We start from the raw sequence: 144179 nt of genomic DNA on the forward strand, positions 1-144179 counted from the left end.
AGCATTCAAACTACAGGTGAACAATAGTCAAACCAGATGTTCCCCCGTTATGTCGATATCAGCTTGTCATGATCCTGGGTCTTTTGACCCAGCGTTTTAAGTTTGAGTTTATTTTGTTCATTAGGTTATCTAAGTTCATTTGGTTATTAGACTCCTTGTGTTTTCTTCCCCTGTATTTAAGTTTCCCCTCAACCTTCGTGTTTCATGCTGCGTGTCATTTGTTATCAAGTTTGTATTATTATGCCTAAGTGTTTCTAGTTATTATTTTCCCCTCGTGTTTCCAACCATGTTAAATCTCCCCTGCTCTTCATGCGTTTCATGTCTGTGTCTTACGTTGTCAAGTTCGGGTTGTCATGTCTATGTCTCATTATGTTTCCTGTTTTATTGTGAAGAGGTCTGGTGTTCTGTGTTCATCATGTTCAGTTTTACTCTCCCACTGTGACGTCATTATGTTCATGTGTGCCAGCTGTTTCCTCATGTGTCTCCACTTCCCCTAATCACCTCCTGTGTATTTAAGTCCTCTGTTTTCAGTGTGTGATGGTCAGGTCGTCTGTTGTTCACGCCATGTTCTCCATGCCATGTTTCTAGGTTTCATGTCCAGGTTTTTCCATGTTGTTTGTTTAGTTCTCCCAGTTTAGGTTAATGTTAGTTTTATTTCTGTTTGCCTTGCCCTTTATTTGTACCTTTTCTGCCAGCCTCATTAAACGGCTCGCTTTTTGTTGATACTCAAGTCTTGATCCAAGTTCCTTGGTGTCTGCATTTTGGGTCCACTCTTCACAATACATACAGTCTGCTCTCGCCAGACTGTGACAGAACGACCTGACCATGCTGGACCCAGCGGACATTTATTTCAGTGACTTTTTTGAATTCAAGATTCGTGTTACACAGCTTCGTGGACTTTGGATTATCTCCTGTGCAGGGAAGCAGGGGGAGGAGAAGGAGGCTATTCGGGCTCAGTTGACCCGGATAGCCACGGCTAACCCAGGTTTTATGGACTGCCTGCCTGCAGATTTAAAGAAGTTTGCTACAGCCACGATCTCCTCTGCCTCACCATCATCGTCTGAGCAGGTGCCCAGTGTGCAGGCTGAATCACACCAGCCCTGCGGTGATGCAGCTCTTCCTTCACCGGCTACAGGAGTAAGAGTCGGCTTATTCAGTCTCTCACCTGTCTCCATGTCCATGTCGCCACTGCAGCAGAGAAGTGCTGCGTTTCCCTCACCTCAACCGGTGGCTGCTTCCAGTGCTACATTCACCTCAGCTGTAGCGGCGCCGGCCTCCACAACCACCGCTTCCAGGAGGAGGCGGCGTCCAGGTCGTCACCACGGCTCACAGCAACATGAGGTGGGTGATTGTATTCTGAATCCACGCGTTTTTTCTAAGGACAATATTGGAACAAACACTGCCTTAAAGGTTCATGGGCATGTTTATGAAATGACTAAGACTGAAAAATCACCAGCCAAGTCTTCCACGGAATATCTTATCCCTCTGCACAACTACCTAGCATCCCAGTGTATTGATCATGCTATGAACTTTGCTTCCAAGAAGCCAAATTATAGGACATTTTGCACTGGAAGTGCTAGCCATGAGGCTCAGCTAAGCCACTGTGGGACCGAGATCCAGGCCAGGTTGGAGCCAGGGGCTGAGTTGGAGTTTGTGCAGCCTATTTCAGCGTCAGCTGGGGGGCCCGAGGAGCCCGTCCAGCCTCACGCCACGTCTGCTGGCGGGCCCGAGGAGCCCGTCCAGCCTCACGCCACGTCTGCTGGCGGGCCCGAGGAGCCCGTCCAGCCTCACGCCACGTCTGCTGGCGGGCCCGAGGAGCCCGTCCAGCCTCACGCCACGTCTGCTGGCGGGCCCGAGGAGCCCGTCCAGCCTCACGCCACGTCTGCTGGCGGGCCCGAGGAGCCCGTCCAGCCTCACGCTTCGTCAGCTGGAGGGCCTGAGGAGCCCGTCTGGCCACCTTCTGCTTCACCACCTGTGGCTGCCTCACTGTCACCTGGTTCTGCCTCTGCTACGCCAGGACCAGCTCCCGCCTGTGCTTCGTCAGCCGCAGCTCCCGCCTGTGCTTCGTCAGCCGCAGCTCCCGCCTGTGCTTCGTCAGCCGCAGCTCCCGCCTGTGCTTCGTCAGCCGCAGCTGACGGCTCTGAGGCTGTGCTTCGTCAGCCGCAGCCTCAGAGCCTTCGTCCTCGCCTGGTCCGGCTCCGGCATCAGCCTCAGAGTCTTCGTCCTCGCCTGGTCCGGCCTCTGCCTGTGCTTCTGCTACGCCTGGTCCGGCCTCTGCCTGTGCTTCTGCCACGCCTCAGTCTGAGAACTCATACAAACTCATTTCACCCACTATAGACTGTGTGTTGCTGCAACTTGAAAAGCAACCTACCTCGTCAGCTGGAGGGCCCGAGGAGCCCGTCCAGCCTCACGCCTCGTCATCATCTGGTCCAGCTTCGTCAGAGTCTTCAGCCTCGTCTGGTCCAGCTTCGTCAGGGCCTTCAGCCTCGTCTGGTCCAGCTTCGTCAGGGCCTTCAGCCTCGTCTGGTCCAGCTTCGTCAGGGCCTTCAGCCTCGTCTGGTCCAGCTTCGTCAGGGCCTTCAGCCTCGTCTGGTCCAGCCTCGTCAGGGCCTTCAGCCTCGTCTGGTCCAGCCTCGTCAGGGCCTTCAGCCTCGTCTGGTCCAGCCTCGTCAGGGCCTTCAGCCTCGTCTGGTCCAGCCTCGTCAGGGCCTTCAGCCTCGTCTGGTCCAGCCTCGTCTGGTCCAGCCTCGTCAGGGCCTTCAGCCTCGTCTGGTCCAGCCTCGTCAGGGCCTTCAGCCTCTGCTTCTGCCTCGCCTGGTCCTGTTGCGCCAGCTGGAGGTTCAGCCAAGCCAGTCCAGCATCCCTCCACGCCATCGCCTGCAGCGCCATTATCTGGTCCTGCCTCGCCTGGTCCTGCCACGACCCAGCCAGTGGTCGACGCCACGCCTGTGCTCGTCTCGCCTGCCACGACCCAGCCAGTGGTCGACGCCACGCCTCTGCTCGTCCCGCCAGCCAAGCCACCCGACAGGTCTCGTCCACGTCACCGCCGGCCGCGAGCCAAGCCTCCCGAGTGTGGCCAGCCATGCTTGCTTCTCCACTGCCGCCTTCCACATGGCCGGCCCCCTGAACCCTTGAACTATGGACTACTGTGCCATCGGCCTCCAGGTCGGCCACCTGAACTACTGTGCCATGAACTCCTTTTCTGCCAAGATCATGGTCGCCCTCCTGAAACAGGGTCTCGGACTCTTAAGCCCTTGTGTTTGGACTGAGTGCTTCGGTTTCTTTGTTTTGTTTCTGGCCCTCCATCCTGGGCCCCCACCGCCCGCCCTGGGTGGGTTGTGTTGTTTTTGTTTCGTGTTTGTTTTCTTGCTGCTTCTTTTCTTTGTTCATGGTTTTGGGCGTCTGGAATCCGCCCTTGAAGGGGGGGCTCTGTCATGATCCTGGGTCTTTTGACCCAGCGTTTTAAGTTTGAGTTTATTTTGTTCATTAGGTTATCTAAGTTCATTTGGTTATTAGACTCCTTGTGTTTTCTTCCCCTGTATTTAAGTTTCCCCTCAACCTTCGTGTTTCATGCTGCGTGTCATTTGTTATCAAGTTTGTATTATTATGCCTAAGTGTTTCTAGTTATTATTTTCCCCTCGTGTTTCCAACAATGTTAAATCTCCCCTGCTCTTCATGCGTTTCATGTCTGTGTCTTACGTTGTCAAGTTCGGGTTGTCATGTCTATGTCTCATTATGTTTCCTGTTTTATTGTGAAGAGGTCTGGTGTTCTGTGTTCATCATGTTCAGTTTTACTCTCCCACTGTGACGTCATTATGTTCATGTGTGCCAGCTGTTTCCTCATGTGTCTCCACTTCCCCTAATCACCTCCTGTGTATTTAAGTCCTCTGTTTTCAGTGTGTGATGGTCAGGTCGTCTGTTGTTCACGCCATGTTCTCCATGCCATGTTTCTAGGTTTCATGTCCAGGTTTTTCCATGTTGTTTGTTTAGTTCTCCCAGTTTAGGTTAATGTTAGTTTTATTTCTGTTTGCCTTGCCCTTTATTTGTACCTTTTCTGCCAGCCTCATTAAACGGCTCGCTTTTTGTTGATACTCAAGTCTTGATCCAAGTTCCTTGGTGTCTGCATTTTGGGTCCACTCTTCACAATACATACAGTCTGCTCTCGTCAGACTGTGACACAGCTAGTCAAGTACACACCTACACAGCATGTTAACAAACCGTGAAAAAAAAGCCACACAAAAAATGAATAGAGATTGACAGACCACGTGACTTTCGCGCATAGCATGCCAGGTACTAGTGGCAAAACAATCAAAGCAATGCATCAAACGCAAGCATTTGCAGCACCGCAAAACGTTCATTCTCCGGTTCCAATACCTTCTTGCTTTTTCTTTGCCCCCCCAAAAAGGTATGTACAAAACGAAGGAGTATTGCTGGTAAGGGTTTCTATACATTAGTGTTTACGAAGGGTATGTTGTGACTTACCTTCAAAATTACAGTGGTCCCTCGCTATAACGCGGTTCACCTTTTTCCTCGCTGTTTCGCAGATTTTTTTAGTGAAAGTTTGCATGCTTTTTTTTACGTCACATTGTGTCCTGATCGCTGCAGACGATCTCCTCCGTGACGTCTCTCCTGTACAGTACAGAATCGCTGCATCGATCGCTAGCAGTGTGACTGAAGTGCAGTACTGTATGTCGACGATGTCTACGAAACGTTTTGCACCATCAAAAAATAAAATTGGCTACTTGATTTCACCTATCCCTGGTTATTTTTAGAACATAACACCCGCGATAAACGAGGGACCGCTGTTTACAGATACTGAGAAATATAACATTTGAATCCCTTTTCTCTTTTGCTCTGAGGTGCGGGGGAAAAATATCGACAAGTCGATGAACATCATTTACAGATATATTGGGTAAATGCCCACGACATCTATAGAAATGTAAATCGCCGCTTGATTCATTCATTTGCTTAACTTGTTCTGGACGGTAAACAGGGCGCGAATAGGACACCGGAAACAAAGCTCCCCACAGGAGTTTCTGCACCGGAAGTAGCATATGCTAACGTGCACATAGTCTATTGTAGCCCACAAAGCAGTTGTTTGACACTGCCCCCTGGTGACAGTAAAGAGCTACAACATTCAGATGACAAAGCTGTGGGTATATTGTGCGCAGGACCTCAGCAGAACCAAGACGAACAGTTTGGAGAAGGAGAACAGTATGATTACGAGAAAGGGTCTTTAAAGTCACCAGGGACTGACCTATTGCTTTAGAGAGTTTTGCAGCAGTTTGATTGAAATGTTATGTTATGTTAATGATTTGGTTGTAGAAAGGGAGAAAATAATCAGTAAAATTACATTTCAAAGTGTTTTTTGTACCAGGCTTCAGATTTTCTGATGTAAAGTTGGTCTGTCGGGACTGACTCCCTTTTGAGCTAGTCTCCAGCTATTTGTAGGTTTTGTTGCTTCCTGTTCATTTTTCAGCAGAGAGGATTTTCACTTAAAGAAAACTGAACAAAAAACAAAAACACTCAAAAGTACACACTGGCTATAGTTTTCTGGATCAAGAATTGAAAAACTTTAAATCAACTTATTCTTTTATTGTTAATACAAGGCAATTTTTCTCTTACCAGCTGCTTTTAGTGCCTGCATATAAATCCATTAATAACTTTGCCATAATTACAAGTGAATGTTGCTGGAAAAAGAATAATAATATAAAAAAAAGTGTTCATTTCTCAACTTAGCTGATGTGTTCATTGCAAGGTTTTCATCACATAGCCGTATCCGGATAACTGCCTGCTTAATGTGCTTCACTTGGTGTTTCCGCTGAGAACACAGACACGGCAAGTACAAAACACCTCGGTCCGACAGACACAGTTAATGGTCATCACCTCACTCCTGCAGAAGCTTCATCTGATGACAGCTTTATGGAAACCTGGCCTGACCTTTAGCTCACTATTGCCATGGAAACAGGTTTATACCCATGTCAGCTTTTCATGTCAGCAGTGTGCTATTATGACAGTGTCCAATATAAAAGGTATACAGTTTTCACCTGGATGATCAGCTCATCTCCAAATAATTGCCTAAGCAACTTTTTTGTGTGTATTCTACGATATTTACACCATCACTCTCTGTTAGATTGGTTTATGTGCTTACAGGCAAAGAACACTGGCAATAAATCACTCTGTGAGTGATTTGCTGTGTTTTGAGGTCAGTGGTTTGGTGTAATTAGGCCAGACACAGTAAAACAGTGAGAGACGGCTGTGAGAGCGCTGAGAAAGAGATGGAAAAAATAGAAACAGAAGAGAGGAGGAGCAAGATTTTGAGATAGCTCCTGAGCTCTTTTTTTAGGCTAAGAAGTGCTAGCTGTATCTCACTGATACAATGCTCTCATACACAGCAGAGAGTGGGCCAGAGCCAAAGGGCTCCACACTGAACCTCGCTGCTTAGCCACGAATACTGCCAGGAAGAGTGTGCCACCTACAGGTGCCAACAGAGAGTGAAGAGGTAAACTGACATCTTCACTCTTTCACTAAACGAGCAGTGATCTTTTTTTTTTTTTAGATTTGATGTCTCCTTGTAAATTAATGGATAGTTTTTTGCTTTAGTCATAACCAGTAGACGTATGCTTGTGTAGAATAAGAAGTTAATTTTAAGGAATACAGGAGACCATTAATCTGTAGACATAAATCAGAATGAATAGTTTTCAGCAAATATGCCCAAAGAATGCATGTCTAAGAATGCAAACATTCACTGGATACTCTCACTGGATACATAAAATAGTGGTTAGTTAGTGGTTATAAAGTATCACAAGTCAAAGATGTTTCTAAATAGTGGGTAGAAAATAGAAAAATTAAATAAAAGTAATCTGAGATTAAAATGTTTACAAACCAGAAACAGAAAAATGAACAAAGCCACAGAAGCGCTCACACTCCATTCCTCCTTTGCTTTTATAGGCTCTTCTTTTAAAAAGCTCATTGCAGCAGCTCTTTGTAGGTTTGGATGAGTGACTTGTGGAGCTATTTCCTTTTGGCATACCTTCACTCTCCTCTCATGATGAGACATTTTGGCTGGCAGGAGGGAAGATGAGTGGAGAGTTGGGGGAGAGGTTGGAACATTTAGCTTTATTCTAAATGAACAAATGCCAGGTGTCACATAAACTATAGAAATTACACACACATCCACACTACACTGAACACACTCCATCCATTACTTGTTACATTCCATGTTAAGAGGACATTTGTCAGAAAGGAAATCCACCCATGAATGAATCCCATACACTTTTTCTTCACTTCATCTTCAGCTCTTTCACCTCCTTCCTCTCATTTACAGGGAGGGCTCTCCACTGGACCAATCCTCTGTCTTTCCTTTTTGTTTTGATTTTTTCCAATCAGCTGCTCCCGCTCCAATAATTATCTTTAACTGCTGATGCCAGATAAAAGCTGATGCATCCCAAATTATTTAAAGTCCATTTAAAAGATGCTTTATGAAGAAAAATAGTATTAGGGACTTTTCCAGTGAAACCACAGCCCACAGATGCTTACCAACTGTGCTATCCTCTTTTACACACACAAGTTATAAATCACGAAACACTCCTATTATGCTATGGTAATATAAAGTACTCTGAGTGGTCAGGGAGACTAGAAAAGCTTGATTTAATGCCTCTCCTTCCCACTATGAGTGTCCAAACATTTACTGCAAAGCTTTTCTTTTTTGTTAAACTCATCAGTGAGTAAGACCAGTGATCACTGCAGAGGTAAAACTGAAAAAGAGAAAAAAAGTGCAAATGAAACCACCTGTTTTTTAATCTGTATACTACCAGCTGAGCGCCTGGCAGACAGCTGACCCGGTTGTGAGATGGGTCCAAGTTCTCTGTGAGCAATTAGCATTCTTTTCTCCGAGGGCTGAACAGTTTTCAGGCTCCTTGTTAATATAGTAAAAGAAAATGTAATAAACTCACAGACACTTCACACTAATAGTGTTGGCAAATACATTTCTCTGTGACTGGAAGTTAATAAAGTGGACTTTTTATTGTTACTAAGTTCTTAATCTTTTTAAGCGCAATATTGCTTTAACTTTTAACTGAATAGGAGTTATTTTATACTGTACTTTTGTGTTTGGCCATCAAAAACAATATCTTAGTCACTAAACTGAGACAAAGTAGGTGGAAAAGGAGAAGACGTGGGAGAAACTGGTGCATTAATATAGCTCCAAATTATCTTTGAGAAGTGCAATGTGCAGCAAAGGTGCACGCCCCTGCTAAATGAGCCCTGACAAGCTCTCAGTGATGCCAGAAGGGGAAAAAATGAAGGGAAATGGAAAACAAAGCCTGAGAAACACTTCATCCAGAGCTGTTTTTTTTTTTTTTTTTTTTTTTTTTTTAACATTTTTTGTGTGCCGTCTTTGACTTTATTTTTACAAGTCAGTTCTTAATCTGAAAACTGCTTTCTAGTAATTGGTCCTAATGAGGAACAAATAAAAATGTGCTCACTGCACGTGTTGTTATAGTTGTGTTGAAAGAGAACCACTCAGAAAACGTCACACATTTCAATCTACATACTGTAATATCACAAAATTAATAGCAAGTTAAATAAAATATCTTTAAGGAAACCAAAATATACCTGAAGCACAATGCTATTTATAGGCCTTTCCATCAAAGACTTCAGCTTTCCACTATGTGGCTATTTAATACCCTATTTATTGTACTTTTTCTCTATAAATACATCTTTTCCGCTGTCACCTCCAGTAACCCTGGTGTTATGTGAGTCTTGACCAGACGTTACAGGTCACCTTCCTGACATAATCCAAAACAAACAGTTGACAGGATAACCCCTGGCCAGGTTAGAGGATTACTGTCTGACTTCATCATTCAAAAGACACTACTGCCTCCCCCTCCATTCATGCATAACTAATCACAAGTACACAAGTAAGCTTTTCCAGGTTACTGGATTTACAGATCCATGCATGTACGTGTATGCGTGCATATATGGAAAATTTCTTTTCACAGTTTATTGAGCTCTTCCAGATTACCTCATTTGTTTGTGTAATTATCAGACAAAAGCACGAAAGCGGGGAATTCTTGTATTCTGTAGTTAAGTCCTGTTGCATATGAGGGTACCAGCCTCGGGTCATTTGAGTAATGACTCAAGTTCTCTCTCATTTGCTCTCTCTTTTTTCCTTTTTGTGAAGCTCTCTTCACCCATAAAGCATTTTGCTCTCTCACTTCTCACTTCAAAATATTTTGTGCAACATAAACTGATGCAATCTACTGTTTATTTTGAGATAGTGTGTGTGGGGGAAAGTCTCAGTGACAACACACAGGAAGCTGTGTTTTCCTGCAGTATAGGTAATACAGACATAAATATAAACAAAAGATAGAAACATTAGAAACATAAATAGAAACTTTTTTTTAACTCATTCAATTAAATGATACAAACAAAAATTAACTACCTTCAAATACTTTCTCTACAAGGCAATTTGTCCATAATTTTTTTGGAAAAAGCCCAACAATTTTGCAATTCAGCCTCTGTACAGCACCACAGGGGATTTTAAATCAGAATGTGATTGTAGTACCGACCTCTGTGTTATTGTCATTGTCTATAATCAAGAGATGTCTCCAAATACGTAAACTGGGTTTACACCAACGTGCCAGCATCTGCTTATGTTCAAGAGCAAAAAGGAAGATCAACCAGAATAACAGGAAAACAAAAGTATGGGGAAAGAGAAACAGTCCATGATGTGAAGCATACCACATCATCTGCCAAACAATGTGGAGGGAATGTAATGGGATGGGCATTTATGACTGCCAGTGGAACTGAGTTACTAGTGATAACTGACGATGAACACTACACTGCTGATAGATGTAGCAGGTCCCTTTGGGACATGGTCACCACTTGTGTCTTTGGGCCTTAGGACTCTCCTCTCGACTCGTACCAGGGTGGCTGCCTGTTGCCTCTGGTCATCTGGGACTCTCATCCTTTGGCTGTGAGCTCCCCATCTACAGCCTCCTGCCTTCTCCTGCTAGGATGGATGCACAGGGGTCGCCAAGATGTGATAAATGAAAAATACAAATAGAAATGAATAAATAAACACATAAATTTTTTTTCACATGAACAAGAGGAGGCTATAGAGATTTTATATAGATATGTTTAAAAAGCAAAATGTGTATGGTACCACAGTGCATTCAGATTACAATTATGATTGAAAAAGCTGCCATTCAGGATTGGAGCAGGATGGATTCAGAAGTGTACACGGCAATACTCTCTGCTTAGATGCAGCTAAATATTGCTGACTTAACAGCACTTCGCAGTGTAAGCAGATATCGACCCTGCAAAAAATGCAAAATAGGAGTTTAAAATATCCCAAGAGTTTCTCAAGAAAAAGAAATAGACTAATATTCAATGACCAAGTCGGTCACCTGATCTCATCGTGCTTTTCATTTATTATAAAGGAAACCTGAAAACAAAACTAAAACCAAAATGACCCAAATACAAGCAGAATGTGCTACAGGAAATGCCTAAAAGAGCATCTCAGGTTAGGAAATACAGCTTTTGGTGATTAACTGCGAAGGATTTTCATCCAAGTATTAGGAACAATTCTTAGTTTTAAAATTGTGTTAGTTTGTCCAATTAATTTTAGGGCTGTAATTCCTGCAGAAGTTTTGTAAGTTGACAGTCTGCACATTAATCACATCTTAATTGTTTCCACTGTGGTGGTGTAGATGGAAAAACTACAAAAACAGTGGTTGCGTGACAAATTATAGACCTTGCTATAACTGGGACTGAGTCAAAATAAGCTATATTATACTACCTTTCATTGTTTGTACATGCTGTGCTTGCTAGCATTAAAGGGATTCAAGTTTATTCTAAGTATAGTGTCTGTGTTCATTATAATCAGCCCCTGCACACAGTCCAACTGCATGGCTGGGAAGTTGGCAAAATAAGATTGCTTTAAATAACTGACAGTGCTTATGCTTATTACAATAACAGATCATCAGTGGAACAATGGACTATTGTGTGATGGATGTTTTGGTTGCAAACCTTTTGAGTTACTATAAATCAGAATATCATCACAGACACAATAAAAAACACACTAATTCCAAGTTGATTGGTGATCTTCAACCTGTGCTTTATGCTGTTGTCCATAAGTTGTTATAATGGTATAATCATTGGATCAACAGTGCAAAACAAATTTGGCTCTTTTTTAATTAAATTAGTAAACTTTTACATACAGAAATGATCTTAGGAGATAATCTTTCATTCATATTCATTTGAACTTGTATCACACAAATTCCACACGGCTTTCAGACAGTAAAAGTTCAGATTTAATGACTGTGCTGTTGCTGCCTGTCAGCGATGTTTAACTGCTTTCATCAAGGCTGTATATTATCAGTGTCTTGTTTTCTTTTCTCTGTAGCAACTCTGTCCCAGCGTGCCAAGGAAGAATGTCTTTTTACTCGTCTATATGTTTAACCATTTAGATGTGTAATTACATGCAATGTTGGGTGCCGTTAGCCAGAGGCCAGATTTACTCCAGTTCTCTTGAACAAAAAAAATTGCTCATGACTGAGAGTCAAAAATAATTACAGGCCAAGCAGAACAAGCGTTTATGTCAAACAATGAAGGCGGTTGCCATGTAAACCACTTTACTGTACATTTATCATATGCATATATCGTATAGACAACAAAAGCTTGACACGAACAAGTAGTTTCACTTTAATAATCTCTTGCTAGCGCCTCCTGTGTCATTTCCATACCCACAAATATTGGCATCTTATTTATTTATAAGATGTAGCACTGTGATCTTTTCAGTATAGCTAATTTCATGTATTTATTTGTAATTCTTTGTTTGTGATTCAGGAGAGTTGTTTAGCTCAGAGATTAGCTAACCCCGTGCATTCTGGTTAGCTCATAAGATGCCTAGCAACTCTGCTAAAACTTTGGGCTGATGGAGCATGCGCATTAGCTCAGACTCATTGCTAGTGAATAGCTAATATCAAAACAGCTGAGCCAACAGACTTCCTATTTGCTTCTTGCACATATAAATGGAATTACAGTTTATAATCATACAGTTCTTTTGGAGTTTTAGATATCAGGCTTTTAGCCAAAGGTTTCTGAACATACAAACCTTCAGAAACTTGGATTTTATGCTACTAATGTTAGACATTGAAGGCTAATGACATGCTAAGACCACTTTAAACATAACATGAGTTCCCAAGTGTAAGATTCAGGCTGAACGATGACTGGGAAACCGTAACTTAGTTTATAAAGACCATAGAGCATAAATAGACGATCAGAAAAAGAAAAGAGAGGCAGGACTACACATACTGTACAGACGGAGGTAATGAGACACGGGTGAGGGCAGGTGGAAACAATCTGATCCTAGAAGGGAAAGGAACAAAAGAAAACAAACAAACAAACATTTCAAGTAAAACAGGAAGCAACCAAAGCGAAGTTAACTAACATCAGAGATCAGTTTTGATCTCTAGTAACTAAAATATCTGACTGTTTTGAAGTAGCAGAGTATGTACAACAACTTAAGTACATCACTTTAAATTAAGTTTAGCCTAAGTAGTAAAAATATTTGAAAATGTGCTTAATTAAACAGGTGGTTAAACAGATCTGCTAATATTCTGGAAGAGCTGCACTCATCAACCTAGTGCCTATACTTTATTTACAAGTATTAGTCCATGTGCCATCTGTCTTTTCTGACATCTGGGCTGCAGCTGGAGCTGGGAGCGTTTCCTCTGTCATTACTATTACAGTCTGCAAGGAAGTCTTCGGTGTCTGTAGACTCTTTAGCTCAGCACTTTCATTTTTTAACTGCACGTACAAAATAAAAACAAATGTGTACCAATCTCACGTGTTTCCATCAAAGGTATCAGTGTTCTTTTTTCTCTTAAACGCATGCTTCATCTCATAGACTAGTAAATGTAGCCAGTCAGACTCAGTGTGTGCAACAGTAGAAAAAAAGGCAGTCTCATATCATTGGATCTTGATGTGTATTCAGCACATGTAAACAAACAGAATTACATCACATACTGATTTTTAAAGCGATCCAAGAGTGTGGAGAGATACTGATGAGCTGATTTGGTATTATGTCTGATTTATTGTGTTTTTAAAGCATACCAACATATCACAATCTTACAGCGTTTAATTTTCTATCCATATTTTAAATCACGACTCCTTGTTTTACATTTTCTGATCAAAACGTCACCTTAGGCGCAGTCACAGTAAATGATGAGTGAACGGGTGGCTCGATGCTTGAATTAATTGTTAAAGCTAAACAAATTTGTTTCTTCATCCATTTTCCCCAATGAGTCAGGCAAAAATTCATTTTTTAACCTTTTTCACATGAGGGTAAGACGCGTTCTACGCGTTTTATTTTCAACTTTAATTTATATATTTTATCTTATTCTTCCCAGTTAAATTTACCCTTCATTCTAATTTGTGTTGTACAGTTATTTCATTTTTAACCTTAATTTATATTTTATTCCTTCCTAGTTAAATTTACCCTTTTTAATTTTTCATATTTATTTCCTATCTTATTCATAGCCTTTTCCTTTTTTGTTTTCTTTAGGTCACGAGCAGTTGTCCAAGCATTTCACTACATATCGTACTGTGTATGACACACGTGTACGTGACAAATAAAATTTGAATTTGAATTTGAAGCCCCACCCCCTGCTCCTCCTTCCACACCAACATATTCCTGTCAACTTTCCCAGACAGCCTTGTTAACTTGTCTACCGCACTCTGAACTTCTGCCAGTACGGAAATAATAAACACATTATTTCTTCGAGTCCACTTAACATCAGCCATCACTTGCTTCACACTGATTTTTCTGTGGTTGACTTTAGTAATTCTCATTAAGTAAATTACACTTTCCAAGGTTGACACTTCTTACTTAACCTGTTGCAAAATTCCAGCAGGACTTATCAGGGTCTCGTGAGAAAACAAAAAACCAGAAAATAACGCAGAGTTGCTGAATAACTTTAGGTCTTTCAAATTTGTATAGCAAAGTGTTAAGTCTGAGTGATAATGGCTGAGAACAGCTTAAAGTGGACATTTGAGTACTGTTTTCTTTTTAAATAACACACCAAGACACAAGGCATGATTTCAACTGATGTGTTACAGACACTTTCCCATGCATCCAGGAACTCTTTGACTTCCCTACAGTTTTTACAACTGTTTGTGTTAACTTTAACAACAGTAATGATTTAACACTCTGCCTCAAACTGGATGCCACTTGTGCTTTTATATTCAAATTTGAAAATGAAAAAGCAATTTGTTGCTTGCCTAAATCTGACACCAAAAAAACGGTTTTATTTTATTTTATTTTTCTCAAGTCAAATGAAGACAAGTTCCACTGACTAAATTATACAGTTTAAGAACTACTGTGTGGGAATTAGTGGCATCTAGTGGTGAGGCTGCATAATTACAACAAAAAGAAAACCGCTTCCTCACAGGTCCTGGTGAGGCGCGCTCAGTTCAGTGTAAATTATAAAAGATGTGTACAGAGCCGGTGTTGGGTTTGTCCATCCTGGTCTGCTGTGGAAACAGGATAAAAGGAGCTAACAAAATTTAACAGAAGCTCAGCAGTATATAGTTATGGTTGATTGATTAAAAATAACTACAAATACTATATTTAGTTTCGTTCTGTGTCTGTGACTAGAGCTCATTAAATCAGACACACCGGTCCTTTAAATTGAGCCTCATGTTTCTGTACCTATGACAGATGAGGCTGCAGATGTTTTCCATTCTCAAAAAGAACATCTCTTTAAAACCTTTAGGCGATTTCCTTAAATGTGTCCCAAACCTTCCCTTTAACTCAAAGAATAAATAATAAAAATGTTATGTTCAAAGGTCAAAGGTTAGAGTCACCATGAGCTCATAGAACAACTGGCAATTCAAAGATGGAAATTATGACACAATTTCACAAACAGGCCTAATAAAATAAAATGATAAAAAGACATTTTAGACCCAAAAGTTTAAAGGTCAGGTTTACTTTGGCATCATTTTGCTCTGGATTGTAAAATAGCAACATTATTTGGTCCCCACCTGAAAGTCTGAGTCTGAAGAGATGTAAAGTATCCCTTGACTAATTGGAGTCGTAAATTGCAGCACACAGTGTAATTCACTGTAAATCTATATTGGAAAAGGTATTTTAGTACTTCTGGAAATGATTAAGTATCATGCAGTTTTTAGGATCTGTGCATAATGTTGTTGTGTTCTCATGAGCAGCTGCACATTGATTGCATAGCTGAGAGCCCATTTAGTCACCCCAGAGAGCTTCAGTGGGTAAATATCGCCACCTTGTGTTGAAGTAGAGGATTCACTCCTGCTGTTCAATACTAACTCAATAGTTTATAAAGTTTAATATTCAAAGTGATCATTGTAAATGCTGTTAATATAATTGTACTGTAACTTTTCTTCATTTTTCCTGTTTACAATGTTTGTTTGTTTGTTCTTGTTTTTTTTACAAAGCAAAAGGAGGTGATGAGCACTGCACACAACAAAGGAGTGCATCAGTGTAAGTTTAACAGTAAGATAACACCTTTTGCCATTAATTCACAAATCAGTATCATTTTTTCTTACAATTTTTTTTGCAGTTGTCATTTTGGCATATAATTATCACAACATGCGTAATTCACACTCTCTGCTCTGTCAGTTCCTGTCTCCACCTACACCATGTGACTTGTCAGAGGGTGAGGCACTTGTGTGCACTTGTTTCACAGGGTTCAACCGCTACGCAGGACTAGGCCAAGGCTTGGACGGAGGGAGAGGCATCTTGTGCCCAGAGCCATGGACTACCAGCAGAAACTGGCTGAAAAACTCACCATCCTCAATGAGAGAGGAAATGGGGTGCTGATACGAATGAACTACATTAAGAAGGTGAGGGGAAAAAGAGGAAGAGTTAAGAGACAAATGGTGTGAACTACAAAGAGGAGAAATAAGGAACTTCTTGTTCATTTTATTTATTTTGGTGTAAATATGAGTTATCAAATGATAAAAATGTATCTAAGAGCAAACACGTAAGCACACACTGATTCAGTGCTTAGCGGTAAATTCGATTTGAAGTTATTGTGAATCATTTTCCTTTCAGTTTCCTGACAACCTTTACAAAGCAGTGATAGGTTCACTGTACAGATCACATCCTTATAGCAACAATAAAAACAATAACAATGTTTGCTAATAGTTTAAGAGCTGAACATGTTTCATTTTTAATGCACGGAAGTAACAAACTTCAAACAGGAGCTATACCAGTACAGATGACATGAAATTTACAAATTCTCAAACTCAGGAGGGTTTTCTGAAGGTGGAGTTTAAACTCTGGTTATGAGATATAGAGATATAGAGATATAAAGATATAAACTATGAGCTGGGGGAACTGCTTTGTGTGTTTACTGGCTTTGCAAGATGGGAAAACTGTCAACTGAGGCTCTAGCTGAATGTATTTTTGAGGAGAGGAAGTGCAAACAGGAAGTTGGTCTGTGCTGTCAGTCAACTCAAATTTCAGTTACTTTGAACATAAAGCTGTAAAACTCCCACAAAAGCAGTAAAATTAGTGAACAAATAAAAATATACGATCATTTTAGCCACATGTGTGTCGATAGCGTGAGTCTTGGCAATTGTAAAATGACTGGAGAGACTAATGGATTCACACCGACAACCAACACATTTCGAGAAACGGCATGCAGTTTGCATCCATGTGCATGATATTCATCAAGGGGAAGTGGATAAACAGCTGAGACTTCAGCAAAACCCCAACAAATGCATTTTTCCACTTCTGCCCTCACACTTGTGAGCTTTGAGTGAAGCCTTTTGCTCTCAGCTTCTAAACAGCCCTGCGGGAACAGTTTTATGTTAATGATCTTGCTCAAGAGGTTGTTTAAAGGGGTAGTGAAAGCAAAGCCAAGTTACTTTAATTGTTTTCTTGTCATTGGCATTTTCTACCTATCGTCGAGCGGCTCTTAAAAATAAAAACAAAAAATAAAAGCTATGAAACTGAAATGTGAAAACATGACATAGAATATATTGTACATGTTCCTGTCCTTAATCTCCACACCTCTCATCTAGACATGTGGAGATCCCAAACTGCGGCCCTCCTTCCTGACAGATAAGGCCATGGAATCTGCCATCAAGTATATCAACAAGAGATTCCCCAACATCGACTACAGGGGAAACATTGTAAGTGCAAACCGCTTTTGTTCAAGCGTATTTTTCCCCGAATGTTCGTCTCTATGTTTTTCTTCTTGTTTTGTCGGCTTGTGTTCATAAAGGTTCTGTTTCTTGAAATGAAAATGAAAACATCATTAAATATGCCAGAAAGTGCTTTGCTTGTGTTGTACCAGAAAGATTAACGTGCGAAAATGAAAGTTTGAGCTCTCGAGAACATAAAATTGATTTATGAAAGCAGCACTTCTGTGTTTTTTTGCAGTGCACTGTAAAGTATTTACCAATTTGCTGATGTTCTTTATGTATTATGTTCATGTATTTCTTGTAATTCATGAATCACTATCAACCACAGAGGAAGTTAAACATCACCTCACATCTAACCTCTGATGTCTCCATTATTGTTTAGCAAAATCTGACCAGCATCCAGCGACAGAAATCAGAAGTGCTGTCCAACACAACGAGCTACTACGAATCTTTCCTGGATGTCATTGAATTCAGGGTGAATATAGTTGTTTTTCATCATCTCACATTCATTCACATTTAAAATCTCAGTTGTTTTTTGATATTGAGTATGTTATTGAAACACAATATATGATAATTGAAAAAGTGAAAGTTAATCACACTGAAAATTACTTGTGCATCATTTCTTATGTAGAACTGTGAAGACATCTTGAGCCGCCGCTCATTTCTTTATATTTTGCTTTTAAAGAACCCGACTTTCTTATAATTTTTTTAAATTGTCTTGAGCAATAGTTCTGCAGGCTTTCTGGAGGTTATTCAGACTCTGTCATGGTTGTGCTGTGTGGCAGGCAGGATGTAGGCCCCAAATGCAGGATACAGACAGAATAATTAACAAAAAGGCAGCAGCTTTATTGCTGGAAAATACACACTAACGCTAGGTACATAATCACTGAAAAAGAAACAAACAAAAGATTAACTTGAACTAAGAATCATGCACTTAACTACAAATGACTAGACAACTTGACATCATATGATGTGGCCAGGGAACCTGGCACTTATGCAGGAACACACAGCAAATGAAGAGGACGCGACAACAAACAGGGGAAGACTGAGGACTTAAATACACAGGCAGGATAATGAGAGGATGGGAAACAGGTGGAAACACAGCTGGGACAAATCAGACAAAAATAAGACAAAGGGGAAGCAAAACTGAACACACTAACATAGCATATGCACAGAGACACGGACTTGACACAGAGGCATGAGTGACTGGATATGAAATGTGGAACACAAGGAGGACACGGTGACTGAAACTATAAGCTAAAAACAAATATAATGTGAACAGAAAACCATCAAGAGAACAAAACCATGACTAACAATAATTGAGGGATAGAAATTAAACACAAAACACTGGGCTACAGACCCAGTGCCGTGACAGTGCCTCTTAAAGTTTTTCTTTGGCTGCTTTTTCACTCATTTTCTGTTCCGTCCAGACGTTGTACCTGATCCCTTTCAGAGGAATACTTTTGTTTGTTAAGCCACGTAACATTGACCTATGAATCATTCAAGAATAAAAAAGACACATAAATCAAGGGCTGAACAAGCATCTACACATAAACCAATTTTTATCTTGTTGGAAAGAACAGCTTTTTCTTATGTCTTTAGTTGAATCTATAAAAAATACTAAAGATAAGCATAAAATCAAACCAACAAAATGAATCTCAAAGAAAATTAGCCAAAAACCTGGCACATATATGATGAAGTCCTCAAGAAACAGGAAAAAAATCCAACAGAGACCTGGATTAGAATCCGAGACGTGCACCTGGCTCTTCAGTTCATCCATCTACCAAAGTCCCATCAGATATCATGGTGGAACTGAAAATCAGTGAGAGTGATGAACTTAAATCTGGAAGGAGAAGATCAGCAGAGAGGTACAACAGCGAGTGTCCATAGTGATCTATAACACATGGTGGAGGCTCTGTCATAGTTTCAGCAGTGCTGTTGGGGATCTTGTGATTTCAGGCCACCATGGAAAGTCTCTGATTGACAACAGATGAATTTTTCAGCTTAGCAAACACACTGTGACCTGAACAGAAAAATATACAGTGGAACATTATCAGTCATGGACTGTCCTCCCCAGAGCCAGGACCTCAACATTACTGAGGCAGCGTGGGATCATCGGGAATGGAACAAAGGGCATCCAGAATCCTAAGAGGACATTTGTGATGTCCTTTGAGAAGCCTGACCTATTCCTGAAGACGACTTAACCTCCTAGGACCTGGCGTCCACATATGTGGACATCACATTTTGGGTTATTTAGACCAAAATACTGAATTTTGCTCTAGAAGGGCCTGATAGCCACTTACGAGGACATTATACTGCTACTGTTCTATCAAAATTTTAAACGAATATCCTCATATTTGGCTCTTTTTTTTCCTTAAAAACAAAAATAAGGTTAAAAAAAAATCTGGTAATTCTTTGTTTTTACATTCATCGGGCCCCAAAATGACCAAATATCAAAGAAAAATTAAAAATACATGCCATGGAAGAGTTCGGGTCTTCAGAATCAGAATCAGAATCAGAATACTTTATTGATCCCTGGGGGAAATTATTTTTTGTTACAGTGCTCCATTTTAAACCAACATTAAGACAAGACAGACAATACGCTAACTAAGAATAGTACAATATATACATATATATACATACATACATACATAAGTCACTTATAAATAAATATTTGGAAAAGAAACATGTGTAGTTGTAGCAGCAAACAGTGTGTTAAGTGGATGCGTTGTACAGGGAGATGGCCACAGGCAGGAATGATTTCCTGTGTCGTTCAGTGGTGCTTTTCGGTAATCTCAGTCTCTCACTGAACGAGCTCCTGTGACTGACCAACATGTCATGGAGTGGGTGGGAGGTGTTATCCAACATTGTCTTTATCTTGGACAGCATCCGCCTCTCCGACACCACCTTGAGGGAGTCCAGCTCCATCCCCACAACATTGCTGGCCTTACGGATCAGTTTATTAAGTCTGTTGGCATCTGCGACCCTCAGCCTGCTCCCCCAGCATGCAACAGCATAGAGGATCGCACTGGCCACAACAGACTCATAGAAAATCCTCAGCATTTTCTGGCAGATGTTGAAGGACCTCAGTCGCCTCAAAAAATAGAGACGACTCTGGCCCTTCCTGTAAAGTGCTGTGGTGTTTTTAGCCCAGTCCAGTTTATTGTCAATGTGTACTCCAAGGTATTTATAGTCCTCCACAATGTCAACACTGACCCCCTGGATTGAAACAGGGGTCAAGTGTTTCCTGGTCTTCCTGAAGTCCACGATCAGTTCCTTGGTCTTTGCCACGTTGAGCTGCAGATGATTCTGCTCACACCACGTGACAAAGGAGTCGACCACAGCCCAAGACCACAGGGTCTTAGGAGGTTAAAGAAATTACAAGACAGTCTGAGAGATTTCAGCCTGTGTTGAAGAATAAAGGCGATCATACTGAATATTGACTTACAAGCTCTTTATATTTGTACAAACTCAGTTTTGGCCTTATTTGTGGTATTTCTATGTGTTCTTGCATACGGTTATAAATCGTTGAACCCATTTCCTGGTTTCATAGCAAAATATAGGATATAGAAGAAATGAGTGGTGGCTCAAGACTTTCACTCTACTGCATAAGAAAAGACAAACCTGAAAATAGAGCGCAGTGCCGGCGGTCGTAAACAGAGTGACGTTTGTCTCGTTGTTCGCTCTGCACATTCACTATTTCAGACCTTTTGTTATTAGAATACATTTACATATAGAGTGGTTTATTGTGACCTAAGAAAGCAATTGATTATATTGCATACACCGAGGGCAGTTAGCTCATTGTGGTTTTAACACCTTTCTCAAAATATTCATTTTTCTCTGTGTGGAGGTTGCAGCAATGCCAAGACATTCATGGTATTTGTAAGACTTCAATCATGATACAAATTATTCATGATTATAAATTTTTCTTTAAACTTTATAATGACCAAAGGCAAATTTTCTTATTATGCAGGTCTGTCATTTGTAATCCAATCCTCCTTTTTCCATTCAGGACCATGTTTATGAGTTGCTGAACACCATAGACGCCTGTCAGTGTTTCTTTGATATAGTAAGTATTTACTCTGTGGGTAGTGTTTCGATGAAAACATTAAAGTTGTTACCTGTTCGCTTTGGTCACCAGTCACTCTGATACTGCTGCTGTGTTTCTTATTCCTGCAGCCTGATTACACATTGCACATTATGTTGCTTTTTCTTCTCACGCCCGAGCTTCATCTTCTTCTGCTATTGCCACATTTAAAATTGCACCTGTTCTTTATATTTCACACCAAACCCATCCAAAATAATCTTTTTGCCTTTAATATGTGATATCTGAAATGGAACGTAGAGCAAATGATGACACTAAAATTGTGATTTCAGACAACCAACTTTGACTTCACCAAAAACTACTTGGATCTGATCATCACGTACACCTCCGTTATCATCACGCTCTCTCGCATCGATGATAAGAAGGCCCTGGTGGGAATGTTCAACTGTGCCCACGAGATGACGAATGGAAGCAGGTGGGGAAAAGATGGACGCCTCAGCAAACGTCGTGCAGCTTTTTAAAGTGGCTGCAAACAATTTCAAGTGCTAAACGCTTCATCCACAAATACTCCAATTTTTCTAATCATTATAATACATTTGAACTTTAAGCATTAGTTACTACTTACTTTAAAAGCCGCACTTTGTTTGGCTAATGCAAGGCCATTTGCAGTAACCACAGTCTGAATTATTTCAGCAACTCCAAAGTAAGTCGCATAAAATATTACAAATCTAAATCAGATGTTTTTATTCTCATTAAAACCTTGTAAGTTGGATTAAAATAGTACTGTGCTGCACTGGTATTGCAGCTTTGCTGCTCTTGTCATGCCTCCACTGAATGTGACCCCTACAGTGACCCCTCCTACCCTCGGCTTGGCCAGATGTTTCTGGAGTATGATCATCCCTGGAAGAAGCTCACGGAGGAGTTTGGCCCTCATACAAAGGTAAATTCAAAAATGTGTCATTAGCTGTCCAAGTACAAAGGTAAACTTTAAATACAGTAAAGTATGCAAAATGCTAGTTCTTTTATATAAAAGGTGTTTTTCTTTTTTCCCTGCACCTGAACAACCCAACTTCTTTTATGCCTTCACCACTCTATGAAACAAAAACGTTTTATTATAGTTTGCCTTTTTCTCCACTATTTTGTTTTTCAATGATGAACCATTAAAAGGGTTTACTCATGGGTTATCTTGAAATATGCCCGTGTGCGTGCAACAAAACAAATTACCATTTATCAGGTTTTTAAAGCATTGCCTTCTCTCAGAATTTCGTCCTTTTGGCTTTTAAAATGTTCTCATATCCATCCGTCTTCCTCACTCGGTGTCCTTTGCACCTCTATCCCTCTGTCAGGCTGTGACAACAGCATTGCTTTCGCTGAAGATGGTCTACCCACGGAGGAACCTGCCAGCAGAGCAGTGGCGAAGCGCCCAGCTCCTCAGCCTGCTCAGTGCTCCAGCTGCCATGCTGGACTCAGCCTGTTGTGACACTGTGAGTCTCATTTCCTCTCATACCCTCAACTCCTGTTTTGAAATAGTGAGACGAGGTGTAGAGAAATATGACAATGTTTTACTACCAGCATAAGAGTGAATGCATTTATTCAGGTTATTTATGTGAGTTCTGTTTTTATTCTGCATCTTTAAAACACTTAATTATGAAAACTGTGTGCCTTTAGCTTTTTTCTGCTTATGCCCCAACTTTTTTTTATATTGAATATACTTTGTCTTGTATAAAAATCTACACTTTGGAAGGCAGCGAATACTCCTGCAAATGAAAAAGGACCAAAACACAGTATAGAAAAGGGATGTATAACAGCTGAAGTAAAGACTTTATTCATGTTGCCAACAGTAAATGAGTCTGTGGGAGTTAATAAGTTGGTTGTCTTCTACAGATGGCGTGCGAATACCTGTCTATGGAGACAATGGAGCGTTGGATTATTAGTAAGTGTTTCTATATTTCCAATTTAAATGTATTTGTTACAGAATTTAAGTGGTTTGAGAACCTATTGGATATACCCACATGTAACACACATGAGAAAAATGGGTGCACAGTAATAGTTAAGCCACCCCTCATTTATTTATGATTTTGTGAGGAAAATGGGAAATAGATGCAGTGATTTATAGAAACGTGCAAACATGAATGAAAACACAGCATGTAAGTTAAAAATTGAGTATGTACACTTCTAAGGAACCTGGGCTCTCTGTCTTGTCATTTCTTTAAGTAGTCTTCCTTCTCTCACCCCAAATGGTCGCGGCAGATGGCCCCGCCCCTCCCGGAGCCTGTTTTTCCTGGAGGTTTCTTCCTGTTAAAAGGGAGTCTTTCCTTTCCAATGTCGCCATATGGGGGTCATATGGTTGTCGGGTTTTCTCTGTTTCTATTATTATAGGGTCTACCTTACAATATAAAGCGCCTTGAGGCGACTGTGTTGTGATAAACAACACTGTAGAAATAAAGACTAATTTGAGGCTCTTCGAAGGGTTCAAAGCTCTTCTTTGGACGATGCCTGTCTTTTGTTCTGTTCTGTATTAAAATGATCCCACACTGCTCCAGTGATGTTGAGGTCCGGGCGCTAATTCAGCACACCTCAGCCTCTGTTCCCCTTCATGAGAATGGCTTCTTGTCTTCCACAGACACCAATTCTAATGAAGGTTCAGCAAACAGCTGATGGTTAAACTGAAGCTCTAGATGCGTCTCTGAGGTCCTGTGTCATATCTTTGTTGGCTTTTTTTTTGCACCATTTCCTAAGATCGTGACTTTCAGATACTGTTTGTCTTCTGTAGATAGTAGTTTAATCAGGCCTGGTCCTTCTTTTGTAATTCACTTTTCCAGTTTCCTCATTTTTTTTTAAGGACATACTGCACACCATCCCGGGACTAGCCAAGCTTTGGACTCATAGCACTAACGAGATGGTAACAAACTGTGTTTGTTCCCTAGGTATTGGGATACAGTGTAAATGTAAATAAAAACATGATTCAGTGATTTGCAAATCTCATAAACCCATTTTTATTCACATGTGGAACACAGAAAACATATCAAATGTTCCAACTGAAAAAATTACGAAAATAATAGAGTTAATTTTGAATAGGGTCATTTTTCCCCACTGTGCAGCACCACTCTTCTTTTAACAACAGTAAACATCTGGAGCTGAGGAGAGCAGCTGCTGAACTTTAGGAAGAGGAATGTTGTCCTGTTCTTATCTGATATTGGATTCCAGCTGCTCCACAGTCCTGGGTCTTTTTTGTTGTATTTCTCGGTTGGTGAAACGTCTGGAGACAGGCTAGTTCAGCACTCGGACTCTTCTACAGCATGAAGCCATGCTGCTGTATTAGATGCAGTATGCGGTTGTCATGATTCGGCTGTGTGCAGGCAGGAATTGGACCCAAACGCAAACTCAAGGGAAACAGGACTGAACTCAAAATGCCAGCTTTTATTGCTGAACAGAAAACTTTACCAAACCTAAACTGGGAAGATTCTAAGAAAACACACACACAGGGAGCCGCAGAGAGAAACACACAGCATGAAGGAGGACACAATGCTGAACGCAGGAAGACAGAGGACTTAAATACACACAAGAAGTTATCAGGACAAGTGGCAACACATGGGGAAACAGCTGACACACATGAACATAACGACATCACAGGGGAAATGTAAAACTAAACGCAGGAACACAGGACCTCTTTCAAAATAAAACAGGAAACATAATGAAACACAGACGACATGAACTTAACAAAAGACATGAAACACATGAAGGGCAAGAAAGACTTAACACTAGGGTTGCCAACTCCTTGAAAAATAAATAGGGGACACCTCGTGGCCAGGGTTGGGCGACCCGATTGTCTTCACCTTTGCCAGTGTGGGGAATTTTTTAGCTCTTTTTCTTGTGTGTGAAATTATTTTTTTAACCATTTGATAAAGTGCGTCCCTTTTCAGCTCAATACTTTTGTTTCCAAATACGGAACGATTCCGTTTTTCAAGGGACGGTTGGCAACCCTACTTAACACAGGGGTTGAAAACACAAAGGGAATGTAATAAACAAATGAACTTCACCAACTTAATGAGCTTAAACAAACATCAACTTCCAAATAAACTAAAACGCTGGGTCGACAGACCCAGGAACATGACAGCGGTTTAACATTGTCGCACTGAAATAAAGTCTTCCCTGAAAAAGTCATTATCTGGATGGGAGCATATGTTGTTCTGCATTGTTGGTGCCTTTCTAGATGTGCAAAATGCCAATTTCACAGACACTCATAACACTCATAACCATCAGAAATGCAGACTTTTGAACTGACCTTGACATCAAGATGGTTTCTCTTCTCTTTAGTCCAGAGGATGTGGTGTCCATGTTTTCCAGAAAGAATTTCAGATTTTGATTCCTCTAACCCAAAGCTTTCCACTTTGCCTCAGCCCATTTTAACGACTTCTGGCCCAGAGAAGAGGGCAGATGGGGGTATCCATCTATCCATCTGACAGAGGCTTAACCTGCATTTGTGTGAACTGTGTCCACAGACAGTGATTTCTGGAAGTGTTCACGAATCATGCTCGTTTTTAATGAAGGGCCACCTGAGAGCCCAAACATCACGAGCACCTTATTTTAAATTTTGGCCGTGGTTTTGCACACAGAGATTTCTCCAGATTCTTGGAACCTTTTGATGTTTTTATGTAATCTTTGTGAAAGTTTTGAAATTTTACGTTAAGGAATATTATCCTGAAATTGTGCCACAGTTTGTGGATGCACTTTTTTGTATACTGGTGAATCTCTGTCTATCATCAACCCAGTTATGTTACAGAGTGTGGGAAATTTACCTTATTAGTTGTAAAATGCTCCTTCAGCTGTAGCTTTAGCATCAGTTATTTCTTCTATGATTTTCTTACCCACATTCCAGCTTTTCCAAGATGTGTTCTTGCCGTTAAATTCATACTTGCTATCTTAAAACGATACATTTTCTCAGCTTAAATATCAGATACTTTTGGGAATTCAAGTTGTGAAAAGAAAGAAAAGAAAGAAATATGTAACATAGTAACTAGCAGTATTCCTTCAGTTGTGTAGACTGTTTGATGACAGTTGCTAACTGTCCTTCCTGTAGTTGGCTTCCTGCTGTGCCACAGCAGCCTTAATTCAAACCAAGCCTCCCAGGAGCTGTGGAAGATGGGCCTGCGAAGCGGCATCTACCTGACCCTCACCAGAGATGAAGTCCTCAACATACACAAAGTGTCAGAGGACCTCTTCGACAACATTAAAGGGTATGCAGCCGATGCTGCTATAGTGTACTCTGCATTGGGGACTGTGAGAAAAAGCCCCTAATTAAGAAATCAGATCATGGGTATGAGATAATGCTATTCTGAGATTTCAAGCTGTCAAAGCTGACGACCAGAGCAGATTGGCTCCTTAACAGACTCGCATTGTAATTGAAATTAGGAATAGAGGGATAAAAGGTCAACAAGAAATGATAAGAAACAGATCTTTCTGTGATTGTGGTGTGATTTGCAGTATAATGTTTAGAGTATCCTCTTGATTTATAGTGCAGTATCTTTTCATATATTAATTTCTAATAAAAACTGAGACTGAGGTTAACATGAAGCTAATAAAGAAAATGAAGACACTTTGTCATTATCGCAGCAATATTTGATCTTATTAACATGTTTTTTCTTTTTCATCAGATACAACAAACGAATTGCAGACATCAAGGAATGCCGTGAGCATGTTTTAGTCAATGGGTAAGCCTGGCAGGAGACGGCATGTTTTTATTTCATATATTTTATCTGTGACATGAGCTATAACACCAGTAACCTTGTGTATTTTTCTCTGGATAGCGGGGCCATGCACAGAGAGAGGCGGCATTTCCTCAGAGGGGCATTGAAGGAATTATGTAAAGTTCTGGAGGATGAGCCTGGACTTCTGGGACCTAAGGTAGACCAGTAACGTCGTTATTGCAAGATCTTTCACAAAGACACATTCACATTGTGATAATTGGCCGTAGACATCACACATCCAGCAGTCTCACATTTCATGGTAATTTAACTGCTACCAAACCAAATCTGAAACTTTTTCCTAACATTCATTTTTCTTCTGTGTTCTGTGTGCCAATCAAATCCCCAAGGCGCTGTTTGTCTTCATGGCTCTTTCATTTTCCCGTGACGAGATCCTTTGGCTCGTCAGACACTCTGAGAATATGCCAAAGTTAAAGGTTCCCGAGGACTACATTGACAAGTAAGTGCAGAGAAAGTAAAGCGTGGCTATGGGCTGCTGTAGCTGCTAGTGATGCTGACGCTGGGCAGAGATCAGCAGCAGTGAAATAAATGAGGCATGCCACTCACAAAAAAAAACCTTTTTTGATTTGATACTGTATATCTGATCATGGCTTCAACTTTCAAATGACAGTTTTCTGTGTCCGTTCATTCTTTTCACGATTTTTTTTTTTACATTTTCCAGTCAGCTGGCTGAGTTGCTGTACTACATGGAGAAATTAAGAGGTCTAATGAGAAAGTACAACAACGTAGTTCAGCGTTACCATGTGCAGTACCTGGCACAGTTTGATGCCTTAGTTCTCAACGACACCATACAGGTACCTGAACGTAGGAGTATGTGTGTGAATATAAAGCAGTAGTTTAAAGCACACAGTGTTTTTTTTATTAGAGTGTTTATTAGAGTATTTTCTTTTTTCCATCGTAGAACATGTACGTGTGTCCAGAGGAGGAGTCAGTCCTAATGAGCTCGTTTGTTTCAACTCTCTCTGGTCTCTCAGTCAAACAAGGTAATCAAAAGCATTACTGAGCATTTACCTGTGAATAGACAAGGAAACAACCAAATAAAGACACTTATCAGTAACCAGAATTATAATGACCATGACTGGCTTTTCCCCTGCAGTGGACAACAAAGAGGAGTTTGATTTCAGGGCTCTTAGACTGGACTGGCTAAGATTACAGGTAAGCAAGTTTAATGCATAGACTGTGATGTAGAGTTCAGGTAAAATGCATGTTTGCAGCAGAAATCAGCGTCGCATCTTCATCTTTTTTAGGCCTACACAAGTGTGAATAAGGCCCCCCTTCCGCTAAAGGACTATCCCGACTTGGCAAAAGTGATGAACTTGACGCAGTTTCACACGAAGATGGTGGACGCTGTAGAAGAAATGCTGTATGAGACATCTGAGCTGTCCATCTTCTGGTCAGTCTTCTCTTCTCTTCTCTTCTCTTCTCTTCTCTTCTCTTCTCTTCTCTTCTCTTCTCTTCTCTTCTCTTCTCTTCTCTTCTCTTCTCTTCTCTCACAACTCTTTTTTCTGTTTTACAGCTTCTACCCTCGTGTCTTTGAGAAGATGTTTACCCAGAGCAGCGAGGAGGTGACCATGAAGCGTTACCTCATGGCCTTCCCTTTGGCCTGTGCTCACTTCAGTCAGAGTGGAGACCCTCTCTGCCCAGAAGAGGTCAGTGTTCAGTTATCTTGCTGAGGAAGCTATAAATCACCAGCTAAAGGTGGTGAGGACAGCAGACATGATTGTTGATTTGTAGCTCTCGTGGTGAATCGTAGTTTATGACTGCTATAGCATGCATTATACATTGATGACAAAGTTAATAATTTTACACAGAAATCGAGACCTCTTTTTGTTGTGACTAAATGAGTGCAGATTTGTGCATTGTCTTTATCTACACTCTTTCCCAGCTCAGTCTGCAGTACTTAAGTTGATTAAAACAGCTCATTCAACAGTGTAGAGGTATTTGTGCTTTGACAGGTACCTGTCTGTATGTTTGCACATACCTTCCTCCATGTTCTGTGTTTTGTGTGCCATCACACACACACACACACTTGTGTTTCTTGTGTCTCCAGGTACAGGCAATGGAGAAGAGAAGTCTGTGCCTGTGTGTCACCTTCTTGGAGCAGATAGCCAAGCAGACCAGCACTGTTGTGTTAGAGATATGTGCTGAGCAGCGCAACCTCTGCGATCAGGTGAAGTCCCAGTCTATTTCAGGCTTTAAAAAACTAATTATCTAACAGATTTGCCCTGCCAAAATCCATATCCAAATGTAATCACACTTGCCATAGCTGGAGGCAGGGAACAGACTTGGGAATTTGAATAAAATGATAAGGCAGGTCTGCATTTCTGGATTTGATTAAGTCATGTTGTTTCTTTAATCCCTTGAGAAAAATGTGATGAAACGGTTACTTTTTGACAAGATTTCTGCAATGCGAATGAAAAGTTGCATAATGTGTTTTTGAAGATGTCACTTTATATTTGCATGGATTTAATTCTACCACCCTCCTTCTCTCTCTTTCTCAATCTGTCTTTGTCTTTCTCCTTTCTTTTTTTGCATGCATTTTCCTACTTGATAACCCCTCAGCTGCTGCCGAAGCACTGCGCGGAGACCATCAGCGCTGCCCGATACAGAAAGCAAAAAAAGCAGATGCCAAAAAAAGGAGAGGTCCAAAAAGAAAAGCCAGGCGCTGAGAGCCTCAGGAAAGACAGGACGGTCGCTAACAAGTCAGCTTTCTTTTTGTTTGCCCTGATTATTTTCATCTCTTTCTCAACCATATGATTTGTTTTCACCTCTTCTGAACCGGCAGATGGTTTGAGTATGTCTAAATGAGTTTAGCTGACGCACCCCTATTACCCTCTGGAAATGCTTTTTTTTTTTCAGCAGAGCTCGTTGAAGTCAAAGAGCAGTTGCATAATCACGCAAGAGAATCGGATCAAATCAGTTCTTTCACTGCCTCGCAAATTTCTTGCTTTTAGTTATTAGGAAAAGAGGATGAAAGTACTCTTTCGCAAGGTGTAATTGATTTTGGACTTTAAGTCCCTCTGAGGTGAATCAGTCAGGTGCTGAGTCAAGCCTTTAAATGTGAAAAACGAAGCACCGTCGCCCTTTAGATAGAACACACAGCACTGTTTTACTGGCATTACATTTTATTTCAGTGTTTTCAGCGTCTGATCACATCGTGTAAGTAGCCAAATTTAGAAAGCTCATTAATAAAGTTGTAATTCTGTCAATTCATTTTTCCTCCCCTCAGCCTCAGCTTACACATAAACCAGATATGTTTTACAGTGTTATTGTCGAATATTTGTCTTTACAATTATACCCTCCCTTCTCTCTTGCCTCCTTTTTTCTAGCATGGACAAGCTGCACCTGATGCTGACAGAGCTCTGCTCCTGCTACAGTCTTTGCGGTGACTTTGTTGTTTTCGACCACATCGTTGTCCCTACAGAGTTCCTCATATCTCAACTTGAGACGCGTCTTTCTGAGTATGTGGGGATACGGGTTTTTATATACGAGCACATAGGAGCAGAAATCTAATGCTCACAATTGCTTTAATTGCAAAAAAAGATCTAATGTTAATTTATGCTATGCAAATGTAACATTGTGCATATCAACACAATGCTCACTATATGTTAAAATTAGTTGAATGGGAGCTGCATGCATTCTGTTTAGAAGTGTCACCTCTATTATGAATAGAGCTTGCAGAAGTATTAAACCTAAAAAGTAATAATTTTTTTGCAGGACTTGACAGAGAGCAGAAAAAACCAGCAAGCCTTTGATTTTTCATTTGGCTCTTGTAAAGTGCCTTCTCCATCTCTGTAGTGAGCCCCACTTTCTCATCATTACAAGCTGTGTTCTACCAGCTTAAAATCTCAGAAGAGATTCATCATGTCCCTTGCTCTGTATCATTTCAGTGCTTATTGCTGTTTAGATTAGATTTTGGTACCAGGGTAACCCAGTGTTTCTCTGTATATACTTCGCTCAGTCTCGCTGCCTTAGCTGATGATTATCAGCGCACTTGACGATTGGCATGCTTTCAGTGATTAGTTGAAACTGTAAATAACGTCAAGGACAGAAAGTGAGAGAATGAAGGTCTTACAAAAAGAGAAAACTGACAGCGAAGCCCTGGAGCAGCGCCGAGTCACCATGGCTCGTTTAACCCATTTTAAGGTCCCATCTGTCCACCCTCAGTCCACTTCAGCCCAATGACAAGTGACGTTGGTTAAACATGTTTCTCCAGAATCATCGTGAGAATGACCAATTACAACCAGACCACCCAGGAGATTACCCGTCCCTCTGACCTCCTGGCAGGGATAAGAGCCTATGTAGCCAATCTGCACAGCCTCTCGTGCTACATCAACGTGGACGTCACCCGGCTGGTGAAGAGCGTACTGCTGCAGCAAACTCAGCCACTCGACTCCCACGGAGGGCAGACTATTACAACTCTCTACACAAACTGGTCTGTCTCATGTATAGGTGTATCTACTGTACTTAAACACACATATCAAAATACAGTGATTCATGTATAAAGTATATTAATTCCTGGACACTTGTAGGAAATGCATTACAAACAGAAACCCACTTTGCATACAGGTAAATCCTGCTGAGCTTCTATCACTTACCATATGTTTCTTGTTTTGTGGGTTTTCCTTTTATCCAGGTTCCTCGAGAGTCTTCTGCGCCAGGCTAGCAACTCCCTCATCGTCCACTGTCCTACGCTGCACTGCTTTATGAGCCAGGTTACTGACACGGAACCAAGTTTCAGAGCAGAGGAGTTCTCAGATATATCAGGTCAGCCTGGAGTTTGATTATTATAATTTAAAAAATTGTCCTACAAGCTGTGCCTTTTGCAGATTTTTGTGCTATCGCCTTCTTTTCACAAAAAATAAAAGTGAAAGTGAGGGTAAAAAAAAAGAATGTGGTAATGATGTATTTGGAAATATATTGTATAGTCTTATATTGCCCGGTTCGTTACGGGCTGGTAATTCAGAAGACATTTATCAGTGACTTGCAGGCCGTAGTATCCATAGCAACATATCCAACTTTTTATTATGAGCTTGTCACGCACTCTGTTCCTGTACTTAAGCTACAGTAGCCTGAATAATTTCAGTCACTTGGGTGTAATCTGAAAGCAGATCCCCCAGCTGACACTTTTTATCCTGTGACAAAGGACACGTTTTCATTTATTTATTTTTTTATCTTTTATTGGTTTTTGCCAAACCATGTTTGTATGCCTGATAGACTCAAAATAATTCCCCTGTGGAAGTTTAGTGATGGTGATTCCAGAGTACATGAGATGACTCACTCTGTTTAGAAAAATCACGTATGTCTCGTCGACTGCTGTGACGGCATGCAGAGGAAGCGCTATTGCACAAGAGGATGTGGAGCTTGTCACTGCGGCGGTGTGAAGTACTTTCTTGCACACGCTGTGTCATGCAGTTTATTCTGGCCCTGCTTGGATAATTTGAATTGCAGTATTACTTATCATCTCATCCACTTTTCCCTCCATACCTCATAATTATTCCAGCATGTCTCTCCTCCACACAACCTCCGGGTCCACCTCCACACCACCCCGCAGGAGTAATGTACCTCTTTATGACTACACTAAGGCTATATGCACTTCGCTAAAGACCTCGGCTCATGCATGCAAACATGTGCAGGATACAAAACACCCCCCCCCCCACACACAATGACATCTTTGTTCTCTATATTTACTCCTCAGTGAGTATCTGTTTGCCTCAGAGTGAGTCACTTGCCTGTCCATGAACTATTTCCAATTTCAGCCACACACATCCTTATTTGTCCGTGTTCATTCAGAAGTCAAGTCGAGTGAACGGCCTAATAGCTGCAGTTGTTTCTGTCTCACTGACTCAGTTACACTCACAAATCAAATTTAAGCAGTGTCTTTTCTCATCTCCTCGAAACAAATACATCTTCATCTAAGCTTTCTTTTGTGAATCTGGCACCGCTTTAAACTGCTGTTGATCCCTTGCTTTTCACTATCCTTAAATTGTTCGTATTAACCTCTGAACAGAGTTACAGGCTCTGGCAGAGCTAATTGGTGCATATGGCCTGAAGTTTCTGAGCGAGAACCTGATGTGGCACATCACCTCTCAAGTCACTGAGCTTAAGGTACAGTATGAATCAGTGCAAATGTTTCAACGATTTTATTGTTTTCTTTTAGTATTTCAGTAAATGAGCATATTTTGTTTTAGGAAAGCACAGGTGTGGCTTTCATATCAGCATTTACTGCTTACGTCAGCATTTTTTGCTTTTGCTGATTGTGTGTATGCGGCGCACACAGTGCAGCAAGTGCAGTGCACTGTTTTTTATGTCTTGCATAAAGGCTTTTGAGGTCTGTTCACCAAGTTGTTTCAGTTCTCCTTGGTGGCTTTTCTGTAGTCTAGCAGAGAGACAGACCACTAATAACACTTGTCTTCGCTCATGCTTTGGTGGAGAAACAATAGATTCTCACACATGAGAGAGGGGTTAATGCAGCTGTACTGGTGTACTGGCTCACCACTTTACACCTATGATTGAAATGAAACGATGCTGCCACACAGCTCTTTCACACCTTTGACCTCTCCCTGTTTTAACATCCAACTGTTAGCACTTATTTTGCTTCCTTCTCTGCTGGTAGAAAATGGTGGTTGAGAACATGGATGTCCTGGTACAAATGAAGAACAACTTTGACAAACCTGAGGAAATGGTCAATCTGAAAAAGAGGCTGACAGGTGAGAACTGGAGGATGGAGCACAGCGAGGAGATAACAATTTAACAATGTACATATCCACACAACAACGATAAGTGGAAGACAATGGATGGATGGATGGATAATAATAATAATCGTGATAATATTAAAAATATACTGAACAGGAAATAAAAACTCTGTGTATAATCTTGTAAGTTGACCACCTTTACCTGAGTGGCATTCTTGTTCCAGTTTCACAAGTTCACCTGTTATAGTTTATAATAGCATGTTCACTTGAGCCATGATTAGCGACAGAATTGCCCACAGTAATGTAAACCATGGATTGTCTGCTCGTTCTACTTGTGCTTGAGTATGCATGAAACGCTGCAGGAGCACAGCTGTAAACCCCCCGATGTCCTTTATACGCACCTCTAGGTGGAGAGAACGTGCTGAAGAGGATGACCATCATCGGTGTGATTCTGTCCTTCAGAGCCATGGTCCAGGAATGCCTGAAAGATGTAATGTCCAACAGGATTATGATAAAATAACTTATCTTATGATGAAATTGATTAGAATATAGTTTAGATTCACTTCATTTCAAGGTTTTTTTCCCCATGATTCGTATAATTTTACACTAAAACAGCATTTCTTCTGCACTAGAATGAAGACTACACATGATAGATGAATAATAACTTCTCGAAAAAAGCTCTTAATATAAAAAGGTGTTTTTCTTTCTTGAGATATGATCTCAGTAATATTTCATCATATAACTCTATAATTTAGATCCTGCATAAACACTGCCCCTACCTGACGGGACCCATTCAGTGCCTGAGAGACTTCAGCAACCCTGAAGCTGACATCCAGGTAAATCCCAGCTTTTACCCTACAGCTAGAAAAACACATCCATATATGGAGATCTCACTCAAGAACGAATGTGTAGTAATCAAATTTTCATGGCCTGTGAATCATCACATCGCAGCTGATTGACCTTGGGTTGTGTCACTGTGGAAAAAATGAACACTGTTATTGTATTAACACTCCAAATGCAAATGTATCATTATTTACTTGTTTATGAGTATAGAATATAGCATGTACGGGTGCTCCATAATTTATATATTAAAATAACAGATGGAGAACAACAGTAGATCTGAGCTGGGGAGCTTAAAGAAACAACATTTTGGTAAAGTACCAAACATATTAAATTCCTTATCTCCCTCTGGACCAATCTGTGTGACTGTGACTCATGAACTCTCCCTCACTTTACTTACGTCTGGCTTCTGATTGAGGCTTGACAGCCGTGCCACAGTCCGGGGCCAGGATAACCCCAAAGACGTCAGCAGCCCCCTCATGCCTCTGTGAGAGAGTCTGATTGCTGCTGCAGCGTTGCTCTCTGAACCACATCAGTGGAAACATTTTGCCCAGACAGGCCAACCATGCATGCAACCAGAAATAGGGCAAGATCAAACGCCGTGTGTCAAGACAAAGACATCCACTGCCGACTTAGTGTAACTCCTTGGAAAGTAAACTGTTATTGCTGTGTTATGAAATGCAAAGCACAGATCAGGATCCCACAGTCTGCAGGAAATGCAGGAAATTTTAAACGTTTAAAATGAAGCATTAAATTTGAACTCTGACAAGCAAGTCATTAAATCATCGTTTTGTGTACCTAAAGGGGAAACTTTAGGGTAAAAAGGGAGATGCTGCATGCAAAGAAATTAAATGCACTCTATTCAAGCACCATCCACTTATTGTCTCTAATACTGTGTGACCTTACAGGTAACTCTGAGCATATATGAGCTGGCTTCTGCTGCAGGGCTACCATGTGATATCGATCCTAGCCTTGTTGCAGCTATTCGCAGCATGCAGACAGGTAACACTTAAACTATGATCAGCACCCCCGATATGGTGCATTGCACTTTAATGGCTTATTTAACTTTTTTCTTATACGTTTCACTTAAAAACCTGCAGATAACACATCCCCTGACGAGGAGCACAAGCTGTCCCGTTTGTTACTCGTCTACATTGCCGTGTCCCTGCCCCTATTAGCCCTCGACCCCAACTCGTTCTACAACCGAGAACATGGAGGTGAATATTTATTTGTTCCTTTCAGCTGCTTATCGTTTTTTGACCGAGATTATTCTCCAGGCTAATCTGTCCGTCTTCCTGTCATTATTTACCGGCTGCTGATAGTGTGTAAAAGAGGTACTCTGCCCTGAAACATGAGGCGTATTAGCATCTCTGTGTATCATACTTTCCAGTCTGGCATGGTCTGAAGCAAAGCATGTCAGTTAATGAGAAACACGTTTCTGTGAGGGACTTTTGTTTACAGATAACTTTGTCTGACGTGCATTGATACAGTTACTCTTGGCATGTGGCCCTGCTGACCCCAAGTGCCTGGCTCTGTGCCTAGACTAAAACATTAAGAGGAGCAATAGCTCAGATTTCCATCAAAGGGCAGAGTGGCATTTGTCACAGATTATTTTCTTTGCCTCGATTTTCCATTGACATGTTTGAAAAAAATGTGCCCTGTAAGCCAGAGGAAATATGCTCAGCATGCTTCCTCTTAAGTGTTCATTAAGTAAATTTTCCAAAACCGTTGGGCCTCAAATTCATCCTTTCTGTGGTAGTAATAGCTTTTTTTAATTTATATTTCTTTAGGCCACAACAACAACATCCACTGTTTAGCTAGAGCTATCAACCAGCTGGCTGCTGCCATGTTCACCATCCAGAACAAGAACATCGAGCAGCAGCTCAAAGAGTTTCTCCTGGTGAGTGACACAGATGCTGATTGTGATGTGGTTTGGACAAATACTGAATGATTTAAACCAATACTGAATAAATTAAATCCTGACTTTCACTATGTTTACACCCCAACTTTGAAAAGCTAATAAGTAAAACAACAAATATACAACACAAAAGATCAGTTAGACTGCCCGCACCATCATGCTGCATCTTTTTTATCAGACGTTGGCTGTTTTTTATGTGAAATGCTTGATGGGCTCTAAAAGTATTCTTAATAATTAAGTCTGCGAAGGAAAAAAAACACACAAACAGTTCTTATCTCTCCTTACAACAAGTGGTGTAGGTGGAAATTGAGTCATAGCAAGAAATCATGAGAGCGGAAGGTTAGAAAACACTGAAACAAACAGCTTCACAGACAACACTCATCCAAGCTGATGCGTAGATTTTCAGCAAATGCAAAAGTCATATGGTGAAAGACAAATGAGGACAATTACAGCAAAAACGTCTTTTTGTCCTCGTGTCCTTCCACAGCTGGCCTCGTCCACGCTGCTTCAGTTGGGACAAAATGTGGAGAGAATGGAGATCAAAAACCGAGAGTCCATCTACCTGCTCCTGCACATGGTAGGTGTGGCAGCGTGTAGAGAATCATTCATGCGCTTTGAACTTACAGAGAGGAATCTGCAAGTTTATCATCTGACTAAATGGAAAAGCCTGTGGCTGTTAATTAGCTGAGGATTTTTTTCTCTTTACAATGACTGGTCAGACCTGCAGCGTCTTCTTTAATGCCTCTCTTCTTCAAAGCATTTATAATTGAACAATTAACGACTCCTTTTAAACCTCACTCACTTAGATCGTGGAGGAGTCTCCGTTCTTGAGCCAAGACATGCTGGAGAGCTGCTTCCCGTACGTTCTCCTCCGAAATGCCTACAGGGAGGTGTACAAGTCCTTCATTGTGACTCTGGGGTGAAGACCTTGTTAAAAATACTTTTCGTTTAACATTTATTCAGATTAATTTAATATGTGCTGTACTTTTTGACAATGTCAGTGTTATAGCGCTCAGTTTACATAATAACCTTTTAAAAAATCAGATGCATTTTGTAACATCCTCAGTATTATACTTTAGATACATCATGAGTACAATAATATATGTTTTTAAAATATAACCCCATCCAATCGTACATAAATCATTGCATACATAGATGCTGTATAACATTGTTTCTAACAACCTTTCCATGAATAAAGAGACAATAATACGCTTTTTGCCCTTTTTTCACGAGTATTCAACCCGAGTTCCTATTTCCAGTCTGTCCTCCATCCTCACTTGCCCTCATCCTCTCTCCCTGGATGATAGTCCTGTCCTCTCCATATTTCATGGACAGTTTAAATGATGCACTCCAGTTGTACGGAGCTGGAAGTGCTTGTTGCTAATTTTAGGTGGCCCTCACTGATTATATTTTTGCACTAACTATATTTGCCATGTCACACCATTCTTCCATTTTGCCCTCTCTTCGGTCTCCTCCCTGTCTATTCGGCACATGCTGCCGTTGTGTCTCTTTGGTTACCACAGTGGAGACGTGTGTGCTTGTGTGCGGTGTTTATGTGTACGTGCGCACACCGGGGACCGAGCCCTGTCACGGGAGCATGAGAGCTTCAGTCCCCACTATGAGGAACATTTATGGAGATGAATGTTCATGAATAAACTGCAAAATTATGAACAGAATTAATCTGTAAATGTGAAGAAATATTTTTCTGTGCATTAGACAGAAAAGCGGCCTTCCTTTCCTTTCATATTTTCATCACTTTTGTCCACAGAATAGCTACATATCAGGTGGAAGATTTGCTCATTCTTATTTCATCATGCTTCCCATTAAGCACCTACCCGCCTTGTAAGCTTCCTTTTCTATTTTTTTATTCTTCCTTATACTCGTAAAGATTTAATGGAGATTTTTCTTTGCCTGTGTAGTAGAGTGGCTCCTCTCTCTTCACTCAGTTTTGAAATAGAAGGTTTACAACACACTATAATGCTGCTATAACGTGAGCTAGATGCTGTTTGAAATCACTGGTTTAGGATTTAGCTTGTTTTATGAAAAATTTGATCAAAAGAACTTTTAAAAAAATAATCCATAATTCATGGTAGCAGGCAAAGTGCAGGTTGAGCAAACCAGGAGCTAATTTGCTTTTATTTGTATTCTGAAAGATTAATTAAATGTCTGCTAGTGATTCAAAATTCTATATTTGTGTTTACCAGTACAATGAAAATGTAATCACACATAAAAACATGCTCTAAGAATGAGTGCTAATACCGTCGTGTCTTTTCTGCATAAGGAAACCTTGCATGCATATGAACTCTTCCCTTGCACAGCCTATCCTGAGCCCCTGAGGACATGGTGGAAACTCTGGTCCTGATATGAACACTCTCTTGCTGATTGTATTGGTGACGCAAAGCCTCCCCAGCTGAGCACTGAACACTAGGGGATTACACCCACACCCACATACTGTGCACACTGCAAAATACTGCTTACATACACAGGAGACGTAACAAGGAGCAGCATAGGTAACATAAACTAGCCTTATGTGCACATAAGGCTGGTTTACATCATGACATAATTGCACATGCTGTATTTACTTACAGAGGTGTAAGCCATTTCGTATCTCTCTTAAACCAACAAACACACACATGCAGCTGGTCTTCTGCAGCGGTGCAATCCAGAGGTCATGACACCAACGTGTAAGATACGTGGAGCAGCTGATCGAAATCTCAGCCTTATGACATGGAGGATAACACAGGGATGGTAAGGCATTTATTTATGTTCTTACCCTATGATCATAATTTCTGTAGATTCTGTGATTCTGTGATTGTGGAGTACAACACTGTTGATATGATGTATTTTTTTAATTTTCATAGTCTATTAATTGACGTTAATTGTCCCAAATTGCCAACCCAAAAATGATTAATTTATTCTGTCAAGTGTATAATTCAGATAGAGTGGAAGCACAGGTTAGGGGAGTAAGCATGTCGTGCACTGTATTGATCACCTGATCATAAAAATGATTTGTCCCTGTACCGTGTGGTCAGACATGTGTCTCTAGTTTCATTTGTCCACGTTGGGCTGATACGTCTGCCTTCACACCACTGCAGTGGGGGTAATATCTTTATTTATAGTGCTCGCTATATTTATAACATTTCTGGAAATCTTGCTAGGATTTATTCCATGATGGGTTTAAACTTCATGGGTGGATCAAAATTTTTATAATTCAATTATTATGAATTATCCATCAACCGGCTGGGGCTGTTCTGTGTGAAGCATGTTCTGTGTGGATTTCCCGTCTTCCTCCCACAGTCCAAACACGTGGGCCATAGGTGTGAGTGTGACCTTGAAAGGTTGTCTATGTTAGCTCTGTGATAGACTGGCGCCCCGTGAAAGCTAGAATAGGCTCCTGCAAGGCTCAATTGGATCAGCAGAAGAAAATGGATGGATCTTGAATGCAATACAAATATGCAAAAAATATGTTTTCAAGATTTCCCTGATTGTGTGCACAAAAAATTCAACTTAAGCTTTAAGTCTTGGGCTTTTAAGAAATAACATCACTGCTGAATCAAATGACTTGATGTCGAATCAAGACTGTAAAACAAAAAGTAATATGTATAAAACTAAAGATTATGAGGTATAATAAATAATAATAATAAAATGTTATTTTTGAGATAAAATATAATAATATTTAAATATATATTAGTGCAAAATGAACCAAAACTTTCTGCAGTGCCTATCACAACTGGAGGAAAGTGAAAAAATATAATAATTCTGTTGTTTGCTTGATTTTGCCCTTTAGTCTTACCCACATTGCCGACTAGGTTTCAGAACTGCATCAGAAACAAGTGAAGCTTGGCGCTAAACCAGATTTTGTGGGTTTGTGTATTCATTTATTCTTTAACATTCTGTTGTGAAAACAGACAAAAACACCCCTACGTGATCTCCTGCACGGTCTGTTTCTGCAACATTTAGTTCCTGTAAGAAACGCAATATTTATTCTCCCTCTGAAGCGCAGGAGTAAGTAGTCACTGGCTCAGGTCGGTCCACGGAGAGAGAGCAATCGGAAGGTGCGTGCTCGTCATCATCAGAGACAAACAGGAGTGATGAGAGATAAATGGAGGGGAAAAAACATTAAGATAAAGCAAGAGGCTAGCAACCACACAAAGGAAAATTCTCTTTTCAAAGGGTTATACATAAGATTGACATCGGAAGAAATACTCCTCTGCAGCCTTTAATTTACATAGAACAGCACGAATATGAGCCTACTCTCTGGTATTTCCACAAGTTGATTCTTTAACAATCTGAAATTCGATGCTGTTTTCGATGAGGGAAAAAATAAATAAAAAACAAAAAAAGAAATACCCAAATGTGACACAGGAGATGGAGAATCATATGACATGATGTTACTTATCTTCATTTCTACAATATGCCATGTCATGTCAAAGAGCATGGGAGCATGAGAGTGAGTCTGACCCAGCAGCCAAAGCAGCACGGCCAAGGAGAGAGAAAAACCGGAGGCAGGGGTTTTCCCAAGCCGCGTTATTGCACAACTCTCACAATACTCTACTATAAATAAAGGCTGGTAACAGATTTTGGGCCTAGAACTGTAAAAGTGTTTAGAGATGCGCTTCGCTGTCTCCTCTGGTCTTTTTCGCTCTGCCCTTTTTAATGTCTCAAAAAACAGAGAATTCCCCTTTTAGTGTCCAGATACAATGCATTTAGCTGACAGTGGTGCACATTTTAGTAAATGTAAGTAAAGCGAAACCAAGAAATCTGTTGTTGAAATGAATTATTAGGATGATTTCACATGTTTTTGAAGCTTACATTTTGTGCAACAATTGCAAAAAAGTAATCAGTTTAAAGACATGGCACATTTTTGTGCATAGCTGCACCAATAACAGCAGTTAACCTACTGCGCTTTTGCGGACGGCTTTCAAGGACAAGTTTTGTTTATATGTTTTGGTTTGAGTGGCTCTGGTGGGCTTCACTGAAAGACTCTCTGTGCAGTTCTCTGATTTGCGGCCGGTGGAAAATTCTCATTTGGGATTTGAGTACACACTGCTTGAAAGCCTTGCAGTCAACACTTCATCAGCGAGTGAGGTCAACTCTCTCACACCTCACACAACGGGTGTACACATATACACAAACACTCATGGTCTGACAAAGACACTCACAGCGGCTCTCTCTCTCTCGCTCTCTCTCTCTCACACACACATGTGCACACACTGACACGGTTTGGGCCCGCCTAACCAATCAGAGAGAAGTGGAGTAGGTTCCCCCAGAAGTGGGTGGGAGAGTTGTTGAAACAGAAGTCTGTCTCAGGACACATAAAGTTTGCGTTGGTAGTTTGCAGAACTTTTCTGCTTACTAGTTCCCTAAAACACATTTTATTTTTATTTTTTTATATTGGCATTGTTTTCTTTCTTTCTTTCTTTTTTTACTGAACTCTGGGGTCCATCAGAGCACAGCTTGAGCACGGAATGGCTGAACTGGTTCGAATCCGTAAGAAAAAGCTCCAGATACCCATCTCTAGGTAAGACAATTAATAGACTTTATGTTTAGTTCACTACACACTCCAGCTTCTATTTGATTACATGAACAGGGCAAGAGGACTTTATCAAACATGCTTGCTTTTGTTTGTTTTTTGTTACAATAACGTTCAGCAGCACAGCATTTCTATGCAGGAGATTTTCTGTTTTGCAAAAGTGGAAATGTGTGACTCAAAAATACACTCGGAGTTAGAGGGTTATGGTTTGACATGTTTCACACCGTATTTGCTCTAATTAAGTTCAACAAGTATTTTGCGTTTAACCTTTTGGTCGTACAAATATACATAGTGACATGAGAGAAGAAACGTGTTTTACTCCAAGTGTGAACACTTGTCTTGCCCACGCTTTTGCTGAAGGAGGTAGCTGTTGCAGAAGCGGTGGGTCATGTGGTTTTGTTTTGGTGAACTCATCTGTTTTTTAGTTTGAGCAGGGTTCAGAGCTCCAAACCTTGTGGGGTTTTGAGTGCGGACAGGGGTGGGGGTTGGGATGACGTTGTTTTATTAATTTGTGCTTGCAAATGAGATGCCATTAAGTCCATTCTCTTGTGCTCATCTATACTTGGAGAGGACGACATTCTGCAGTGTGTAGATGTGTAGATTCAACAATGCTTGAGCCAAAGGAGAATTTGTCATCTTTTTCTATAAACACACTTTCACGAGTGCACTTGACGAGTAATTTCCTGTAAACGTCCTGTCAAAGGTTCTTCTGCCGCAAACAGTTGAAACAAAAAAGGCTGTGTTATCATGAAAGATTACTTGAGATAGAAAGTGAGCGGTGGTATTCAGATGCATGCTATTTTTATGACTCGACAGCTTTCAAAAGCCTTTGCCAGCGTGATAAACACTTGAAAAGCTGTGAGCGTCTCATCCCCAGGAGTTGGCTCCATTGCCCGGCCTTACGCTGTTTGAACACAGTCATTCTGGTCACCATATGGGCAACGCACTAAGATGTTTTGAAGAAATTATCTGCGGCACGGATACTGTATATTATCACGTCGATATATTTCAGAAGTCAAATGAAAACACAATCACAGCAGAAAGATTCCAGTCCTACAAACTAAGGATACGAATTTAATGACAACTGGATCAGACGCGGAGCTTTGGGACTCATTCCTGAGAGGAGGTTACAGTAACACAGGCAGGTGGGTTACACTCTGAGCGACATCGAGCATTTGCTTTCTATTATACTTGAGGGGATGTGCTTCCAGCACGTAATTTGATTAAAAGTTTCGAAACCAAAAAGAGGCAGCGTGTTCTCAGAGAACATTTAGATAAAGCACAAAATTATGATTTTTTTCAGGGAGTATATTTTGATATAATTTGAGTTACATAAGGGCCTAACCATGGGAAGCTTTCCTCTCATGGAAAATTTGGCACTAATGATGCCCTTTTTGGACAGCTTGGCACTTAAATCACTTCCAAATGAGCTTTTTCCGTTCATCAGGATTTCTCAACTGATTGTTAAAACACTTTGGACGTCATTTCACTGACTCAAGACAACAACAAGTGCTGTCGGTCTGCAAAGACCTGTTCACGGAGCTGCAGGTTCAAGCTGTTCCTATTTGTATCCTAAAATAACACCGTAGGCAGAATAAGTCACAGAAAACACTGATTTTTGTTCCTTAGCTATTGTTTCTGGACCCAAACAGAACTTTAATGTTTACCCATCCCGCTTTTTACTTATTGCACGTGGATGCTGAGACGTGCAACAATTTTCAAGCACCAAAAATGATTCCAATATTTCGTTTACTTTCAGGCTGAGGAGCATGCTGAAGCAGCTAGACGAGAAAGATGTTGATTTTGAAGAAATCAAAAAGAACCTGGAATACACAGCATCGTTACTAGAGGCAGTGTACCTCGATGGAACAAGGTAAAATAATACAATAAGAAGAAGAAGAAGAAAAAGAAGATAAAATTGTAGATCAGTTTTGTAGATCAGTGCTGAGCTTTCACATCCTGGGTAAGCAGCGAGGGGAAAGCACTAACCACCACAGTATAGTCCTGCCAGAAAAACAATATAAGTGTAAAAGATGTTATTCAAGGAGTACATGGGACACCTAATGTGTGATTAGCTTTTATAACTGAAAAAAGATCAGTTCATGTCTGTTTGATCAGCTTCACTTACATCTTCCTCTGAGTTGTCTTGTACTTTTAAAGTACTTTTTAAAGACTTTGATGAGATCATTGATAACACTGTCATGTTGCTACAATATGAAGTTGCAATCAGCAGCAGGTTAGCTTAGCTTAGTGCAGAGACTGAAAATGGCAACTCACCTTTGTACATCCCTAAAGTCCCTAATGAGAACTTAACACCTGTTTTGTTTAGTTATTCCTTTAAACAGTGACTCATCTGGGGCACATTTCACCATTGCGACTAAACTAAATGACCACAGTGTTCTCTAAGAGATATAGCTAGTTTTGAAACTGTTACAAACAGAAACTAGAAACCAGCATGTGTGAGAAAGTGGGATTTTGGGTTAGCTACAGATGGCTGATAGAAGTATTTTAACAATCACATGGATTAGCAGTGAAAGTCATATGAAAAAGAAAGTTTTCACCCGATTATATCTAATCCTGTGAAAAAATAAGTACACCCCGTTATGCGGTAGCTTATTGTCTATATGACCTTATCAGTTCTCAAATCATTGTGGAGAATTTTAGGCCCACTCTTGAGTTGTTTGACAAATGTGTTTATGCAGAGTTCTCAGTTCAGTCAGGTTGAGGTCTGGACTTTGACTGAGCCATTTTATCACCTTCATTCTTTTCTTTTTCAGCAATTCTGCTCTAGATTGTTGGTGTGGTATCAATGACGTGTTGCATGACCTAATTTCACCCAATTTAGCAGTTGAGCAGATGGCCCCACATTTGAGTCTAGCATATTGTGGTATATAGAGGAGTTCATGTGTGACAATGAGTGTAAAGAGCCCAGGTTCTGCTAAACTAGTCTGAAAACTATTGTTCATGACTGTTTTCAGCTGCATGCATTATGACCAGACATCTCAGCTTTGGTCTTTTCTGTCCAAAACACATTGTTCCAGAAGTCTTGCGGTTTGTTTCGATGCAACTTTACAAACCTAAGTCGTGCTGCCAATTTCTTTTTGGAGAGACAAGGCTTTTTCCTGGCAACCCTTCCAAACATGCTGTACTTGTTCTGTCTTTTTCTTATTGTACTGTTATGAGCTTTAACATTTAATATGCTAGTTGAGGCCTGTAGAATCTGAGCTGTAGCTCTTGGGTTTTTTTGTAATGTGTTTGACCTTATGGCGTGGTCTGACCTTGTTGTGAATCTCCTGGAAAGATTGTTTCATTGCACTCACCTGAATGCTTCACACCAGCAAAATGACAACGCCTGTACCTTTATAGAAGTGCCCACACCTTCTGATGATCAATTAATCACGGGGATCTGATTAGCTCCTGATAGCTACCTACTTTCTTATTTCCTATGGATTCACTAAGGGTGTACTTAGTTTTTCACAGGACTGCATAGAGTCCTATGAAAACTTTCTTTTTCTCCTGACTTCTCAGGCCTTCCCCTGCATGTCAGATGAGGAAACTGATAAGAAAAGTTTGGTGTCATCAGCACAGCAGCCATGTAAGTGTCTAACAGCAGAAAGTGGTCTTTCAGGAATGGTGGTCTGGTAGCCTGATTTACAAAGCCTGAGGTACACAATCCATGAAGTGTGAAACGGAGGATTTTATGATCCAGTGTGTCATAGAGAAAACAGAGTGAAAAAAAACATGTTGCTTTCTGCAATTTTAGGTGCTGTTTCTCTGCTAATATTTGAGTGGAAGCAGTACGATGAAGTCTCTTTTGGTTGCCTTTCATAAAAACCAGAGTAAAAAGTGCCAAAAGTCTTTCTGGGAGTAGTAACTTCTTACTTAGCTTATTTAACAGACATACAATTGAAATTAAATTTTTAAATTAAACTTTTGACTGGACAGTTAATGGAAGTATTTCTAAATAAATCTAAATGTGTAATATAAAATTATCCTTACACCATTAAACGTCTCTGAACCACAGTGATATCGCAGAGGCACATTATTAGTGCTGCTCATTCATTCTCAGTCTTCATTTTTACCGTGTCTTAATATTGTCTAACAGTCACTGTTTCTCACAGGCAGTGTCTGGAGTCTGAAGATGACCTCCAGCAACTGCAGTCAGACGGGGTGCCGTCAGAGGTCACCGACTGGCTGGCTTCCACTTTCACCCAGAAGATCCGCCGTCCTACGCGGCGCTCTGATGAGAAGCCCAAGTTTCGCAGCATTGTGCATGCAGTGCAAGCTGGGATATTTGTGGAGCGGTATTACGTTTCATTCATTTCTATTTCAGAACTGCAAGCATAATGAATGATGTTATGGAAAGGATCCAAATGCAGGACATGTACTGTAGGGAAATTATAGAAATAAAAGAAAGACCCAGACATGATAATCTAAAAAAACTAGAAAATCCAGACAAAAAAATCTAAAAGGCAAAAATGATGGAAAGACACAGAACATAAACATGGATTAAACAATGAGGCTAAACTATACAGAATATATACACAGAGGAGATTGACTGGGAAACAGGACAGTTATGAGGGCAGAACGCAGGAGGAACAAGTAAAGGAAGGTAAAAAAGGCTGAAGAGGAGCAGATCATAAAGGAAAGAAAAGACAGAAAGTAAATGAGATACCACAGAAAACCTGCCATGAAGCTAAAATTGGGACACTGCTACCCAGAAGACCAGGAGAGAGATGCACAGCAGGTAAAAGCAAACACAGGGAACCACAGGGGAACGAGAACTATACGAGAACAGAATAAAATAAAATAAAAACTGGGGCCAACTACTCAATACTATAACAGACAATAACAGACATCACTAGAATGACAATGAAATCTCAACAAGAATGGAAGCTCAAAGTGTCATGACCAGAGTCATTATGAAATCAAAATTTGAATGCAAAACTCAAAATGATAAACAAGAACTCAAAACCCTGGAATCGTTTTTTAAAACAGCAATTCATAAAATACTGACTGGAAGACACAGAAGCAGTCATACAGCAGTAACTCTCTTTTATGAAACTTAAATAATAAGAAACAAGGAAACAAGCATCTCATATAATAAAAGTCCCATTATAAATTACTGATTTCATTGTCTGTACAATAAGTCCGATACAAGCTCACACTCTGTTGTTATTATTACGTCCACAGCAAACACAGCCTGCTACACACGGCTGTGAAACATTATCTCCATTTTCTTGTTAAAACTTCCTTCCAAAGCAGACAGGGACTTTAGAGGAGTTATATAAACAGCTCCTAAACCGAGGTCGCTGCACAGCGTCAACATCTGAACTTTAACTGAACTCACCCTAAACATTCCCTTATTCCAGGATGTTCAAGAGGGCCTACACAGCAGCCATGCCGGACCAACCTGCAGCGGTCGTAAATTGCCTCAGGGTAAGCCCCCTCTAATCATAACTCTCACAGTGGGTTGGATCTTAGCTAAAAATATGGACATCACATAATCTATCGTATACACACCAAAAGTATACACCAGTACTTTCCTCTCTTGCTCTTTAGGACGTGGACCGTTGGAGCTTTGATGTGTTTGCTCTGAACTCAGCCAGCTCTGATCATGCACTCCGAACTCTGTTCTTTGAGCTGATCACCAGATATGAGCTCAACAGTCGCTTTAAGGTCTTTTAACTTTGCATTTCATTGTTTAGTTTGTATATAGTTCATCGTCTATACAATGACTCATTATAGTCATTGGAGAATTTCAGTGCTTTGGATGGAAGATCTCACTGTAATATAATCAGAGCCACTCTGAAGGAGTATTATTGTGAGGAACTGGTGTTGTCATTTGCAGATATTATCAGGCATATGGGTTTTATTATCCTTTGTGGTGTTTGGAGGGCTAATGGGTTAGCAAATTATGTGTGTAAATCACATGCATCATGCCTTATTACAACATCCAGGTTGTTTTAGCTTTTACTGTTGACATAAACTTTGTGAACCTGTGGTATTTTAAACATAGCTTTACTTTTGATGATTATGTAACTATTTTTGCAGATTCCCATCTCGTGCCTCACAGAATTTCTGTCTGCGCTGGAGAGAGGATACTGCAAATACAACAACCCCTACCACAACCACGTTCACGCTGCTGATGTAACTCAGACACTGCACTGTCTGCTGCTGCGCTCCGGACTCGTGGTACAAAAGACTAACCTGGATTTTCTATTAAAGGATAAGGCCGGTGTGATAACTTTTCTTTTTAATTTTCTGAAAATTCCATGAAAAAATCAAAAGGAAGAATGTGTAGCGGCCCACCTTTTAACACTTTCCAAGCTTGCTGGCCTTTCTGTGGCACTGTGTCCCATTTGCTTTGACTGAATAGACAAATAGGTAACAAATATATAACCTATTTCTTTAGGAGTCACTTTCCTAATTTGCAGTGATCTGTTGCTTTTACAAATGTGGATTACACTGTGTAAAATGTTTTTTAGAAGTATATCGACAGACTAAAATATCCTAACAACTCTTATGGATTGCATTTACATTTTTTTTTAAATACATGTGGCATTCATTATCACCCTGAAGATGAAGGCTAATGACCAGAGTCACTGCCTGACGTTAGCACCACAGTAAGGATCGATTGTAGAGCACAAATAACAATCAAATTCCAAAATGACTTTTACTTTCAGAGCCTGCAGTCCTGTGACAATAGAAATGATACTTCCTGTTTTGGTGGCGATGGTGTTGCAGGGAAACAGGATCTGTTCCATTCTAACTTTTCTTTAACCCACTAAGCACTGCTGTTTCAGAGTGAAAATTATGGAGACTAAATAAAGAGATGATGGCCTTTATGTTTTTCAAGGCCTCCCCACGTTAGGGAGTTCCCATGTCAGGACTTTCAACTTGTTACATTGTATCTATGCACTCTATGAGTTGCTGTCTTCATCATCTGACCTTTATGAAGGGTGTCTCTGGAAATATTGCACATACAGACTTTTGGCTTAGCGAGTAAAGCTTAATTTATGGTCTTGCGAATGTGTCTGTGTACATTTCCGTTGTACATGTTTCCATTTAGACAATGAGCGGAAAGGGGTCTTTACCCCCCACCCCGAGGTGCTCCAACATCCTAACTGCACATCACTGGACACACATGACTTATACAAGCGAACCATAAAACATTCCAATATAAATAAAAATGCTGCATTAAAAGCACAGACAGTGACTGCAGTGGACACTTTACATATTTTTAACACTTGTAGGCTCTGTGTGGGCAAGCACCTACACCACTGGACATGAATGTGGAGCTATAAAAAGCGTCATGGGTGAAGCTGCTGTGGTGCGCAAATACAACCACCTTGGTGGGTGGTTGTATTCTGCTACTTCTAAGGCCAGATAAGGACCAGATGACTTTTATCATGTATATATTTAAAACTTTTAACTGAAAGATGGTGTACTTTCTTTTTACCATTGTAGTACTGTTGTTTTAATGGTTTTATATTTGTGTCTATCAAGCACTGGCTGACAGAGCTCGAGGTGATGGCATCCCTGTTTGCTGCAGCCATCCATGACTATGAACACACAGGAACTACAAATAACTTTCACATCCACACAAAGTAAGCTTTTTTTCTGCAATATTTTCTCAGCTATATATGAGCCACCTCCTGTTATGAAACTGTAAAATAGTAAGAGATATCAGGAAGTACAGAAATAGTGAGGTACGCTTTCTTAAAGCGTACCTCAGTATAGTTTTCTTCTTTCCTCTGTATCGTTTTAGTAAGAGAGCGAGTGAGAACCCTCTAAGGCAAACACAACTTCATGGACAGAACATCGTATTTTTAGACTTTCCACTTAGGAGGACTGAAGAACGTAGTCTCATGGCACCCATCATCATCATGCTTTATTTCGGGAATAAAGTACAAAGATGCCTGCCCACAGTAAAAGAACACATCTGAACAGCAGATCTATCCCAAAGTCAGTAACTCTGCTTGGAACATCATCTGACTTTGAGATAGATATGTAATATATATGATATGGGCTGAAAAATCAATGCAATAAGTTATTATGTATAGCACCTTTAACAACAGACTTTACAAAGTGCCTTGCCTGACAAGCAAAAGGACACAAAGAGAATAAAACAACAAAAATAACAGGTGCAATTTATTTAAAGTGGAGACAGATTCAAATGAAAAAAAGAAAGATTAAAATGTGGGTGCAAAACAAATAATGAAAGGCTAAAAAAGAAAACCCCAGAAATAATATGCAAGACAAGAGAGATGTTATTCAAACATTAAAAACCTATAAAGGACGACATCACATGAAATGGCATCACATAAAAGCACGTCTATAAAAATGTATTTTACGAAGTGATTTATTGGAAGCCTCTGATTCTACGAGACTTCCTCATTTCAAACATTTCTCCTCATTTCATAGCTGACAGGCCCTGATGCGAAAGCCATGACTGCATTTGACATTAAGCCTCAACTTTCAGGCAGAAGTGCTGCCTGAATGTGGCACAGGGCCAGACACGAACATGTGTTAAATGTGATTGCACTTAAAATCAATTCTAAAACAGGCAGAGAGCTAGTAGGGGATCAGGATCGGGGTAATGTGTGTCTGCTAAAATGAGTAGGAAGCCAAGAAATTAACTTTCCATGTAAACCAGAGGAGAACGTAGTAGCCTAACCTGGCGATTACCAAAGGAACAGTACTCTACTGTGCTGTGCTGTGCAAAAGTCTTGAGCATCAAGTTCTTGTGTCTTGACCATTTTCAGAGGAATGTTTGGGGTTTTTTGTTTGATGATCTGCTGTCCACTGAAGCCTCATCAAGAAAAGACACATTTTGGGTGCTTTTGCCTTTTTTCTCATTTTCCAAGCAGAAATATAAAGAAATTAGACTTTTGCACTGTAATTTGTAAGATTAAGTAATATAATTTCTAATTTTCAGGTATTGAGTTGACGAAAATGTGCCACCCAAATATAACTATATAGACTAAATAGTTATAAAGTCATCAGCTAGACTTTTAGGGTCACTAGATTTTTTTTTAAAAAGTATGTCTCTGTCATCTGCATAGCAATGAAAGGAAAAACATTATGAATAAATGAGCCTGGTTCTGTCGGAGGTTTCTTCCTGTTAAAAGGGAGTTTTTCCTTCCCACTGTCGCCAAAGTGCTTGCTCATAGGGGGTCATATGATTGTTGGGTTTTTCTCTGTATGCATTATTGCAGGGTCTACCTTACAACATAAAGTGCCTTGAGTCACCTGTTGTTGTGATTTGGTGTATAAATAAAATTCAATTGAACTGAATCATGAATATTAGGAAATTACAGACCCACAGAAGTCTTACCAGAATTTTTCATTTTTTACCACACACTTTTTACACTCCCCAACAGACCACTTTAACACACACCTTTGTGTTGTTGTCTTTAAAACCATTTCCTTAAGTGTTTTATTCAATGTTTATTTCACTGGTGAAAGGTGGCAGAAGCTTAAAAATAAATACTAATTGGAAAACTGTCCACAGTGGGCTTTATTACCCATTTTAACAGCTGAATGACAATGAGGGGATACAGGATGCTTGATTGATAAATCCGTTAATTATCTTACTTTAGTGAGTCATTAATACCCACACTGTGTCATTTTTCATTACATCCCACCTCCTCTTCAGCACTTTAAAATTCATCATTAAAGGCTTGCAGTCACAGTCATTAAATTGTTCCCAGAGGACTCTCCTTTTATCTCAGTCTCACCTCCTTCACTCAGAGCAACTGTGTTATTGAAGTTTTCACTTTAATGCACAGGAACACTTTACAACCTGCCCATCTGTCCGTCGACTGTCTGTAATAATCTCCACTCACCTTTTGTCTCCAAGGTCAGAGTTTGCATTGATCTACAATGACCGGTCTGTACAAGAGAGCCATCACCTGAGTGCAGCATTCCGCCTACTGCTGGACGACCAAATGAACATCTTTATTAATTTGACGCGGGAGGAATGGATGTAAGACCTCAAAATTTTACAGTGTTAATATTATTTTTATATTTTCATAACCTTAATAATAATTAATTTTTGTGTGTTATAAATCATGACCCATTTTCCCTCCCGAGCAGACAGTCACAGGGAGACATAAATAGGTCGTAGAAAAGTTTTCCCTCCTCTATTAGCTGTGTGATCAGTTGCTCACCTGTTGATCTCTTGTTGGAGAAACGTTTTTGCTGTCTGTATGTATGAACTTCACAAGCCTGTGTAAAAATGTCCCCATCGAGCTGTTGGTGTTAAAGGGCATTCTGAAAAGTCAAAAGTCCCCTGCAGAAATAAATTTGTTAACAATGTTATAAATGAGGTTTTAACCAACAGCAACAGCAACATTTAGTTAGAGTCTGGGCAAAGACAGCTGTTAAATGTAGATTAGGTTTGCAGTAAGTCCTCATATGCGTGTATATGCATAGGCATGATACAACATTGGGAGAAGAAAAATAAATAACGGAGAATTCATGCTGCAGGAGAATGTAGGAGAGCAAAGCTATAATTTGTTTATCTTAGTGTGTTTCCAATGTGACCTCTAGGAAAAACTAATTGGCCAAAAAGTAACATTTTATTAATTAATACTTTTGTTTTATTTTATTATGGATATATGGAATCGACTGAAACAATTGCAGTACATTTATTCACTAGTTTTAAATATCAGTTCTGTAGTTTGGAGCTAGTTTGTGGCTTTTGACAACATTTAGATTTTTATCTGTGACGACATTTATAATTATGTCATTATTCTATTTTATTATCGTTATTTTACATATAAACTGGCATGCTTTGCTTTAAGGAAACAGCCCCCAGACCTCAAGTTGGTTAGTGCACTTATGGGAAAGCATACAGTGTCTCTTATAGCTGACCCTGGTCTTTGACCTCCTAAGATATCGTGTAACGACATATTCACCAAACAGCAGAGGAATAACAAACATAACAAACTCTGACTACAGCGTCTAAACTTGGAAATGTAGTAAAGAAGTTGCATTTGGTAGATGCTATAGGAATGTTGTGATACATACATTTAAAGTAAAAGTTAGCTGTAGTTGATGGTCTGCGGTGCAGTCTGCGATAACAACATATCTATACTCTGCATAGCTTCTTTGTTGGCTGCTGCTTCATATATTACTCACAGAATATGCGATTGGGGAGCTGTGCTGATATCACACAAGATAAACCCCAGCTGCATACTTTAGTGGGCTTTTCTAGCAGTCAGTGTTGCCATGGGAACAAGGAAATCTATTAGGAAATCTAAACAGGTTACAACCCCATTGAGCCTTCCTGTCTGTCATTTTTACTCACTCCTCATCAGCCAAGGTCAACTTGTACACTGTGTGTTTTTGTGTGTGTGCGTTCTCACAGGGAGCTGCGGTCACTCGTTATAGAGATGGTGTTGTCCACTGACATGTCCTCCCACCTTCTCCAAGTCAAAGCGATGAAATCCTGTCTACAACAACAAGAACGGTACTGCTAATAGACTGTGCTGTTGTTTGCACTGTGGCGCATAATCAGCAGGCCATGTAATGGATGCTTGGAGTGCAGTGAGCTGATTAGAATAGCCTGCACATGATGCAGGCAGTTTGGGTTCAGGCTGGCTGCTGTTTAGTCTGCTTTTCAGTCTGGAGACACAACAAAACAACAGTTAAAACAGTGGTTGCCTTATGCTCTCTACACCAGGATTGACAAGCCCAAAGCACTGTCTCTGTTACTGCACACGGCTGACATAAGTCATCCATCCAAGCCTTGGGTGCTGCACTCTCGCTGGACCAAAACCTTGATGGAGGAGTTTTTCAGACAGGTAGGCACTATATATATATATTCTGCTTAACAGGCCTGAGATATTTCCTATTTGTTGTTTGTCATCTCGCTATGCTCTTCATTTTATTTCACACAAATTCAAGGGCAGAGTGGCAGGCTCCTCTCTGAGCCTGTTTTGTTGCAGATTCTTTCCTGTTATCAAGAATTTTTTTTCTACTTTCTAAAAGTGCTTGCTCAGTGGGTCTTTACCCCCCACTTTTAAGCACCATATAACTACTATTTTGACTAGTGATGAGCATGGATTCATGTCAACAAGGATAACTAGAGATGTGAAGGAGAGAGTGCAGGGAGGGCAGAGTGCGTGGAGAAGAGTGTCAGCTGTGATTTGATTGGCTATGACATGTGGCTTAGAGTCAGTGGCAAAGTCACCAAACGTAGTCCTCTCTGTGTTGGGAGTGACGAGGATGGACACAATTACAAATGAGTACATCAGTTAGAGTTAGAGAGATGAGCCTGAGATGGTTTAAACATGTGCAGAGGAGGGATCGAGCATAAAGTGGACAAAGCATGTTTAATGTGGACCTTCATGGATATAGTGAAGGAAGACCTGAGACAGAGGAGGACAGTGTGGCAACACCTAAAGAGAGAAGCTGAAAGAAGATTTGTTTTGGATAAAAGAATAAGCTACTTGTTGCCAACAGTTAGATGAGAAGATGAACAGTAAATAGTGTGTAGTCAATAAAGAGTTTAAGCCAGCAGCTACCCAGCTCAGCTTAGTGCAAATACAGAAAACAAGGGGAACAACTAGCTTTAATCTCGCCAACCAACAAGAAAATCTGCCTGCTAACTTCCAAACTCACTAATTAAAACAGGACATCTTGTTACTGGATAAAAATAAAGTGTAGCCACTGTGATGCCACTGTTCTTACATCACTGATTCCACGTTGGAGTCCAGATTCAAATTTGTGAGCTTTCTTGTTCACTATACTCTGCAGATGAATGATGATTGTAGATGATTGTAGAGGAAGTCCAAATCCTCCAATTTGATTCCTCAGTGGTGAAAAAATGTTACACTGGAGCCTGAAGCCATACCTCAGAGAGAGCTTAGTACATAGTATGTTAGGCCTCTCTCTTTATCCTACCATATTAGACATTTACTTCCTCTATAGATCTTATCAGTCTCTGTGCCTTCACTTACTTCCCTTATTTGCCAGGCCTCTGTCGTTCGACCTTGCTGACGACTAACATGTTATGCTGTACACTATTGTTGTTTATCTGTTAGGATTGCCATTAGCTGTGCCCTAAACACAAAGCCAACAAAGATGATGTATATACTTTGTTGCCTGTAGCGGTTAAATCCAGCATTTTATCATTCAGCTTCTTACATGCACTTACATGCACTTACATGCACTGGCTTCCCAGTATATGTGATTTGATTTTCAGGCTTGTTAGTAAGGATGGCGGTCATTTTCTAAAACAAAAGTGCATTAGAGTTTATGTAGCCTGTCTCAAAGGTTGTCCTTGATTGCATGTGGTTTAGATGCCAGCTCATTTGTAGTTCTCGGTGCTCGCAGGCTTTTGCCACACAATAAATGTAAATTCAAAATATAAAAGAACACATTATGTTATATTCTTAGACATCTCCATATCTGCCCTGGTGCTCCCTGGTCTCCATCTGACTTATTAGCTCTGTTATTAACTGCATGATTGATGAGTCAAAGGGCTGCATGCCTAATAAGAGGCAGCAGTTTTTGTAAATTGCTTGTATAGGGAGGGTGGATATTACGTCAGAGCTAAAGAAATCCATAAAAATATCTCGTTGATATGACGCAGAGGCAGCAGAGAAGGAAAATCTCTCCTAACAGCTTATTCTGCATTACTTTGGTACTAAAAAAATTAATCAATCTTAACAGCTCAAGTTTTAACCCTTTAAAGCCTGAACCATGAAATAATTGCTTTAATAATAATTGTTTATTGAACATTCTGACAAAATAATAAAACATAAATTCAATATCAAAATAAATTTTGCTTTATTTTGTAATTCATTGCTTAAAAATGTATATTTTTGTTATGACTTTTTTTCAGATCTTATGTAGTCTCAAAAACCCATGTACATGTCATATATAATGTAATGCACTTGACTTTAAAGGGTTACATATGGGAAATAGAGGACTGCAGAGAATCAGTGTTGTTGCCTTTAAAGCCTCACAAACCCCAAATAGAAAGTCAAGCTATCATGTTTTTGTTGACCTTTGGGGAAAAGTATATAATAAAACAATATAATGAGCCAAAAGCTGAGGACTGCAAGAAGTGGCTTTTGGTCTTGACTTTAAAGCATCAGCTGACGCTATAGCTGTTCTTCAGCTCAGCAGGAGACGCAGTTATCCAATCAGGTGGAGGGACTCTTTCTGTTGATGTCTGAGTTACTATGAGAACATAATTACCCCACAGAGAAAATGCTTGCTGTCCTGATTGTCTGGCTTTTTGGCGATGTTAGTTGGCACGACTGTAGTGAGTGTATTTACAGTGACTGCTGCACGAAGCTGCTCCCACTCTGCTTTTTTTACTACCTGGATCTGAAGGAGATCAGAACAGAAGAGGTGTGGGAGAGCGCTGTTGTCTCAGAAACAAGACGTGTGCGTACCTATGAAACACGTTTTCTTTCTGTTTGGCTGTTAATTAAAAAACGTTTGAACAGTCTCATAGTTTCAGGAGGCGACTGTTGGAACAAACTGACCTTTTAAAAGTTATTTTCAGGTGTTGTGTGGGATGCCCTTTAAGTATCTTCTTTCTCTCTTTCTATCTTTGTGAGGGTGATAGAGAGGCAGAGCTCGGCCTCCCCTTCTCTCCACTGTGTGATCGACAAACCACCCTAGTAGCTGAATCCCAGATCGGTACGTCTCATAAATCACACCCTCTTTTTTTAAAACCAGCTTCCTCATCGCTTTTGTCTGTTGTTTATGCCTTTGTAAGATTTTCAATAAATATCCATCTCAGATACATAAAACAAGTAAAATTTATTCTCTAGTGAAGCTAATCACATTTTTTCTCTTTCCAAAAGTAACAAGCCAGTGGCAGGATTTATGTTCATTTTATTTTTAACAGTTCACAGTGATATTGCAGCATATGCCCTTTGAATTTTAGTGTTTGAATCACTGAAATGCACTCAAATTTCTTTACTGACATTAAAGACGTAACAAGGTTTTAGTATTTTTGAGTCACTAACAGTTTACTTCACATGTTGATATGCTGGATTTTGTTCTCGCAGGTTTCATAGACTTCATTGTGTATCCTACATTTTCTCTGCTGACCGATATGGCTGAAAAGATTGTTATTCCTTTGGTGGAAGAGAACCCAGGCCCACCAGACCCCTGCAACAGACATAGGTAAACACAAGGCCTGTGAAACCTGCTGGGAAAATAAACTTTATTGCACTTTTGGTTTTAGATATTAATATAATAATAATAATGATGGATTGGATTTATATAGCGCTTTTCAAGGCACCCAAAGCGCTTTACAATACCACTATTCATTCACTCACTGGTGGAGGCAGCTACAGTTGTAGCCACAGCTGCCCTGGGGCAGACTGACAGAAGCGAGGCTGCCATATCGCGCCAAAGCATTTGACACACATTAGAAGTCTGTTTTTACTGTGATATTGAGTGGCACACAGAGTTTGACTAAAACTGATTTTAAAACTCTTGAAAACCTACTTCCTTCGTGTGTCTTAGTACAATTAGTCATTAAATGGCTCCATCTGTCACTCAGATGGACAGACACAGCACTGACACTGCATAATTTTTTTAGCTTTAATAGAATTCAAACTGGGGACTTGTTAAAAAAAAAAAGTATCTATACAGTTGTCCCAAAAGGAGGAAATTAACTTCAAACTTTTTTCAGGCTTTAATTATGCTGTAAAGCTGGTCAGTTTAACGTGAAGGTCTACTTGACATGCTTTTGGAGTCAAGCTCTGGTTATTCAGGAAACTTCAGTTTTTGGCTCTTTTGCAGTTTTACACTTGGAGCTTGTAGTTTCACTAATTCTTTGCTTTCTATGTATATGTTGATCATGTACACCGTGTTTTTTATGTTACTATCATTTGCTGAGTTGGTCAAAAACCTGTAATCATGACTTGATAATTTTGAGTGACAAAACATGATCATTATTCAAAGGTGAATTAATCTTCAAATTTGTAGCAGTAACTGCTCATTTTAGACACACCAGAAGGATAACCAAAGTCAGTAGGAACCCAAAAGTGTCAGCACAAAATCCTGTTTATGTGCTGCTTATTTTCCTTTTAATTTGTTTTCTTTTTATTGAAGATATATTTGAAGATAATTTCATGGAAAAAAAGTGCAATCCTTTACCTTGGTGTAGAAAATCTCAGGTTAAGCTGAGTCATTTGTTTTCATGACTGGAATATGAATATGCATACAAACAGCACTGTTTTCTTTCACCAGTAATCTTTGGAAGGAGAGCTCCAGAGGCCTGCAGTGGAGCCTCGCACACATCACAGCTGAGCTGGTGAGCTTCCGCTCTACTTGGACACGGCACACTGAGGACAACAAGCTCAAATGGAAGGAAAGTGGCTCAAATGGTGGGTTGCATAATTATTTGTTTATACGTGCAAAAATCACAAATATGCATTAAAATATAAAAAAAATAAACACAATTGAGGTTTTATTTAAATGTCTATACTTAATTTTATATTCTACTTAGTCTCCTTTTCTGCTCGCACATATTTCAACAACTCAAATTTAAAAAGATCACCTTTAAAAAGCTTGACAACCTCTTTTAAAGTAGAATAAAAGACCTGTTGCTGATCTGGCTTAGGAAAAGCCTCTTTGTTCCATAAATGCGCTCAGTACCCTTGATTTGATTTGTTATCTAAATTCATTTTAGAATGATCTCATGTTGAGATGAATTCATACAGATATTATTTTCTATTCAACCTAACTAGATTTTCTGATGTCTTTTCCCAATCTTCTATATCCTCCAGGATTTTCAGACCCCGGCGAGACAAAAGAGCAGCGATCGAGACAAGAAGTGTTGTCAGAAAAATCCCTGCAAGACCCCACTACAGATACAAAATAGCAGACAGCAGCTCCTTTGTAATACGTGTTTGCAGAATAGAAAAAAGTAACACTTTTGTAACAAAACTCAGATACCTTTTACTTTAAAAACTGAGAGATCTTACCAAGGTAAGATGTAGCGTAATCACAGAAACTTCCTCATTTTAAATGTAGCATACTACAATAATTTAAATACAAAAGTACACATGCTGGTCATGTTATACAGTCTAGTCCATATCATTAATTTAATTTGTCAACTAAACAGCTGTAAGTTACATTTGAACTTTCAAAGCATAAAACAATCATTTAACCTTAAAATAAACTTTGTGTCATATATGAGTTTTTTGTAGTCTGTTTCTTTGTCTGGGACATATTTACACATGGGCCAGTAATCCAGACATGACAACTCAATATAGGAACTTAAGTTAAATCGGTTATGTTTTGCATTTTCCAAACGTACAACAGTTAACTTTTTTTTTTTTTACTTAAAAGCAATATTTTAAATTTCTTTTGAAGAGCCTTTATTGTAGAAGGTAAAATTTGATATTACTCTGTATTAATTATCTTGTATTTAGAAAGCAATCATACCATAGTTCCTTGGTTATTGCACCTCAAAAATAATGATAATGAATTAAAAAGTAATAATGCAAGTGAACTAAAGAGGCTCTTAGAATTTAAAAGGGAGAAATACTTTAAGGAATAAGTAGTAATAATAAATAATAAAGAGGTAGAGGCCGATGTTTGGTCAGCCAAAATTAACCATTATAAGATGGCAAAGCCCCTGCGACCCTGAAAAGCGGTAGCGAATGGATGGAAGATGGTAAAGCATGCATTCAAATTTAAAGTGTTCTCTGCTCTCCCAGCAAGAGGAGCTATAGAGCAAAGACTGCAATGGCCCAGGGGTAGTTCAGCTTCACAACCAGCTTCATATTTTAATGCTCGTCAGTGAAGCAGTTTGGAATTGCACCATCGCTTTTCTTCTTACAACAGATGGGAAAAAAATGTTTTTCTAATTTGAATCAGCTGATAGTCTTTAAATGAATAAATGCCACAACAACAACTGAAGACACAGCTCTGCTGCTTGTCAGTATGATTTGCATGATTTGCGCTTCCATCCCAACACCCACTTTGAATATAAAATGAATATAAATCCATCACACAGCAAGACAGTAATGACTGTTACACAAAGAGTCTTGTGTTAAAGAAAAAACTGTTCTGTAAGATATGGATATCCTTTCTATAATTCAGCTAAATTTTAGGTACAACAGTGTAAATGTACATTACAAAATATTTTTTAAGTCTCTCTAACAGATAAAGTGCAATTGGGCTTTTATTCTGAAAGGATCCTTCACTATGTCCACCTCCAATCACAAAGGTGAAACGCTTTAACAGCTAAACTTGTTCACAGCAGTCTGTAAAGATACAGTATCCCACGCAGCTTAAACTGCTGCAGTGTTACAAAATGCATTTGTGAAATCTTTTATGAAAAATATGTGCTTTTATGCTCTTGCTTCAGATTGCATTAAATTATTTAGTAGCAGAGCGTCTATTTTTAGAGTAAAGTTAAAATCAGCTTTAGCTGAGCGCATGACCAATGATGCAACGATACGTGAAGACTTTAAGAATTCCTGCTAAAATGCATCTGGTTTTCTTTTTTTGACACTTGAATGGGCAAAGCTCTCCTGGTTCTTTGCATCTTCATGCTAATGCTGCTGATGAAGTTCATATAATCTTTCCTACAAAAAAAAGAAAACAATCACCAATTTAAACATTTTATTGTATCAAACAAATTTAGATTACAGATGTAATCATCAATCAAGTAAAACTAGAACAAAAAAAGTCCATGTTATTCAAGTAAAGTACACTACTACCATTCAAAAAACAAGTTTACCCATAAATACATTGCAGGAGAAAAACAAAGCTTGCGGAGGAATGTTTTACTGTTCTTCTTGTTCATCGTGGATAAAGTGACCATTGTTGGCAACTGAGTAACAAACGGCTGTTGCTGTGGCTGATTAATCTCCTAAAGTGACACTGAAACTTCAGATTTAGTTTTGTTCATTTATTCCATTTAGACATGTCAAGTATGATGTGAAGGTTATAGAAAGATTGTCACATGATGCCACTTCAGTGATACAAAGACAGATTACATGACAAATATTTAGTGTGCTGATGACTTTAAGATGTCTTTGTTACAAACTAGAACACAAATAAAATGCTGCAGTTAAAAAAAAAAAAAGTGTTTAAATTTGTTGGGTTTTTTTGTACAAAATGAAGCACAGTAAGTACCTTGGGCGTAGACAACAAGTCACTGTACATTCAGTGCCATGCAAGAGGGTGTTTCATGACCAGAATTTAAATTCCCAAGAACCATTCATGTGTCAAAAATGAGGGTGCAATTTACTCACTGAGGATGGATTCCTCCTTGTTAATCCTAAATATGCAAACGGAGCTTTAGAGACGATCGGTTGTACCCTGTTTATCAACTAGACATTTACAAGAAGGGTAATAGTCTAGTTATCAGTACATGCATTACTGTAAGCTGACATAGCTTTCTACTTCTTATTGAGTAACAATTGCTCACACAGGGTTTAAAGACTTAAAGACAGGCTTTCTCCCTCCCTTTATGCTAAAAAGAACTAAAATGACTTTGGGGAAAGGTCAGCGGTGCTTCTCTTCAGCTGTCTGCATGTGTGTGACTGACTGACAGGAGTTTGAATCTTAGCCACACAAATAACAAACTAAGTAAACATATCTGCCCTGTAGCCTTTAAGCTACAGGCAATCGTTAGCAGTGGCCCTGAAGCATAACCAGGGGAGTCAGAGTCAGACCAGCAGTTAGATGTGGTTTAATGTGCTGCACTTTAGCTTGCAGGTTGGTTTTTCTGTTTTCTCTCATTCAACAAGCAGTGCCTTCCTATTTGTATCGGGAGTAATTCTCTATTCTTAAAAATGAAAACAAAACCAGAATGACAGCTGTTACAGTATAATTAGTCTACTTTTCTGATGGCTGGACTGGTTTCTGACTGGATTTCTTTTTACATCTGTTTACAGAGTCAATACCTGCAGGCTTGGGATGATGTTAAGGCTGCAGAAAAATATGTTTTCTGGGATTATTTGTGAATCATTTCATCTAGAAATGATCACATTAAAAATATTTCCAAGAAATGACATTATACGTTTTGTCTGTTTAGAACTGCAGAGCATGAAACTGCATCTACACAGAGCTCTGTGTGTGTAAAAGTTTGTTGGACGCAATCACTGCAACTGTGAGCGCAGAATGTATGAAAATAGACTTAAAGCATGAAAATAAACTTCTATAGATTGAATTTCAATTAATGCCCAGTGTGATTAACCTATGAGCGACTCTTCTGTCAGACATATGTGGGACAAATGTCTGAAGAAAATGTCTGAAATGTGCTCTGTGTAGACACAGTTCAAGGCTGTGGTTACCAAACTTTCTGGCACGCCCGCCTTCAGAAGTCGAGCAAGGATGACAGCTCAACAAAATACAGATCAACGGTCATTAGCCTCTTTTTACATTTTTCAGTCAGTTTAGTTTCACCTTATTGTGTAACTTTGGTAATCACAGCCACCCACACACCGTGCTTGTCTGCCCCACCAGGCAGGCTCGACAGTTTGAGACCCACTGGAGCCAAAGGAAATCATAATTATGATCAAAAATGGCTTTCTAGTTTCTTCCATGTGTTTAATCGACTAATTATTAATAATATAAATAAAATTGCAGTTGGCCTTAAAAATATTTGTAAATATCAACCGAGTTGTTCAAAAATCCAAATATAGGTTTACTATAAAATATCAATAAACCCACATTTATTTCTGTCTTTTCTGGTTGCTCATACGAGGCGGCATTTGAATTTAAATCGAAGGTTTTGTCTCTGGTTACTTACAAGGTTCTGATGCTATTTTATTGCTACGAGATGGAACAATAAATGTTGAATTCATGGCACGTATAAATTGATTGAAAATGTCTACATTGATTGCAAATAAAATATTTGTTGTCTTTGATAAATCAACGGGATATTAAACCTGTGACAGATTATGATAATATATGTGTGAGTAAGACATGAAAGCTTGTCCCATTAACCAGATAATAAATCCCAGTTGGGGGATACAATAGGCTAGTTTTAATTTAGTGCGGGGGGAGCTTTAACAAAAACAAACATAATTATAACAACTGTCTCTCTACACAAGATTTGTGACACAAAATAAATGTAGAAACTTTTGTTTTTTTTCCTCAAGGTGGTAACTAAGGCCTGGCCGTAGAGGAATATTGAAGCCCTGATGTTTTGAAAAAGTGAATCTGCAGACACAATCTTCTGTCATTGTGTAGGGCTGACTGAGCAGACTGAGCAGCATTGTGTTGCACAGAGGACTGCTCTATTTCTCTGTCTTCAGGCTGCATTTCTTTGTCTTCTCCTCTGCCGGCTGACTCACTCCTGCTTTTGTTTCTGCAGAAATATAGACAGAGACAAAAGAGTGAGAGAAGAGGCTGGAGGCTGACGCTGGAGATTTTAATGGACTTGTGCAAATAAACAATAAATATTTACAGCTTATTTAGTATTTCTCCAATTTTTTTCTTTTTGCTGCTGTGCTTTTTTTTTGGGGGGGGGGGGGGGGGGGTTGCATATGAACAATAAGGTAAGCGCGTAATCAACATATTGCTACATAAACATTACATGCATTTAGCTTTTTATTGAGTACTATGGGCATTAGTAAATTTATTATTTTATTAAAGCTTCCAGAATCACTGGGTGTTCACATGAGTACATGTCAGAAGTAGCAGATACCAGATGAAGCCTGAATTTAAACCTCTGGCGTGGGATCAATAAAATCAGGGGTTACCCTGATTCTGTCATATTCTCTATTTGCTGTCATCCCTCTAAACCTTCTGCCTGTTAAAACGAGATGATAAATGAAACAACAAACCCAAAGCATGTTTTGGAAAGCACAGGTGTGTTGATGATGCTCGATTTCCACTCAGGTGAAGTATTCAGCTGAACCAGGATAAAGCCCAGACCTGCATCTCTCTCTCTCACTCTGGCTATCTGTAGGTATCTGCACACTCATTGCTAATTTAGTATATGGTTGTCAACATTATTTTTTTTTTGTCATGCTAAAATAAATAGCTAAAAATAACAGTCTCTTTCTCTGAGCTGAGTTCGGCTTTTGTCTGATATTTGAAGACTGAGTAGTGAAAAACTGAAGTGCAGTGTTGGGGAGTAAATGGTAAATGGCCTGTATTTGTATAGCGCTTCACTAGTCCCCAAGGACCCCAAAGCGCTTTACATATCCAGTCATCCACCCATTCACACACACATTCACACACTGGTGATGGCAAGCTACATTGTAGCCACAGCCACCCTGGGGCGCACTGACAGAGGCGAGGCTGCCGGACACTGGCGCCACCGGGCCCTCTGACCACCACCAGTGGGCAACGGGTGAAGTGAGTAACTGCATTTCGTTAAAGTTACCATTTAAATAGGTGATAATTAGAATACAGCTACTTTGTTGAAATAAATGGATTACACAACAGTCATTTCCAGTTTCATATGTTAGGCTATCCACACTCTAATTTTAGTAATTCCACGCATTGCCAGAAACCCAAACAAACGGTTCTAATGTAACAACGTCCTGCTAATTTTGGTGGCGTCAGTTAAACAATGGACCCGGAGCCAGCACAACAGAGGCAGCACTGCATGGGCAGGAATTCATTTCTTATTTGGCAATTCCGACACCACTTCACATTTAAAGAAGAAAGGAATGGGGGAATATGACTGTGCAATGCAAACTCTGTTTGCCAGCAACCAAGCTGCTCTCAGCATCAAACCCAAAGAAACATCTGGAAGTCAGTTCTTTTTAAAAAACAAATGTTAGCCTACTGCAACTACCTGTAGCTGAGGTAGCTACCTGGGTTATGTGCCACTTCAGTACCTTCGATCTACTATTGCTGTGTGATTTATTACTATTACTGAAGGCTACTCGCGATATACCAAGTAATCCAAAGTATTCACAGTATGTTGCTCACATTGAGTAACTTAACAGAATACATTACAAATTACATTTTGGTGCATGTATTCTGTAATCTGTAGTGAATGCATTTAAAACGTAACCTTCCCAACACTGCTGAAGTGACATCATACCTGGAGGGTATGTCCATCGTTTATATACAGTGTTTGGCATTTCACTGTCATGGTTTATAATATTGGAACACTTAAGGAAGTGAAGCATCATTAATTTTACTTGTGCTTTCCTTACTGTGACAGGTCAAAATGTGTGCTGTGAAAGATTTACAAGATGGAAAGCAGAGAGAGGAGACAGACTTGTTAACCAGCTGATAGTGGAGCTGGAACAGGTGTGCTGAATCTCTCTGATGACCCAAGACTTCACACCATGCATGGATAAATCAGATTGGGTTTTCACGACCCTAAACTGTGCTTCTCCAAACATAGCTCATTAAATGTAACTATGTAGTTGAGCTAAGATTTGTATTACTCCGCATCCATGAGGCCCACACTGTCGCTCAAAATCCAAATGTGTGAGAAATTAAGTCAAGTGAGTCAACCAGCCAAGTGGTGTGTTACCTGCAATGGTGAACTTGTAGTCACAGGTTTCCCTTTGCTCACATGACACTTACTACAGTTGAAATCAATGAGCAGCATTTGTATCATCCTATCAAATGATCAGTAGCCAGGAGTGAGCTGTGTTTGTCTCAGCATGTGAAATATGATTAAAAAAATTTATATGAATTTTAAAAGCGCAAGACTGGAGAGATGTTGGGCTTATTTCAGCTGTGGGTTCACTAATAAGACCATCAATGCCTCATGAAAGATTTTAGGACTCACAGCAAGTCATAGAAAAGAAATAATACATTTCAGCGAGAAAGAAAGAATGAAATACAGAAAGGGGAAAAAAGACAAGCTCTACATGCTCCATTTGCACCATATGCCAGTATTAGCTCTCCTCCTGCCCCCTTTTCCCAAACCTGATTTTTCCACTCGTGTGTGTACCTTCCTCTCAGGGTATTTCAGCCATGTCGGTGCTCTGTGAAATGGGGATCAAAGCCACTTCACAGATGTTTGTTGACGAGCCATGATTATATGACAGCAAGCCAAAGCTGTTTCGCAGTTTAACAAATTTAAATAAATCCTGCCGGCTGCATGGAGGATGAGGAGTCCCCTGAGGAAAAGACCACGTTGGAGACATTTTCTGCAAAAAGCAAAGCTCTAATGACAGTTATGTACCTGCTTGTGCATTGTTTTGTTGCGATGAGGGATCTGCTACACTGGCAACACTGAAGCAATCCTCTTTCTCCTTGGTGAGGGGACACTCGAGCCCACCGGCAGCCTCTAATAGACTCTCCCTCGAGAACTCTGCAGAGGGCAGAAAGACGAATGGTAAACAAGATGGAATGGAAGTTCAAACTGAGTTGAAAAGGATGAAGATGTTTTCGTTATTTCAACTAGTCTCATCAACAATTACACCTGAAGTGTCCAGTTGGTGATCTTTGAGCAAAGCTGCCAACAACTGATGTTAATAATCATTCATTTATTTCCCCTATCTTGCTGTTAACGCCTTTCACCCGGACTGAGGACTTAATCTGCAGCTCATCTATAAGGTGAATAATGCAAAAAGATTAAAAAAAAATGTCAGTGTAAAGCTTTTGAAGCTTTTACACCACAAACACATCTGTGTTACAGCGGATTTAAAAAAATGGCCCTGTGCTATTACAGCTTCAGAAAAAAAAAAAAGAGTCTTGTCCACTCATGATGCATTAGTCCCGGCCAATTACTAAAGTGTACACAGTGTATGCCGTGACCTTGTATCCACCTTCCATTACACTGAACTGTTATCCCTGACCCCGAAAAACTCACCTCTGGTTTTGTCATCAGACAAAAGCAAAGCCAGGAGATAGTATCTGTTATGGTGCTGCTTTGATCTATAGGAAGTGCTTTTTTTTTTTTTTTTTTTTATTAAAGGAGAGTCAACATTAGTACTGAATATTACAACAATCTGACAAAATATCAAAACCAAACTACCTGGGTACGGCTAATGGTTTCTGCAGTGAAACCCTGTATTTGGTGAGGTTTCACTGGAGGCTGAACAAGTTAATTCCTAATGGAGCCTTTGGGAGCACCCTGACCTATTTAATTTTTTTGGTGCTGTTTGTTTTGGCTCTAAAAAGGGCCTCAAGGACAGCCGGGCTGCTCTTTGATAATGCAGAGAAAGTGTTTCCTTATCTGGACAGCAAAGTGAACCGAGAACAGAGATGGTTATAAGACGTTTTCTTTTTATCAAATCATTTTAAATGATTTGTTGCATGATGTGTCAACATAATTACAGTATGTCATCAAAATAACATAAAAGTTAAAATATACTAATTATGTTAAGCTAACTATATTATTTGTACTAGATATTTCCTGTTTTATTCCATCTAGTCTATCATGCTAAACTAAACAAGCAGCTAGCTAAATTTTTATTGATGATACTGAGACAAATGTGGTTTCTTCACATCGTGACAAGGAAACGAACAATTCTTTTAAATTCTGACTTTTTTTTAAAGCATATTTCCTCATATTCTCCCATTTTTATCTGATGCCTTTGTTTCACGTCTACCCTCCCCCTTTTCTCCTGATCCATCATCGATTTACATACATTCCTTACAGACATCTTAATGTTTCTTGCCTCATTTTCTTCTTTACTTTTATCCCTTTTCCCCTTATCGAACACCCCGGGGTCATATTAATGTGCTGTGTTTGTTATTTCCAGTATTTTCAGCTTTTTATGATGCCACACGGCATATTCATGTCCAAATAAGGGAGAGGAAGTAGAAGTTGAGTTGGTTACAAATAGAAGGTGAGTAGTTTGTTTCCCAGTTCTTCCAGTCTGCATGAAGAAATGTTCAGAACCCCAAATTGTCTCTGTTGCATCCGTCAGAGTGTGAGCGTAATAACTGAAAGTAATTAAAGGCATTTTAACAACAAAACATTGTATGACTGTGAGTGTGAATGTAAGTATTTTGATTGCCGTCCACTACATCACAGGGTTTTATAAAATCTCGTTAGATAATTAATTGAAATAATTGCTGAAATCCGAAGAGAACAAATATTTTACAAAAAACAGGAAAAGAGGAAATGTTTATGCTCATCCATCAAAAATCTTAGCGCCTCTCAGAAATATGCTCTTGTGCCCTTTGGAGGAGTTTGATTTGCAGGGTTGGGAAGCACAGGATTGAAAAACAGCAAAGGCACTGAGGCCGAGCAATATTCAGCTAACAATCCTCATAGGGTGCACAATTATAGCCGCTTTTCCACGCCTATAGCTGCCACTCAAAGCTGTTTTGCAGAACACGTTTTCATTCTGTCACTTTGTCAATGTCATGTCTGTTGGTATTGGTGAGTTCTTTGTTCTGCAGCTGAGGGATCTCTCTGCGGCTCTCTGAGCTTCAGGCTTTTCAATGCATGCAGACGGAGGGGTGGATCATTCTGTCCGATGTAATGATGGAAATGATGATTGCTTGTCGCTAAGCATGACGGTATGTAATGTAGGTAGTAGTAGAGGGTACTTTTTACCCGTTATTTGCAAATAACTCCTACCTACTGAAATCCACTATCACTCCAAAATATGATTTGATAGGTTGTAGAGGTAGATAAATATTCACTCATGACCATATTCACTGAAGATTATCTTAAGGGAAAATCAACATAAACACAGAAATACGGTAGGTCTCAGTGGACCAAGTGTTGAGTGTTAGTCTTTGTGCCTAAATTAGTACTGTAGCAGATTTTAAGGATGCATCTGTTGCTGAATAAGCAGCTGCAAGCACACAAATTAAATCCTGCTTGACAGCCTCCGCACATACCCTCCATTTGGCAACGCAGTTTCTCAAAGGCCTCTGCAGTGGCCTCATCGTCGTGGGGGAGCTCCTCTCCCGTGGGCACAGAGTCGGGGCTGGGCCGGTCTGACAGGCAGCTCTCTGAGGAGCATTCGTCTCCAGCTCCCTGCTGCTGCCTGTACAGGTGGTGCTCTACCAGGAACTGTAGCTCTGGGAGGTAACAGAAGAGGTAAAAGAAAAGCAGGGAAGAGAAGACGAAAATGACAAGAGGTTAGATAAGTGGAAGAGCTATCTTGCAAAGGAAGAGGAGGTGGGTTTGTAGGAATATTGAAGTTAAAGGGTAAATTTAAAGTGCAAAAAAAATCACTAGGGAGGTGAGAGTAAGGAAAGAAAGAGGTGTGAGATGAAGGCAGCCAATGGGAGAAAAGATGGGTCATGAATAGCACAAAGGTAACAGAAATGAAGGGAAGTGTAGGTGGAAAACATATTGTGGGTTAAGAATCTAATAAACTGGCAACATTTAATTAACCCCCTGCACAGTTTGGAGTGACAGGGCAGGTAAAGACACATCAGAGTTTGGATATGAATTCTTTAATCGCTGTCTCCGGCCTCCTCCATCTGTGGTTTATTAGTTTTAATCCCCTTGTAGTAGGAAACTAAAGCACACTGATTATCTCCTCTGCAAGAACTGACTCATCACACTCAGAGCATGCAGTTTAGCTGTAAAACTAATTGAAAAGGAAATATCCTAGAGCTTCCTATTTCTTTTATCTCGTCTTTAATGTTCTCTTGATTCACTTTTCGTAAACGCTCCATGTTATTGCACGTACTTTGCATAAAACCATTTACATGTTGTGTTTGTATGTAAGCTGAATTGGTCTCTTAAAAATGGATTTGCATTAAATTGCTGGGTCCAAGTACCCCAAAAAAGTAGAAATAAAGATAAATAAATAATTTGCCTGTTTCATGTGGTGCAGGACCTTAATCTCAAAATTAGAGACCCACTTTTTAAACTGAAAACATAAAAACTGGGACGAATTCTCATAAGATAATGGGAAAATGAATGAGTGTTGGATTGAGTGCCGACCGGGTCCACATATAACACTCAACACCAATAACAACATGTCATCAACTTAAATGAGAACACCTGGACTTCCACTGGATGTTTTTATTTGGGTAACGTTTGGATTTGATTCCTTTAACAAAAACTACTTCTATAACAATTTTAATGTTGAGAGGTTTAAATGTGGAGTGATCCGGCTAACACTGGCAAGCCACCCTCTTAGCGAATAGAAATCTTTCATTTTGTGCCAAAAATTTACTTTTTTGAACTAATGCACTTACTGTATGTATGAGGCGTCAGCTAGTTAGTTTATTTTTTTTATCTTGGTGTTCCATCAGCTTTTTGCTGAGCAATATATAAAACAAAACCCTTAATACTAACTAATATACTGCAATAGTTTTCGATTTCAATTGGATTCAGTGCTACTTATATAGCACCAAATCACAACAAGAGTCACCTCAAGGTGCTTTATATTGTAAGGTAGACCCTACATTAATACATACAGAGAAAAACCCAACAATCATGTGACCCCCTATGAGCAAGCACTGTGGCAACAGTGGGAAGGAAAAACTCCCTTTTAACAGGAAGAAACCCCCAGCAGAACCAGGCTCAGGGAGGGGCGGGGCCTGTTGCGACTGGTTGGGGTGAGAGAAGGAAGACAGGTTTTGGTTGCAACAATATTTTTCTGTGTGGTAATGAATAGTGTTAGTCATAAAGAGCTGATTTATGATCAGTTGGTGTTTTATCAAAAGAGCACACAACAATTTAACAGAGATTACACAGAGTACTGGTTTATGGTACTTATTATCATTTTGACTTGAGCAGCTTACTAACCTTCTTCTTCAGTCATTACCACAGTCTTCACTGTCTTACAGTAAAGTAGTGACAGAGTATAAAGCATTGTCCTCCAAAGCCAAATGTGACTTTTGCATTTGTTTCTCAAGCACCAAAAGTGTGCTATAATACTTAAAGTACCAGCATCACAGTTACTGTAGTATTGATGGCAATGCTTATAAAATAACTCACCTTTCATCGTAGGCGTTCCCTTTTGCCCTTTTCGCCGTTGCCGAGGAGAGTTCAACAAGGCTGCCTGTGAAATATCAGCGCTGCGCGTCAGCTGGGCAGAGAGCTCTTAGATTGAAGATATTACTATAACATAGAACTAGCTTAAAATTGAAACCCAGAATTCACATAATTTCATTTTCGTAATCTTGTTACAACAAAATCAAACTTTAATAGACAAGAAACTAGATTACCTTGTACAGCTGATTTGGGAGACGATCTTCATCAATTTCTATGAGAAAGCAAACAATAGAATAAGTACAGGATTAAATTATGAAAAGGCAGACACACACACACACACACACACACACACACTTGATAACTGCACAGAAAGTTTCCACGTATTTCACAGTCTGATTTTAACAGCTTATTCTTCAGTGTGAGAGCACTGTCGCTGGAGCACTTGTGTGTTTGAACAGTGTGGAGCACAGTGGATATATGGTGACCTCCAGCCAGATGGTTATCTGACACGCTGTAACCACAAGCACTGCAATATGGTTTGCTCCATTTTTATCCAGAATTGTTGGTCATAATGTTTTATTTTTCATCATACGTCTGAAGGATTCTTTTTATGATCCACTTACATCTTTCACATAGACCCCTGTATATGCTCAACAGCTGTTCTCAGATACACACCTAAGCACGTGCAACACTCTTAAAGGGAAGTAAATATACATCATACTGTGGTGCACTCTTGAGCAGAGCTTAGTTTGACTGCAATTATTCACATATTATATAGATGCATAAAATTCTTAAGAATTTTAAAATGTTCATATAAAGTATAAAACTTTTACAGCGAGGGAAAGAATCTAAAAGACTAGGCTACAGCTGCCTGAAACACTGAAATATTCTTTATTTGTTGTTAAGCTAATTTAGTTTGATGAAACTTGTGTGCTTGTACTGAAATTACATTTTAAAAGCAAGATTTTTACTTCTAGTTAATCACTTACAGAGTTTTATAGCACTGTTTATTTGAATACAGTTTTTACTTAGCAGTAGAGGACAGGTCCAGCACAATATGAAGTATGAATTCTGAAGCTCACGGGATGAAGAAAAACTCAATAAAAAATCAATATATGAAACACGGCTCTGTTCGAAACAATGAAGAACCGAGAAGGAAAGAAAATACAGCTCACCAGAGTACAGTGAAACCATTAACCGGGATCAATAGCGAGCGTTTTGAACTTGGATCCAAATCAACGTTTTACAGCTTTAAACTTTTTTTTTCTAGGACACCACCTTGTTGCTTGGCAACCTATGCATCCCCAGGCATTGGGAAGGCACTGTGTGTGCACCAAAATATTCCCACTAAAAAGTATGTGCTAGACTGCTGAAAAATGCCACTGATGTGCTTGTTTCTTTTTTCATCATCGCTCTCTCTCTGTCTCTCTTCACCACACACATGCATGGGGGTGTAAGAAACACGGTATAAAAGCCAATAAATGTCATTTAAAAAAAAAGATTCATCCCCGTGAAGCCGAATCCTATTAACACAGCATCCCAGGAGTTTTAGAAGGTTCATATGACATTATGGATGTTTTTCATATTAACTTGTGGGCTCTCCTTTACGTCTCCGGATCATGTTTGATAAAACAGTCTGAAATTATCAGTGAAAAAATACGTGTATTCTATGTTTCTTGAGCAGCACTATAACCTCTCACTGTGTTTGCTATGAGAGGCTGCAAATATTATCATTAGAGTAAATATGTCCTGCAATCCTCAATATGATAAACTGAAGAAAGTGGCTGGATGCACGGTTGTGAAAATATATGTTAAAAGGTGGTCTTGTAGAATTTTTCACATTAAAAGCTTGATAAAGTTGATATATGATAAAGTTCCCTCAGTAAGAGGCTATGGCCTTATTTCTATGTAGAGTGTAAACCATTAACTATCATTAGCCAGAAAAACAACAAAACAATATCCATACTCGCTGTAACACCTGTGGCTCAGGTGGTGGAATTGGAAGGTGGGTGGATTGAGCCCACAGTGTTATGCAGTCTGAATGCTGAAGTATTCTTAAGATACTGAACCCCATATTGCATCGACTGGAACGTGTGTGTGTGTGTGTGTGTGTGTGTGTGTGTGTGTGTGTGTGTGTGTGTGTGTGTGTGTGTGTAATGAAATAGATAAAAGTGCTGCATGAATGTGATTGTGGTTGGGTGAATAAGACTTGCTAGGGTATACAGAAGGCTGGGGGGAAATGGTCCCCTGCATCCTTGACCCTAATTAAAAACTTGCTTATGTTTATGTTCAAATTCCTATTACTTACAATATATTGTTTATTTTTTTAAATATGGTCCCCAGAAGGACAGTTAAGCTAATTTTGCTTTAGTGCAAGCCTTACCCTAACAGTGACGCAACCCTCGTCAGATTCATGTGCTCGTAACATCTGATTGCATAACAGCTAAAATAATATATACCAGTCTTGTTATCTTGTTGTTTACTCAAATAACAATCATTTCAGTTTTATGATGTGAAATATAGACATGTTGCAAAATTATTGTGACGTTCAGTAGACGTAAAGAAAAAAAAGACGGTCGCCTGGCAAAATACAACCGCTTCAGTGGACCAAAATTGTGCGTCCAAAAATGAAGTATAAAAGATGTCACTCTGACATCACCTCAAGCAGCAGGATACTATTTGACATTTTAGACTGCAGCCCAAAATGTATTTGTGGTTATCTTAGTTTTTCTTAGGTTTTATGATGATTTAAGTTAGTATTTGGGATAAGCACAAGTTTTAAAATGTTTAATTAAATCAAACAGCACAACTATTAAAATGTGTAGCAGTAGAAAAGCTAAAAAATAACTTGGGTAAAACAGAAAAATTGTTCACATGGCTGATATTCAGATTGTTTTGTCTCGTGTTGGGCCCATCTGTGATGCAGAATGAGAGAAAAGGCCAATAAAAAAAGCCTTTTCAGCACTGATGAGTCTATCACTGCAGCTCCCAGCTGACTGTCTGACACGACGCCAGATGAGAACAGAGAGGGTCTTCTGCCTCCACTTTACTCTGCCAAGCCGCTCCAATTTAGCTATGCACTGCTGGTGTCTGTTTGAAGCTGGCCTGGTATATCTGATAAAGAAAAAGCAGCCTTGCAATAAATGAAAAAGAAACACTGTTCTCACACTTTGCATCTGAAAGGCTTGTTTTTCTGTGTTCATGTTGCAGTTTGTTACTGTTGGTTACAGAGAAGATGGGAGGTGAAGTCTTTGGTTTGTGGACAAATAATAATTGCCTGCTTTTAATTTTAAAGGCAACATTGTTCCTCCTCCTACACTCAATCCCCAACAAACCAGCAGCCACTTAATGCATAAGGCAGATATCAGCAGTTTAAACTCGAACAACCGTATAATGTTGAAATGAAAAAAAGGCTTAAGGGCTGGAAGTCTGTGTCTAAAGACTGATCAGAAAAGTGTCTTTCCTCTTGCATATAACAGAAAACCCACTTTATTATTAATAGTATGTGCATTTTAATCAGCGCACACACCCACGCGCCATTCTTTTTTGTTATGCTTTGTTTTGTTTTAATATGCTTATTTGTATTCTTGTCAGTAGTCACTTGGCTTAGGTACAAAGATTCAGTCTTGCCTAAAGCTGTTGTTTTTAGGCCTGCACCTAAAAACAGCACAACACAAAACTTCCTGACGCCTTTTGGATTTAACATAAACACAACAATCACGCTGTTTTTAACATCCATGGCATTAAAATAGAGTGTAACATAAATACGTTCTTTTACTTTGTGCACAAAGTGGTAGGTCTGTGAAGAGTGTGCTATTTAGTTTGTCTTATTCTTAGTGAAACATGGTCTGTATGTGTAATATTCAGAAGACTACACATATATATGATTATATCATATCATGTTGGAAATTCCTACTAGTTTTAAATGTGCCAAAGTGTGTCAGGTGCCAGGATCCACTCCTACAAAGACAAGCTGCTGCTGCTTGTGCTCATGTTATGTGGTTAAAGTATTTCATATATAAGAGTTCCATAAGTGACGCTGCTCTTTTGCATTTGGAGAAATGTGAACACATTTTTAAAAACTAGTGCAACAAGCAATTAAAACCTTGATTCCTTAATTAAAGAGCACTAATATCAGAGCTGCCATAGTCAGTAGATATTTATGGAGCTGTGATATACCATTTGTGCATACTACAATATTCAATAAATAATATGTGATGAGATTTTTGGGCCACCACTGGGTTTGAGATACGGTAGAAAAATCTCTCATAGACTTTCAATATGGTAATCAGCATGTAATTTCAGATGCAGCCATTATGGCAAAGTTTAATTTACTGTAATGAATCAAATATTTCTTTTTCATTTCACTCAGCTCTCCTCGTCTCACCCTAAGAGTAAGTAAAGCTCTTCTTCAGAGAAAGCTGTAGTGAAATTCACCACTCGCTTGTAATAAATTCAGTTTCCTCATTATTTAGCCTGCAGTCTGCATCCCAGTTATGTATAGCTGTTCCTCTGATGTGCTTTTGGGGTTCACAGTGCACAGGACAGAGCAATCTGCAGCACATTAAATAATGCAGGAATCCGTGTGATGTGGGGCACAGCAATTCTGCACCAGCACAGCTCCTCTCCCTCATCGTCATGTGTGCTCCCCATCCCCCTTTCCGTTGCACATCCGTGTTCTGTCTCACACACGTACAACTGTCTCGGGCTCTGATTACATGTCAGTCTTTGCCGCTGCTAGTGAGGATCACAGGTAGCATAAAAGACAAAGGTAGCTTGTGGGGCTGGAAAGTAAAGCCAATGGATAAATGCCTTAAGCCTGCCTGATTTTTAATGGCCAGCAGGGGGTGAATCCTTTGGTTACAAAAAATCAAATAAAATCAAATAAAATTGGAGTGCTTAAAAGTTTATGGGAAAGCAGCCAGCAGCTATGTTATGTTTATAAAATAAAAGCATCAATAGAGTTCAAAAAGAAGATTATCCAGGGTATTCTAATGCTTTTAAGCCAGTGAGCCTGCTGAGCTCTCAAAGTCACTTCTTGCTCTTTACATGCTGTTTTGAAACATCAAGAGGCCAACAGCTAAAACAGCTCCAGTCGAGATGTCACGATTCAGTTTCACTAACCAATCGCCAATTTTACGGTGGCTGGTTTTTTACTGCCTGTGGTCAATACTGGTACCCAGTTTTTTCTGCAAAAAAAAGAATGAAAAATATATATTTGTCACTATCTGATTTCTATATTTTTACATTATAAATAAAGATAAATAGAATACACTTTATAATTCCCTGAGGCAAAGTTATCAATCTCTCTGCTCAGTTAGATCTCAGTAATGGTTTTCAAAGAGGTGTGAAAGGAACACTAGTGATCTACAAACCACAGCAAGGAGCCATGACAATAATTTGCTATAAATTATTATTATAATAAAATCATAGTGTAGAAATTAAAAGTGTGTACTTATAAATGGGCACCATTGTGACAATAACACTACCTGTATGAGGCATGTAGTGCAACAGTGTCTTAGCAGTGTGCCTCCCAAGATGTGTCTGAGTAAAAAACTGTCACCGTGTATCTGTCAGGAAATCACTCACGTCTCGCTGGTACAAAAAAAACTATTCCTGCAGACCAGCTTAGCAAGCTAACTGTGCTTTACTAAGGGCTATTTGAGTCATTCCTCATTTTAAGTGACACTAAGGCAAAACAAGGTAAATCCATATTATGGGATAAGTGGAAAACTTCTCTCCTGTACGATTCTGTGGAACCTAAGAGACCTTTTGGTCTCTAGTACGTTTAATAAGTTTAGAAAGAAAAAAAAATGTTTAAAAGACATTTAAAATCAGAAGCCTGCAGTCAGTATCATCTTTTTCTATCAGGGATCAGCACAGCGGCTCATCTGCCTCCATCTCCAGCTCCACCTCCTGTCTTTTTGTTAGTGCCACCATCTCCAAACCATACATCATAGCAGCTCTCTTGTAAACCTTCCCTTTCGCTCTTGCTCTTGTCTTTCTGTCACAAATCACCCCTGACACTCATTTCCACCCACTCCGCCCTTCCTGCACTCCTTTCTTCACCTCTGCTGTGTACTGTTCATTGCTTTGGATGGCTGACCCCAGGTGTATCAGCTCATACACCTTCACTACCTCTAATACCTGCGACTTAACCTTTCCACCCGTCTCCCCTCATTCACACATACATATTCTCTCTTTTTCCTTCAGTCCCTGGAATCAGTATAATAAATATAAATGTAAGTAAATTACACTTTTATGTTTTGTCCATGCTTATTCATCCTCCTATTCCTTTTTTTCTAAAATGACTTTGCCCGCTGCACTCCTCTGCACACCCTCTCGAGTTCCTTATTTTTCTTTTCTCGTCTCTGATCTATGGAGCTAAGGGGATTGTTGAGGTTTTGCTCCGCACTTTTATTCAGAGATCAAGGTTGACTTTGAGACTCTGCACATGCTCAGTGTCCAATTACTGACTCAAATAAATGCAGAGGCACATGCACTTGTGAGCACACTTTCACAGTGGTTTTCAGACACCAGGCATATCACAGGAAACACTTATTCTTAATCTGTCCAAATTAGACTGTTGTTCTTTGCAAGATAAAAAAGCAAAGACATGTCATCTTTCTGTGGTAAAATGCTTTGATATGAAGAAAATAATAGTTGTGTTCCCCGAATCGGTCCTCAGTGACGCAAAACACTTGTTTTTTTCTTACTCAGCAGGGAGTATAACCCTCAGTTTCCTCACCTAAAAATGACTGTTTCTGCCCCATTGCCTGCTGATCATCTGTTAATTCTGCAGTAGGTCACATTACACACTCACAGAACAAAGTAAAGCAGAGGAAGCAGGGAAGCATGACTCATATAACAGGATAACTCTCAGGAGGTCCAGTGTTGTGTTTGATCATTAGATCCCATGAGAGGACGCGCACCAGGCTGTTTTATCTTGCTTTGTTGCAGCAGGAAGATTCATTTGGTGCATGATAGAGTTTAGATGCAACGTCACAACAAGCAGGAGAAGATATCAGTGTGAAACATACAGTACTGTAATTGAGGTAATTTGACTGAGAGTGGGCCTGAATTAATTTTGCATCTCATAGTAAGATTTTCAGTGAAGAAGTGCTTTAAGGTAAGAATTACAGGTTTGGCTGTGAGCTGTGGGAGGTTAGGCATGTAGTTGTGATATCTGTGAAACTGCACAAACTCTATTTGTGCAGGTTTATTAACTCGTCACTTTTTTGAATAAGGGGACCCTTCATTACCATAACGGTAAAAAACAAAGAGACGAAAGCACCTAAACCACCTTTCTCAAGGTGAAAAGTGGTTTCACCCAAAATAATGGAAATGGTACCTGACTGACCTTGAAGCCTTTATGTGCACACACTCGAGCAAAGATGAATGAGTCTGCTTACAAATGACCGAGTGGATCAGCAGTGCTGTTTTTTAAATTCTAAGACTGAATTCAGCCTTGAGTAAAAAATGCAGTTATCTCATAATTTTGAATGAGGTCACTCAAAAGGGCGCAAACAAAGACGACTCCGGCAGGTAAGCTGAGCCTTTCGGCAAAATGCTTAATTCCATTATGCGAATATAGTTGGGCTACTGTGCACACACCTGATAAGAGTCCTCTGTAATGTGAATGACTGCTGCTCACCTGTCATTTAGCACAATAAGGGATAAAATAGTTAGCAACACTTGTAAAAGCACAATATCAGCTCAGCTGCTTGCTGCTCAAACCATAGCTCTCAGAACTGTATGTATGTCTCTCCTGTGCTTAAAGAAAGCCAAATTCTGCTTTCTTAACAACCTGTCATTATGTCAGCCCACAGATAATGAACACAGAGTAAGTTGATACACAAGTGACAAATATAGTGTGCGTGTTTGGGTTTCCTTACCTGGTGATGATTGATCACTGGATGCCACTAAAGTGGCGGGCGTGGGTCTTCGTCTTCTGATCTGAAAAAGGTTGAGAAATCGACAATTTAAAGTGCGACTTTAATCTTTACTGGGCTGAAAAAAACCTTGAGATCTTTGATGTTCTCACAAATTTTAAAAAATAATTAACTGGTACATAATAACTCAGGCATTTATGCTTTACGTTATCACAGCCACACCCATCAATTTTTATGCTTTTTTTTTCTACCCATCAAAATGCTAAGCAACACTACAGCAATTTCTCATATTTTATCAACTAACCAATGAGGAAGAGTCTAGACTTGTTTGCCCGATGATCAATTCAGTATCCTTGTTCTCTGCATGATGCTGTCAGACCAGCCTGGACCTTTGTGTTTGGTAGTTAAACACTCTGAAGATGCCTGAGCTGAACAACAGCAATCCTGCAGTGCTGAGCATTGAGAGCAGCAGGGCAGCATGCCGCCTCCTACTAGCTTCTTCTACCACTGTGGACTGTGCTAGAGACCATTCTGGGACAAAATATTAAAGTACATGCATTTTGTATTTCTGTATGAAACACACTGACTTTACACTTTATTAGCTACAGCTTACTAATATTGTGTTGGACCCCTTTTGTCCTCAAAGCTGCTTTCACCTTAAAAACAATGTGCCTGAAACATTCCTCAGAGATTTTGGTCCATATCGACATGACAGCATCAAACAGTTGCTGCAGATTTGTTAGCTGCACATCCATGATGCCCATCATGTTCCACCACATCCTAAAGGTGCTCTATTGGCTTGAAATCTAGTGACTGTGGAGGCACATTATCCCAATGAAGGAACCATCAGAACAAGCGGTACTAAGGGCCACTAAATGTGCAAGTAAATATCCTCTATACCAGGGGTGTGCAACTCCAGGCCTTGAGTGCTGATGTCCTTCAGGTTTTAGATATCACCCTGGGTCAGCACACCTGAATCAAATGATTAGTTTATTACCAGGCCTCCGGAGAACTTCACAACATGTTCAGGAGGTAATTTAGCCATTTGAATCAGCTGTATTGGATCAAGGACGCATCTAAAACCTCCAGCACTTGAGGCCTGGAGTTGCCTAACCCTGCTCTACTGTTACACCACTGCCTAAACAGGTGATTCAAGCCAAGCTTTCATGTTGTAAATTTGAAACTCATCAGATCAGGGAATGCTTTTCCAGTATTTTATCCTCTAGTTTTGGTGAACAGGTGAAAAATGTAGCATGTAGGTTGCAATGAGTGGTTGTTTGAATTAGTGTTGCCTTCCTATCAGCTCATAGCAGTCTGATCATTATCCTATGGCCTCTGGCATCAACAAGGCTTTTTCTCCCAGGGAGCTGCTGCTGTATTTGTTTTCCTGACCATATTCTGTAAACCCTAAAAATGGTTGTGCAGGAAAATCCCAACAGATCAGCAGTTTCTGAAGAACTTGCATCAGCCTGTCTGGTATCAAGAACCATGCCACATGTAAAATCACGTTTCTGCCCCATTCTGATGCACGTTTTGAACTTCAGTAGGTCACCTCAACAGTGTCTACATGCCTAAAACTTAGTTGCTGACATGTTATTAGATATTTGAATTAATGAGCAGTTGCAAACGTGTACCTAACAAACTGGCTGTTGAATGCATGAACCACATCAAAAAATGTTACAAACATCAAGACCTTTGTTGGCTGATGGCCATATTCAGATATGTTGTGCTTTGTAAAATGACTCAATATGTCTGACACGGAGTATAACGTTTGCGTTTCAATGGGAAAATGTTTCTTCTCAAAGATTTCTATATTTCTGAGCTCATAACACAGACCCGCTGGACTGGTGGCTTTAATCTACCCACAACCTAAACTGCATTTTTTTGCTGCTGATGGATCGTTTTAGACCCAACATGACAGCAAAGACGTGCAATTGGTGAATGAAATGAGTACAGCACCTTTCATAGCTTGCTAATTTCCCTTTGGCTTCAAAATCAAATGATGACATTTCAATTATGTTTTGTTCACAAAAAGGCTGTGATATAGTAATTTAAACAGAGCAGGAATTTAAACAGACAGTCAATTATTCACAAACACAGGTGCACACAAAAGCACAGACATAGCAAACGGGGTTGCTGACTAATGCTCCATGTCATGTCTGCTTCTGTCCTCCGTGCATCTTTTCTAAATGCTGCTTGTGCACTGAAACCAGAGCAGTCGACCTCATGCTACACAGTGTAGCATCACGTGGTATTCTTGTTACAATTAAATGGGCTAGTAGCGAATGACTTCAGAAGATCCAAATTTGATCAAAAATTGAAAGTTTTAACAATATCTTAAGCTGTATCATAGAAAAACAAATATGACAACATATGTCAGATGAGAATCAGTGATTAAATCAGTGGCACAGGTTTGAGTTCAAGTCTTTGGTGAGGCTGAAAAGTGCACAAAGCTGTTTTAGACTTATTTCTTCTGGATTGTTGCTCTATCTGGTCTCTGCAGACGTTATTATTGCAAAAGTAATATTTCCCCTGAGGTGACTCACATATAATAAATCAGCAATTGGAGCTGTGCACGGGTATAGACCTAAATTGATTAGCTTCACTCCGTAAAGACGGAATACAGATGTAACTACGTAACAATGGAAATAATGTGCAGTAATGAAAAATGAGCAGAGTCAGTTGTATCGCTGAGGCAAAGTCTAATTGGGTATTCAGATTTGAAGAGGCTTCATTGCCTTTGAAATCACTACCATGGAGCACAAGAAATCCCTGAATGAGAGGAGACGCCGAGTGTCTTTCTGTTAACATACAGGCAGATATTTTACTGCTTTGAACACTTCACTTTGGAGAAAATTGCTGACCTCATATCCTGAGACACGTGTCAGTGAGAGCTCCCTGTGACTGCAGCCTTCTCTTTAGGCTTGTGATTTTTTTTCATCTGTCTTGTGTTGTATAAATGCTCATGGTAGTTTGCTTTCACAGTAATCGCTGTGTCAAAACACAAGCTGGCTCCTCTGCAAGTGATTGTGTGAAAATTGTGTCAATTGGATAAGATTTTAGTTGTATATAAACACTAATAAATCCAAGCAGCCAAATTGCTAATTTTGTGAGAGTCAGTTCATCCATCTGTTGTCACTGATGCTCATCCGAGCTGATATCAGGTGAAAAGCCAAGTGCAGTCTGGACAGGTCAGCAGTCCATCACATCACTAATACAGAGAGAAGAACAACCACTGATCCACACCTTTACTTTAGCTGTTCTGCACAGAACGACCTGAGCTGACAAACAGGCTCAAAACCAGAACTGTTTTGCTGTGAGTCAACAATGCTCACCACTTTCCCATTGGGCTCTCTGCCACTATGCAGTACAATACCTGTTCAGTACAAAATCACATACAAGCATATACAAAATTAACTGCCAAATAGCCAAGACCGAATGAAGCACTGAGCAGGCATCACTGCCCTCTTGTCTGACTGCAGGTTGGCGCTTTTCTTCGATTTCTGTTGAAATCTCACTGAGAAAGCAAAATGTGCACCGATGTGGCCTTACACAGAATGAATGGAAATAAAGCACTCTGGTATATCGTTGGCTTTTAAATGTGCTATATAAATAAAGTTGCATTGTATTGTATATTTCAGTACCGCCTGGTGGTTAGCTGATGAGTGCCAGCAGACTAGTCAGCATCTTCCATGCAAACTAGCGATCAAAGCAATCAAAAGGAGGTTTTGGTCACCTGGTGACCACAAGCAGCTTCCAGAAATCCCTCACCAATCGGTTGGAGAATTCACATTTGTCCTTAGTGATCAGAGGTTGCCAGGTGGTGTTGGGTGGCTGGTCTCTAACTCTGTGTGACTGAGGCCTCCCATATGGAAAAGATATATATAAATCTTATAAAGTTTGTATCTGTCTTGTTTGAAACTTGTATGAAAAGCATATAAGAGTGAAAACAGATAAAAGATCGCTTGAAAATTATATAAATGAAACTTGTATGTTTTGGATACTTCCTAAAACAACATATGAAAGTAATGAGAAAGTGGCCACTTTCATGAGTAAATCATATAAGCCTTATAAGATTCACTATATGAAGCAAGTTTTTCCTATTTCGTTGGCATATGGGCTGCTGATCCGATGTGGAAGGTTTCTTAGGAATAGCACTCAAAACTGCAGCTAATTTTGTGTAATGTCCCTTTAAATGACAATAAATTTTACATTCTCAAAGTAATTTAAGTGATTTCTCCCCCTGAAGAATACATATTATCTTAATTGATTTATCTGGTATGTTTGCAGCTTACTTAACCTCATGAGAAGCAGGGCTCAGAATCGAGAAAGCCGCAATAGAAAAACACTCGTGTATACTATACATCTTGCACTAATATTTAAGCCCTGTGCGTGTGTGTTTTGTTACCATTTCAGAAAATCCACCCCGCCAGCTCACATTAAAGCACAAACAGGCATGGCTGTGTAGAAGTGATTATTCCCAAAGACATTATCCTTCTTCTCACCCGGCAGCAGAGCAAACTCACTGATCCTTCACTCGCATAAATAACCCAGCTTACTGGACTGCTCACCCCCCTCAAACCGCCATGCCTGCCTTTCAGCCCACAATCCATTTAAAATGGACTTTTGCGCTCTTCACAACAACGAACAAAAACAGCCTGTGAAAGTGACGGGTGGGCAGGAAAGGCTGTGCATGCCTGGTATTTCTGATGTGTGGGGAGCGGCCAACAAAACACCTCTGACTGGTAAATGTAGGTCAGGCCACAAGGCGGTAGGGTCAAAGTCTTCTTACAACGATGCCCGCGAGTTGTTTGGATGTACAAAAATAAGATTAAAAATGACAAATTACATCCACCATTAGAATTTTTCTTTTCCTCTTGACTTCATTTTACATGAAAAACAGTGAGACTAATTTTTGTAATGCTGGAACAGCAACAGCTATCGTTCAAACAATGACTGGAAAATGTCTTTAAAAATAAATAAAACTCAGCTCTGAATGAGTACAATACTTATTTTAAGACTATGGTCCATGTTGTCCCTTTTAAATTACAGGATGAAAGTTATCGTATGTGATCAAACTAATAATGGAACAAAACACTTCTTTGGACAGTTTTACATGGAGTCTCCTCAAACAGCGAGACACTTCTGTTCTCACACTTGAACTCTAAAAGCATCTGAGACAATCTAAAACAAGATGGAGAACAAGCACTCAGTTATGAGCATGCTAATCTTTGCTACTAACTTGAAAGCTGCAAGTTAAGGAGCCATTTTTATAGAGAGCCTGCAGGCTCCCTACTAATCCCCACTAAGTGTTGGCATGCAGGCCATGTTTCAGTACACTTTGTCAGATGCCATCACCGTCTCTCCGTTACACACATGGTGTCTCTTAGCATTGATGCCTTGACAAATCACCTGCAGCAGCATTAGACAAAGTAAGAATATCACCTCGGCTTACGACCTACCAAGTGCATGTTTCAAAGTTGAAGTGATGCTGGTTGCATAACTTGCAGGTTTGTGTATAATAATAAGTTTCAGGTGAGTGAGTGATAGAATTAACGTCCTCTAGATCTGTGTTTCTTATTTGCTGATAACGTTCATGCACTAAAAATGACCTTGTAAGGGCACTAAAAATATTACATTCGGTTACATTTAAATTTGTTTTTGGTTGAAATATCTCTGCACACCGACAAATGTTGAGCTGAGAGTGACACCCCTGTCTTAACAATGTGATAATCGGATGCAACATGGCACCTTCTGGATAGATGAATCCCCCGAAAGGCTTTTTAAAAATGTAATTTATTAACACCCAGACAGTCAGTTACCAGTACACTGGTAAGCTAGCCGACTACATGGCATTGCCAGCTTATTCAGGCCAAATTGTCAGATAGCATACAACAAATAAAGCTTAGTTTGGTTTAGAAAAGGCTAGAAACATGATTTCAGCTCCTGTGCTCTGTAAAGGAAAGTGTAAATCGGGACGTATCTGTGGCACTTTGTCTACATTGTTTAGACAAAAATACTCAAAGAAGAAGTTTAAAGATCTCAAATCAAAATTTGCACAATTTAAAAATAAATGCACATCAGTGGCAAGTATGGCATTCATCTTCATTAAATAATGACCATTGATAATCTGCTGTACTTGAAGGTTGTTCCTGGAAATCGCCTCCCTGAGGTAATAAAGGAAAGGTGTTTAATAGCTATGTTCTCAGTAAAGAACAAAGACCACCTGCATGGGGAATGCGAGGACGGACATTGTCTCAGCACTTAATTGTCCATAATAAAATTATTTCAATATGTCACAATTCATCATCTAAACAGGGAATATATTCCTTTCATTTATGAGCGAAGCTTCTTCAAGCGAGCGCTGCTCATGTAAATGAAAGATGGAGTTTAATATGAGCTCTCTGCAGGACAATGAATAAGATTTGATCCTTACACAACTGAAATAACTCTGTTAATCAGCTTATAAATACTCCAATTAATTCCTCACAAATAATAGCACTCAAGGAATATGTGAATTTTTTAGATATTTTATGTTTCCTCCTGGGGAAAGCCACAAAGTTCATCACTCAAAATTTAGCTGGAAACACTGGGCTTGCTTTTCTTAGCATAAATACTAAAACAAAGTGAGACAGATAATGTTCTTTGCTCATCCACAATCAGCAAACCTACATATCTGAAGGTAATTTCCCTCAACGGTAATCCAACAGCAGAAATCCGTCTGGTGTGACTCGATCAGTGCAGCAGGGGAAGAGGTAAAATAATGAGTTGGACTGATGATGGATCAAGGCTTTTCTGTGAGTCAGGACTGTAGCGTTGTCAGGTTTCCGGTTATTGTCATGGCTGTGTGCAGGCAGAAGGAGAGACAGGACCCAAAATGCAGGACTCGGAGGCAGACATTAACTCAAAAGACTCAGCTTTATTGCTGATAGCAACAGAACAGGAGCCTCACTAAACTGGGAGTACAAAAACCAAACTAGCTAGGCAGGCAAGCAGACAGAACACATAGTTAACATGAAAGTAGAAGATGTTAACGACACGACACTGACACAAAGACACACTGGGCTTAAATACACTGAGGGAGTCATCAAGGAATTAGAGACAGAAGAGGAACACAGCTGGAAGGAATAAGACCTAAAGCTGGAACACTGACATCAGACAGGAACAAGAACCTTCAAAGTAAAACAGGAAACAAAACACACTTTACTAAAACACGGACTAGACAGAGAGAGACAGACTTGACACTGACCAAAACCTACTAAATAATAATCATAATCAAAACAGTATCACTGATTAATCAAATCATTAATCATAATCTAGAAAAACACCAAAACATGAGAAACAGAAAGCTAGGTCAACATGACCCAGAACCGTGACAGTTATGCCTTTAGGATAATGAGGTGTTCACAAAGTAGCCCTGTGCACACAGCTATGACTCAAGTGTCCAGGTGCTCATGTACAGGAGAGCTCCATAGTGGATCTGTCAGAAAACTGCCCAGTCTGAGTATGCCAATTATGTGCTCGACATAAAACTCCCGCATGACTTCCATAAAACCGCCAGGAGAGAACAGATGCTATCACCCAATTACCATATCCTGGATTCAATGTGATGAAATTAAAGCAGAAACAATTTTCTACATCTGTCAGCGATAACTGTTGAACTACTACTATAAACAGCCAATCAGCTATGAGTATTATTGTTACAATAAATAATAGAATATGTACAATCTATATAAATCCATCCATCTATATAAATGATATGTTAAATAATATAAAAACATTGAAAGAACACTAAAAGCAACTAACTACAATATGCAGATTATTTTCTCCTTTTGGTACGCCTGCACTGCACGACTGAGACGACATTATGAGGTCTGTTTCTACACTTGGCTCAGGGCAGGTACACTCCACAAAATAAGGAAACTGTGAGTTACTGCTTACATGCAAACGCACAAAAATCATTTTAACATTAGCTGTGTTAGCTAATATTAGAAGAAAGTAAAATGCTACTTTGATTTACTGCAAGAAAATCAAAGTACTACCTTCATTCACACTCACTGAAGCAACATAGAGAGAAAATTAAAAAGCAGAATGCCACAAAAGTATTAGATCACACAAAGCTGCACTGATTCAGCTCTGCTGCTCCTTCGGGGCCACAGATTTAGCTAGCGGATAGCGCTGCACATTAAATTCAAACCCCTGTCCTCTCCCCTCAGGCAGGTCGCAGCTGCCGTGCTTAACAACTTTTTATGGTGGAAACCTTGCAACACACAAAAAACACCAATCTCAAACCCCAGCCCCCTCCATCTTCTTGTTGTGGTTGTAGTTGCTGCTGTGCAAGCCCCCAGCTGCCTATTATGTCACAGAAGCATTAGGTGTGTAAATGTCAGGGGAGTGGGATAGTTACCCTTCCCGAGTCCAACGGCTTTTGTTCATGTGACACCATCTGGTCTTGGCCTCTGTCAGGTCCAGTGTCAGATGTACGGCTATAATATGAGATGATTGTGCTGTATTATGGATAAGAGGAGTGAGCGAGCGTTTGGGTTTTTTGTGTGTGTGTTTTGGTGATTAAGGGTCAGAGAGGTTCCTCTGTCTGGTGCACAGTTCTCCACGGAGGCTGATTCACCATGCTGGGAGGTGTCAGGTTGCTGGGATTACTGAACCGTGGGTGAAACCTCCTGGTGTGACATTCGTACGAGCTCGTGCAAACACAACACACATTTTCTTTCTTTTTTTATTATATCTGGAGGTTCCCTTTGTTTATTTTCTTTCTCTTTATATCTGACTGTCTGATTTGTTCGTCTGTCTCATATACACCCACACAAAGACAAACACATAAATAAATATATACACTGTATAAAACCACACACTTGGGAGCCAGCTTGCCACACAGGCTGAAGAGGCCACTCGCAGAGGTCTTAGAATAAATTGAAAATGTAAAGTCCCAGTGGCAATCAGGCACGCTTTTGGTCATGCTTATTGAGGCTGTGAGCTAAGGACTCTCTTGAGTCTTTGCAGAAACAGTAAAGCAAGTTTTACCCATATAAACCTAAAAGGAGATCTATCTGCTCGTGAAAGAAAGCAGGTAAACACACGGCTGCGAGCCGTTTAAGTCTTAAATTGAACGGCCGCAGCCTGGAATCAGACGTGTAACTGAATAAATACAGACAACACCAACTCCCCCAACACTCAGACACAAACAAGACAGACACATGAAATTACGTCTGCATCCTACAGATACCCTTGCAAAGCCGGATGTTGAGAAAAAGAACATGCACTGCAGAAATTTTGAGAGCGTGAAGCGTGACCAGATCCCAACAGACTCAGTTTGAGACAAAGATTGTTTGTTTGTTTGTTTACTAATGAAATGTATTCACATATGTTATAAAACTCTGTAATCTCCAAATTATCTCTATATTTTATATAGATTACAAGAACCCTGACACTTGAAGCCCTGTTGCAACCCTAATCTGTTTTTTAAGACTCAGTCACTGTTAAATGATTGCAAACTTCTTCTGTATTGTTAATCATTTATGCCATGACAGCGCAGCACAAAGAGTGATCTGTGTGAATACAAATACCAGTGTAATACCTGTCATGTAATATGTAATTTCCATAGCAGTGCAACCCAACATGTTTTCACCTTACCTGTGAAAGGTGGCCATTTTTTATTACATTTAAAATCAATAAAAACAATTCCAGCACCTGTGATGCCTCGTGTTCTTTATTACAACAATATAATGGACCCCCTCTTGAACTTTTACTCATGCTGTCTGAAGGTATTTCCATTTTATGGTTCTGAATGATTATATTCCACCGCATTATACTGCTGAAGTCAGTTACTAAGAACATTTCACATATTGTGAAGGTGCTACATGATTTAGCAAAATAACTGTTTGAAACTACACTCAACAAAAATATAAACGCAACACCTTTGTTACTGCTCCCATTCCCCATTGGATGGACGTAGAGACCTAAAATTCATTCCAGATACACAATATAACCGTCCCTCCCAAACAGTGGTCACAAATCAGTCCAAATGTGTGGTAGTGGGCACATCTGCTATATTGAGATAATCCATCCCACCTCACAGGTGTGCCACATCAGGATGCTGATCTGACATCATGAGTAGTGCACAGGTGTACCTCAGACTGCCCACAACAAAAGGCCACCCTGGAATGTGCAGTTTTTTGCACTATTGGGGGTCTGGGGACCCAGAACCGGTCAGTATCTGGTGTGACCACCATTTGCCTCATGCAGTGCAACACATCGTCGCATGGAGTCTATCAGATTGTCAATTGTTGCCTGTGGAATGTTGGTCCACTCCACTTCAATGGCTGTGCGAGGTTGTTGGATATTCGTGGGAACTGGTACACGCTGTCGTATACGCCGGTCAAGCACATCCCGAACATGCTCAATGGGTGACATGTCCGGTGAGTATGCTGGCCATGCAAGAACTGGGACATTCTCAGCTGCCATCTGCCCTGAACAATGTGAACCATGATTCATCCGTGAAGCGCACACCTCTCCAACGTGCCAGACGCCATCGAATGTGAGCATTTGCCCACACAAGTCTGTTACGGCGACGAGCTGGAGTCAGGTCAAGACCCCGATGAGGACGACGGGCATGCAGTTGAGCGTCCCTGAGACGGTTTCTGACAGTTTGTGCAGAAATTGTTTGGTTGTGCAAACCAATTGTTCCAGCAGCTGTCTGGGTGGCTGGTCTCAGACGATCTTGGAGGTGAACCTGCTGGATGTGGAGGTCCTGGGCTGGTGTGGTTACACGAGGTCTGCGGTTGTGAGGCCGGTTGGATGTGCTGCCATATTCTCTGAAACGCCTGTGGAGACGGCTTATGGTTGAGAAATGAACATTCAATGCACGGGCGACAGATCTGGTTGACTTTCCTGCTGTCAGCATGCCAATTGCACGCTCCCTCATTGCTTGTGGCATCTGTGGCATTTTGCTGTGAGACAAAACTGCACATTCCAGGGTGGCCTTTTGTTGTGGGCAGTCTGAGGTACACCTGTGCACTACTCATGATGTCAGATCAGCATCCTGATGTGGCACACCTGTGAGGTGGGATGGATTATCTCAATATAGCAGATGTGCCCACTACCACACATTTGGACTGATTTGTGACCACTGTTTGGGAGGGATATTATATTGTGTATCTGGAATGAATTTTAGGTCTCTACGTCCATCCCATGGGGAATGGGAGCAGTAACAAAGGTGTTGCGTTTATATTTTTGTAGAGTGTAGTTGGCAGTGTTTCTTATTTGTAAATCCGTCGTCCAGCCTGGGTGAGTGAAAGACTAATCAAGCTACCATTTAGTAACTGGCTCCCTCCCAAGTTTCCCTCAGGATAACTGGTGCTCACGTCTCATGGTTTTATCAGGAAAATGAATCATGAGAAGTCTTCAGGCTGAAATGATCGCAATCTTTTCTCAAATTTTAAAGGGTAAGAGCCCGGCTCGCTGGCTGGGAGCGAACGCAGAACTGGTACTATGAGATGAGCCAAGTGTTTATTAAGAATTACAGAGGACTTCGTATTGATTTATGAGTAGCTGGTGCGACCCAAACTATGATTTAAACTGGAGTAAAATAGCATAACAATACATCCCCATTATGTGTGCATTTAGTGGAGGAATGAACAATGTTTATCCAAAAGATATTCCCTGAATTTATGTTCTGATGATAGCGGTGTTAAAGACATTGAACATTAACCTCCTGAACAAAAAGTACCACTGACTTTTTATCAAGACATCATGGGTGGTGCTAACTTTTGGTTAGCCAAAAAGTCAGGTTTGTCCTGCTTGACCCTGGTTTATCCAGGTTATTCCAGGTATCCTGTAATTTGTCACCTGCCTGTTGTATAGTGTTATTCTTAAACATAAGAACATGAGGATATGTGGACAGCACTGCCCAGTATATCCAAAATCTCCCACAGGTAATAAGCTATAGCTTTAGATTTAGCACATGTTTAATATGTATACATATGAAATCATTCAGCCACTACTGGTGCCCTTTAAATTGGGTATTTTCATCACAGAAGAGACCAACTCTGACAAGGATAATACAGTTTATTAGAGAGAACAGTTGTTAAAGCCCCAAATTAAAGCAGTTATTTGGTGAGTAAAGTCCCAGAAAAAAAAACTCTCTAACTAATAAAAGCTTGATATAGCTTTACCTTGTTCAACTTTACCCACTGACAGTACATAAGTAAAAACACCACTTCTAAATTTGTGACCTTTTACGTGTTGTTAAGGAGGCGTTTACTCCAAAAGCTCAACATCAAGTCATCAAACACTTTGTAGAAGTGACACTGAGATCATGTGACCAGTGTAGCTTGATCTTTTATTTATGATGGTTTCAATTGCATGTCAAAGATCATAACAGTGGCTTTAATAAGTAAAGATTACCTTCCTGAACAAAAATGGCAATTTTTCTGCAATCATCCAGCAACAATTGATTTTGTTATCGAGGGATCCTGGGAGGAGCTAGGATCTTTTGGGTTTGCCTACATCATCACTGCAGGGGCTGTGGCTCCAGGTCTATCCTGTAATTTGCCTTTATGTCAGAGAGTGCTCTTATTCTTAAACATTGCATTTAATTAGTTCTCCTTTATATAAGAAGCACAAATTGTTTTCATGCAGAAGTAGACACCAAACCAGACTGGAAACGGCTCCAGATTTTGTGCCAACTGTCTTATTTTGCTGTATACGACTCCGTGTGTCTATGTCAAACTGATGTTACGCTGACTGAAATGCATGTACACACCAGCAGATGCAGCCATCTCATATTTAGTTTCTCATATCTGAGGCTTGTAGTCATACATTCTCCACCTGCTACAGTAGCTCTATGTCTTAACTTAACTCTCAAACTGAAATCTCTACACAAGAGCAAACTCTCCCCCTCTCTCTCTCTCTCACACACACACAAACACACACACACACACACACACATAACATCTACCTTCCCTTTGGGTTTCATAGTATCAGCGAGGGAAAAACTAGTGTCGGGAAAAGCAGCGAGTGAGACAGAGTGTAGCCAGACTCCTAAATCCTTGCCAGCTTTACTTGAGCTTCATTCATTATGAACGACCTGTCCTGTTCATGTTATATTTATAAAAATGAGAAAATGGGACACCTCTTTTCACTATATTCCCAACAGAAGGATGGATTGCACTCACTAAGCTCCTTCAGACACTAACAGGAGTTCTCTTTTTTTATGTCATAAAGTGGTGTTTGCCACAAATCAGGTTGAGTTGTGCAGTTAAATTACCTTAGAAGAAAAAGTCCATTAATGATGAATGAGTAAAATTCATTCACCCTGTCAGCATTTCATTGCTGTAGGATACAAGCAGTCAGTCACTAATGAAAAAAAAAAAACACTGACCTCCTAGAGACATCAATATACTGCGGCACCCCCCCTTAACCACCGCTGAGATACTATGCATCTCGGTAAAGCCGCTCACTGTGAGTGCAGATGGAAAAATCAGTTATGAATTCATCATCTTCACATTAGAGCTGTAGTCAAAACATACGTCAGGCTAATTAGATGCACAGAAGAAAATGTGGTCTACTTAAAGCAGCAGTTACTCATCAGTGTAAACTACAGCATTTGGGATGTAGCATGCTCAGCTGCTCAGCTCTGACTACACCTGCTTGCTTTGACAGCTAGATTACATATGCTTTAAATATGTGTTCAGAGATTTTGCAAATCGTTCCAAGTATAAAGCAATTTTTTCTTGCATCTTCACTAGTCATCTTGATTGTTTTTTAAAAAAAGTGGGAGTAGTACTCTAATCGTGTCTCACTGATGCAAAGAGGAATCCCTTAAAAGTCCCATATTACCCACACCTGCTCCTTCCACCTTTCTTCCTGCCTCCTTTCCCTCCACCTTACCTGTTCAGCTGCCTCTGGGTCCAAGTGGGTGTCCAGTAGAGGGACGGTGAACTGTATCTTCCTAGGGCTTCCAGTTTCCATGGTGGCACTGTCTGTCAGAGAGGCAAACGGGAGGAAGGGGATGATCGAGAAAGGAGAATCCGTACGAAACAAGGAGGATAAAGAGCTGAAAAATAAGTGAGCTCCAGCTTATTAAAAAAGAATCAGATTGTTTGAGTTTCTGTCTGACTCTTTTCTGTTCTTTACTTTTGCCTTTAAACACACTTTCCCCTAATTGCCTTGTTGTTTTGTGCCACCCGGTCTCTAATGATTTTCCCTATCTTCAACACCTGCTAGTGTCTCTATTCTATCTTCCCTCTCTGTCTCTCCAGGCTCTCAATGCTCAAGCAAGGGCATTCTCCGCAAGGCACACCTCTCCTTCACTCTCATTCGCTTTCACGTCAAGTCCCACCCTCTTTTCACGTTTCTTTCCGTCTTTATTGGCTGTCTGAGCTCAGGGCTGCTCTGCAGCAGCCCCTGCACAGACGAGAGAGCGAGGATGACAAAGGCATGCTCTCTCAAAGGGTAGAAATGGGTAGGATTTATCCAGCCTCTTCTTCAAGAGTATTTTTAAAATCACTTGCCTACACATGCTTAAAAACAGCCTACGCTGTATTTTAGATACAAGTGGTCTCATTCAGAATGAGGTCAAGCTGACATCTACACATATACAAATTTGTTTGTTGGTTTATTTAACACATGCACAGTGTTCATTACTGAACAGCTCTGTGCATAGTCCCTACACAGATGGTACAGTTACCTGGGAATCATGCAGCGTAATGCAATTCTGAGCCAATATTGACCATGTGAGAGAATAATCTGAGCTTATAAAAATAAAAACATACTGTTATGCACACTAAGCAGTTCTTCATTTGCTGTAATGTTTTACACAAAAAGGGTTTTCTCAGACTTCTGCAGTTTTCTGCCTTTTGTTTGATACGTCCTGATGTAGGAACAGTTTGAGGCTGTGATGTGTGTGTGTGTGTGTGTGTGTGTGTGTGTGTGTGTGTGTGTGTGTGTGTGTGTGTGTGTGTGTGTTCTGTTTTTGATGATTTCTTTGTTCATCACTGGCCAGGCTTGTCCTGTCTGACGCTTGGCCAGCACAAGCTTTATTGATTGTCTCTTAGCCCCAGTGTCCCCACACCACATGTCCACTGGGCCCCGATACCTGACACCAGCCAAGGAGCTTACGGTGTGTCAAATGTGCAGTGCTTTTTGGGAGTGAAATAAATATCAAGCGTGACGCCTTCAAACTCTGCTCTGTTTTAGGATAAATTTCAAGCAGGCGTGAAGAGCAAGCTAAACTTTAACTCCACACTAAATATGAAAATTATTAATATTTCTGATGTACAGTCTAGTGGAAGAAAGCACTCTCACTGTTTCAAAAGACCATGCAATATCTTTTTACGCATCTCTATTTCCATTTTAGCGTGAACAGTTCATCCAGAAACAGCAGACAACAAAGGAGCTCAGCAGGAATGAAGCAGCCACATGGGCTGCACCATTTGCATCTTTTACAATAACATTTGCTATAATTCCTCATTTTAAATGCTTTAGATTGGATAATAGTCACTCAAAAAAGTCTAAACATAGAGAATATTTTGGTAAATAATCACATCTTTTAAAAAAAAAATCATGTAAAAATGAACAAAAACACAGAATTCTGTGTTTTCTTCTTCTGATCTTAGACTGTTTCTTGCTGTGGTGGGATTGCATATTTTTTGTCTTGTAGCTGGTAGTAAAGGAGTGAGAGAAATAATAAAAAGCTGCCAATGTAATTAGAGCTTTTACTGAAAAATGTCTCTGTCATCAAAGCAGAAAACTGTTAATAAGGGGCCGCGTGCTCTATGTGAGTGTGTTTGTGAGAGACAACAGCTGGCTGCACGTTTTCCAGAGCAGCCTCTGATGTGAGCAGTGAACGAAGGACAAAAGCTTCGTCTCTGCTGCTCCTTCACATCAGCAGAGTTTTATCTCTCTGACTCTTTTATTGAACTTTCAAAGGGAAAAGGTATTAGCCAATCACATAGTCTAACAGAAACTGGGCAAGTCCTGTTTGGTGACAAACTGTTGGCACTAAACTATAATATACCACATTTATTAACATTTATTCTCTTAAGGTCCTGAAACAGCATTGAAAGTCTGGACTTTGGATCACTGCAACACTTTGAATCTTTTCTTTTTCTGTCATTCTGTTTGAGATTTGCTGCTGTGGTTGAGAATCTAAATTATTGAGTGCTTCTAATTGAATCCAAAGTAAGACAGAAAAACATTTCAGATACTACTTGAACCTCTGAAACCAATTTAAGTCTCAACTTCTTTAAATAAAGTGTAGACCTCCTATATTTTTTTAAATGCATGCTGTCACTTTATACTTTTTTGCCGCATGTAACAGAAATCTTCTTTGTTTTTTTCAATAGTTAAAGCTTTGTGTACTTTAATACATATGCAAGTTTAAATATGCTTAATTTGACTTAAGTTGACAGTTAGTGGGTAAAACAAGTAAAGAGGTGACAGGGAACACTAATAGTATAGTTCTTTAAGACAGGGCAGGGGCATGGGAAAAAAACTGTTGCCTATTTTTAGTGTTTCCAACATTATTTATTTTGTATATATAGTGAAATTTTAAAGGTGCAGTTCAAAAGTTTCCACTGCGTGCAGCAGAGGACAGATTCCCGTTTAACCTTAAAGTTACCTGTGTTCTCTCCAAACAAGATCATTTGATCACACTGTAGCCATTAAAGCCTGTTGTGTGTGTGACAAATTGTGCTGTGTCACAGCCATGACCACTAATGGCTGAGACCTCCCTCTTTGCTGTTCAAGATGGCTGCCATCCAAGATGATGACCATGAGGGAAAGTGGAAGTGTGGAGGTCGGATAAAGGTCATCAAACAAAAAAGAAAGGTTTCTCTCTGTGTGTGTGTGTGTGTGTGTGTGTGTGTGTGTACCTGTTTAGACATCTTTGTGGGGACCAAAAGGCGGACAATTATGTCAATTAGTTGTCGTCACTAAGACATGAAAACAAGAATGTGTGTGTGTGTGTGTGTGTGTGTGTGTGTGTGTGTGTGTGTGTGTGTGTAAAACAGTGCTGCACACAGGAGCTGTCTAAAGCAGTCTTTATACCCAGTGTATCTGTCAGTCAGTCTGGGTTTTCGATCTCGCTCTCTTTGCAGCTTTCTGGTATAATTACTGCACACACAGATGTTTTGCCTGAACCCCCTGCAGACTCATGAAATTCAGATGAGCCGACTTTCTTTAAGTCAGTTAAGCTGATGAGAGGCTACAGCTGTGTGGACAACAGCACCTGCTCTGCCTCTGTTGTTTTCTTTTGTCTCAATATGTTTCTTGTTATCTCACATTTATGTCTCATTGTCAAAGCTGGTATGTAAGACAGATGTAAGTCAAAGCCACGCATATCTCTAAAGTTAGATGTGGTTCTTTCTCGTCACGAGTAAAAACAAGATGATGATGACCAACTTGCTTAAAGATGCTTTGAAACAGCAGCTCTTAACGCAGTGCTGCTCATATTTCATATAGAGTCTCTGTTTATGTTTGATAAAGTACTCATATTAACAGGTAAATACTGTCATAGATTTGCATTTATTTTCACATTTTATTTCGAATGCACTCAGATTCCAGTCAGCTTTACTTCCAGTCATCATCACCTGTAAGTAATCATCCAATCAGGGCTCTCTGTGTGCAGCACAGGTTCCCTTTGTTCTGTGCCACAATGTCTTGTTACGCTCTGCGGTCAATCTTACCCTTTTTGTTTTGTAACAAGGTTTTCATTTGTATGGTTCTTGTATGTTTGTTTGTTTGTTTCATTTCTAATTAGAACTGTAAAGATCAGAGTCCAGAGGCCGGGAGCAATCTGCTCAAACCTGTGATGTTACGACAACAAACACAGATTAAACCATAAACAAGAATTTAAAGTTACATTTGATTAAAAATAACCAAAATAATAATAAAATGACTGAATCATTGGTCATTAGTCTTAAAAAAACCCAACAACATTACTTTATTTTGTCTTCTGGGGTGTTGCAGCAGAACGAGAGCTCGAGGTTATAAAAGACTAATTTTAAGTGGGATTGACATGCTTTCCTTCCCAGTAATTAGCTGTGGACACCAGTAATGTGTAGAGTAATTGCATGTTGCTGTGTTTTAATTAGTTGCATGCTGCTTCCCCAGGTGGCCTGTAAATAAGCCACAGACACAGAGAAGTGCTGACCATCACGGCACAATGAACACAGGATTTCCATCCTTATCCCACTACATTAACCCCCCGCACGGTGCTGTTTGTAGAGAAATGAAAAATACTTACATTACGATCGTATTTCATTCATCTCTCTGTGTGTGGTCTCCACTGCATTTACATTCCCCTGATGTTTAAGTGAACCAGCACAGACACATTTCAGTTATGCTCTTGTTTATGGCCGAGCTGATGTGAGTACTGGCTGCAGATCCAGCAGATATAACACCGTCCTGCAAACAAACAAAAAATATACCATTTGTCCTTTGATCGAATTTAAAAACAAGGAAGGCTGATATTAGAAAAAACAAACAAAAAAAACAACGCTAAGTGCTGAAATAAGAACTTAAGCTAAATGATTTTAAGCTTTTTAGGCTAAAAAATCCCTCATTTATTAGTTTATGAGCTGATAAAACAGTTTCGATAAAAATAATAAATGTTGGCTGGTTATAGCTTCTAAAATGCAGAATTCACCATTATCTATTTATAAACACCATTTATTGTATTTATCATATTATATATTTAAGTGGAAGATTTTGGGGGATTTGAGAGTTTATTTGGACAAACAGGACACTTTAAGATCTCACCTTGGCTTGAGAAAACTTGGATTTGCCATTTTTACACACATTTCACAAACTAAAACATGATTAGCAACAGATTAAGTGGCCATATTTAAATGAACTCAACAGCTGGATTTATAAAATTTCAACATCTGTTTGTTCCCACCTTTCTTTAACGGATTACTGTGATATTTGAACACTGATAACACTGAACACAAATACAGATGAAATTAGCATTACAAGATTAAAGTTCTTTTATTTGAACGGAAGAACAACAAAAACATAGCAACTAACAATTTACAACAAACATTTTCAGTCCTTAACATGCCGATCCAAACAATCACCAGTCACCGTGCTTCCTTCCCAGTGTTGGAAATTCAAAGAAAATAACAACAATCATAATCATGAAAGATTAAGCTAGTGTCATCTTTCACTGGACACCAGGTGTAAAGTCAAGCCTAGTGGGCTGGAGCTTAGAGTGGAACAAATCTAGTATCTTTATAACTCTCGGCTGCTTGACCTTCCACCAGGGCAACACCGCATGACTGCAACATTACTTCTTGCCAAATCTCTGAGGCACGGCCATACTCCAGATCTGACCGGGGGCAGCCTCCCAGTCACGGGAATGCATCTGATCCTCCAGCACAACCTGCCCTCTGGAGCTGCGGCCAAACCTGTGACGGGAAAAGCACCAAGAGTGGGAATTATTTCAATTAATTCAACTCCAAACTATGATTTTAGATAAATAAACATCTGTAAACGCAGACCAGAAAATACAAAATATTGATGTTGATGTTGTGATCTTAGCTGGGCCTCAGTTACATTTGAGCTTGAAGGACTGTTACAGAGGAAGGTCGCTTGAAGATGAGACCAGTTTAATGAACCCAGCTTTGCCATAAGAATCGTTTTGACTGTGAATGATTTTTACAAACGGACATTTCAAGTACATAATGGGTCATTTTGATCTTTTAAAATTCAGATATGGAAAGTAGTTGCAAATGGCTAAATGGATTTTCCTCTTCCTGTCTTCCAGTACACGGTGCGACCTACTGTATATCATAATCCCTTTAAATAGTTACAAACTACCCACATGGTGTATTTTTGAAGAAAGAATGGGTAAAAAATGATTTGGTGACAAGCCCAAACTACATCAGTGAACTTCCTATATTAGTGTTTTTCTGTAAACACATCTGATAGGAAAACTTGAAATGTAGATTAATACAGGCGATGTGATGCCACTGACCTCTGTGGCTGATGGAGGACAGACTCCCTGGCTTCTCTCTGAGCTCCGTGCAGCAGGGCTCTCAGCAATGAAGTCAGCAAGCGATCATCAGTGTCGCTATCTCTGTTTTCACTCTCCTGGAACACACCAGGACACATTTAAGGCTACACAAGCACACACCGTCGTGTCAAACTTTCTTCTTTTTTTTTTAAATAGAACATGAAGAACATCACAAACTTAAAAGGCTGATGACTCCAAACAGTCTGTCCTACTGTGGCAAAAAGCCTTGAGATGTAGATATTAAGGCACCAAGGCTGAGAGATGTACATGGTGCACACCAAAATATCCATTCGCTTCATTTTATGCAAAGTAAAACCCAGATCTGTCCGTCCCTGCATGTCACAAAGAGAAAATCTAGTACTCGTGATCTTCTTGTCCTTTATCTGATTCGCTATCCTGCCCCCGACTATCTGCTCACACCAGAATATATAACAGTGTATTTCACACTGTTGCATGAAGAGGAACACCATCTGAAATCTAAATGGGCTCTGTGATTTATCCTGTCTCATTTGATAAAAGGCTCAAGTCGCATTTACATACAATCCTCTCAGAAAATGTTGGCATGTACCAGAGCAGGCAGTCCATATTTAAATCAGGCACAAAGTATGCATAAAAATCACCACATGTGCTTCAGCGATAGGATTTCAGTTTTAAAGCTTCAAATGATCATAAAATAGACTGTCAACATGTACGTGAAATGAAAATTAACAGGTTTTTCAGTGGTTTGATTGTCTCACCAGCCCCAACAGGCGGTCAGGCATGCTCTCCTCTGAGCTGCCAGGCAAGATGTCATTTTTGTCCAGGCCGGCTTGGATATGAAGAGCGTGACTGACGCCAGCCATCGCCATAATCAGTGCCAGAAGAGTCACCGCTGCAGCTGTGTCCATGTTCTCAGACTTGAGAGGAGGTCAGACAAACACTGATGACAAATATAGAAGAGGAAAGAGAAGAAGATGGCTGTCTAAGCAGACTTGCTAAGAACGAACTTCAGTGCTGGTCACATCCTCAGCGGGTCTTATATACACCTCGTGGTCACTGGCAGGATGTCTCAGGAGAGCTGATGAAAGATGCTACTGTACAACGGGGAACAGGGGACAGGATGGAGGAAGAGCCTTAACTAGGTCCATTTAGCTCGGATCAGGCATTAGTGATGACTTAGCACCAGAGTGTGTTATTATGTGGCCCCCAGGGTCGTGCAGCACAAACCAGTTATTAAACAAATAAATCTGTGCAAATGGACCCGGACCCACCCATCCCAAGGTAATGCACAGAGCATATACAATATATAACAGATTAGTCATGTGACTTCAGTTATACAGGAAGAAATTCAAAGCACACACTGTATTCAGAAGAACTGCAACAATTACCAAAAAATATAAATAAATAAAATGCATGCGCTCTGGGCCTTGATGTTGCCTCTTAAATCATCTTCTGTATGAAACAAGCTTTCTTTGTAACTACCCGAACTTTAATCCTACTTTCTTCTGATTGGCTGCCCCTGACAAACAGAAGGTTTGAACAGCAGGTGGGTGGAGATTCTGTGCTCACAGCTAGAGCTGTGGACCTGTGATGACCATATAATGGATCTCCTTTTCATGCACTGTAGATTATTTGCTTTCTCCAAAGCTTTATTGACATGAATGTAAAGTAAACCTTGGGTCAATAATAAGACTCTGGCTCATCAAACCCTTTGCTTACACAGAGTTTTCTTTAACAAGCAGATCAAGGGGTTTTAGGAAGAAGCAAATGATGCCTAAAAATGAAACAATTCATCTGTTAAACGTCAGCTCGCTTCCTTCCATTATCTTTCCAAGTAACACCAGCTTTTTTTTATTAGTGAGAGTGACACTTGCTTTATTAGGGGTACTTGTTCAGTTTAATGTTGCCTCAGTGTGTGTGTGTGTGTGTGTAATAATTAGTCACTTCCACATCACCAGATTTGGCTCATCAAAGTGCCTAATGGGTGACAATCCGCTTAAGCACGCACGCACATACAGCCTCTTTTTAACTACCATGGCAACCAGGATGACATCTAATGGATTCTGAGAGTTTTAGTTTTCATTAATGAGATCAGAAGCTTTTGGATTACATGAAAATCAAAGTTACTCACTCTGACTCACAAAAGTGAGTTTATACTGTTTCTAATAAGAGGACAAAAATAAACCCTTGTTTAGTTTTCTGTGATCCCATTGCTCAACCATCCGATCATCCATCCATTTCTTACGTCTATCCCAGCTTTCACAGGGCCAGAGAAAAATAAAACTGTGGTCATACATGAGTTCATGTCTTTTATGCCTTTCACTGGTTTTCCATCAGTGTTTTGGAAATTTTGGAGGGTGTTCAGTGTAAAACATGAGAAGGGCAGTATAGGTCTGAGATCTGTTCCCCAGCAGTGTGTCAATTTTTTTTTTTTTTTAATTTAATTTCAGTGTATCTAAAAGCTGCAGAGGTGCAGGGCATGCTGTTTAGCTTAGCATAAATACAAGTAATCAAGCTTCTTCTTCAAGCTAGTAATTAGGCTTCTTTAAGCTTGTTCAGAGCTTATTACTCTGGGTTTTTGTTGCTCTAATAATCACAACATAGCATGTTAATAAGAAAGGTAGTTTTTTTTTTAAAGTATAGTTACATTTTTTTTAAAACTCTGTTTTCACTCTTAATGCTATTAAGCTAAGCTACGGTCCTGCTTCAAGCTCTGTATTTAATTTAGCTCACAGAATTAATACATTTCTCTAAATTGATTGTGTTGTACTTGCACAATAAAACTGGCTATTTTTATTGGTAATACAATTTACTAATTTTATTTCTTACACCAATCCGTCATAATGCAGAGTCAGGTTAGATGCTGGTGAAATACTCTAAAGTATGGATATCATGTTTTACATAATTTATTTTCTATAAATGTAATACCTAAAAAAAACTATTTAAAAGACTCATATCACTAATGGGTCCGAGTTAAAAATAAACTTGAAAATGATCGTAAGATTTAATGTTCCGTTTTTGACTTTTTTAAATTTATCAGCCAGTGCGCAAGCCGACCACAGACCATGAATATTTATGTCACATAAACAAAACAAGATGCTTTATTTCTTCTTCGAGAAGAGTTACAATCAAACATTAAAGACAAACCCATCTCATCTGCACCCCTTACTGTCCTGTTCATCTTTATGTTAACAAGCACAAATACTCAAGAACATTATGGGCAACATTTCCATGAAAAACAAAATCTATTCCAGACAAGTAGTTATATTATAGCTTTTACAAAATTTACATGCGTTGTGTTTTCGTTTTTCCCTCCTATTTAAAATAACTACAGAAATAATGTTTTATTTCTCAGAGTGTTACCGCCACCTGGTGTTATATAAGTGAATTGCAGCTTTTACACATCCTTGGTTTTTGTCTGTACATCACTGGGTGATCTCTGCATAATGATCAAATTAAGCGGTCTGTCAGGTTTACCTCAATTTATTTTATTTTTTTTATTTACAACCTTTAAACAGTGCAGCCAATCCAACGAAATCAATAAATAAAACACCGAACAATGACCAACAGAAAATTTGGGAACATCAGAAAAAGGACATGCAGCTAGTATAAGATTGTCCAGCAATACCTAAAAAAATCAAGCTGACCCTTCATGCTTTACATCCACTTCATCAACCCAGATTAGATCCAAAGAGAGTTTGTCTGGTTCTGATACACATTATGTTCGCGCTGCTTTGTTCATGTAAAAAATAACAACAAAGGTTTTTCCCTGTCTTCATGTTGCTTCAGTGCAGGAGGGCTGTTTACTTGTCCACCGGTGTCCAACAGATGTTTCAGGGGAGTATGATCTAATTTGCAGTAGCCTTGCGTTTGTAACCAGTGGCACACCATCTGCCACCTTTACAATAAGGCACTTGTACGCAATTAGAAGTGTCAGTAATGAAGTGAAAGGAGTGTCATACTGGTACGAGTGGCGTACATTAACAAGAACAGTGTGACAAGCAGGTTAATGCAGTCCAACAAAAAAAAAAGATGTTACCTGGTGAAACATCTTTACATTACAACTCATGAGAAAAATATGGCGGCATCACTCAGACGTCACATTGTAACTAATTCACTCATTCGTAGCAGTTTAGGTTTTAAATTGAGGCTACAGTAAGTTTTCATACTTATTCGATTTTTTTACACTGTTATGTCATCATAAGACATCCATAAAAAAACTACCAGAAATTTTCATAAACAGATGAAGAGCACACGATACCTTAAATATTGCTTTTTTTTTTAATCTGACACTTGTTCTTATTCAAGTTACTCAGGCAATTGAACAAAGCCCTACAAAAGCTATCAATGAACTTTTTAAATGGCTTCTTGAGCCAACCCAGAGTAATCGTCGAGCCCAGAAGACAACACATTCATCGAAACACGAACATCCACCCACCCAGTGCTTTAACCAGTACTAAAAAAAGTCCTTTATATATAGAAAAATGCATTTTCTTTTCATTGCCCATATGAATCTTCAGTCTTACAGTATTTAAGGCAAAAAGTAGTCTTTGTCATGGGCACTGGCTTCTTTACTATAATGTCCAGTATATCTGTGTGTGTCTGTTAGGATCTGCATGTGGTGCTTATGCATGTCTTTGATTTTCAGTCCTTCTTTCTGATGTCAGACAGTGAAGCAGCAGTGAGGGCTGGGGAACGTACTCAGCAGCTCGACTGGTTTTAATGTTGTCGTAGGCCTTCAGTACAATACTATGATATTGATTTAGACTAAATAAGCTATGTAAGGCCTTCAGTAGGCTACAGTATTGAGAAAACGCATCAGTATGTAAGCAATGATGAAGTGAGGTGTGCACAACGTTTCGTGATCCCAGTCTCTGTGCACTTTTTTAGTCAGTTAATTCAACAGCAAAGACAATGAGTGTTGCACTTTTTTTTTTCTTTTTTTTAAAGTCAGGGCATCAAAGCAGGTTACGAGGTCCCGTCGCTCCAGTGTGTGGCCCATTCCTTTTTTTGGACGCCTCCTGACTTCTCAGTCTGAAACTGAGGCCGGTCCTCGCGAGGAATCTTGACCGCGTGGTACTGAGGCAGTTTGTCCTTGTAGTGCGCCCGTCGGAAGAAGCCACACTATTGACCCAGGGAGGAAAGTGGGTCGGAGTGCACACAGAAGAAGGGAAAGATGGATGGAGGAGGCAGAAGGGAAGGAAAAAGAATTAACCAGTGCCACTTTTAAGGGACTGTGGTAACTACAGTTGTTAAACTGTGTTTGAGGAGGTGCTGTGTTACTCAATAGCATGCCTTCTAAGAAAAGTATCCACTCTTATTCATTGCGTTTAGGTAAAGCTTTATAGTGCGTCTCACAGATAGGAAGGCAAAGTGATTACCTGATTACCAGCTGCAAATAAAGTGACTTTTTAATAAAAAATAAATTTAAAACAGCACACCAACCAAAAAGCACACTCTCATGCTCAACATTTATAACCTTGCACCAGCCTGAAGTGTCTGCGATTAACACACCAACACACTGAAGTACCGCTAAGCAGATTTACACTCATTAAAAGGAACAAAGACATCCACTGATCCTAACGACAAGTTCAGTCTGGCACCTGGAAAAGTTGATCAGTTATTGAATGCATGTCAAATCGTTAATAGATTTTTAGGAAGAGGGGACCGCGTAGAAATGAACAGTCTTCTGAGAATGATGCCAGAATGAACAAGTGCAGATAACTGAAAAGTAAGAGGCACAAAACACAGCACAGCAGGCATGTTAAAGCCTTGAAGGAGAGATGGCTGGATGGTGTTCAACAGGCACAGATTAGGTGACTAGAAAACAAAGGTTTTAAATTATTTTACAGAACAAAAGACCGAAAACAGTTTCAGTGAACCAACAACTGAGACTAGCAAAGTAGCTGCTCATGGGAGACATTAATATTAAAGGTTGTTGTTAAAATAGGAGACATTTAGGCTAATACCTAGCATTAGGCTATATGTGCAACTAGCCACCTATGTAGAGATAGCAGATATGTGTTTCTATAATAAGGTATGATGATTTCATACATTTTAGGGGAATTAAATACAATGAAAATAGCTTTTTTAAAGTTTGGGATCAAATCATGAATGTAGGCAACACAGTTCATATATGCTAACTGGCCACTTTACTGGGTACACCTGTACAGATGCTTGTCAGTTGAAAAGTCTTATTAGTCGCTCACATGGCAAGATCTCCGTATATTTAGGCTGACAGAAATAGCCAAGATGACCTGCTGACATCTATGTCTTTCATGAACTGATGATTTGCTGGGATTTTTCTACACAACCATCTCCAGGGTTTACAGAGACAGTATCCAGTGTCCTGCCTTGTTGGCAGAGGAGAATTTCCAGCATCTTTTGAGCTGATGCAAGGCAAAATTCAAATAACCCCTTGTTGCATGCAAGGTATTCAGGATAGCATCTCTGAATGCACAATGCACTGAACCTTGAAGTAGTTGAACTCAAGCAGCAAAAGGCCACATTGGCTGCTGCTGTCAGCTAGGAACAGGAAACTGAGACTGCATTTCACACGGGCTCATCAAAACTGGGCAACAGAAGATTGGAAAAACTGATGAGTCTCAATTTCTGCTGCAACATTCAGATGCTGGAGTCAGGCGACCAAGACAGATGACCAAGTGTAGCCATAATCTGATGGCTGCTTCCAGCAGGATAATGTTCCATGTAACTCAAATAATCTGAAACTGGTTTCTTGAACCTAACAATGAGTTGCCTCAACAAGCAACAATCACCAGATCCCTTTGGGGTGTAATGAAATGGGAAATTAGCATCATGCGTTTATAGCTGACAAAGTGTGTGATGCTATCACGTAAAAATGGACCAAATTCTCTGCGGAACGTTTCCAGGACCTTTTTGAATCTGTGTCATGAAAAAATAAGGCACCTCTGAAGGCGAAAGTGAGTGCAACTAGCGAGGTGTACCAAATAAAGTGGTTGCTTAGTATAAATGTTTTACCTATTTAATGAAGGTTTAATTTAAAAATGAACAGACACATAAAATATAACCCAGATAAATAATTTTATACCCCCTTATGGAGCTAATAACCTCTTATTTTAATTCTCAATCTGCCTGCAAACATTGTCCTGTAAAAATGAGTGATGGCAGAAACTAGAAGCCACCTTTTGTCTATATTGAAGAATAAAGTAGGAAAATGCTAAGAATCTGGTAAATCTGTCTTTTTTTTTTTGTCATTATAATGTTTTTCTTTCTACTAATATAAACAGGAACAAAGGTAAAGAAGGCTTTACAAGAGATCAGTTCTCTTGTATCTCATGTGTCACTGCTATGATGCCACCTGAGATCATCTGAGCCTACATTTGCTGTCATGCTGTAATGAACACCACCGGCCTTCGAGTGAATTGAGGAACAAAGACGACTGCAGGTGAAGATTTTTACCGCTTGGAGTGAGAGGAGGAGGGGAGAGCAGGCCAGAGGGGGGTATACTTTATATTATTGTTCTGTCGCCTGCTTCTCCGCCTCCGAGGGTTGGACCCCCAAATGGGCACGGTAGTACTCCGTCTCATAATGATGGCGTCGCTCACTGCGTTTGAAGAACCCACACTGGGGCGGGGTAGTGGGGAAAACACAGATATATAACAGAGGGGATTCCCCGATAGAGGTGAGGAGGAAAGAAAAGGGAACAAAACACAGATTAGAGCGTCACACAGAGGACAAACATGAGGACAGAAGAGGAAAGGCACAGGTGAGAGTGAGCTGGAAGGAATAAAACATTTGCAGGACAGATCAGAGCAAGGCAGACCAATAACGGACGGCCCAGAGTGAAGGCAACTGCAGTGACATCAAAGAAACGTCACTCAGGATCCTGCAGCTGTTGAACTTTGATGGAAAGGAAAAGAGTACTTGAGGACTAGTTAACTTACTTTACTAAAATATTCCAGTTTATTGTGACTCTTCTTCCGCATTTCAGGTGGAACTATTACTGCTTTAAATCCACTGCTGTGCAAATGAACCCTGTAAGTCTGTAACTGTATCCGACGTGTTTTTGGACCTCTATATCATCAATTTTTAAATTGTAAAAGTAATTTTTGAGCAATGAACTGCAAAAAATGATACATTAAGAATATCATACTCATGTGTTATGCAAACAATAAGTCATAAATGCATAAATGCAAATTGACTGTACAAATATATATAATTTCATTTTTTGTGCATCTAAATCTTCATGGTTTTGGCTTCAGGGTTAACATCTTATATGACCTGCAATCCATCTTAGAAAAGTGCTCACTTGCTAGTTAGCTAGCACTACTTTAAACAAATACAGAATAAGAATTTTCTCTAATAAATTGTGTAAATTGTTAAATTATAAATTATTAAGAATTATTATTTTTAGTATTACAAAGAAAGTGTTTTTACTCAGTTGCCACCAGAGATGTAATCCGATTACTTTTTTCAAGTAACGAGTAAAGTAAGGGATTGCTATTGCAAAAACGGTAATTAGATTACCGTTACTTTCCCGTAGGAACGCTGCGTTACTGCGTTACTAAAACCGTGATTCTTTTGCGAGAATGTCTCATGACAGTGACGTAAGCAAGTGCAACGTTGGTGACAACAGCTGTGTGCAGATCAACAATGGATCACATATCGAGTACGGAGAGAGTATGAGCGTGCAGCGTTTAAAGCGTGGAAGTACTGACCTTACTTTAAGTTTGATTCCATAAAAAGTGACAAAAACATTAGTGTCCGTTGTGCGTGGGAAGAAAACTTCTTTTTACAAGCACCAAGTGCTCTACCACGTGATGGGAAACTCACAGAGAAACTCGCGGATTCTTCCGCTGACCGCTGCGGCACACCTGCACCAGGGTAAACCTCCGCCTGCCCTACTCCTGCTTTACAGGTGAAAATAGAGCAATAGGACCGCTAGTCTTTGACTTTATTTATTTTCTGCTGTGTTTTACTTGCATCTATTTGAAAGACTGAGTGTAAACACAAAAAATATTTTATTTTATGTGCTGGAATGTGCAGAAAATAGGTTTAAATAGGTTTAAAACAAATTTCTTCCAGTCAGAGAATGTTGCATATAATTAAATGTTTGCTTGATGCATAAAGTTAAAAGATTAAAACTAATAAAACAAGTTTTAAAAAGAGACTTTTCCATTTGATTACATTTTGTATGATGGATTATGCAGAAAAAGTAGAATTGGGCTGAAAGATCTATCGCTTTATCACCTCTTCAGGTTGTAAATCGTGTTTTTAAAAAGTAACTAAGTAACTAAGTAATTAATTACCTTTGAAAATAAGTAATCAGTAAAGTAACGGGATTACTTTTTGGGGGAAGTAATCAGTAATTAGTTACTGATTACTTTTTTCAAGTAACTTGACCAACACTGGTTGCCACCCAAAAGTAAATTGTCAATTTTTAATGTATTTTCTTCTATTTTCTTCTTTGACATCATTTTTCACATAAAACATTACTATATAAACATTTATATGTAAACCTGTCTTATTTTCCTGTTTGATTTTTTTTAATCTTTCCACTACTGTTAATGATAAAGACCTACAGTTGAATAAAAAGACAAAAAACACAGTGAAAAAGTAAAGACAGACCATTTGAGATCTCATGGACTACCTTCCATAGCATGAGGACCAGCAGTGCCAGCAGCAGGACACCTGCCAGGATGGCAATGAGGATGATCCACCAGGGGATCCAGTACTGGTCAGTAACACCGTGCTCGGGATAGATCATCACTGAAACCTGATAAGGAAGAAAAGATATTCAGCTCAAAGCTTGAAGCAATGCACAAACAGCAATTTAACAGTAAAAATGTTTATTTTTTAAATGAATGTGTGTGAAGTACCAGTGCAGCAGCATCCTTAAGGACCAGATGTTTGATGCTGGACTTCACAGTGATGTTGGCTCTGACCAGCAGCTCCAGAGCACTGACTGCTGGGAAGTCCTAAGAGACAGACAGAAACAAAGCCAGTAGCAAGTTTGTGTTTAAAACAAGGAAAACTGCACAGAGAAGCATTAAAATTTTAGCCAAAGCAACATAATGTTTGCTCCACTAATTACATCATATAAACTATTCACACAGTTTAATAAAACTAGTGTTTGAGCCAAAACTATGAAATAGTGAGATTTAAAGAGAAAACAAACTAGACTCTATTTCCTTTAGGTGCTTTGCTGATCCCTTATTTCCTAAGGGATCATTACATGATTAAAGGAGTCCGTCCAGATGCAAACATCATTTATCCAGGCTTGTGACCTCTTGTTCTCCTCGTCCCAAGGAGGAGATACAAACAAGGCAAATTTAATGACAAATTCAATTTCAAAATTGTAAATAAATTTCTACTAAAAAAGAGTTTCCAGTCAATTTTATTGATGTTTGATGGAAAAGCAAACTAACATATTCACATATTCTTACTCTTTGATCTCAGTGAATATTGAAAATTGAAAGTTCATTTGACTTGGTCGCCAGACATCGTCTGTAACATACGAGCTTCCTGACATCAGTCGTCACTGTGTAAATGCGTTTGCTGCAGTTATCGCTCACTCGCTGCTCGCTGCAGCAGCTGTGACAGTTGGACTGAAGCTGAGCTTGAGAGTAATATTCAGAAAGGTGCTGATGTAATATTACCTCTATGAAACTGCTGTTCCACAGTCTGGCGTGGATTTTAAGCACAGCCTGACCGGAGAAGCTGTGGAGAGGACACTGGAACAGCACACAGCGTGCTGACCCCAGCAGGCAATCCTAGAAAACAAAGTCACACCTGAATGTAAACTGCTGTGGAAATGAAAGAGGACTACGTGTTCACATTTTAAAACTGTTGAGTTGTTTGAGTGCATTGGCAGGAAATCAATAACCCACGTTCTGGTCTTTTCCCTGGCTCTCTGCTTCTTGTCCTTCTTACCAGTTTGAGCGACTTGCGTCTGTCTGAAGCTGCCACAGCAGGCGTGGTCTGTCCCACGCTGCCTTTAGTCATGATCTGACCTTCCTCCTCAGGGTGGGAGCGGCGTTTTCGCCCAACCTGCTGAAATAGATGCATTTATATGCATGTTTCAACAAAAGGTTCAAAAAGGTTTTGTCAAAATACAAAGAGACAGCATATAATATATTATAAAGGATTTTTTTCATTAACTTCTCTCCTAAAACAGTGTAAAACACAGAAAAAGAGAAGACTAAATGAACTGCTAACATACGTCATTCAGCACTGACTTCTGGACTGAGTGACTGAGTCCTTATCTTATTCCTATTATTTCTGTCACTTGCTGTTAAAACATGGACTTGTGAGCCTTTTTCCAATGAAATAAATTGCTCTTCAAAAATATTGTTTGCCCTGAAAAATTAAAAAAAAAAAATTTTGAGAAAAAATGCAACTGAAATATTATTTATTATTATTTATTCAGGGAAACATGACTAGTACAAAATAATTGTATACCAATCAAGTACCTTTCATTTGACCAGATTCCATTAAATGTAATGCTTTATATTTTACTTATGTAACAATATATCATGAAAAATTAACATGTACTCAAATTAGTTAAAGTCAGCATATATATTTTTGTGTGTATGTGTAAACAAATGAGCCAGTTCAAAGTCGGCAGTGACTTGCTCCGCCTACCCCGTGACTGCCCAGCTCTGCAGGTGAGGAGCCCTGTAGCTTCAGAGGATTCAGAGCTGATGTAGGGCTGCACTGTGTTTCCGGGTGGCCTTGAAACGTCAAGCTGGCAGGATACAGGAGCCATTTCTCATTGGCCAGCTCATAGGGCCACATAATGTTGAGGAAGGCAGAGCCAAGTGTCTGGAGAGCTTGACCGGGATTAGCAACCTGACAGAGGGAAAAAAAAGAAGCTTACATTTAATAAAGTATGTTCATAGACGTTTCTGTCTTGGGTCCTTTTTTTTTTGCTATTATGAAAAGATAAAATAAACAAGAGAGAAGGCAAACCTCTCTGGGCAGTATTTACTTTTAAGGAGATAGTATTGTATTTTGTAAATATTCATTTTGAGTTCTCTCTTGTTTTTAAAGGTACATTAAGAAGTTGCAGTGCAGTAAAAGCAAGTCCAATGAGCATGCTTTTGTTATTGGCCCCACTGAAACCTATTTTAATATACTTATAATATACTTTTTTCTTCTTCTTTTTTACATGTAGGTGGCAAAACAGCATCCCAGATAGCCACAAACTCTTTTCTCACCACAAACTCAAAATCCACAGCGCTGCCGATGTCGTCCAGACTGCTCATAGCACTCTCACCCCTCACTGCACCGCTGAAGAACAGCTTGTCGGGATTGACGCGCCTAATACAGAAAGTACAGTGACCATCAGTGTGTCAGAAGGCTGGAAACACAAAACTTAACATTACTATCATTACATCACTGTCTATTTCCTCACTATTCAACCACTTTTACTGATGAGCAAAGCATTCATAATTGAATTTAAAAACCTTTAATAAATGAGCTAAATATTATTAAAATACATGTGGTTTCATTTTAAATTTTCACACTTCCAAAGGTCGTTCTCTGGTTAGAGAGGTATAAAGTGAGCACATTTCCACTTGTTTATAATGGTGCAGGCATAAACACATGAAGTCCTGGTTTTAAATCTTGAACCTCAGTGTGGAAAAAAACACAGCTTCAGCGAAGAGTTGGAACAAGCTGATCAAATTTATGTGACAGATAATGTGGAATGAAATGATTTTACCAACCATAAAGCATGTGAGGGTGTTTTAGTAGACCTACATAAAGCAGCTTTACTGCCACAGACTCCTTTATAGACTGAAGGTGTTACTCACCCACTGACAGACAGAGGGAGCTCTATCACAACTTTAGCGTAAGCTGTCACAGGGACCAAGTCAGGCTGTTCGCTGATGCTGAGGACAAAACCATGAAAGAACTCAGATGAAAGTCAAAACATAAAAAGTAAGAATGTGATCTTTGTTGTCACATATCAGGGAAAATGTGGAAAACTTACGTTTTCAGTGAGAGCTCAGCTGTCAGCTCGGTGGTCTCAATAGTGATGTTAGCTGTGCTCAGACTGATGGAAAATTTCAGCTGAGGGAAAAAACATGAGAATAAAGTTTTTTTTTTAAATATGTTTTTGCTTCTTTTGTTGAGTTTAACAATAAACACACAGTTTTGTCTTACTTTAGAGTTTCGTTTGACGGGGTTTCCCAGGTCGCATTCAACCTGGGAGCCATTCTGGTTTGCTTGACATCTCATCTGCAGTCAAATCAGACAAATACTATCAGAGGAACACGTCATCAACTCTAAAACAATAGTCTGAAACTATATTTAGCAGATCTCACACCTGCTCTGGGATCCTGGAGCCGGCGTATGACAGTGTGTTTGGCAGGGAGATAATAAGCTGAGCAGCATGAGCATCATCGCCATCCTCCTCGGGGTAAAGAGGGTCAGAGGGCATGTTAGTGACGGTGATGTCCAGCACCACCAGCCGCTGATCTGAGAGAGAAAACACCTGCACATCGTCCTCATCTCTGTAAGACGGCAAAGGAGGCAAAAAAGACAAAACATTTTTAAAGAGAGGCATTTCAACATAGTCTGAAGGTTGAGCAGAAATAAGCTGAGTAAGCAATCTTAAGATAATTGTAGATTTTTTGTGGTAGGCCTGTAAACTGTAAACTCTTTATTCCAATATGACACTTTGCCTATGCATTCATCTGCAGTGACAGCTACAGAGGAGCTTTTGGGAGATTAGTTAGAAAAGCTTGAACCGTTTCAACTTAACATTACTTCTGTGTAAGATTTATTGTTATTTATTTAATAAAAAAAATTAAAACAATAACAAATTAGATATGATACCATACTGAAGATTTGCCATTAATCATCACTATCATCTCAGTCAGACAACAAAAAACTGTTGGGGTGTCGGGCTGCACAGCAGATACTTACTTTGGCAGAGGGATGAAGAGGTCAGAGTTCAGGGGTCGAGTACCAAACTGGTAGCTTAGCTTCAGGTTGCTCTGGCAGATTTTGTCATTGCCGCATCCTTCTCGCAGAAAGTTCACCTTCAGGGATTAAAAAAGACAAATATTAGGCTGAGATCAGGAATTCAAGAGGTTTTATAGTTTTAAACTTTTGTGGGTTTTTATAATCTTATGCCAAAGAAATTGGTCAATCATTTGATTAACGCTGACAACTCATTTTATGCTTTAAATGATTTATCAGTTCACTAAATACTGCACTGGGTGCATTGCTGTATGCTACAAAAGTGTATATGCAGTTGCAAAGGTAAGTAAGAGATAAGCTTAATGAGGAGCCTGTCGTTGAGTTGAGTTGAAAAAGTTTAAAAGCAGCCCAAGTATAAGAACAGGTTTAAATGCTCTGTTTTGAGTTTATTTTATGTGTCACAGATTTGGCTTAAATGATCCTTGCTGAGTCTAAATTAATGAAGCAACACAATGTTGATGGAAAGCATTGCATAAAGCTTTGGCTTGTTTATGTAGTAAATTATGAGCAGCAGGAGCTCATAAAAATTAAATCATCCTTAGAAATACTTCTTTTCCTATTTTGCTGCAGACCTCAGAGTGGAGCGTATTGGAAGGGGAGACATTGAGTATCGGCGGCAGCTTCTCCAGCCTTTTTGCAGAGTGTCTGCGTGGCGGCACGGGCTTGATAGTGTGGGTTATGACCAAAGAGATGGGACGCAGTTTGTCACGGATGTTCTCCTGCACAGAGGGAAAATGTAAAATTAAACTTCTGGCCAAAGTTACAGCAGAAAAGAATGAAATAGTTAATTAAAGAAATGTCTATTCAACTCAGCGTCCTTTTCATACTGGGATACTCCATACAAATCTGCCTTCCACAGTAAAAGAAAGAAACACATCCATGAAATTAAATTACTGACATGCAGCTGGAAGACAGCGTTGGTGCACACAGCGTGACGCTGCCGATTTAGCTGCACTTCTTCTGTCTGTGTGTACTCCGGCTCCAGTAAACTGCGGCCCAGGAAGGTAACGCGATGCGGGAGGCCCACCTTCCTGCGCTCTGTGTCTGCTTCAAAGCGCACTACGAGGGCTTGAATGGAGTAAAATGGGGGAGCACATAGAGGGAGACAGATGGGTTGAAATACAGAAATGTCAGGACACACACACCGAAAGAGCACTTAAAGAACCCACCGGGGACAGAAGATATACTAAACCCATCTGAGGAGGTACAGTATTACACAGCTGTGATTTAATCATAATAAGATCTAATGTTACCTCACAGATAAGGTTACTTTCTACCGTAAATAGAAATGACTCCTGTCACTGTGGGGAGTGATGCAAAGCCCCGCGAGAGCAAAAGACAGAAACAGTCGTGGAAGCCGATGTGTGACTTACTAATGTGTGGAGAGTAGTGAGTTGGGTACGCTACGAAGGTGAAGCAAGCCTTGACCTCCACACTAAAAACAGAAAACCACGAAGAGGAAAAAAGACATGATCTTTAGGAGCTTCAGGACTATAGAAGAACTTTAAATGTTTTTATTATCAGTTTGTTTGGTTAAGTTATCCTATAAGTTTAGTGCATTATGAGTGAGTGAGTACCAGACTCCATCTCTGTCTTTGCAGTTGGACTGCTCCAAATCTATTTGTGGAGGATCAATAGTTATGTCTCTCTTCACATGGATGACAGGACGAGATCTTGAGGACAAAAAAAGAAAACTTTTAATAAATTATTGATAATATGTTTTCATCCCTTAGATAAATGCACTGTCATCAAAATGTTTTCAGAGGTGTTCAACCAAAATCTTTCCTCACCTGAAGAGAACCACTGAATCGTTCAGCGAGCCCACTGCCACATCTGGGTAGTGATTGTTGTCGATATCCAAACCCCCTGAGATAGAATATCCAAAACGTCTCACATCAAAGTCCCGGCCATCCAGCACCTAATGGGATGAAGAACACTCAGTTTTATCCATGCCATCTCTTTCTCTCATTCACTCCTTCTGATTTTGACCTTTAATATTTTTTTGCAGTCGCTCATATCCAAAGCAAACTTACCTGAGCAGGTTTTGTCTCAATTCCAGATTTTGAGCCTCTATAGATAAAAACTTTTCCATCTCCATCAAACGGTGCTCCCACAGCAATATCTGTATAGATGTCAGACAAACTGGTTTCCAACACTACATTCTTATTGTAATGGTTTAAACCATAAACCACAGTTTGATATAGAAGACTTTCAACACATTAAACTGTTTCACTGCTGGAACCATTTAATGTTTTCCCTTATTTTCTAATATTTATATTCTGTTATACATCTATTATATCCTGATGAATGCTCATATTAAACATGACCATCATCATCCAGTCAGTGACTTATATTTACCATCACTCACAGTCGTTGGGTTTTCCATTCAGCGAATCAAACAGCAGAAGTTACCTTTAAAACATTCTGAGTCAATAAAAAAGTTTTTCTTGTACCTCCATATCCGTCCTGGTCCAGATCTCCAACGTTGCTGACTGTCATCCCAAACATGGAGTCGTATGTCCCGTTGAGGCGGATGGGCCGAGCCTGATCATCCCAGTGACCAAACGGGTTTAGATACACATAAACAGCTCCACCAATCTCTGCTTTACGGTCAAAAAAGTTAGGAGCTCCAACAATCAGGTCCGTCCAGCTAGCAAACAGAGGCGGAAAAGTAGAAATGAACACTTCCTTGAACAAGTCTCTTCTAATCTACATTCACAGTTGCCCTTGAATATGCATTTTATGCATTTTACACAGGAAAATGCTGTTGCAGGATTTAGGTGTTAAAAATATGATCTTGTGTTTATAACTTTAAGATGAATTTGACATTTTTGTGTAGAACATGACTGTGCGGCGGTCGCACTTTTCTCCTCTCCTGCCCTTATCTTCGCTGCTTAGCTTCTTATGTCCTTGTCTTGTGTTTTTACTTACTTTTCCCTGGAATACTCTCTCACAGTCTGTTCTCTAAAACCTAAACTGGTCTCTGAATGCAATTCATGCGGAGACCCCTTCGGCACCAGTTGCGGCCTCAAGGCTGGAGCTGAACAAAACACCCTCATAACGACTGTGTTTAGACTGATCTCCCCTCCCTTTCCAAACGCCTTCGATGCTTGTGCCCCACTGGGGAAGATGGCAGTCGACTGGACCAGCGCAGACATGCTGCAGGACCGGATGCGCCGTCTACACCGGCTCTCTCTCACCCTTTACCCGCCCCTGTTGCTTGTCTTGTGTTTCTATGGTGTATTGATAGTCATGTGCTTTTTGTGCTGAGGTGTTTTTTCTGTTATCAAACTGTTCTCCCACTAGGAGCTCAGTCTGAGTGGAGTTTTTTTTCTCCTCCTCTTACCTCATGTTATGTATTTTCGTTGTTTTTTTCCTATCAGCCTACCTTTCTGACATGTCTCCCCAATGTGATGTTTGTGTAAAGTTGGTCAGAAGGTTCCTTTGTAAGTGCGCATGCGCCATTAGCGTGCTGCCTGCTGTAACCCTAATTTCCTTTGGGATTAATAAAGTATTCTGATTTTGATTCTAATTCTGATTTCTATGGGTTATATGATTTTGTGATGGTCATCCTGACTGACTTCCTATTTAGCCTTTGCTCACCCATCACTGTTGAGATCTGTGGTGGCAACTGAATATCCGAATGAAGAGGCCAGCTCCTCCCCCCAGAAGATGTGCTGTGGCACCAACCGGTACACATTGTCTTTCTTCAGCAGCACCACCGCCCCGGTGTGATTGGCTCGGGGAGCACCGGCCACGAAGGTTAGCTCTCCGAGAGTCATTATTCCCATGGCAGAGTCAACAGAAAACCCTAGAAGGTGAGGAAGAAAAGAAAAGTAGAGGAGGAAGGAAAGAAGGAAGTGTTATGGGTTAATATCGACCGTGGGGTTCAGAGGATCACCTCCTCTGAGTGTGCCATGTTCTGCTCATCTTCTTACTAATGAAATGTGGGCCTTAAGTGACTATTGATTTTGTGCCTAACTCATGATGGGTGTAAATGTCCTGTGTGCTGTGCGTGTGAAAGGCTGTGTGTCTAGTGGAAGCAAAAAGGCTGGTTGTGATAGTAACATGAGATGTACTGACGTTGGCCTAATGTCTCCTGAGATTCATGATACCAAAGCTCTGCACTGGTTGCCTCTGGTGAAGGCGGAGTGTAAACATGGTGGGTGGACGTTAAGCAGATTTATCGCCTGAAGCATCTCCTCTTCTCTGTGAGTGTGCTTTGTGAAAAGATAATCTGCATGTGTGTGGAGGAATTTGAGGATGCGCATGCATGTAAATCAGGTAAAGCAATTCAGCGTGTATATAGAGGAGGAAGGATGTTTGCATCATGTGCGGAATATTTCTGATCAAGCTGTGAAAAATGACACAAAACATATGAAACATTTTTCCTGAACGCAGGCATTTTCTACATGCACTCGCTATACTAGACTAAAAAGCAGGCAGCTGGTGCAAAAAGTGAGGACAATCTGTCTCCATCGGGACATGAAGGACATTTGTTGGTACTGAGTAAACATGCAGAGGGAGACAAGACAGAGACAAACAGTGAGCAGCTCCAGGGTGGCAGGTGGGGAATGCAGCACTGCAGCTTCTATAAAACCAGCAGATGTGGGAACAAGCTGCAACTTTTTCCTCACAGGCTTTTAGCTCACAAGCTTGCAACATGGTAGAAACTATAAAGCTAATTAAGGAATGAAAGGATAAGGAAAAAAGTTTTTGCAATGTTAATCTTAATAAATTGCTTAGTTTTTATTTGAGTTAGACTGTTAGACAGAAAAAAGAGACAATTTGGAGAGCACAATGGAATTTCCGATATTTATTTTTTTATTTCTTTATTTTAAATATTCTCTTACCTACCTGCTAAATATGTCCTAGCCATTGGTTTAGTCAGCAAATACTCGAGGTTGTATCTACTGATTAGTCTCCAATGATGTACTCCTTAGTGTCCTACTCCTACTATATATAATTTATTATCCACATTTTATTTCATTTACGTTTATATTTTTCCTCCTTTGGACCAGAGAGACAGTAGCTGACAATAAAGGATGTTATTTTGTTTTATCTATAAAATAAAGGTGCTCACACCTCCTTTGATTTGCAATAACTAACTGCTGTATGATGCAATATGAGTGTAAGTATTTTTTACACATACCACTTCTGCATTTGGCACAATTTTTGTTAAATAAATCACATGGTGTATTATGTCATGTGTGATGTTCATCTTAAGATGTATTTGCTATATTTTATTTATCATAACTCTTTTTGCCATGGCTATACATTTTAAGTAGAGTTTATTTCTTGACTAAAAGCTTCTTTAGACTAAAACTGAGCCAAAGATGATACTTATAAATGTTGATGCTTCTATGTACTCGTTGTTTTCAACGCTGACTTTTCTAATTATGGTAACTACTCGGGTGCAGCCTCAGCATTAGTCCCTTTAGCTTGTAATGAAGAGATTCTATGTGTAATGTTGGATTTGGCCTTGATGGAGATAAAAACAAAGCTTTCTTTTCATTCAGCAGGCCGTCACTTCTTTAAATGAATACTTTTACTGTTCCTATTGGACACAATACAGTGATATTTCAGATCCAACAAAAGCTGCAAATTCCTACAACAGTCTCTGTCATTTTAGTAAGCATGCATAGGTGTGTCGTATCATCTGGTTAGGATCAATGGAAGCACGTGGGTTATAAATGAAGGCAAAAAGGTCATGTGGGAATTAGTGTTGTCAAGGAGACGGCTCAATACGGTGAGTAGGAGGGTAAGCAGGATTGGAGGAATGTGAATAAAGAGATTTATAGCAGATCCACACACTTAGAGGAAAAATAATGACCGGAAACCCAAAATAACAATGAATAGCTCCTGCTCAGCAGACTGTGGATCACTAACAACTGACACTAAATACTGAGAAATTCATCACAAAGCATCACATCATTATCTTGATAAAATGTATCTATTGTTTGAATGAAAATATCAGTGTGACAGTGCACCACTATTGATTCATTTGACCTTAGGCCTGTACTACAAAGTGAGTTCATCATACCGAGGGCATTCACTTATCCAATCAGGATAAGCAGTCACATGAAGCTAGGTATCAACTTGCTAAACTAAACCAGGATTTTGCCTGCACATTCACATGAAAAGGGTGGTGTTAGCGGCATCTGACTGATCATAATTATGGATAAATGTATTCACAGTAGACCCGTTCGATTTTCTTCAAAGAGAAATGAAGCTGTACTTTGGAGAAAATATGAAGTTCAAACATGTAATACAGATTTAAGGCAACAAAGCTGCTGCAGATAAAGCAGTAAGAGTATGTGTGAGAGGAAGAGCACTGTAGAGTGATACAGTTTTACTTAAGTATGGGCTTTAAGCGCATTGGTCAGTAAGACGAGAAAGGAGTGACTATATTAATAAAGTTTAGCCTACTTGAAGCCTGGAAGAAAAGCTGGCAAAAAAGCTGACGGTGGAACTCAACAGACTTATCACTTCACAACACTCTCATTAAGAATCTGATAGATTACAATCAAGAATCTCATTAAATTAATATGTAAAGGACAGTTTTAGCTTTTAATCTGTCAGCTGCTGCCCCAGTGGTATTCAACCCTTTGGCTACGTGCAAATTAAGCCCAAAAGTAAAAGCAGGTGTCCTATTTTAGGTTCATAAGTTAATGCTTATAAAATAATAAACGTGTTGTAAAAGTGTTTGAAGCCAACAGGAAAAGAGTTTAAAGTTACTTCGAAGAATCAATATTTTTTACTGATACTCATCAAAGACATTAGAACCTATTAAAAAACTTTAGAAACAGAGGATTAAGGGATCTTCAAGAACTGGTAACCTTCTTGGTAACCTGGCAGGTCAATAGGCAGTGATTTTGCACCTGTTGATCTCTAATCTGGAACTGCTTCACAGCCTGAATTACCATTTTGATATACCCCAGTGAGAAGTGAACCACTTTTGTTGTACAAACAACAACCCCGAAGCATCCGGGGTAAGCAGAAGTCTTCGTAGTACAGGCCTCTTACCATTATATTTGAAATGCTGTACAGACATTTGTGATAACCAGAGTTACTTTTCCTCTTTCACCGCTGTTACACTGGTATTTTTGCTTTTAAATAGAGCTTAATGAAACTTAATTGCTAGCCATTCATATTGATGCCAAAAACTCCATCAGCCCTCAGGCCATCATCCAGATTTCAATAGTCAGTAATGAAAAAATACCACACATAACAAATATATATAATATTCTCATCCACCTCAATTGCAGTTGGGTTCAATGCTTGTTAGCAAAAGTTAGCGTATTAACGTGTTAAAAAATTTAGCACTGATTGTAAATATGTTAGCATGCTGATGATGTGCCTCGGTATAGCCTCGCACAGCTGTGGACTCGTCTTGTATATTAGTTAAACCATTTAAAACAATTCGGTTTAGTATATCTGCAACTACTTAAAGTGAAACCACCACCAAGATACCCTGGAAAGCTTCATCCGGACAGACACATGCAAACTAACAAAAGAGATCGACAAACAACAGACAAACACCTCCTGCTACCCAAAGAGAAGGCCATCTCTTCTGCAACTATATAACTGTGCCAAAAATATAAATTAAATTAAATTTAAAAAATGAAATAAAAAAGGAAGTATAACTTTGGATGGCTGTCTCTTTTTAACATAGATTACACACTAAAATCTATATAGACAGACAGACTGTGTAACTGATCAGAAAGGATTAAGACAAAGACGGAGAAAAACAAGATACTATGTCCACTACAAGCCCAGTCCGGTCCAAACGACAGCACCTCAAGCCTACAAACCTAGGTAGCTATTATGAGCTACATCCTCAAACGATGTGGGCCGCCTTGATGGTTCCAGAGTTTTGTACAGCAGCGCATCTTCAACGGGGCTAGCCATGAACAAGAGCCCTATGGCCCAAAACAGGAGGAGAAAACAGAAAGAAGCAGAAAGAGGAGCGTGGGGAGGGTGTGATGGAATGGTGAAATGGTGGTGGGGGTGGAAAGAGGAAGAAAAGGGGAGAGGGAGGTGCAGGTGAGAGGTTGTGATTGATTGCTTTCTGTGTGGTGCTACAGTGGTTTGTCCTGCAAAACCACTGGGTACCTGGTGGAGAGATGACACGTCAGGCTCAGACTGTACACCACTGGCATTTTCAGACAATGGGCGGTAGCTGGAATGAGGATGACATCAAGTATTTTCCCTTGTTTTCCCAAGAAAGTGAGCAAATAGTAGCAACATGAGGACTGATCCTGTCAGGCTACATGTCCACCCACAGTCAAACAAAGGCTGGAAAAATGAGGTGGAGTCCTGTTCAGGGCTTCATGAGTCATAAATTGCTGAGCTAAAAGTCATGTCCAGGAATAGTAGGAACACTACAAGATTTTCTTCAACCAATCAGAGGCAGTTTTGTTGCTACTGTAGCTAATTCCTGTGGTTAAGTCAGCTGTGTTGGGGTACAGTCTAAGTCCTGGTGTCATCCTCCCCCGGCCCTCTCTATCTCTCCTGTGCGCAGGCAGCAGTGAGCAGGGAGGGCAAATCCTACCCAGGTAACTGTGGTAGGGCACAGGGATGAGCTGGGCATTAAGTTGTTTTTCATCTGCCACCTCGTAAGGTCCGTCGTCATAGATACCGAGGTCAAGCAGAGTCTGGTTTAGGAGCTGAACACGCATCTCGCCTGGAAAGGAAATAGGTGAGGGCACAGCACGGTGACAAACACAGATTTGCACATTATCTTAAACAACAGGGACAAGGTCATAGATACGCATGCTCACGTGTTGCTTCCCAAATCCAGCATGTGACAGAATTTAGACATTTTAGAACAGGCGTTGTGTAAATTCAGCTTTTGTTCCATAAAGCAGCCTTTTATTAAAATATGAATCATCCAGAAACTGATGTTTGCATCCAATATATCTTAGACCATTTATATTAAATGGATTAAGCTGTGCTGCATATTTTCAGTGTTCAATCAATAGACTGGCCTATAAATTAATTGGATTGTCCTGTTAGTAGTACTTATTTAATTAGACAGTTTCATTGCATTGCTTTTCTTCTCTAGCATACATTAGCTGCAACAGGAGTTTCTTCTCATATTTCTTTTACATTCGTGGTAAATCGTCTTTGCACTGTAATAGAACAACACTCAGAAAGGCATAAGAGAAGGAATCAGTAGATACTAAAGACAAAAAAACCCCCTGCCAGTTCCTTCTACTTAGCATTCATCTTTATGAATGAAACGGGGCATGTCAAGAAGGGATCCATCTGAAAGATGATTTCCAGCCCTTCGTCACCCCTTGCATGCATTTTTGTGAGCAGTACATTCAATCCCAAATCACACTACACAGGTTTTCCTCTGGTCTTCCGATTAGTAAAACATGAAACTCTAAATAAAGGCTTCTATCAGTCGGTCACATTACCTTTCCAGTTGTATGTTCCTGGAGCACCGAACAGAATGAAGTTTTTGTCTGGGGTGAAACTGACAGACAGGCCCTGCTGACAGAAACCGAACTGCTCGTGTCCCTGTGGCCGACCCTCACAAAACTTCCATTCTCCTCCGTCCAGGTCATCTCGATTAGTCAGGTCCTCACTCAGGACATAGCAACGGCCAATGGGATCCCGAGTCTCTGACGACTGGTTTACACGTTGCCTCAGTTCGTATAGATGAGCGCAGGTCTGGTGAAGGGGGAAAAACGCATTAGGGTTTCCTGGATATCAGTTAGCCTTTGATTTTTTTTTAAAGAATATGATACTATGCAACAGTGTAATGACCAAATTAGTCTTAAAGTCTTCATCATTATAAACAACAACTTGGCAGATGAACCAAAGCTGGAAATGCACAATGTCTGCTCTTATATCTCTTGATCATCAGCACAACGTGAATTTACCCAATTTGGGCATTTGGTACTCACCACAACCTTCCCTCCAATGCCCTGACTCTTGACTGTAACTCCCAGCCACTGGTTGTGCTTGCTCTCTCTGTCCCACCTCACTGAAAGAGAACACAGAGTGAACTGTCAGTCATGACGGCTTCTATATTGTATTGTTTTCTGGTTACAAGCAAACAGAACTTTGTTATTTATTCACTTCACCTATTAGAAGTGTTATTTCACTTCTCACTTCACAAAAATGAAGCAGGTATCTTTATAAATATGATACAGTAACAGTATATATTTCCATGATGTCATTAATATTCTGCCTGGGATAATGTAGTTTATAATAAAGATAATTCTCTTTGACCGACGGAGGTCCAGGTGTTATTTAGATTTCTTAAAGCCCAAGTTGATGTGTTTAAAGTTTTGTCTTTGGTTGAAGTGTTTAATTTCACAGTACAGAGAACAAAGTGAAACACCAAGAATAAAAGTCACGTCATAGTTTGGTTGATGAATTGACAAATTAACCGACAAGTTGTTTCAGCTGCACTTGAAACCCACCGTCTCCATCGATGTCAACCCTCTCACAGTCGTACTCCTCTGGTGTGATCGGACACCTGAACAGGGCTCCTGGTCGACTGCCCGTCAACTTACCCTGCCCTGCCGCCCTTGGAGCTCCCACCAGTATCCTAAATAAAGGAAAATGAAAGGAAAGTTAATTGTAAAACCTGGTGTCAAACGTTGATAGTGCATAATACAAATTAAGGTTTCCTCAAAGCTGTTCTTCACCTTAAGTTGCCATTACTGTAAAGTACAATTACGTGCAGTTCAAGAGACACCCTGAACACGAGGCTACATTCAGTAGAGTATGTTATGTTGCCTGAAATATATTTATGACAGCTCTGGGAAATCTATATCTAGTGTACCTTGTTTGCACTCATATCCAACAGCTATTATCAGTTGTCCCTAAATAACAAGGCCCAGAAAAGTTTTATTCTCAGTGAGGTGGTTGCTGATATTTTAGGGCCAGTGTCACGGCCCTCTGCCTTATTAGGAGTGGCTGATTCAGGCCAGGATGCTATTTAAAAACCGAATGTTCACATTCCACCCAACACTGTCAGTCATGGCATATGCATGGAAGCGAGACATGGGGAAACACAGAAGACAAAGCAAAAAATAAAGAGCAGAACAGGAAGCCTGAAAAACAGATACCGAGGTCTACCCTGCACTGCCACCGAACTGTGCCTACAGGTCTAATTATGACAGTGATGTTAGCTATGTCAGTGCTACGCTCAGCTGTGCAAATACACCCTGTGCAAAATGCTCCAGCCAACAGCTCTCCTCCTATCTACTCCCTAACTATCTACTGTTATGTGCACACTTAAATTAGAGCTATCACTGTGTGAGGGAAGACTTTAAATAGAGTTTAACAAGCTAGAAGCTTAGCATGGATCAGCCAAGAGTAACTCTAACCTGGTGTCTCAGTGTTTACAACGAGGCAGCTATAACAACAATGCTAGGTGCTGAGCAACTCCTCTTTACTGGATAGTTCAGATCAAAATATGCTCGATAGCGTACACTGCATACATTTTACTGCACTGCATCCACTCTGCTCCTGGTAAAGTAATTGGATCAAAGGTGCATCATTTCCAACCTTATCCAGCTTTATCTGTAGCACGCGTAAAGCTGGATGTGGCGTCAGGCACACAAGCAAGACATTATTACATTACTGGAATAACACAAAGCCTATCTAGTCATCAAGATCTTTATCTAGTCTTTTTGATATCACAACAGTGTATTTAAATGCATCTCTCTAAGTTTTATGAAGATTTAAGCCTTAATTATACTTTTTGCGTCAGTGAGTCTGATGAGGATCAAGTTACATGAATTTCGTCATCAGTCAGAGAGTATGGAGGTCTATGCAGATGTCCATGTGCTTGCCAGTGTTTTATGACAATGTGGACCAGCTAATCCAAGACTTTATATTAGAATGCACCACCTGCGCATCCTCTCCAGGTGGACTTCAAAGAAATATAACAGGAATGACCACTTGGCTTTTCCTTGATTGTCTTCTGTGGACACAAACCGTCTGTCCATAGAAGACAATCAAGAAGAAGCTACAAGCAGCATGGCCTTCTGACAGTTAATCCAGATTTAAATTCTGCTCTGCTGAATTATTATTTGTGATCCCAGAGGAGCTGAGGATGCATTCACGTCACTAAATTGCTAACAGCAAAAAAGCTAAGGGTTATTTTGTAACTGTAACATGTAAACATGTACGCTATCAACAGAATTTAGATAATGTACCTTGCAAACATTAATACCTGCAGGTATTTATACAGTGCATGACTAATTAACTAATAATAGCACATTGACATACTAACTGCGGGCTAATAACAAGTTGTTGCATGTGCCAGTTGTGACTTTGGCTCCATACTCAGACAGGGTGTTCCTGTCACAAAAAAGCTGTACTAGCAGGCACACACTAGCAATTAAAGTAAATCAACTGCTGGACAACATAAAATGCTATATTATTTAAATATCATTTCACCTAAAAGGAAATGAGATATGATCAAATTACAAACGAGTCTTCTGCAGAGCTTTCATGGTCTGCATTCTCCACAACAGACAAAACTTTTATTTTTTTATTGAAGAAAAGAGCAAGTTCGCATAGGTAATGTGCAAACAGCATCCAGGGCAGAAACAACTATACACTGTTAACAGGACACTGGGTTTTTTGTTTGTTTGTTTATTTGTTGGTTGGTTGTTTTTTTTGGCAAGCATCCATAAAGAGAGCACGCTAACATGAAGCTAGTGAGGAAGATCCCAGAGTGATGTTGAAGCTGAGTGTATGCTGACCCGAGTCCAGCAGCCAGACCCTGATCTTCATCGGGTAGTAAAATTAATGGCAAATGCTGTGAAACGCACTTTGGGATGGTTTCCAGCTTTGCTGTTGGCTTTGAGTTCATACTCAAACACTAAAAAGCAGCTGTTGCATAGGTGCTCATTAGGACAGGAATTTGTGCAAGTGTGTGAAACTGCAGCCTTAACTTTATCTTTTAAAAGATAAAAGTAATTATATGAATAGGCCGTGTTAGGTAATACAAAAGTAATATAATATGTAGTGTTAGAAATTAAGTAACATTATTAATTAAGTAACACAATGCAATAATAGTAGTATTCTGGCTGAGCAAAGCACACATAAGATCCAAAATGTTCAAAATGTTGATCTTAAAATATAAAACGCTGTAAAATTAAATTAAAGTAGCAAAAGCAATAATTAACCAGACACACTCTACTCAAACTGATATATTTAATAATGCATTAGCCTGTGTGGTTGTCATTGTGGCAGTTAGGTAACCTACTTTACTAATCCTACTCTGAACTGTCACCTTCTTGTGTTGGAGTAAAGTGGTTTCCCCTTTAAATGTGATGTATAAGAACTAAGTAGACTCAAATGGCAATACTTATGTACAAGTATCTCACAATTTGTATTTTACTACAGTCTACTCACATAAACTACCGCTGACACATCCCAGACTGCCAGACAGCTTAACTTTCTATTTTCTGCTCCTGTCGTCTCTTTCCTGACAAGTACTTCTGGTGAGGTGCAGCTGTGCATGCCTCAGGAGTGATTCCCCTCACCTTAACAACCAGAAACTAAAACAGCCACAGAGCGCAAACATGTGAAATGATGTTTCACATCACCAGTGATGCACATGCAAGAAAAACTAAATCTTCAAGTGATGTTACGCCGATGCAAATACACGTATAACAAAGAGGAATAACATATCACTAAGAAAAAAACCCCGAAACTGATAAGATCCGATCCCTCTCACGGCACTACATTCCAGGAGGCTCTGGTTTATGTTTAAGAGTTAAGGTGATACCTCACTTCCCCCCACATGCTCAGATACATGGGCAGGTGTGAGGATGTGAAGCTAGAAGCTCTGATTATCTCTTATAGCATTATTATTTGTAAAAAAATAAATAAATAATAATAACAAGACTTTTTTCCTTCAACTGGAAAGCTGTGCAAGCCAGAAGGAATTATTTCTGCAGAAATGATCTCATAACCTCTTATGTCTCATAAATATAAGATGAAACAAGTCAGAAAAAGTTTATATGCCCTAAAAGGTTTATTTATTTAAGTCAAATGGCTGAAGCCTCAAGTTAGAAAACTGTCTACATTAACATATTTGCAGAGATTCAACATTGTTTTCATTACTTACATGAAATTTGTTTGGAATTACACCTTTGCAAAATTAAGCAAAAAGTGTTGTGACCTTTTCCTGTAAGTGAATTCTGAAGACACATGTACCAAATTTGACACGAATAAATCTTGTTGGCTGACTTGAGCTTTCATTTATTTGCCCTTTACTCTGCTTCTAACTCATATCATTGTTTAGGAAAGACTCAGACTGATCGTGCGCTTCACTGCCAAGCTCATTCTCTCAGTAAACCCACATTTGGTATGGTGTGTGCATGTGTGCCTTTGTGTGTGGAGGTGTGTTGTTGCTGACCCTGGGGGAGATATCAGGGTGTTGATGTGATGGTCTAGTAGAAAACCCACATGAACTCAGGCCCTGCAGATTCAGCACCAGCATGCATGTGTATGTATTACATTGCCATGTTGAACACATAGATTAGATAAGGCACCTGGGTTCTGTCTACAGCAGGAGACAGAGAAGACAGAAGCCCCTACCTGTTTATAGCCTCATATAAAGCTTTACTTGAGGATAGCTTTTCTACATGCCAGTGATCTTCATACTGGTGGGGGACAAACCACTGCAGGTGGAGAAGGAGGGGGAAAGCACGAAGCAAAAGTAAGTTGAATGAGTTGAATTTTCTTGGTAAAACTAAACAGATAAGAATTTTCTGATACCATTCTGCTGACTGTTACTTAACACAAACTCAGGTTGGCTCCTGTTTTATTATTATTGGTTGATTAAAAAAGTGTGGGATGTGATTTTTCTTTGGCTTTTGAAGTGTGGCGTGTCAGAAAGGTTTGGAGAACCGCTAAACTTTAACAACACATATGCAGTGTTAACTTACAGATGTTAAGTAGAAGACTGTTAGGTTGTTTGTTAGCTGTGTGCATCCAAATGCATCCATTATTTGCTGACATAAATTGGAACAAAGCTGTGCTTCTACTAGTAGTCAGTCAGACCGGCATGGTTACACCAGCAGGTATGGCACAAGTACAAAAGCTGCATTATTGTGAGGTCTTTATCTTACAATATAAAGCGCCTTGAGGCGACTGTTGTTGTGATTTGGTGCTATAAGATAGGAACATCTCCCATCACACATATAAAATCCTGAACTGATGTTTGAGAAGGGCATGAAAACAAACCGTCAGTCATTTTTTAATCAAGTAATTACAGTGCTCGAAGAGAATTACAGATTGCCCATTACAGAAAGCAGGAGGAGGGGCGACTTCACAAGGCTGTATGTAAATTAGTGCGTTCTTTGCACTTGAGAATTTAGAGTATGTACAGAAAAAAATGAAAAAATGTTGTCAACAAAACAAAATACCAATGCACAGTTATTACTGCTCCTTTCCAAAACCTCTTAAATGTCCACACCTCTGCTCTGATTTGTGATTTACAGCCACTCCAAGGCCATCATCCCCTTTTTCACTCGCTGATCATCACAAAAACAACACAGACACTCATTATGCTGCGCTCATATGTTCGCTGAGGGGAGCATGTGCAGTGACCCCAACACTCTCTCCACTATCCCATCCACCCATCCCCCATCCAGGTTGGGTGTCCACACACACGGTCTCTTCCTCCCTCACTCCTCCCCCACTTTCAGGAGTCACATCTCTCTGTTTAGCCTCCCATACAGCAGCCAGTGAGACCAGCAGGGAACCAGGACAACAATGTGATCAAGTTGAAAGAAATCCATCACATATGTTGCAATTTGGACCAATAATCCTGCAGTAAATAACAAAGAAAGAGCACAAAAATGGTATTATATATACAGCAGGGTTGGCCTATCCCACAGACTTGGTCTCCACGCGCTTGCAGCTTATTAAATTGTTTATACCAATTTTGGTAGTGTCCATCTTCCTGTTGAAGGATCACGTGTTCCTCTGTGGCTTGGCGAAAAAATTCCCCGAACCCTTACAATGAAATTCATATTCTCATAAATTAACTAGTACTCGTGCTAAAAACAAGGGTGCCTTTTCTTTGTTGTGAAAGAAATACTTGGGGTGGAAAGTGTTGACATGCCAGTCTGTAAACAAACCAATACAGCAGTGAAGAAGAAGATGCAAACATCTGCAGGGAGCTGAATTCAAAGCCCTGCATTGTTTGTTTAGAAAGAGAAAGCACTGGCACTTTTCACGCTTGTCCATTTAATCATTTTAAAGAGCAACAGCAGATACTTTTATCTGAAGCCCAACCCTTTTCTCTGAATGTTTCAGCCATGGGCTTTAATAGCATAATCACATTTGTGAAATGACTCAAATATGCTGCAAATATTTGCAGTGTTTTGTTTCACTGCATTATTGCTAGTGCTTCTGAGTCTGTGTGCTCACACCCTCAAACATCGTTCCACAACAGAGCAGCGTGAGATTGCTGCTCTATAGACAGAAGCTATAAAAGATCAGCATGGGGCCCAGAGGCTTTTTAGACCTTCTGTTGTTATCTTGGAGTAAGACTGTGACCTCTGACCTGGAAATACACAGACTCACGCATCACACTTGTATACACATTCACAAAATATATGCTATCGTGTGTATAAATGGCTGAAAAATGCATTAATACTCATGCAGATAGTACGCAGACTGTGAATTACAGGCCTACACACAGGCTGTCGAACAGTGTCGACCAAGGTGACGACTCTCGTGAACCTTGAGCCAAATGGCACTTTTTGTGTAAACACCTGACTCCAGTTTCTTGCTGACGAGAAAACAACAGCTGAGAGCGAGGTGACCGAGTTGTGAATCACCCTGTTTTAACATTTCCAGTATGGGCAGGCGAGCAGAGAGTTGGGCACTACTCGATAATTTGCAAAAAGAGAGAGACAGAAACAGCTGCCAGTTCCTGCAAATCTCCTCTGGGATATTGTGGTTCACTGCCCACGGATGTGACTCAACGTCCTGCCTGTATGTGAACATCACAATCATGGTGCATTAATGTACAAAAAATAAGATTTGTTTTTTTTAGCTGACTCTCACGACAGCAAGAAGAGGCAGAAATGGTTCTTGAAGTACTTGGTAACCCCATCCTCACTGCACATGCATTTTTAACAACCCCCAAACTCACCACCTGCCCCCCTGATCAATGAATGAAGAGCCATTTCGGGGCATAGATAGGTAAATAATGGCCCTCGGGTACTATACCATCCCTTGTCTGTTCCTTTTATATTCTCATTTTGTCCCCCATCCCTGCCATTAGCTGGTCATACATGTATTGATCCGTCTCTGTACTTATCTATTAGGGTTCTCAAATTCCACTGCTAATTTTTAGTGTGTCTTATTTATTTCCCATTGTCATTGTTTTTCTTTAATTCATTAATGAACTGCAGTTTCTTGGTAGTTTGGTGCATAAGCTGTCTGGGCTCTCTGGAAACTCGAATCTACAGAATATAGTGAACCAAAAGCAGTTAAAAAGTCAATTCAATGTTAATATCCCAAAAATGCTTGTGATCACATTTGGAAGCCCATTAGTCACATGTGTTTATTCATATATGTAACAGCTTAATTTTAGTGATGCATAAACTTAGCCAACACACTACATTTCAACTTTCAAAGCATGGTGCCTTTTTATTCTGCATTTCATTGTAAGTCAGATTCGTCAGTTCAGCTCATATCTGTTGAAATTACTGACGCAAGTCTCAATACGACACTGCAACAATTATCTATTAAAGAACAAATAAAACATTCACTTTATATGATCACTGCCATCAAAATTGAAAAATTTAATTGAAAATCTAGTTTAATAATTCCAAACAAAAAGCATCAACATCTCTCATAATTTCCTGCTCTGGTCTGGTTTGCATGGCACGGTGTGTTTCTGGACACAGATCAGAGGCCCATCAGTTCTAAGTCGAGCTACTATCTAGGTGATTTATTAAACTGCTCCTTTATCAGTCACACACACACACACACACACACACACACACACACACACACACACACACACACACACACACACACACACACACACACACACACACACATTTAATCAAAGAGAAGGCATGCAATGATTTATTCATCCCTGCAGGTCCCGTTACCATCAGACCCTCGACACCTCCCCCACATTCAGATCGTGCCGTTTTCATAAGTGAGTGCTGGGGTCAGCTCAACGTATTGCTAAGATTTTTATCGAAAATCAAGGAAAGCAAAAGGTCAGAGTCAAAAATTACAGATCATTATTTATGCAGTTAATGCTACAAAATGTTTAAAATTAAAAGCATATATGTGTAACCTCAAGATTTTATCTGTTCACTGTGAAATTCAGATGCAGAAACAGTTTCTGCAGCACTGCCTCCATCAGATCCAAGTTATATGTTTCAGCCTGACGCTGCAGATTGTGCATCAGCTTTCAGTGTGCACGCAGTCTGCAAAGTAATATTCCTGAAAGCTCTGGACCAGGCAGTGCTGCTTCCCACCGAGCTTTTGTCCAAGCCCAGGCAGTCCAGCAGAGGAACAGAGGAATGCTAAATAGACAGAGAGTGATTGGGAGGTAGAAAAAAGGGCATTAATCGAGTGTATGTGCACGAGAGACTGTAAAGCTCGTGCTGCATAGCCTTTGCTTTTTCTGATCCCTCATATAAATAAGCACTGCAACAATTCTTAGATTTATGAGGCTTTCACATGAATGGCCTCTGGGAGATTTAGTGAGAAAGTTACTGTGGGATCAACTTAAAGGGGGGAAGAGAGAGCGGGAAAAGAAATCATGAATTGAATTAGGGAGGGGAAAGGGGGGACGCTTCATTCTAAACTCTTAAGCCAGGGTGAAAAAGCAGCTTTTATCTGCCTGTTGTAATGTAAATGAGCACCCATAAATTCTTCTTTGTATAATAAATGTGTGAAGAAGTTCTGCTGTGTCCTGTTTAAAAACACTTATAGATATATATGTGTGAAACACCACAGGGAGGGATGGAGAATACTGTGAATGAGTCATAATTCATAAACTAAAATCAGGAATATTGTCCAAAATGTGGAAGACTGATCTTGGCTGTCGAGGTGAAGGTGAGGGACCGCCAAACAATTTTCAGCTAGTAGGAGAAGGACACGTCATCAACACAGGGCGGCGAACAGATATTGATCATGTGTTGCTGTTTGAATTGTTGTCTTCACTATAGAAGTTCATCATTTCTGATAAGTGCATAACTTGCAGTGTTCACTAAGGTTTTCACAAGTTTCTAGTGTGCACAGTTTAACACATGGAGTACTAACAGAAGTAACAGAAATGAGGTGACAAACAGGTTCGAGGTAACAATCTGTCAGTGAACAGCTCATTGCACTTATGAAATGGAAACTCAGTCTTTCTACACAGTGTTTATGACTTTATACGGTGGTAGGTAGCTTTTTCCAGAAAACATCACTGTGACAGTGACATTGTCTCCTTGGCCATAACTTACTGTGGTTTTTACAGCAAAGAGCGCACTGTGGCAGTGAGGCAGATGGCAAGATGGTTACATTGTTCTTGGTCAGATCCTCTCTCAAGCGACATCCAAACATGAAGCGATTCAGTCGTTGCTCATTACTAAAACAGTTGGTCATGACCTTCTTGGCTCTTGTTGCCATGGTAATGCTCAAATGTATTTATTACCCTGTTGTATATCAGTTAATGGTATCTTTAGCTTTTGGTGGTAGCTGCTTTAATTGGTTGCCTCAGTGTTGATAACCAACAACTGTCACTAGCATGCATTTCACCCATTATCACTTAAAGTCAGTGGCTTTATACAGTTGCTGGTCATCATGTAATTTTGAATCACTTCTTGTGTAGATGCCCCTTAACAAATATAATTACTAATTATATAAAGCACATTCCTGTGTTGAGTCATTCATTAAAGACATTGAGCAGATGTTGGAACAAGTTCCACTTTCCACTTAAAATTTTCACTATGACTTCAATGGATGCGTCACGATTCGGCAGTGTGGCAGGCAGTCACAATACTGTGACTATCTATTAGGTCAGACACAGACTACCTGTTTCCCCCAGTTTTTAGTGTTTGTTGGTCTAATCTGTTGCTCGGTGCATTTTCTGTATAGATCTGAAATCAGAATGAGAATTATAATGTAAGTGGATCAATAGCTTCCTCACCGACCGCAGACAGAGAGTGAGAGTGGGACGTTACACATCTCCAGCCCTAAATCTAAGCACTGGGTCGCCACAGGGCTGCGTGCTTAGTCCACTGCTCTACTCGCTTTATACACACGACTGCACCCCCGCCCACCAGAGCAACGCCATTGTAAAGTTCACAGATGACACTACTGTGGTGGGGCTCATATCTGGGGGAGATGAGTCTGCCTACAGAGATGAGGTGGAGACTGCTGGTGTCTTTCTACAGAGCCTCCATCGAAAGCATACTAACGTACTGCATAGGCATATGGTACGCTAGCTGCACAGTGGCTCAGAGGAAAGCACTCCAGGGAGTAATCAACGCTGCCCAAAGGACAATCGGCTGCCCTCTCCTCAAACTGAAAGACCTACACAGTTCCCGCTGCCTCAAAAGAGCCCATAACATCATAAAGGACACCTCACACCCTGGACACTCCATGTTCGAACTGCTGCCTTCAGGTAAACGGTATAGAACAACATACACAAGGACTAACAGACTCAAACACAGTTTCTACCCAATTGCAATATCATGTCTCAATGCTACTAAAAGCAGATGACTTTCATTGCCCCTGTTGTCATTTGTGCCCTTGATGTTGGAATGCTTTCAGACATGTTTTGTTGGATGCGCTAACAAATTGACTGAGTGATTGATTGTTTGAGTGATATATCAACTAGGTCGTATGTTGAGTGTCTGTATGGGGCCTTAGGCCTGGATTGCTTGGGTGTATCTACGGTATGAGTATACTGTATTTTATATGTATTTCTATCTTTTATATCCTATCATTATAGTTTTTAAGTATTTAATTATAGTTTTTAAGTATTTATCTTTTGTGATGTTGCACTGACCAGAGACATCTTTCAATTTCATTGTACCTGTGACAATGACAATAAAGAATATTCATATTCATAATCCCTATGTAGGTTTTATGATGTTTTTAGAAATTATGATGTTTTCTCTTCTCCAAAGCAGAACAACAAAGTACATGGGGATGTTTCCCAAAATGTCAAACCCTTCTTGTTTTGCAAACTCTGTATGCCTTTGGAATTCAGCATGTGATCACCCCTATGTCCCAGTCTTCCTTAGGGTGTTAATCATGCCTTCGGTTCAAGAGGAGGATTTGTTCGGCCTCAAAAAGCATTGCTTTGGATTCATATTCAGCCAATGAAACCAAACTCCAGACACATGTCTGTGACTATGTCAGCTACCTGTGCCCCCCCAGGCACTGAGACAGACTGCGCCTACTCTCAGAAGCAGTACCACATGTAAACATGACCCCTACTGCAACCTGAGACTTTATTACTTTTCCTATGAATGCTTTGCAACGCAGTCAATTGTAAATCAACTGTAGGATAAATCACAGTCTAACAGTATTGTCAATGATGTGTGGCTTTGCAGCACGCACTGTATATGGATTTATTATATAGATTTGGACTTTGATATAGAATTTGATAATGCACAAGTGATGTTACAGATATTTCAGTGAAAAAAGCAAGCTAGGATTAGCAAAGACGGACTGCTGTGCCTGGACATGTGTTAAGCACTCTGAAACTCAGAAATCTGTACATTATTAATGAATTATGACAATATTAGAGCATATTGTCTTATAGGAATAACTTTTTCTTAATTATTTTGGGCAGACTTACCACAGCGTAAAGATGTTTATTATTTAAATTTAGGTAAACAGGCAGTGGGGGGCTCAAGCCCAGGGAGATTCCCGTCTTCACCAGGCAGTACACTAATAGCAGAAGCACTTCTCTTAGCATTAAAAATAGCAGATGTACACATAACTCAGACTCAAATACCCATCACGTCTCATCCTCTGTTTGGCGTTAGCAGCAAAAGATGAAATTCTCTCGTTTAAGCTTTGGCCTGTGCTCAGGAAGAAAAACAAAGGTTTACAAAAGGCTCTAAACTGTGGCCTAGTTTTACTTCAGCCGTGTCAACAACCTGCTTGTCCTCACAGTATGTGAGTCAGTATGATAATATTGTGTCACATGGGTTGACCTTTACTGCCATACTGAAAATAAGCTGCAAGGTTTGATGCTGCAAAACTGAACAAAAAGGCAGTCATTGTGTACGCGGTATCAACTCCAAACAGTATTGCCTTTTCTGATCTTTGCTGAGCTTCTGATAAACTGTGAAACTCCAAAGCCGCTGGCGGTGAAACTCTTTCAGGGGCGACAGTATGACTACGCTGATCTGTATTAGCACTCGCATTACTTTATAGTATGATTTAATCATGAGTCAGCACAGCACAGAGCATCAAAGAAAAATATCATTTTCTCAGTCGAATAGAGTGACATAACACACAATGACTGTAAAACATTATGGCCACAGGTGACAGTAACCCAAACCCTCATCATAAAAAAAGAAAGTGAGTCAGTAGCATCTGATTACAATAAGTTTCAGGCAGACGGCTTCACGAGGGCTGGAGACTAAACTACCAAATAGGAAATGTAATAACACAGAGGGAATAAGGCTTAATGGAAATGTATTATTCAGACAGGAAGCATAACTATTGTGCTGCTTCTGAATAATACATCTCTGAAGGGGCATTAAAACCTCTAATATTTAGAATTTCCCACCAAGATACATGGAAGAATTATTTTTTCATTATGTTCCTAAAAACAACATGTCAGGATTGTCCAGAGTGTAACACACTAGATGGTTTCCATTTCCCGCTGAAAGCCATTTTTCTTTTAATAAACATAATTCCAAAAGTCTCATAGACCCTAAGAGGATTTTTATTTTAATGCAATTTATGATTTTACCTCAAATCTAATTAAAACATGACTTAAAAGCATGCGAAATGGCACAGAATGATTTTGTGTTGGTGATCCCAGAACACACGCTGAGAAGGATAAAAAGTATTGGTAGTAGGGGAGACCGGGGATAGTTGTAACATTTTTGACATTTCTGTCTGTAAATTGGAGCTCTTTTAAGGTAGTGGTTTCAAAATGTAATGCAAAGTATTTACATGTCTCGGCTATTAAATAGTGCAGCTATTTTCTCTGCAGCACAATTACCCATTGCATGGTATGGCCTCAAACACAAAGAGTGAAATGTTACAATTAACCCCATAGTCTGGGTTAGTTGTAACATATCCTGGGGTGAAATGTAACACAATGAAATAAGAGTACTAACAAAATATTAACATGTAATCTTTGTTTATTCAACACATGAATGCACTTAGAGTCATTAATGTAGCTGTGTGTGTGTGTGTGTGTGTGTGTGTGTGTGTGTGTGTGTGTGTGTGTGTGTGTGTGTGTGTGTGTGTGTGTGTGTGTGTGTGTGTGTGTGACAGAATGCAGAAATCTAGCTTTTGAACATATTCCAACCCCCCAAAAAAGACAAATTATGGAATTTTCTGCAACTGAATATTTCATTAATTTTGGTTGGTCTTCCTTGAGTTTGGCCTCATTGGCTCAGTGGGCATTATAACCTACAACTCTTGCACCAATTTTGAACATAACAATGAAGCTGAAAAAATGTAGTTGTTCACCAGCATCGCAATTCCATTACTTTTTATCATGGCTTACCTTGGTGTGGTTTGCAAAGTGCCTCAGAAAGATGAGGAACTCTGTTTCTTGCACCCATCCTGATTTATTTCCACTACCAGTACTTCCTACTGGTCCATCTCTGACACAGTGGTCTGCATAATGTATGTGTGGGAACACAAACAGGCATTAACCGCATATACAAAAGCGACCAGTGAACCTCTCTCTGCTGATGTCGTTGCCCCAACTTGTTTAATATAAGTTAAAGTAATAGTGTGGTAAGTTGTAACATCTGCATTATTGTTACAACTAACCCAGACTGTTGCTGTTACAACTGACCCAGACTCCTATAGCCATGAACTAGCTAACATTACAGTCAACGGCTAAAACATTAGCACTAAAGACCTACACAGAATATATCCCCATAGACATACAAATAACATAATTTAAGTTTGATGAGTTTAACTGCAAAGCAGATAATGCTATTAGAAATTGAAATAAAGTAGAAAAACTTACTTTTTGGCGTACAAATTACTTTTTTTCGTGTTAAATTGTCTGTGTTTGACGAAATGTGCTGATTTTTCACATGTGATAGCAGAACTGAATTAGGCATGCACAGGATGAGTCACATCATTTGAAACTTAGCCCTGATTGGAGAAATTGGAAGTGTTACAACTGACCCACGTTACAACTATCCCCGGTCTCCCCTACTTTATATTACAGCTCTAAAGTAATATGGTAATAGTGGGGTTATAATGTGGTTTAAAGACAGAGGCAATAACCATGTCATAACATTTACTTATCACACAATAATTAAGGCAAAAACAATGTGGAATACATTATTAATGTGGGCTTATTAACACATTAATGTCACATTTTATTACATGTTAAATTCAAACGACTACAAAGAAAATAAAATTTTATTGTATTACCAAAATATCTGATTTTGACTCCTTAGCATTTGTTTCTGCAGCCCATACTCATCGTTTTTAAGTGCAGTGAGTTTCTGTGCATTTTTAATCTGGCGTCCGCATATGTGGACATCACATCGCTACTGGCTGTTGCTCAGGTAGTAGCTCACCTACTAGCCGGAAGGTTGGTGGTTTGATCCCAGTCTGCTCCAGTCTGCATATCCAAATATCCAAGATACTAACCCCATGTTGCTCTCCAATGCATCCATCGGAGTGTGAATACATGTGTGAATGTTAGATAGGCAGCACTTATAAACAGCTTAAAAAGTGCTTGTGGGAATAAGTTCATGAACAAGTTGTTTAACCTCCTAGGACCTGCCGTCCACATATGTGGACATCACATTTTGGGTTGTCTAGACCAAAATACTCAATTCTGCTCTACAAGGGCCTGATGTCCACTTACGAAGACATTATACTGCCACTGTTCTAGCAAAATTTAAAAGAAATGTGGATCTCATTTTTGTCAAAAACAAAAATCTGGTATTTCTTTGTTTTTATATTCATCAGGTCCCAATCAGCCCAAATAGCAAAGAGAAATTAAAAACGCCATGAAAGAGTTCGGGTCTTAGGAGGTTAACAGACACAGCTGTAGCTGGTGGACTGAGAGCGGCTAAAGAGTCGTGTATTTTCTTCAGGAGACAGTAAAGACTAAAAACAGAGTTAAAAGCGTTGCATTTGTCAGTGTGGCCATTATTAAAAATAATATTTTCTAAAATCGTTTTGTCAACTTGCTGAAATGGCAGAACGTTCTCAGACTGCTTCTCCTCCACAAAAGTGGGCATAAAATGCTGCTTTACCTTTTGGCCTAATGATTTCATTTCTTGAGCTAAACACTTTTAAAGGACATTGGTGTTCATGAAAAAATGTAGAGTAACAAAGCTGAAAGTTGACAAAATTTGTAATACTATACATTTCTTTGTGTATAGTCAAATTGTTTTGGGCCCCATTATTCAACATTTCTAAAAACCCTGGCTGGCTACACCCTGCAAAGTCATCTGCACAGACCGACTGAGGATGAAATCACCATAAAGTCATCCAAACACAAAGTACTTTCCCAGCGTACCGGCAGCAACATCATTCATGCCACTCTCTTCCAGTAGATGCATCATCACATCAGCACATCAGGTCAGAGTTTTATTGACTGTCTCCTGGCTCTAACATCCCTGATGGACAGTTTTGCTGGAGTCTTATCCCTTGTTTACTCAGGACACAGCAGTCAGGGATACAATGAGTATTCTGGTAGTTGCTTTTTAAAATAAGTCCCAGGAATGCTGCTGGACAGCATGCTGGTTTTCAGAGGGATGACATGACTGTGTCTGATGTCATTCCCCTGGTCTTACCAGGCGACAGGGTGACTCCAGCCCGAGTAAACTAAGCAGCCCGCAGTTAAATATGGAGCTCCAAAACAGGAGCTTGTAGCAAGTTAATTCCCTCATCCTTAAACATTAATTTTCCCTTATACCAGACATGTGACATGAACATTGCATTTGCTATTTTGGGGTTTGGAGTTAACATTACATTTATTTATCAGTAAATTTCAGAGGAAGATATTACCTCAAACGCTGCTATATTTATTTTACAGCTATAGTTCAACTGTTGGTTAAGATTTGGAATACATGTGTATTCTTCTCTGTTAGGATCTTATAAAATACAGAGTGCTGTGATATATGTAATTATTTTATATGCATGATTTTTCTTGCAATTCTGCAACTTTACTTCTTAGCTTCTGAATCTCACCAGATAGTGTGTGCTGTATTAATCTAAGAAGAGACTGTTTGACAAAAAGCAGCACCAAATTCATGACTAAAAGAAAATACACCACCAAATCAGATGGAACAGATCTCGTCAATATTAACCACAAAGCATCCAGACAGCTAAACTTGGGCAGCCTTTTATTCGCGGTCCTGTCGTAAACATGTCCAAAGATTTGCACGCAGGCTTGTTGTTATCATTTATTCATGACTTGCTGGAGGATTGGAACAGGACTCGTGAGTGTTCCGGTCACACTGGAAGACTCATCAAAACAGCTGCCGGCAAACAGCAGATCAGAGAGCAAACACACATGAACAGCTTAACTTTGGGTTCACAGGCACAACCAGACAGACTGAAGACTCCTCACTCTATACTTCATGGGACATGAGTTCCTCCAAGAGAATGACTTAAAAACACTCTTCTACCTTTTAGAGAAATCAGATCCTCACTTCTGATTCAGGAAGCTTGCTCTCATCCACTTTCCTCTCAGTGCAGACGCTGCACATAAGCAACTACTGCAGCAAAGCAGTGATTTGACAAATTGATGCAGTGCAGAAATGCTGGCTGTGTTGGCATTAGCATTTTAGATCCCTAAGAATGAACTCACGATGAGCTTTTGTATGAGAAGCAGGTGCGCACACAAGACATCACATATTTGACCTGAGTCAGAAACACACAGGACACACAGGACGAGCTCAGTGCCGCATTCACACTCACCAGCTCTGAGGGTCTGGATTACGCTGCTGGTGAAGCGCAAGAGAGAAGCCAAAGAAGGTGCCAGGGTCTCCCAACTTATGCAGTGTGTGAGTAGTATCCAAGTTAAAGCCCCAGACTTGAGTCGAAAGGGTCAACACACCCAAAATAAAGGTAGTCCACAGTTTAGAGGAATCAGATGAGAGGGGACAAGGGTTCCCATGTCCCACCAGGGCTGCCATAGTGGGGTGCAGGTCTTCTGGCAAAGCAAGTTCAACTCAAGAAGAGCACAGAGGAGATTCCTTTTGTGGGTCCCAGAGAGCCAAAGGGCAGTAAGGGGAAACCCTGCGTGAGCCTCCTCTGCTTTGCTCTCCTCTCTGGATGCCTGCCTTGTTTCCCTCGCTCTATTGCGCTGCCTCTCAACTCCGTTTGCTGCTGTCAGTCTGAAGAGCAGCCTGTGAAAATGCGGCTGCTACTACTATGTGTGCAAGTGTGCTTCCCTCAATGCATGTGCGCCTCCCCCTCCTCTGTGCTCAGAGGGAGACAGAGGACAAGTGCCTTGAATAGCCCGCTCACTCCTCCCCCTCCTCTCTCTCTCTCAGGCCTTCATCCCCTCCTCCCTCCCTTCCTCCCTCCCTCCCTCCTTTTCTCCCCTCTCTCAGCTGACATCAACACTCAAGGGACTTGTGCCAAAATACCAGGCAAGGTTGTCCGGATACTTGGAGGCCATTGAACAGAGCGAGAGCGGGTGAAAAGACAGCAGACTGTTTTATCTGTTGAGTTCACACGCTCCAAAGCGCCTCCCTCTGTGACCACCTGTTGCTGCAGGTGCATGTACATCGGAGTAATGCATACAAGAAACTCAATGTTCTTTTAGCTTTAAAGTCCCGACATCTCTGGAACGTATCTGGAGGACAAAAGGGGCAGAAATGTGCACAGTGACCCAGGAAACTTTATTTCAGGCCTTTAGCTCTCCTGAAAAGACAGAGTGGAATAATGTATGCACTGTGACTAAGCAGTGCCAACAGGGACATAATCTAACAAAGTGGGACTACACCCACACAAATTTCTGTTTCTCTGAGGTCAAATCTGCGCGCAGCTGTCAGCGTGTCACCTCAACTGTCCACACAATAAACGTCACGCAAACAGTTGCACATTAATTACACAAACAGGTGGCATTCTTGGAATGAGTTTACAGGTTTTTAGGACCTGTTTCCCCGTGGGGAGGGGGGGGGGGGTCTGTCAGGATGGGTTCGTTCAGATTTGATTGTAAAAGGTGACGACGCATTAATGTGGGTTGAGCAGGATTTTCAAAGTTTCCATTTTTGACGCAATACATTTTTTTTTATGTGGACAGAAAGCTAAATATCAACATAATTAATATACATTTTGGATATATTCAAGTTAACACATACAGTGTACAGAAGAGTGTAACTTTTTACAAGGATCAGTGATTGAGCTGCAATCAAATACACTAAAAGGTAAAAGGAAGAAAAAAGGCAACTCTTTCAGTTTTAAAGCTTAAATCCAGAATAAAGTAATTATAAAACAGCTCCTTTTTATAATTAAGAGTTTTATCTCATTTTGATCAAATATCATCCTGCTGATTAAACTAGTTGGTCAGTGTGACTTCAACTTTGAAACAAGCTTAGGATTAGCATCTGTGGTAGTGTTATCAGTGTCTACATACACCAGCTTCCAGCAGGATGAGGCTCAGTTCTTCTCATGTGACCTGCTGGCATCATGAACCAGCTTCATGAACCTGCTGTTAAACTTTCTCTGCCCCCTGCTGCCCTTATGAGGGATTTAAAAATGATCCCATGTATGAGCACATTTAGCCCTAAAAAGATGTTTATACCTGAGTTTTTGTAGACATTTTTAAACATCTTCAACAACTTTTCACAGATGCTTTAATTTATTTTTTAAAGGAACTTTAAAACCCATTTCTGTGGCAAGACTAATGGAAGCACAATTGTGTGAGGTCAGTATTTTTTAAATAGACTTAGGATCTATTTTAATATTCCCCTTTGGAAATATTTCACAGTGAATCGCGGCTAACAGCATCAGAGATGTCCTCAATCAGCCTGAGGAGACGTGCAGGCCAAGGATGAATTTGCTGTTTCAGAGATATCGGGAGAATGTTTGTAGCTCAGTTACTTAAAATATTCGTCCCTCTTCTGATCTTTACAGGGATGAACAGACAGAGGCTTTCAGAGGCAAGTGCTGTTTCAGTCAATACATCCCCTCTAGATCAGAAAATAAGACATAAACATGCCTTTTGCATGATAGATTAAAGAAACCATGTTGGTACGACAAAGATAAATACAACAAGTATTCCTGTATAACAACTACTACTTGGTCATTATAACTTGAGGGTTACACATAGTAACTGCTTTTCATTTAATCTAATCCTGGATGAACAGTTATCGATACCACACACTGAATATGCTCTGTTGTTGCTAGCAGCAGCATGCTAACATGCTCATGTTTACCAGGTATAACCTCGACTCTGCTCACCATAGACCACCTTCATTTTTTTTAGCATGACAACATTTTATTTTATTTTTTTTAATTAAATAGTAAAGTATATATGTTTTGTGTATTTAGTCAAAAGGATCAAGAAGCAAGAAATACCTTTCATAAATTCAGAAGTTTATCTGGATCTGAACAGTTGATGATGATGTTTCCTCATTTTTGGTTCCGTTCTCTTTGTACACATGTGACATTAACTTTGATTTAAAAACATGGAGGCTGTTGTGGCTCTTTGTGTTTCCATTTGGAAAAGTTCGGTGTCTGTTTGAAGCACCTTGGCCACAGCGAGAGCCGGCACTGGGGAGTTTGTGCTTTTGTCAGCCGGAGCTCCCACACACAGCTCACTGGTTCACTGCAGAGTCCCAGATATTATCTAACACCAGATCAAAAAGGTGGTTTTATATTCAATGAAGCAGTGTTCCTTCTGTCTATTATGTGAGAGATGAGCTGCTTCATTTTGAGATAAAAAATACCAGAAGAACTTAGAAGAGAAGGAAAAATGTGGGTGTGGGATGTGGAGAAAATGCTGAAATATCTTAAAGGCAGCTCGGGCGGGAGGCCAGACAAGAATGCCTTTTGACAGAACAAAGCATAATCAGAGGCCGAGATAGAAGAAAGTGGAAAAAAGAAGAAGAAAGAGACGAGGAGAAAGAAATCAGTGAAGCTGGCTGTAAAGATTATCTGCCACACTATCCATGACACTGGCATTCCCACATAAGTGCTCATTAGCAGTCTGAGCCACGCTCCAAGGAGAGAGCTTATTTTAGACAGTAGACTGCAGCAGCAGTGCACACAGTCAGGGTCATTTCTCCCGTTTTAGTCCCACATTGCTTCAATGGCTGAGATTGCTGCAGTCAGCACTATTACTGTATTGATTTATGGACAGTGTAAGATGCTATAAGAGGGAGTTGGTGCTGGTTATTATGGGATTAAAACCAAGCATGCCCATTCTGGCTATATCTGTCTGAGTGCACTTTGGGAAGGCTTTTCTCGTACTGGTGAAAACATGTAATCACACGTTTATGGATGTAAAAACTAAACTTCATTCATTCATTCATTCAAGTAAGATGTTTTATTAAGCCTTATTTCTTTCTTATATATATATATATAGCACCGTACTAGCCAGAAGTATATAATGATGGTAAAACATCATTATATACTTCTGGCTAGTACGGTGCTGGACTAGCTTTTGCCTTAAGAACTCTTCATGGCATAGATTTAAAAAGCACTGGAGACTCAGGTCCGTATTGACATGACAGAATCACAGAGTTGAGTTGCTGCAGATTTGTGTTCATCCATGATGTAAATCTTCCACCACTTCCCAAAGGTGCTCTGTGGAGACCATTCATATTTAAGAAACCAGTTTTGCATGATGTGAGTTTTGTCACATCATCAGGTTGTCAACAGCTGTTGAACCGGTGTGCCTGGCTCATTAAAAGGGTTATATATGTTTTGTGCTTTTTACAGTGGTTTTGTAAAGGTGATTTTTACACAAAGACAAGCAGAGACGATAATAATAGTTATAACTCTTCAGAAATGAATTGAATTTGTATGCTTTTGTACAAACTTGATTTTTAATCACATCTTTAGTGTTGAATAGACTCTTGTCCAGGAGGTTATATTATTATTATTATTATTATTATTATTATTATTATTATTATTATTATATAATATATATTACTGCTTCTGTTTGAGCCACAGAAAAATGTTGTTTGAACCACAGTTCACTAACAGTCATGGCAGTAAAAGCACCAGCGAGAAAAATCAAATTTACCCCAGATGTAAAATTGAGACATAAATGTTTGGCTCAGCTCTAGAATAACGAACAACAAAAAATCTACTGAATGTGAAAAAGTATCAGAGCAAAGGTCCCAGACAGAGCTAATACAGAAATGACACCAGTGC

At 39.9% G+C, this 144179-nt stretch overlaps 5 protein-coding genes across 11 annotated transcripts; 2 read left to right on the forward strand and 3 right to left on the reverse strand.

The window, feature by feature from the left end:
* Positions 1–6382: 6382 nt before the first annotated feature.
* Positions 6383–37648, forward strand: nckap1l (NCK associated protein 1 like). The gene is made up of 33 exons (XM_085407580.1): positions 6383–6502; positions 15478–15523; positions 15662–15885; positions 17071–17181; positions 17576–17668; positions 21206–21262; positions 21571–21713; positions 22088–22178; positions 22585–22722; positions 23123–23171; positions 26319–26475; positions 26893–26949; positions 27046–27142; positions 27333–27442; positions 27665–27797; positions 27905–27986; positions 28100–28158; positions 28251–28396; positions 28520–28652; positions 29054–29173; positions 29566–29705; positions 30333–30464; positions 31220–31438; positions 31640–31770; positions 33014–33111; positions 33620–33713; positions 34106–34188; positions 34454–34534; positions 35447–35540; positions 35639–35755; positions 36329–36438; positions 36944–37033; positions 37263–37648. The coding sequence occupies exons 3-33, from the start codon at positions 15796–15798 to the stop codon at positions 37377–37379; spliced, it is 3372 nt and encodes a 1123-aa protein (XP_085263706.1). The 5' UTR covers positions 6383–6502; positions 15478–15523; positions 15662–15795; the 3' UTR covers positions 37380–37648.
* Positions 37649–38936: 1288 nt separating this feature from the next.
* On the forward strand, positions 38937–58911 carry LOC146670571 (dual specificity calcium/calmodulin-dependent 3',5'-cyclic nucleotide phosphodiesterase 1B-like). Of its 3 annotated transcripts, none has more exons than XM_085407581.1 (14): positions 38937–39204; positions 43749–43862; positions 46111–46293; positions 47362–47428; positions 47552–47668; positions 48044–48184; positions 49499–49599; positions 51855–51980; positions 53367–53468; positions 53682–53802; positions 56575–56656; positions 57031–57148; positions 58223–58359; positions 58762–58911. In XM_085407581.1, exons 1-14 carry the CDS (start codon positions 39128–39130, stop codon positions 58854–58856), a joined length of 1581 nt encoding a protein of 526 aa, XP_085263707.1. In that variant the 5' UTR covers positions 38937–39127; the 3' UTR covers positions 58857–58911. The 3 variants fall into 3 exon arrangements, with proteins under 3 accessions (XP_085263707.1, XP_085263708.1, XP_085263710.1); XM_085407582.1 differs by lacking the exon at positions 38937–39204 and adding an exon at positions 41764–41977; XM_085407584.1 differs by lacking the exons at positions 38937–39204; positions 43749–43862 and adding an exon at positions 45516–45584.
* A 3209-nt stretch (positions 58912–62120) lies between these two features.
* On the reverse strand, positions 62121–92928 carry LOC146670572 (protein phosphatase 1 regulatory subunit 1A-like). The gene is made up of 7 exons (XM_085407585.1): positions 92573–92928; positions 78671–78731; positions 71009–71046; positions 70779–70842; positions 68717–68899; positions 66099–66227; positions 62121–63305 (listed from the first exon to the last, which is right to left on the reverse strand). Exons 1-7 carry the CDS (start codon positions 92651–92653, stop codon positions 63235–63237), a joined length of 627 nt encoding a protein of 208 aa, XP_085263711.1. The 5' UTR covers positions 92654–92928; the 3' UTR covers positions 62121–63234.
* Positions 92929–97662: 4734 nt separating this feature from the next.
* npffl (neuropeptide FF-amide peptide precursor like) lies at positions 97663–101635 on the reverse strand. Its single transcript, XM_085407591.1, has 3 exons — positions 99437–101635; positions 98661–98776; positions 97663–98091 (listed from the first exon to the last, which is right to left on the reverse strand). Exons 1-3 carry the CDS (start codon positions 99584–99586, stop codon positions 97971–97973), a joined length of 387 nt encoding a protein of 128 aa, XP_085263717.1. The 5' UTR covers positions 99587–101635; the 3' UTR covers positions 97663–97970.
* A 205-nt stretch (positions 101636–101840) lies between these two features.
* itga7 (integrin, alpha 7) lies at positions 101841–140281 on the reverse strand. 5 transcript variants are annotated; one of them, XR_014911807.1, is made up of 26 exons: positions 139767–140281; positions 123089–123216; positions 122567–122646; positions 122075–122330; positions 121204–121335; positions 116253–116460; positions 115103–115299; positions 114683–114771; positions 114440–114567; positions 114227–114322; positions 114023–114084; positions 113548–113717; positions 113222–113368; positions 112593–112708; positions 111991–112177; positions 111828–111902; positions 111655–111734; positions 111476–111553; positions 110879–110981; positions 110304–110510; positions 109593–109712; positions 109319–109432; positions 108539–108637; positions 108310–108435; positions 106119–106283; positions 103663–103802 (listed from the first exon to the last, which is right to left on the reverse strand). XR_014911807.1 is itself a non-coding variant. In XM_085407590.1 (25 exons), exons 1-25 carry the CDS (start codon positions 139982–139984, stop codon positions 103647–103649), a joined length of 3345 nt encoding a protein of 1114 aa, XP_085263716.1. In that variant the 5' UTR covers positions 139985–140280; the 3' UTR covers positions 101841–103646. The 5 variants fall into 5 exon arrangements, 4 of the variants coding, with proteins under 4 accessions (XP_085263716.1, XP_085263713.1, XP_085263712.1 ...); XM_085407590.1 differs by lacking the exons at positions 106119–106283; positions 121204–121335 and adding an exon at positions 120464–120571 and having other exon boundaries at positions 101841–103802; positions 109593–109709; positions 139767–140280; XM_085407587.1 differs by lacking the exon at positions 106119–106283 and having other exon boundaries at positions 101841–103802; positions 109593–109709; positions 139767–140280.
* Between the last annotated feature and the right edge of the window lie 3898 nt (positions 140282–144179).

Source organism: Rhamphochromis longiceps, linkage group LG5, assembly GCF_057381845.1.
Source record: "Rhamphochromis longiceps isolate RC_006_pf linkage group LG5, R_longiceps_female_GT1.1, whole genome shotgun sequence".
NCBI classification, from domain to species: domain Eukaryota; kingdom Metazoa; phylum Chordata; class Actinopteri; order Cichliformes; family Cichlidae; genus Rhamphochromis; species Rhamphochromis longiceps.

Bases quoted from the DNA above. Each gene is read 5' to 3' on its own strand.
- LOC146670572 (XM_085407585.1), bottom strand. From the start codon at position 92,653: ATGGAAACTGGAAGCCCTAGGAAGATACAGTTCACCGTCCCTCTACTG. The intron at 78,732-92,572 runs GTAAGGTGGAGG...AACCTTTTTCAG, and splicing joins ACCCAGAGGCAGCTGAACAG to ATCAGAAGACGAAGACCCAC. The intron at 70,843-71,008 runs GTAATCTAGTTT...GATATTTCACAG, and splicing joins TCCCAAATCAGCTGTACAAG to GCAGCCTTGTTGAACTCTCC.
- LOC146670571 (XM_085407581.1), top strand. From the start codon at position 39,128: ATGACACCAACGTGTAAGATACGTGGAGCAGCTGATCGAAATCTCAGC. The intron at 39,205-43,748 runs GTAAGGCATTTA...GTTTACTTTCAG, and splicing joins TGGAGGATAACACAGGGATG to GCTGAGGAGCATGCTGAAGC. The intron at 58,360-58,761 runs GTGGGTTGCATA...TATATCCTCCAG, and splicing joins GAAGGAAAGTGGCTCAAATG to GATTTTCAGACCCCGGCGAG.
- nckap1l (XM_085407580.1), top strand. From the start codon at position 15,796: ATGGACTACCAGCAGAAACTGGCTGAAAAACTCACCATCCTCAATGAG. The intron at 17,669-21,205 runs GTGAATATAGTT...TTTTCCATTCAG, and splicing joins TGGATGTCATTGAATTCAGG to GACCATGTTTATGAGTTGCT. The intron at 28,159-28,250 runs GTAAGCAAGTTT...CATCTTTTTTAG, and splicing joins TGGACTGGCTAAGATTACAG to GCCTACACAAGTGTGAATAA.
- itga7 (XM_085407586.1), bottom strand. From the start codon at position 139,984: ATGGCAGCCCTGGTGGGACATGGGAACCCTTGTCCCCTCTCATCTGAT. The intron at 123,217-139,766 runs GTGAGTGTGAAT...TCCTTTATTTAG, and splicing joins AATCCAGACCCTCAGAGCTG to GATACTGGTGGGAGCTCCAA. The intron at 109,713-110,303 runs GTAGGCGGAGCA...CATCTATTTCAG, and splicing joins CAGAGCTGGGCAGTCACGGG to CAGGTTGGGCGAAAACGCCG.
- npffl (XM_085407591.1), bottom strand. From the start codon at position 99,586: ATGGACACAGCTGCAGCGGTGACTCTTCTGGCACTGATTATGGCGATG. The intron at 98,777-99,436 runs GTGAGACAATCA...GGTGTGTTCCAG, and splicing joins CTGACCGCCTGTTGGGGCTG to GAGAGTGAAAACAGAGATAG. The intron at 98,092-98,660 runs GTCAGTGGCATC...TTCCCGTCACAG, and splicing joins GTCCTCCATCAGCCACAGAG to GTTTGGCCGCAGCTCCAGAG.